This window comes from Panthera leo, chromosome F3 (assembly GCF_018350215.1).
Source record: "Panthera leo isolate Ple1 chromosome F3, P.leo_Ple1_pat1.1, whole genome shotgun sequence".
NCBI lineage: Eukaryota > Metazoa > Chordata > Mammalia > Carnivora > Felidae > Panthera > Panthera leo.
Genome location: NC_056696.1, coordinates 1,297,949 through 1,419,844, shown reverse-complemented (window position 1 = coordinate 1,419,844; position 121,896 = coordinate 1,297,949). Strand labels below are relative to the sequence as shown.

The 121,896-nt window shown below is 56.7% G+C and overlaps 2 protein-coding genes across 2 annotated transcripts; one reads left to right on the top strand and one right to left on the bottom strand.

Moving 5' to 3' along the window:
• Positions 1–8,501: 8,501 nt before the first annotated feature.
• TP53BP2 (tumor protein p53 binding protein 2) lies at positions 8,502–61,892 on the top strand. Its single transcript, XM_042926272.1, is given in 19 exon segments — positions 8,502–8,715; positions 32,596–32,743; positions 37,787–37,900; positions 40,634–40,716; positions 44,183–44,284; positions 46,227–46,401; positions 47,028–47,209; positions 47,455–47,619; positions 47,793–48,015; positions 49,472–49,582; positions 49,880–50,028; positions 50,716–51,175; positions 52,383–53,155; positions 54,944–55,081; positions 55,763–55,820; positions 55,823–55,895; positions 58,293–58,459; positions 58,866–59,065; positions 61,193–61,892. Coding segments are annotated over 19 exon segments (3,390 nt in total). The 5' UTR covers positions 8,502–8,688; the 3' UTR covers positions 61,235–61,892.
• A 2,044-nt stretch (positions 61,893–63,936) lies between these two features.
• CAPN2 (calpain 2) lies at positions 63,937–103,526 on the bottom strand. The gene is made up of 21 exons (XM_042926274.1): positions 103,131–103,526; positions 99,060–99,129; positions 85,730–85,848; positions 84,368–84,501; positions 83,453–83,621; positions 82,353–82,436; positions 80,666–80,751; positions 80,057–80,131; positions 79,442–79,602; positions 77,770–77,939; positions 76,495–76,506; positions 75,060–75,271; positions 73,950–73,986; positions 73,201–73,266; positions 72,278–72,335; positions 70,763–70,827; positions 70,051–70,119; positions 69,461–69,539; positions 67,951–68,067; positions 66,145–66,203; positions 63,937–64,796 (listed from the first exon to the last, which is right to left on the bottom strand). Exons 1-21 carry the CDS (start codon positions 103,365–103,367, stop codon positions 64,773–64,775), a joined length of 2,103 nt encoding a protein of 700 aa, XP_042782208.1. The 5' UTR covers positions 103,368–103,526; the 3' UTR covers positions 63,937–64,772.
• Positions 103,527–121,896: the final 18,370 nt, after the last annotated feature.

Sequence of the window (121,896 nt, the reverse complement as noted above, 5' to 3'; positions counted from 1 at the left end):
ATTTCGTTTGTCTTTGTGTCTCCTGTCCGAGGGAAGCCCTTCCGCGTGCGGCTTTCCTCTATTTTGACTCTTAATTCCCCTCCTGGGGTTCTGCCCAAGTTAACTTAAAAACACAGCAGGCCATGACAGCAGACGGAATGTCGTGCTCATTCCTTTGGGCAGTTTGCTGAGGCGCAGAGTGTGGCCTCAGGCAGGCATGGATCCGACCATCAGCTCGGCTGGATATCAGCTACACGACCTGGGGTGACATCTTCCACCAGCCGTCAGCCGCCCTGGGCTTTCTGCACCCAGGGCGCTGGGCTCACTTCCGCCCCAGGGTTTAGCATTTGCTGTTCCCTCTGCCCGGCCCGGCCCATTCATCCCAGTCTGCTGAGGGCGGTTCCTTATTCAGATCTCACTTTAAATGCCATGCCTTCAGATGGAACTTTCTGGACCTCCATTTCTAAAACACTTACCTCATCTGATCTCGACGGCATCGTCTTAATTCCTTCCCAGCACATGTCCTACTTACTGGTTTATCATCTGTCACCCTCGGTGAGAGCGAGAGCATCCAGAGGTCAGGGCAGGGTGGCATCCACCTGTCTCACCGCGATTTCCCCAGGGCCTAGGGTTGTCCTGGCATGTGTGGTTCTTAGTAGTTACTGAGTGGATCAGAGAGTCTGCGCCTCAAAGCTTTAGCTTCTCTGTCTGTACGATGGACGTAATCGTACGTCCCTGTAAAGTTGGTGAAAATTATATGAGAAAACGTGCACCTGAGTGGAGGTACAGAAGGGGTGAAGGGCAGCAGGGCAGTGAAGGGTCAGCGGCATAGTGATTAAGAACACAGACTCTAGGGGCGCCTGGGTGGCTCAGTCGGTTGAGTGTCTGACCTCGGCTCAGGTCATGATCTTGTGGTTCATGAGTCCGAGCCCCGCATCGGGCTCTGTGCTGACAGTTCAGAGCCTCATCTGCCTGCTTCAGATTCTGTGTCCCCCTCTCTCTCCGTCCCACCCCTGCTTGTGCTCTCTCTCTGTCTTTCAAAAATGAATAAATGTAAAAAAAAATTTAAAAAAACAACACACACAGACTCTAGGCTCAAATCCCAGCTTCTGCCACTCATCAGCTGGGACACTCCAGGCCAGTCACTTAACCTCTCTGGGCCTCAGCTTCCTCATTCATAAAATGAGGATAATAAAAGCACAGCCTCATGGCTGCCGTGGCGATGAAAAGACTCCCAGCACACGGGGTTCTTAAAGTCACGCCTTCGCCTCAGTAAGCGGACCTCATTCCACACAGATGCGCCCGAGGAAGGTCTCGGCTCATATCAGACATTCGGTAGTGTCTACTGAGTTAACCCGAAAAGCTGTATGTAAATTTATTTTTTTTTTGATAAATAAAAGCATATATTTTTTTAAGTTTTCTTTATTTCCTTAAGTAATCTCCGCACCCAATATGAGTCTCAAACTCACGACCCCGAGATTAAGCGTCGCGTGGTTCCCTGATGGAGCTGGCCAGGGGCCCCAGAAGAAACATATTTTAAAAATTTTTTTATTTCTGTTTATTTATTTTTGAGAGACAGAGAGAGACAGAGCATGAGCAAGGGAGGGGCAGAGAGAGAGGGAGACACAGAATCCGAAGCAGGCTCCGGGCTCTGAGCTGTCAGCACAGAGCCCGACGCAGGGCTTGAACTCTTGAACCACAAAATCATGACCTGAGCCGAAGTCGGACATCTAACCGACAGAAGCCGCCCCGGTGCCCCGCCAGTATTCCAATATTCTAAGAGAGACCAGGAAGAAATGCATGTACACTTCTCACTGTAGAATAAGGGCTCCTTTGCGCCGGGGCCACAGAGGCCACGGCAGCCTCTGCAGATGGCCACGGGCTTCGTGGCGCCTTCTCAGTGGAAGCGTCTATTGTCTGCACATTAGAGCTAGATGTCTCTTGCCCGTCCACAGTGAAGCCTCAACTTAACCTTCTGAAATGTATCTCATCAAGGAGATTTTCTTTATTTTCAAGCCCTGTTAGAATTATAGATACAGTTCTTCACGGACGCTGCCCCACGGGCAAGTGGCGTTCCAGCAGTGGGCTCGGTTCCGTGGATCTTCTGTCCCCTTCAACCCGAACCTCCTGTGGCCATGGGATTGGGAAAACGTACAAAACATTGGCTGCTTAGGGGACTGAGCCACCCAGGCGCCCCAGAACATTGGCTGCTATGGACTAGTTGTGTCCCCTCAAAACTCACGTGTTGAAGCCTTAACCCGCAGCGTGATGGCATTTGGAGGAGGGGCCTTTGGAAGATAATTACACTTATGTGAGTCACGGGGGGTGGGGCCCCCGTACTGGGAACACCGTTGGTGGGCACGTTGGTCTTACACTTCCTGGCCTCCAGAACTGTGAAAAAATAAGTCCCTGTAGTTTCTGCCACCTGGTCCGTGATTTTCCGTTACGGAAGCAAGCTGACTACTGCGGTGGCTTTGACCACACGAGCTACAGACAGACCAAATCATTCATCGTCCACTCTTTTGTTCGCACGCTAACCCTGCACTAGTGTGTCCTGGGCCCCGTGTTAGGTAGTGAAGGGCCAGTAGTAAACAGGGATGCGTCCCTGCTCTACCGTTGGCGGTCCTGTGGGAGAGACACATTAACTGAATGACACTGGTGATGCAAACCAGTCTGAAGCGGCAGTGGTGACAGGCGAGGTCCTTGGGGCTATGCTGCAGCCTGTACTGGGGGCACCAGGGGGGCAAAGACGCTGTAGCTGAGTCTCAGAGTGGGAGGGGCCTGGGGAGGGGGGACAGACAATCAGGGCCTGGACGAGGCGTTAAGGAGGGGCTGGAATCGGCCCGTCCCCCAGCCCACGTGGTAGCATGAAGGATGGCGGTTGGTGGTGTCCCTGGGGACACGGCGAGTGGACAGAGCTCGCGGCCAGAATGCGTGTCGGAGGCGAGGACAAGAACGTCGAGCATGGCTTGGGCGTGTCTGGCCTGAGAAAACGGATGAACACTCGTGCAGATACCGTAGAAGCCCGGGACTGCGGAGAGGGGCCATGGATTGGGTTTTAGACAAGTCGCACTTGCAATGCTTTGAGATGGCCAAGAGGACCGTCCAGCGGGAGCTGGACATGACTGGACGGGGTCCCCAGCCCGTTCAGTGCAACTTTCTGTGACGGTGGACGTATTCCGTACCTACGCGGTCTAGCATCGTAGCCACGACCCACACGGGGCCATGTACATTAAACTAATTAAAATTAGCAGTTTACACCTAAAACTAATCTAACGCTGTATGTTAAGCACACTGGCATTAGAACGTAAAAAGTTAGGATCTTAGCTTCTCGGCTGCACCGGCACATTCCATGGCTGTATGCAGTTTGGGACGTCGCGCTCGGCAGCGCATTTCTGGAGCCCAGAGAAAACTTCCAGGAAGAACACACAAAACTTCAATCCATGGGGAGGCAAGGTCAAGGCTGGTGAGGAAGCACGCCCTTCAGAGACAAAGAGAAGGAGCAGTCAGGGGAGGAGGAAGAAACCACCGGAGCGCTGTCCCAAAGTCAAGTGAAAAGTGTGTATCGCGAGGAGGGGACAGGCAACATCTCCGTGCTTCTGGAAGGCCAAGGAAGACGGAGACTGAACGTGTTTACTGCACCCATGAGATGAAGGTCCCTGGTGACCTTGGCTGTTTCAGGGGAGGCCTGGGGCCGACAGGCCAGCTGCACAAGGGGAGGCGAGGTGCTGGAGAGAGAACTGAATGGAGCGTAAGACGTCGCGAGCTCCTTGCTCCATAAGTCGTCAGTCAGGCAGGGAATTATTTAAACAAATCAAGGGACGGCCAATGGCACAGACAGATGTCTTCGAAGCCCCGAGAGTGTCCTACAAAGTTACCAAGCTTGAGTCTTTTGTCAGGAACACAGGGAGGTGCACAACGTGGCTGGTCCTGCGGACCCTAACTCTCGGAGGCCAGGCACGAGCTAGCTCAGGCAGGGCCTCGGAGGCCACGTCAACAGCATGCTGTCCCAACAGCACTGGACAGCAACTGAAGGCTTTCATTCTTCTGTTTTGAAAACATCGTATTATCTTGGGGCGCCAGGGAGGCTCAGTCGCTTGAGCGTCTGACTCTTGATTTCGGCTCAGGTCGTGATCTCACTGTTGGTGAGTTCGAGCTCCTCATCAGGCTCCATGCTGGGCCAGGAGCCTGCTTTGGATTCTCTCTCTCCCTCTCTCTCTGCCCCTCCCCCTTGAACAGATAATAAAAACATTGTATTATCTAGAAGTTAGAGCAAACACAAGAAGACAGAAAAGTATAATAAACATCCGAGCACGACCCCAGTGCCCTTCGACCCTCTATCCTGCCCATCACAGGCCCACCTGCCTCACTGAAGACTGTTAATCGTGGCAGTGACACCCTTCCACTTCTGTTAAAAAGGTCATTGTTGCTGCTAGAGCAGGGGTGGGGGGGGGGGCTTCCTCTTTAAGGAGCCAGATGGTACATATTTTAGGCTTTGCAGCCCACACAACTGCCATCACGACTACTCAGTCCTGCTTGCCGCAGTAGATGATATGGAAACAAGTAAGAGCGGCTGTGTTCCAATAAAACTTTACTTAAGGACCCTGAAGTTTGAACCTGATTTTCGCTTGTCACAACATCTCCTTTCTTTGCTTCCTCCCCGCGACTCCGACGGTTGAAAAGTGTGGAAGCCATCTTTGCTCACAGGCAATACAAACACGGGTGGAGGGGCCGGATTTGGCCTAGAAGTTGCCAACCGCTCGGGTGAGACGACACACCCAGGAAGACCCTCCCCAGGCTCCTGCGGGAGCTGGGGACAAAACTGAACAAAATCCGCAGAGAGAAGCGAGAAGGTAAGCCTACGATGGTGCTATTTAGGTACCATCAATTCCACATTTATTGATGACCTACTATGCCCTAAGCGCAATGTTAGGGCTGAAGATAGACAAATAAATGAATAGCAAATGGTTTTTGCCATCGAGTCAATTTGGGGTGACAGGTGGCTTGTTTTCTATGTCATGTTTTCTATATCATGTGGTAAGTCCCATGATAAATAAAAAAGCAAACAGTATACACGTGTACATATTCATATATCCATGCATATATATAAATGGCCACGGAATATGATGAGATCTGGATTAATTCTGCTTGAGAAACATCAAACATGACCTCCAGAGAAGGAAGGGCCTTCGGTTTAGGTAGGCACTTAAAGATGAGTCAAGGTACGGCAAGGGGGAAGGTATTTAAGGCAAGGGAAAAACATGGATAGATGTCAGGAGGCTTCGGACGGAAGCCTGGGCCCCATCTCACTCTTGAATCATGGTTGTCTCGAGAGGACTTCAGGACTAAGTCTGGAGGTGAGGCACCTGGAAAAATGGAGACTCTGACGCTTCAGGAGGGAGGGCATTTGGTGGAACCTTAAATGGTGTTACGTGGTCCAGGCCGGCTGCTTTCTCCACCTCCGATCTGACAACTCCCCTCCTCGGTCTCTCGGCTCCAGCCCCGCTGACCTTTTTGATGCTTAGGACGCCGCACACCCCTCCTCAGGCCCTTTGCCCTTGCTGTTCCCACCACCTGAAGTCTGAATCCCCCCTCCTTTGTCCTCAGATGCCCTCTCTGACCACCCTGTCTTAAACAGATAATGTTCTCTTAGGTTTACCGGTCGCTTTCCCCCCCCTTCTTTTACCGTCTAGCTCCCCACTAGAACACGAGCTTCATGACGTCAGAGTGTGTGTGCCCTTTGCCGTTGTATCTCTAGAGTGCAGACCAGTGCCTCGCAAAATACAGACATAAGAATGTCAGTGGGAAGAAAGTCTCGAAGGACACAGGAGGGTGGCCAGGAGTGCCAGGCCCGGGAGCTGGCCTTGCAGGGGCTAAGGAGGACCCTCACCTTCCGAGACAGGGCAGCAGTGCAAGGCTTGGACCTGCTGAGGGTGTTGGGCGCTCAGGCCCAGAAGGTAATTAGTCGCACTGGGGGTGAGGTGAGCTTGTGCTACACCACCCAGCCTGGGCTGATCTCTGGAGGCTGCGGACGGAATCCCAGAGCAGGGAGAAGCGGGGAGAGGCCCCGGACTGAGCAGGCAGGCGCGGGCGGGAGTAAACAAAGTGAAACTTGGAAGGGACAAAGCAACCCATCCGAGAGCCAGACACGAACTGCACGGCATTCGAGAGAATGAAACCAAAGCGGAGACGAGATTTATTTGGTTTCACGCTTCTATGATTAAAAAAAACAAAAAAAGGAAAACAAACAAACAAAACCAAACCCTCAACACAGGCAGCAGGGAGTTCTCATCCCTGGGAGTTGAGTTTCGGGCGAGGTGCCAGCTGCTGGCCCCGCCCCTGTGTCCTTCCCTCTGCGCCCTTGGCAAGGGCTTTTGTGACAACAGACAGTGGTAGGACCGCGCCTTCTTATTACAGATTTCCTTTCCTTGCTTCTATTTCCATTTTGGTCATTTAATTAATAAGTCAGGACGGTCCATGCTCGTGCTAAATATAAGGTACTGTAGCATGTGACCTGCTGCCAGGGGATAGAGACAGCTTTTCCATTGTTGAGGACTGGAGGTTTAGGGACCAACGCCCAGAATTCTCTTTCTAGAAGACTGTGGATCCTGGTATCTTAGGCTGTTTCTGAGATTTCTTTGTGTGCAAGAAAATAACGAAAACCAGTGTAATAGGAGGTTGTTTTTTTTTGTGTTTTATTTAGTGCTAAATGGTCCCTTTATGAGCTGCGGGCTGCCAGAAAAGACTCCCTGTGCGCAAACGTGCTGGCCCTCAGGGTGTGATGCCCCACTCATGGGCTTCATCCCCCAAGATGAACACTTTGGACTTCTCCCTGCCTTCTTTCTCTCATATTCCGTGTCTAACCTGTCAGGAAATTCTATGGGGCTGGCCTTCAAAACACACCCCAACCTGACCCCCTTCAGCACGGCCAGGGGGTCCTGCCCCAGCCACTTCCCAAGAGCTTTGCGCAGGTTCGGAGACAGGAGTCAGGTCATCTGCTCCACACCTCCCCAGATCTCTCCATTTGGGCGGGAGCGAGGCCAAAGCCCTCAGGCTGGCCCACCGGTGCGAACGCCCACGGCCCTTGGGTCACCCTGCTGTCCCCCTGTGGTCCCTGCAGCTGTCCCAGAACAGCCAGGTGGGCTCCCCGAGAGGCCTTCATGCTTGCCGGTCCCTCCTCCCGGAAGCCTTCCCTCCACTGCCAGGCTCAGGTGGCTCAGGTGGGGCTCAGGTGGCTCAGGCGGCCTGCCTGGTCACCATCTGCCAAACAGCAGCTGCTGGCTCCTCCCCCGACCCCCTTAATTCTGTCCTTATAATCGAACTGGTAATTCATGTAATCGTTGGCTATTGATCTACTTCGCTATTGGTTTTCCCGTCCATCCGAGTTCTGTTTGATGCGTCGGTGGCACTCGGGACATCTGCACTCAGAACACGTGGCCAAAGTTTCATAAATTCGTGCTGAAATGAACCACGCGGTGGAGTCTCTTTGCTGAACTCAGGACCATGAACCTCGGGTTTGGAGAAGTCTGCTTTCTAATGGCATTAGCACACTTCGCTACTGCCAGGTGTGGAGACCGGGTGTACGGCGTGGGGGAGGGGGGTGTGTGTGTGGTCCTGGAGGCCAGGCGCCGGCAGGTGCTCTCCGCACCCCACTTCTCAGGCTCTTGGAAGAGGCCGGGCTCCGCGGGAGCGCCCCGCACCGGGGTTACGCCATCCCCCACTCCGGGCTGCGCCCTCCCCCCCCAGGAGGTGACCCCACCGGGACGGCACCCCCCTGGGGGCTGCACCATCCCCCACTCAGGGTTGCTCCCCCCAGGAGGTGCCCTCACCCACAGGGCTGCGCCCCCCCTCCAATCCGGGACTGCCCCCTATCCACGGAGCGTGACCCCCCCCACCGGGGTTACGCTATCCCCCACTCCGGGCTGCGCCCCCCGAGGAGGTGACCCCACCGGGACTGCACCACCCTTCCGGACATCGCGCCTCCCCCCGGGGCTGCCCCCACCTTAGCATCCGTGAGCCCTACAGCCCCCCACGGCCCGCCATCGGGGGCTGGGGGAACGAGCCGAGTCCCCGACCCGCGTGAGCGGCAAAGAAGCGGCCCCTCCGAAGTCGCTCCACACACTTTTAGGCGTTTTGGAGGCTTGTTTATTGTGACTGCGATAAGAATACGCAGGCTCCACCCTGGGAGTCACTTTTAAGTGTATTCGTGTCTAACCTAAAGCCACGCAGACCTGAGTCCTACACTGGACGACGGGCGATGACCAAGGTGAAGGCGGGCAGCCGCGAGCCACCGCGGTGGGACGCGGAACCCCGCCGCTCTTGCGCAGGCGCGTCCTCCGCGCCCGGTCCCTCCCCGCCCTCACAAGACGTGCGGAGGTGGGTGGGGCGGGGGAGCGCGGGGGGCGGAGCGTGGAGGGCGCGCGGGGGGCGGGGCGGAGGGCGCGCGGGGTGGGGGGAGCGCGCGCGCTGGGCGCGGGGGGCGGAGCGCGGGCCGTCGTGGGCTCTGAGGAGACAAAGCCGCGTCGGGGCCGCGGGGGGTGGGCCCAGGGCTCGGTGGCGCCCCCGCCCGCGGGGAGGGCTGCGCCGACCGCCGACGCCGCGGCCGCCTCGCCTCGCAACAGGTCGGCCGCCTTCCGGGAGCCTCGCCCTGCGCCGCCGCCCCCCGCTCCCGAGACCCGGGCGCCCCGCTCGGCTCGGGCCGCGGCTCCCATGAGGTTCGGGTCCAACATGATGCCGGTAAGCGCGCGGGCGGGCGGCCAGTCCCCAGGCCGCGGCCCCCTCTCCCATCCCCCACCCGCCCCCTCCCCCCCATCCCCCCGACCCCTGCGGGCAGGGAGCCGCCGACGCGCAACCGCCCAAACTTTCCTGGCGCGTCCGCCTGCGTCCTCACCCCGTGCGGGTCTCGCGCGTCGAGACTTGGGGCCCCCGGCTGTCGGGTGCTTTGTCTTTTTAAAAACTTTTTGTTGGGAGTGAAGCGGAGCCTGCTGAGGTCCGATTGCCTGTCGCTCCTGGTGTGCGAGGGCGCCCGCGCGGGGTTGGGGGGGGGTCGTCAGGTCGCTGGAGACCCGAGTGCCCGCGGCGCGTTCGGCCCTCGGCCCCCACCCCCCCGGAGGCCCCCCCCCCACCCCCCAGCCCCCGGCTCCTCGAACTTCTGAGCCCCCCGAGCCCCAGGCCCTCCGCCCCCAGCCCCTTGCTCCCCCTCCTCTGAGCCTCGAACCGGCGGGTTCCCTGATCCCGACCCTCCCCCTCTCCCAGACCCTGGAGGCCCCCGGCGGCCGCAGGGCTGACGCAGGAGCGCCGAGGCGCTTCCCTTCGGCGCCCGCGGGTTGGGTGGGGGGGCTGGGCTGCGGGCTCGTGCACGCGCCCCCCACCCCCACCCCCACCCCCACCCCCACCCCCACCCCCACCCCCAGGAGGTTGTGCTCGCGCCTCTCCCAGGGTCCAGGGGTGCTTTTGCGGTCCGCGGTGTTTTCCTAGGGCTTCCCGTGTTCAGACAAAGGAGCGGGCAACTTTCCACCGTCTGCGGAACGGAGCGACGGCGCGTTTCGGTCGTTCGCAGTTACGGGTGCAGAGTAGAAAATTCTGTGCCCCGGCTGCCCACCTGGGTCCTCACTTTCGCTGCCTCGGCCGACTTAGTTCATTGCGCTTGGTAATTGACTTTCGACGGCTTTGGGATGCTGTTTCGGCCCGCGAGGCTTCAAGGAATTAGAGTGTGCGCGGTGTCCTGCACCCTATTTTAGTTTAGTACCGGCTTATGAAGTCAGGTTTGTGATGTGAATGGACCATGGGGGAGGGTGAAGGAATTTGCAATTAAAATTTGTATCCTGGGATTTACGTTTTCCTTTCTTTGGAAGTGACTTCTGCAGTTGTCTCTGAATTTTCCTACAAATTAAGGAGCAAGACCAGTACTGGTTGTTGCAAGGTGATTTCTTAAGGATGGTTTCACGGTATCCTTTGGGCTTTCTTAAAACTTGGGAGAGTTTTGGGGCGTCTGGGGGGCCCAGTGGGGTACGCCTCCGACTCTTGATCTCAGCTCAGGTCTTGATCTAGGGTGGTGAGTTCGAGCCCCGTGCTGGGCATGAAGCCTGCTTAAAAACAAAACAGGAGACTGTTCCTTGTCGCAGCCGGACACCGGCTGACCAGTTTGTAAAGAGCTGCTGGCCCTGGAGGCTGGTACGGTTCTTCCCATCCATGCACACCAGCCTGGAGCCAGAGCCTCGGTGTTTGCTCAGCCCCCTTTGTGACCAGAACTACCTTCTTGTTTTGAGAAGTGATTCGTCTCCCGGTCTCACCATCTGTAAAATGGGGACGATGGTAACACCAGCTCTCGGGGTGGTTGTGAGGAGCGGGGTCCCTGTTTCTGAAGCCCCAGCTTGGGGTAGGTGCTAGATAAGAGCTCGTGCAGGATTTGCAGGACTGGCCACCTCAGACGTTTGTGGCCTGTGTGTCACGTAACCACGTGAGGCAGGTGTTCATTCAGTAACACCACTCTCTCTGTGTCTTTATCCTGTAATAGTTGGGGTGCCTGAAAATGAGCCTATTTTCTTAAATCTATTTCTCCTCTCTGGCTTTTAATATACAGCACTTGGATTTTAATTTTAGCATTGAGCGAAGTTTTGCATTTTATCACTTAACCAGTTATTAAAAATCTTAACCCAATTTATTAGGACAAGCGTTGGGATTCATATGAACAGCTGGATCGGCGCAGGATGTAGACCGTTGTCTTGATGTGCTTTTTTTGGTTGTGGTTAAATGTACATAACAAAAATTGCCCTTTTAACCATTTTTAAGTGTGTAGCTCTGTGGCGTTAAGAACACGTTCCATGCGTTGCCCTTAAAGACATTCTGAAGATAACAGCTGGCTACTTAGACAGTGTTATATTAAAAGTGTACAGATAAATGTGTTTGTGTATTTTCTCACCAAATGGTAGAGAATCAAGTGACTTTCATGTGGGACATGAAGTGATAATTGGACCCAAAACCAGAAGGGGAAGGTGCATTTTAGTAGGCTAACTAAAAATAAGTAGGCAAACGCTGAGAGGGTAGGGGTAATGATAGGGTACAGCAGAGCAGGCGAGATCATTAACACTCCTTTCCAGATACCCACCACAGTGTCTCTGATTCTCTGATAATTTCTACAACTTGGTAAGAAGAAACGGATTAATGTTTCATCCTTGACACTTTATTTTCCCTCATTGAAGAACGAATTGTTCGCAGGTTGAGTGTCACTTTTTTTAAGTGAGCCATCCTCGTTGTATTTGGTTATCAGATAAAGATAATTTAAAAGCAAAATTTCTCAGCTATTTGAAATTATATCGGATATCTTTTTTCATACTTTCATTTTGGAAAGCATTACATTCAAAGAAAGCATATATTCAGAAATATTTCTATGAGAGAGGTTAGCTAACTGTGAAAGCATTCAGATATGACTTGATAAACATTTGTACCTACTACCAAAATGGTAGATTAAAAAGAGCAAAAACTGGGGCGCCTGGGTGGCTCCGTCGGTTAAGGGGCCGACTTCGGCTCGGGTCATGATCTCGCGGTCCGTGAGTTTGAGCCCCGCGTCGGGCACTGTGCTGACAGCTCAGAGCCTGGAGCCTGTTTCAGATTCTGTGTCTCCCTCTCTCTGACCCTCCCCCGTTCATGCTCTGTCTCTCTCTGTCTGAAAAATAAATAAATATTTAAAAAAAAAATTAAAAAAAAAAAAAAAGAGCAAAAACCAAAACTACACACAGAACCGCACACAGTATTCTGCAGAACCACATGGAGGGCCGGAGGACTCGAATGTGTCTCTGGTAGATATCCTCTCTCGGGCATGGATGTCCCGTGTCCCTGTGGCCAGCATGGGGGCCACCAGCCACCTGCAGCTTCAGCACTTGGCATGTGACTAATGGGACTGAAATTTTAAAAAGATTATTTAGTTTAAATATATCTAGATAGCTGATGTGCCTGGTGGCCACTGTGTGGGCAGGGCAGTCTGACAAGGTAGCACAGAGAAGAACTTCACCCTTGAGTGATGTATGTGCAGCTTCACGTTCCCGTTAATGCTTTAAAACCAAATAGTGATGGCCTGTTTACCCCTAATGACTTGGAAAATGTGTTTTCCAACTATTTGGTGTTCTCTTTGAACAAATCTCATCATACAGCCCTGCTGCAGATAATGTTTTCAAGAAAATGATTGCTTATTTTAAAAAGCTCAATTGAGGGGCGCCTGGGTGGCGCAGTCGGTTGAGCGTCCGACTTCAGCCAGGTCACGATCTCGCGGTCCGGTCCGTGAGTTCGAGCCCCGCATCAGGCTCTGGGCTGATGGCTCGGAGCCTGGAGCCTGTTTCCGATTCTGTGTCTCCCTCTCTCTCTGCCCCTCCCCCGTTCATGCTCTGTCTCTCTCTGTCCCAAAAATAAATAAAAAAAAAAAGTTGGAAAAAAAAAAAATTAAAAAGCTCAATTGACCTGATCATGGTTTAAGTCTTTTTTTTTTTTAAGTTTATTTATTTATTTTGAGAGAGAGAGAGTGCGCACAGGTGTACGGGTGTGAGTCGGGGAGGGGCAGAGAGAGGGAGTGAAAATCCCGAGTAGGCTCCACGCTGTCAGCACAGAGCCCTATGCGGGACTCAAACTCCCGAACCGAGATCGTGACTTGAGCGGACATCAAGAGTCGGAGGCTTCACTGAAAGCTACCCAGGCGCCCTGATGATGATTTAAGTTTTAAATTTGTGACATTTTACCTTCCAGTGCTGCAGAGGTGTCCTCATTATTTCTAGTTGTTCCATGATGCTGCTGTAAGATAATATCTGATGGTCTGAGCTTCTGGTTTGGGGAGTCTAGCAAAAAAAAAAAAATGGGCATGGGGCACCTGGGCGGCTCAGTTGGTTAAGCGTCCAACTCATGATTTCAGTTCAGGTCATGATCACACGCGGTTCGTGGGATCCAGCTCTGCATGGGGCTCTATGCTGACATTGTGGAACCTGCTTGGGATTTTCTCTTTCTCTCTCTCAAGGTAAATTAAAAAAAAAAAAAGTGAGCCAACTTCAGAGTTAAAAAAAAAATGGGTTCTTACAGTATCTCCTTTAGGAGTCTGACACCTGCTCAGTAGGATTTCTGTATTTCTATAGGAGACTGCACCTGGGGCACCTCACAGACCAAAGGCATGACTTCTGCTCAAATGCTTGTATTATTTTCATGTAAAAAAAGTCTTATTTGCACATATTTCCAAACTGAAATTAGGTGTTGAGATTAGAAAGGTTTCAAGTTCTAGCTTTAGAACGTTGTATATGATTATACCTTGTGGTGAAAGAATTTCTTGTTGTTGAGTAAGCAAGCTTAGGTTTTATTCCAGAGTAAAGTTTAAGGTAGGTTCTCTGTCTTTATAGGATCGTAATTCTCAAAGGCTCTTAAACACATCCTCTGTTTTAAAAAATGTGGCAAAAACCTCACATTTTATGTGCTATAGTGAGATTTGTTGCCTTATGACTTCTGCTGTATTAATTAAAAGCTGAAAAGCATTAAATTTTTTTTTTTTTTTGTATTTTTATGTTTCAGGGGAACATTTTAGACTTTACAAAGAAACTGAGCACAAGCATACACCTGCTTGTATTTTAACAGCTGCAGAGAATTTATTTATCTGGAAGGGACATTTATCTGCAGGACCCAAAAACAGAGGGTCATTTAGTCATGCACTGCTTCCAGGAAGAGCTGTTTTCTCTCCCTCTTTGTGTCGCCGTCCCCCAAAGGTAGAAAGTAGCAGCAGTAAAACACGATCTCTCTCTTCTGAAGCCTGTAAGGAATGCCGAGACTTTTATCGTCCGGTGACCTGTCAGGGTGTGTGGCAGGCATTCCCTGAGTCTGTCCAAAGCCGACCTCACGCATCCTCGGCCCTGCCGGTGGGGGGGTGCCATCCTGGGCTGTGAACCTCTCACCAACTCCCACTACGTTATCAAAGGATAAGGAGAGTGGGAGAGAGAGTTTAGGAATCCAGAGTGTTCTTTTCAGCTCATGCCACTTAGTCAAGTCAAACATTATTTAAATACTTGCTTTTTGATGGTGTGCTATGGACTGAAGAGAGCATTTTTCTTTAATGAGTTGTAATTGAGAAAAGAAAACACAGGTGATAGATTCTGAAATATTTACTTACTTTGGAGTGCCGAGTGAGACATTAAAATTTTACATTCTGTTGGGGAGAGCCAAGGAGAGGTTGTGGTCAGGAGGGGATCCCCGCAGAAGTACTGGGCCACACGGAGGCATAACTCCAAAAACTTTCTGTGTAAGGTCTCAGCAAAAGAAAGTTATTTCAGCGGAGAAACGCAAATTGTAAACATAGATCATCTGTAGGAAAAGTAGCTTCCCACAACTTGTGGTCATTTTGATTTTTTTCTACATAAAATATATCCAGAATCAAGTGATTTCTTGGGATGCTAATAGGACTAGACATTCATTGAAAATATTTATTGAGCCAGTAAATACTGAACTTTTACTTCTGAAATGCCTACCTCACTGGTTTCTCTAGAAACAGGTTTTAACTTAGTACTACTTTAAGTTTCCAACATTTCAAATAAAAGCGTGTAAGATGCAAGTTGAGAAAAGCAGTAGAAAACCATAATGCATGCATGAATTGTTGCAGGATTCCAGTTTAAAGTGCTCTCCAGTCGGAGCTGGGTGGGACAGCAGCGGAGAGGACACTTCCTGAGTGACGTGTGTCCTGGGCTCCTGCTTTTTCCCCCGGGACGGGAAGCAGCCTCTCCTGAGACTGCACAGTGCCCGCTGGTGTAGGCTGGCAATCCTGTCTGGTTTCTGTGCGACCATGGGGGGTCACTTTCTCTTCAGGGTTCTGTAGACAGGGCTCCAAGGCGATGATGCCGATGATGCGGGGAAGGAAGGAAGGGTCGGGAGTGGCAGGCGGAGGGACGGGGACCTCCCAGCGCCTGCGAGAGAAGGGTCCCGGATGGCACAGCAGTGACCTGCCCGGCACGGTGTCACCAGGAAGCCGAGATGGGTGCCGAGTGAGCAAGGAAGAGCGATTCAGCCCAGTGATGTGAGTTTATCGGAAGTAAACAAGGGACTGAATTTAGATGGAATCCCCTTAAATCATGGTGCTTCATTCTTCCCCATTTACCCATTGGTTGTATTTGGATGGCCACTCTGGGCCAGCTCCTGGTGAGAAAATACTTAGTAACCGTCTGCTGTGTGTGTGGGGCACTGGTGGGTGCAGGAAAGGGTACCCCACTTGCTGGGAGCTCCCCTTCCCTGAGCTAGTTTCGGGGTGGAAAATACGGAAGAGAAGGTGAGGCTGGGATTTCAGCAGGATAAGGTGGCCGGGATGGTCACTCTAGACTGGACGCGGGTTGGGCCGGGCCTGCTGAGACGGAGTGGAACCTGTCACCTAGTCAGAACCGCAGGCCTATGGAGCCTGTCACCTAGTCAGAACTGTGGGCCGCGTGCATAGGCTGAGTGGCCTGCAGGGAATGCAGTGCCCCTGAGGGGGGACAGCAGGGAGGGGCCGGCATCTCCTCGATGAGCACAGACCCCTGCGCTGCTGTGTGGAGAGTAGGTTGTGGAGGTGTGGGGAGGGGGGAAGGGGAGGAGTGGGGGGTGGAAGGTCCATGGACAGCTACCTGGAATGGGGAAGAGCCACACCTTGTCACCCCAAGGGCCCAGCACATAGTGTGAACTGGGCGGGAACTTGTCAACCTTAGGTTTTTACCTAAGGTAAACTGGCAGGAATGTGTTTATTTGGAAATAACAACAGAGAATTGCAGGTTGGGGACAGGCTGGCTTTGGGACAACCATAGGCAAGTCCAACAAAGAGGAGAGGAACGTTATTTTATGGACAAAAAGGAAGTTGGGAGGGGTTGTTTTGAACCAAAGTCCACTGGAGAAGCAGTGGGGTTGAGGGTGATGGTGGTTTCTCAGTGGCTGAGCTGTGGGGGGGCGGGGGGATGCCCACACATCTTCCCCATGGGGCCTGAATTCAGGATGCTTTCCTGTTGGGTCTGTAATTGACAGTTCTTCCTGTGATTGACCTTGAGCGGTACAGCTCCCCCTTCCAGCCTCCCCTTCTGCATCCAGAATCTGCTTTAGGGATGTTTCTCTGTATTAATCTTCACAACACTCAATTGACACATGTTGTCGCCTGCTTGAATAACTTGCTCGGGTGGTACAGATGCGGAGAAGTGTCAAGGTGAGAGTGGAGACAGGACGGCCTGCCTGGGGTTGGGAACAGGGCCGGATGTAGTAAGGGGAGACCTCTCCGAACCCACAGGCTCCTCCCTGCGGGACCGAGGGGAAACCAGACTTCGTAGAAGAAGAAAGTTCTAAAGAGCTCAAGACGAGCCTACGTCTCTGTGGTTCTGTGAAACCGAGCGGGGCCAATCCGGTTTCTTGAGGAAGCCCTAACCTTGAAAACGTTTGACCACGGGACCACACCACCTGGATGGCTTCTGATGGTTTCACCTAAAAGTTCCTTTACCAGTTGTTTTTAATTCCACGATGCTTCGTTTTATTGCCAGAGATACGTGTAGCCTGACATCTGGGAGATTACAGTCCGAGTTGCCGTAGTTCTACAGGGTGTCCTGCCATTGCTTCTCTGAACCACAGCAAGACGTGGAGGGTTTGTGATACGTGGGTAATTGTTAGTAACTTGCTGATTTCCAGAAAAGGGGCACTATTTTGGGTCACTTTCATTTTAAAGGCAGAAAAGTCTTACCCCGGTACCTGTGGCTTGCTGCTCTCAGCAGCTGGAGACCTGGGTGTTGTGGCCAGTTCTTTCTGCTTTTCCTGTTTTTTAATGTTTATTTTTGAGAGAGAGAGAGAGAGAGAGAGAGAGAGAGAGAGGCAGCGTGAGCAGGGGAGGGGCAGAGAGAGGGAGAGACAGAATCCGAAGCAGGCTCCAGGGTCAGAGCTGTCAGCACAGAGTGCAGTGCAGGGCTCGAACTCCTCAACTCGCTGAAGTTGGATGCCTAACTGACTGAGGCACCCAGGCGCCCCTTCTGCTTTTCCATCCGTGCACCCCCCCCCCCCCCCCCCCCACCTGTGTCATGGGCCCTCTCCTGCGCTGTCACTCCGCTGCCTAGGCCCTCTCCTTGCCATCTTCGTCCCCGCCCTGCTCTCTGCCCCTTTAGTCTGTTCCACGCACTTCCTCCGTGTGGTTTTCCTGAACCGAAGTCTGCGTCTTCCTTCTCCAGCATGCTCCAAGACTGATTTCTGTTACGGCATATGGGAGAAGCTCCCTCTGCAGAGACGGAGTGTCCGTCATCCAGCCCAGTGGGTTTCGGCCCTTTGGTGTCATCCGGACACTTCGTTCCAGGGTGTCAGGCCTCGCAGAGGAGGTGGTAGAGTCAGAACACCGAACAAGGCCGTGTCGGTCGGGCCGCCACTCGCTGGCCTGCCTTCGGAATTGTGTTGTCCTCCTAAGAGCCGCTCACACCTGGGGTGTGCTCCCCGGGGGGTCTGCGTGAGGACCGTGGGCAGGGCCGAGGCCAGCGTTCCTCTTGTCACAGCAGGCATACGCCGTCGTACGTTTCTGCCCATGACGCTCTGCTCCCCGTGACCGTGACCGTGCTGTAGCTGTGTGCGCGTGTGAGATGAGGCCCGTGCGCCGGGGCGTCCGCAGCATGCCTGTGCCTCACGGGCCGAGCGGTGACCCGTCCCTGCCTGTCCGTCCAGTCTCACTCCGCCTGCACGGCCCAGCAGCCCCGGAGTGCAGTCGTCACCGCACGCCGCTGTGCTTGTGTGCTGTCTCTGCCCGGATGTTCCTCTTCCTGCTCGGCTCACTCCTGTCGGTTCCGGTTCAGCGGCACGGTGACAGGGTGGCCTGTCTCTGTCCCAGGACGCTGTGCGCACCCGGCGGGCGGTTCTCCCGTGCGTCTGCCTGTCGGCCCTGCGTACACCTGGGCGTTTTGGCACCCGGAGCGTGCTGGACTCTTGTGGGGACTTGGTGCACATCGTTCCGGCGATTGTCCTTGGGGACGCTAGTTCTCGCCCGCTTCGTATATGTCCATCGTTGGCTTGGCTTTGAGCTTCCTCAGGGTTCCCAGAGCTGACGTCTCGGAGGACAGAGCCGGAGGCGCTGGGGGGAGAACTGGAAGCAGTGGGTTGCTCGTGCTCCCGGTGTCCTGGTGGATCAGGAAGATCGTGTGCTCGGTGCGGAAGAGCAAAGAACAGGACGAGGAAGTGCCTTTACGTGCAGTGGCTGCGGTGCCCAGTTTAGAGGAGAGCATTGGCAGCGGCAGGGAAGGAGGGGTTGCAGGTGCGGAATGACGCAGTTCAGAGTTTAGTCCTCTTACTTTATTTGTTGTTTATGACGGATGGTGAGTACAGAGCGGCCTGGAGCGAGTGTACTTGGGGTTTGAAGTCTGTCTAAGTCTGGCGTCGGGCACGGTTGAAAAGGAGGGAACAGATTTTCCTTCTTTATCATTTTTGTTTTTAACTTTAGAGACCACAAATGGGGAAGGGGTAGAGGGGGAGGGAGAGAGAGAGAGAATCTTAGGCAGGCTCCATGCTCAATGTGGAGCCCGATGCGGGCCTTGAACTCGTGAATGGTGAGATCATGACCTGAGTCGAAGTCAAGAATTCAACACTCAACAGACTGAGCCACCTAGGCGCCCCTGGAACAGATTCCTCAAGTTACCCTCAAATAAGCAGAGTGCTCTGTTTCTTCTTAGAGACGGCGTCTGGCTTTGAGAAAGCTCACAGAAGTTGCACCGTGTGTTCGGGTAGTAGCTCACTCTTTTTTTTTCTTTTAAATGTTTCTTTCTTTATTTTGACAGAGAACCCCAAGCAGGCTCTGCTCTCTTAGTGCACAGCCCAAAGCGGGTCTGCATCTCATGACCATGAGATCATGACCTGAGCTGAAATCGAGAGTCGGATACTTGACCGGCTGAGCCCCCCCAGGCGCCCCGGAGCTCACTCTGGGTCGTGTTTTGCTCTCCTGCTGACTCCCGTGTGCCGTGGAGCTTCGCCTCTCTGACCCACAGTGTCCGTGCAGCTCAGCGAGCATGTTTGCGGTTTGTGATACTAAGATAGCAAGGTAGTTCGGGGGTGGAGGAAACCTTAGGGCCAAAGCCTCCGGTCCTAAAGGAATGTGTAGACCAGTGAGGCAGATAAGACAGGGTACAAACAAGTGCAGTGTGAGTAGATGTTGGACAAAGAGAGTTTTCTTCTGGCTGGAGGGTGTGTGTGTGCGTGCGTGTGAGTGTGTGTGCGCGTGGAGGAGGAGGAGGAGCTGGAGGCACTTTTAAGGTCTCTGAATTATCCTAGAAGAATGGGGTGGCTTAGACGGTAGGGAACAGGGTGTAGGGAACAGCTGAGCTAATCTAGGGAGGTGAGTGAGGAAAATTGTGGGTGTTTAGATTTCTCATTTGATGATTTGAGGCTGTCACTTAAACTACGTTCCGTGAAATTTGGACTGTGCAGAGGTAAATGCCAGGGCACATGGAGGTGGTGTGTCCATAGTGTTATCAGGTTAGCTCCTGGCGCCGTGATCGTTCCCGACTCAGCCCTCGTGTGCGGCATCTTCCCCTGGAGCGTCCTCGCCCCTGCTGGCTGTGACAGAGGTCATTCAGCAGTTGGGACTGGGAGGGCTCAGAACCAGGAGCTTCTCCAGAGGGACTCACGTTGGGAGGAGGACCAAGTCCCGGAGGTGACTGCTCTGTCGCTGTGGGTACGAAGTGGGGGTGTGATCTAACACCCGAGACCAGCGTGCAGCGTTCTGAGACCCTCTTTCTGTATGTAGAGAACATTTCTCCACAATAAAGTAGCCACTTCTACTTGTTTTACTGTTTTTTTCTGGCAGGGTGATCATCTCAGACAGTGACGGCGCTCTGGATGACACTCAGTGGGTCCTGAGTGTTCAGTGATTGGTATCGAGACTTCATGTGTTGTTGATTTCTAGATTCTATTCACTGGCTGTAGTGACCAAAAGAGTAAAAAAAAGACACCCAGTGATGATTTTATGATTTTGCTTTAAATAAGTCAGATTTGGCCTTAGAAACTGATGGACTGATTTTGAAACACACCATAAGAAAAAGCAGTGCGCTTAGCGTAGGTCTCAGTGTCGCCGGCCCTTGGTGGAGCCTGGGACATGTAGCTCCTGGAAATTGGGAGGTTTTAAAAAGCAGCTTTAGGGCCTTGAGGGTAAACTGCAGGCAGGAGTCCTCGCGGCTTTCACGGCAGCGGTGCTGACTCTGAACACGCAGGATGGTGGCCGGTCCGGGGTGGCCAGCCTGGGAGGGGGCGGGGCAGAAAACCCCAGGAGCCAGGGAGGCCCTGAGTCTCATTTCTGCCTGGGCCCGGTGTCTGGGTGCGTTTGAGAGGTTGAAGAAGCTTTGGCTGATGTTCCTTGTCTTAATCGAGTCCCCTCTCTAAGTGATCGTGTGGAGGGAGGTGTTTGTCTTGACCAGGTTACGGGAGGCCTGGTGGCAGTCTCTTCTGGAGGGTACTCGGGGGCCCTCCTCCAGGAGGGGTAGCGCACAGTGTAGAAGTGAGGTGACGGTTTCCGTTTCTCTCTGCACAGCTGAATATTAAAGCCCAAGCCATGCAGACCCTTCCCTGATCTTCCAGCCGGGAAGTCCTTAGCTGGCTGTCCTTCCGGCGAGTTTCCTGTGCGTTGTAAGGTCTGGGGAGGATTCATATCACCCCTTTTATAGGTCGTTCATTTTTCTCGAAAGGACATTTTTTTCCCGCTCGTATTCTTTTTTTTCTTCGGTAGACCTGAGGGATCTCAGTTTTGAGAAGTCAAAACTCGAAGGTGTTGTTGCAAAGCTTCGTTGCCTTTCGGTGACCAGGAGCATCTTCCGCTGCTGGTTCCTTTTTCTTTCTGTGGAACTTGACGTCGCTCTTTAAATCCCAGGAATAAACTTTAGCCTCTGGCACAAAGTTAATTTCTTGTAAATGCCGTAGCCAGTTTTTTTGTATTTCCTCTTGGGAAAGTCTTCCAAATTTTAATCGGAGATAATGCCTCCTTGGAGATGAATCATTCTTATGTAAATAGCAGAACATTATAGTCACAGCGAATACAAGTCCTCTAAAAAGGGAGCTCTTAAAAATAAGTCTGTGACCCATTCTTTTTAAATGAAAATTGTCTGGGACTTTGGATTTTTGGAAGGGCAAGTCTCCTTCAGACGTGACTTGGGCACGAATGGCTGTGCAGAGTGTGGAGGGCTGGGCGCCACTTAGTGTGAGGAGTGCGTGTCTTCTCTGGAACCTTCTTTCCTTTCAGATGGAGCACCTGACGAAGTAGATGCAAATAATGGTCACGGTTGCATTTTTAATGAAGTGTTTTCACATTCTTTCATCACAGTGTATGTTAAGGGTACTTTTCAACTGAAATTACCGTGAAAATATATTAACGTTGAGATTGTAAAAATATTAAAGTGACATCTATCCCTTTTCTCCTAATCAGTGATTTTGTTTATTCCATACAAGCCAGTTTGTATGTATGTATAATTTAAGTGCTTATAATCCACAACTTGACGTGATTCTATTTGGTAACTTTATTTTCACCGCTGACCCCGTATTCATAGTAGTTGGTCGCTGGATCATAATCCTTCCAGCAAAGGTATTTAAACTTACTTTCTATGTCGCTGGATATTTAGTTTTCCAAATTACTGTTCATGGATCTAACACCGTAGGGAAAATCTTCGGGCATTTAGAACTTTTCTTCGTTTCAGTTATTTCTTTGGGATGCATTACCGCATGTAAGGTCGTGAGGTATACATAATTCTATGGCTTTTGACACATGACCATTTTACTTTCCAAAAGGGTTTTGACAGTGTATGTACAGTGCCATCATCATGTCAGGGGTGAACCACTGTCCTACAGTCTCATCTCTGTTGGATCTTTTAATCAAATTATGAATTTAATAGTCGTAAGTGGTACTTCATTGTTGTAATTTATTTAAAACCATTATGTTCTCCCAGGGATTGCCATTCGTGTTACCTCATGTCCTCCGTCTGTTGTGTCCTCTGCTCTGATAGAGTTTATTGTTCATTGAATAATCTCTTTGTGGCTCATCTGATGAAAAGTGAAGTTCCTGATTGACGGGTTGGGCAGGTTGGGCAGGTTGGAAAGACGTCAGCATGTCTCTGCCCCTGAGAGGGGCTGGTCTGGGGTTGGCTTCTCCCGTCTCCCACGTTGTCCACCGCGGCGGTTCACGGCCCTGGTGCTGTAAGGTGCATCTGCGAGGGCTCACGGGCCTCCTTGACCTGGTTGGTGCTGCACACTTCGTGATGAACGTGGGTCACCTCCGAGGCTCCAGGAGGTGCAGCTCCGCCTGTAGCTGGGGTTGGCCAGAGCGGTCAGGATGGGGGAGCGGCTTCTGAGGGCCCCATTTCTCTTGCTTCCCTGTGGGGAAGGGTGTGATGAAGTCATTTCCGTGTTCTTGAAAATACAGTGTTTTACCAACGTGTCGGGAAAAGATGGTATATTTGGAAGTAAGTTAACTATAGATTAGTTTTTATTCTTATAATTTCCATTAATTTGTGCATCTGCTGAAACGTCAGTGTGTCTCCAGTCACGTTCAGTTTTTTAATTTCTGAATTTACATGTTACCTTCAGTCTCCTCCATCTAGCTTAGTAGTAAATTGTTGTCTCCTGTTTCCACGTGCAAATTTTGTCTCCCTTAGATTTTATATCTTACATAGTGTGAGAAATGAGCCCACCGACCCATTCAAGGGGGGGAAGCGGAGCCTCGGAGCACAGTGAAACGAGGCTTTAACGAAAGTTCTTGCAAGAGCAGGTGTCTGCCGCGCGGACAGGCACACCCAGGGCTGTTACAGCAGACAGTTTATCCCCGAGCGGGACGCTGCACCTCTGGCTCCTCATTGGCTGATACTGCAGAGGTTACAGCCTTCCCCGGAAGTGGCCTGTGCCCACGGAAGGCGAAAAGTAGTCTGATTGGGACAAGCGTACATTCCTTGAGGTGACACAGAGACTTCAGTTCTTTGGCACATGCTCGTTGCAAAGCCTGTGAAAATACGCCCAGGAAACGGAGGGGAAGAGCCAGGAAGTGAAGTTTCTAGGGGTTTGGGACTCCATTGTGGGGAGGGGGCGGGTGTCACACACATTTCCCATGGGTCGTAAACCTATTGTTTACTGGACGGCACAGCTTTTATTCGGTATTTCCGAAAATTAATCATCTCATTTCTCACAATCCTCTTTGCTAAGTTGATTCCCTTTTCATTTATAGGTTATTTTGGGCACAAGACACAGACTTTTGTTTCTTAAGAGGAATCTTACGCCCGAGGGGTTTGCTGTGGTCAGAAGCTCCCACCCAGCATTGTTCTAGAATATGTGTGCTTTGTTTTTTTTTTCCCCCACTCAGGGACCTCAGGGCCTAACCTTTTCCCTCTCTGCCTACTGAACTCCATCTTTTCTGTCATATTCCCCCCTTTGAACATGTGACTCCTAACTGCCATTAGGAATTGGGACAACCCACCTTAACTGCTTCCTGCTAGAAGGGGGGCGGTGACAGGGGTACGGCAGTCAGGGCAGGTTCAGAGGTCGATCCAGAGGTTCTAAATAACGGGAGGGCATCAGGAATGTCTGGGCTAGTAGAATTTTCTTATTTTTCTGGCGTATGCAGTGGCTTCTACAAATGACATGAAAAAAGAATATTAGACCAGCAAGCGTTAATATTCCAAATGCAATGCCTCCTAGGGAGGAGGTCACACCATGGGAAGTAGCCATCCAGAGAGTCCCTGACGTGTGTGGTCAGGTTTTTTTTGTTTTTTTTGTTTTAAATTTAACTAGCTTTTCCTCCCTCTTCCACATTTATTTGGATCTTTTGATATTATTGCTTAGAATAATTAAGCATTTGAACTAGTTTTTGGTTCTCGATCCTCAATCTTCCTTTGGCCATCCGGTTTCCATAGGAATAGCTCCACAAGGAGTATTTAACTTTACCTCGAGGAAAGATTGATCTTCGATATCCAGATTACTCTAAGTTCAGGCAGTTGTTTATCCGTCCTGGAGCTAGCAGCACTGTCGTCCCTAATTCAGTCAAGTGTCCCTTTCTAGCAAGGGAGTGGGGCTCTCTGACATTATCAAAAAGAATGTGGAAAAAAAAAATCTCTCCACATGCACCCTGGGGGCAGAGAGAAAAATTTAGTCATACGTTTTCTAGAAACGCCTCTAACTGTTAACGCTGTGTTTGGATGGTTGGCCTGGAGTGGAAAGGAGGACAGAAAAGGCGGCTCCAGAGTCAAGAAGGAACTCAATTCCTTCTATTTCCAGAGTTACCCGAGGCTCTGGGTTTCCAGTGGACATTTGTTTCGGGGGAGCCACCATGATGAGCCCCCCAGGACCCATCCATTCCCTTCAGGGACACGGGTTATCTGAGCTCTGGCAGATTGAGATCCCCGAGGGCATGCAGATCTCCAGTGACTGTCTCCACACAAGGGGCACAGCTTACGGGGTTTCCACTTCTCTTGTCCCCTCTGAGAACATTCTTGTTTCCAGTGCCCTGAATGGCCACGTAAATGGCACTTGGTGCCAGGACCTCGGTCGGGAAGTCTGATCTGACATAGTACGCAAGGTCGTGATGAAGGCCTTAGATTTTTCTTTTTAAGCCTCCTTTCCTGTTCCGGATTCTCCTCTTGATCTCGGTTGTAATAGATCCACTTGTTAGCTCATAAGAGCTCCTCCAGGGTCCCTTCCGGGCCAACAGCCAATTTTTGCAGCTTCCTTCGAATATCTGGGGCTGGTTGAGTGACAGATCTGTCCATTAAAATCATCTCAGCTTCAGGGGTCTCGGCTAAATATAGCCGTATTTTAACCTTTAACCTTTCCAGGAAGGCTCTCGTCCTGTGTCTGTAAAATAGCGACCGACTTAGCATAATTTAAGGGTTTCACCTCAGACGTCCTTTAATTTCTCCAACATACAAGCTTGGAAATGGTAGTGATACAGTTCCCCAGTGGGATTATCATAGTTCCAAATTAGGATGTTGGGGCAGAACTGCCTGAACCCCAGTAGGGAACTGGGAGTTCTTGAAGGACCTCCAGCCCCGTGGTAATTAAGGAGCTCCTCGTCCCCATATCTCTCAACGGCTGCCAGAACACCACACTTCCCTGTCTCATTAAGAGTCTGATTCAACAAAAACATTGTATCTTTCCAGGTCAACTCAGGAACATAACTAATATTCTGAAAAGTCTCTATATACCTATGAGGGTCATCAGAAAACGTACCTATTCTTTTATCTGTCTTAAATCTTGCAGTGAAGAAGGTACTTGTAATCTTATGGTGGTGCCTCCCTGTGTCCCCCACTTCCTGCACCCTAGCTTCTTGTAGGGGAAACACGCCTGTTACACTACGGGGAGGGCCTGGGTAAGGTGGGCAGCAGGGAGCAAAAGTGCACGGTTTTTAAGTCTGGATATGTAGATTGAGGACCTGAGCAGGGGGAGGTGGAGGTGGAAGTCCTCCCCTCTCCTGTCTCTGGTCTGCTGTGGGTGCAGCAAGGCGCCCTTAGTTCCCTCCTTTCATTGTTGTGAGCCCTTGGAAAGGGTTGCCAGTAGGCCGGGATCGACCTTGTACGTCCCTCGATTTTCTCTAAGGCTCCAAACACACTGAACCTAGGGACTTCTCCCTGTTTCCCTTCACGTTTGCAAAACAGGTCACACTGTAGGATAGCATTATAATTGATAACTTCCCCCTGGCGGCCAGGTTTCTTCCTCCAGTTTGTATCAGGGCCAGGCCTCGGTGCAAAAGAAAAGGAGTCCCTTTTTCTGTAGGGTTTGTGGATCAAAACCATGCCAGGTTTTCAGAATGCATCCTAAAGGGGTATTGGCCTTGGTTGGGGAATTGCCCATCTATAGGAAGGAGGAGGAAAAGGTGGCCTTCATCTCAGTTTCCTATAGCTGGCCAGGAGAGGCCTCATCTTTTGACCCTGTTGGCCAGGAGAAGCCTCATCTCCTGGCCCTGCGTTTTGGCTGTTTGACTGGTAACAGAAAGCCCTACTTTCTGTCAGTCTTGTGCAGAGAGCAGTGGCTCCTACCCAGGCTTGACTCTGCCTCCGAGAGCTGATCTGTCTTCCCCAGTTTCTCCTCCATGCTGTATCCCGCCTACAGGACGTTGGGGGTATGGACTGTGACCAAGCAAGACTCCCCTTGGTTGTAGGATGCACTGGTTTTCTTTTGGCCCAACAGTAATTTACATATCGATAGTTGGCTGTTGAGGAGGGGTTAAAAGGGCCAAGGTCTTTAAAAGGGCCAAGGTCTGTTCCCCTGCCTTTTTCAGCAGTGCCCTGGTAAACGTGTTCCAGCCATGTGGATATGCATTTTCGGCATACACTGGGCTAAGTGTAGCAAAATGGCCCCATGAATCCCAGTAAAAGCCCTTTGTCCGTCCCCCATGTCGTTCTAGTATGCTGGAGGAAAGGGATTATGCTCTCTGAGACTGAGGACATGTGGGATCTTCTTTAGTCCCCAAGGACTCTCCCTTGGGATGCCTTTTAACCCACTGGAATCCATTCAGATTGCAAGATCTAAAAACAAAACAAGATGAAACTGATCTTTTTTTGTAATACTGGCCTCAGTTCTCCTTAGGAGATGAGGAAAAATGGCCCATTAACGGGACACTGCATTTTAATACAAATCTCTTCTGTAAGAAGTAGGGCAAGTGGACTGAGGTACCTCGTGTCCAGGCTTTCTGGCCTTCAATCAGGACCCAGAACTGAGGGCCTTTTGCAGACTGTGTTTGCCCAAATGTGCTGGCCAGTAAACTCCTTCCTGATGCTGGATGATTGTCTGAAAAGGCCTCCGAATAAACCCAGGTTGTCTCCGGAGGCCTCGCGGTGCTGTGTCTGCGTCCTCCGCTCGGGGTCTGTGGTCCGGTCCCTCTCTGCTTGTCCTCCCAGAGGCTCCAGAGTGCCACATGGGGGGGGGCTGCGGGGTCAGTTCTCAGCTCTGAGTTCGTTGGGCTTCGTTTGAAACACTCTCTCGACTTGGTTGCTGGGCCTCACACTCCTTGGGGTAGTTTCTGTTTCCTTGGTGGCGCCTCAGTCCTTGGCGGAGCGCTTGCCCGCTGTCGGGGGTGGGTGTCTGCAGGTCACGGGCCAGCTCCAGGCACAGCCCTCGGTGCTCCTCAGTGTCTGGCCCCTCAGGCCTCGTGTCCTCTCGCCCCAGGCAGGTGGTCGTGTGTGTGTGTGTGTGTGTGTGTGTGTGTGTGTGTGTGTGTGTGTGTGTTGCAGCCTCCTTGGCCAGTCCCTGTGTCTGGTAGGCAGCTCCCCTTTGACCCCGATGGTCCGGTCCGTGGGCGCTCCCCTGCCGGCCCCCTCCTCCCCTCCTTGAGGCTCTCCGGGTGCTGAGACCTCACAGCCAGGCTCCCGCCCCTGCCCCGCGTTCACATCCCGCCCCTGCGCCGTGCCTCCTGTTGAGCACATCTCCTGGCCCAGCCTTCAGATCTGTCCGCGTCTAGCCGTTTTCACCACCCTTGCTGTTCCCTGCCGCTCGGGTCACCGTCCATTGCGGGTGCTGCGTGTCCCCTGTGTCTGTTCACATAGTAGCCAGAATGATTTAAGTGACGTCACTTCGCCTCCCTGTTGGGAATCCTCCGATGACCTCTTGTTAAAAAAGAGAAATGGAGATACAATTCACATACCACCACTCTGAGTGTGCCCTGCAGGGGTTTCTTTCCACCTGTTGTGCAACTGGCACACTAATTCCAGAGCATTTTCGTCACGCCTAGAGAGGCCCTGTAGCTGTCAGTGGTCCCTCACCGCGACCCTGGCCACCACTGGCGCCTCTGCCTCCAGTGGGCTCTCCACTGGAGTCCACATTCCTTGCTCTGGCCTTTGAATGGTGGTTTCCAGTCACGCGCAGACCCTCGGCCCCCTGCCCGGTTCCACGCAGGCGCTGGGGGTGCAGCCCTGCAGCCCGTGGCGGACAGCCCTCTGTCCACACCCTGGCATGAGGACCAGCGGCCTCATTGGTTCCTCTGTCCTTTGCTCTCTCTACGCTGACCCTGCTCTGCCCCGGGTGTGACCCAGCCCTTCCTCCAGGCCCTTGGGCTCCCTTTCCCCTTAGATGGCTGCAGACTGGGACCGCGCAGATGCGTGTGGATTGGAGGATTGTGGTCCTGAGCCCCTCCAGGTTCACTCTGCGTCCTCCTTCCTGCCCTGTGCTCCCAGAGGTGGGGGTCCCTCTCCGCACGGCCCCCTCTGTTTTGAATTTTGTGCTATGTGCTGTGTTCGCTGTTTATTTTATTATTTTTAAAAACTTTTTTATTTTTTAAAATTTACATCCAAATTAGCATATAGTGAAACAGTGATTTCAGGAGTAGATTCCTTAGTGCCCCTTACTCATTTAGCCCATCCCCCCTCCCAAAACCCCTCCAGCAACCCTCAGTTCGTTCTCCATATTTAAGAGTCTCTTCTGTTTTGTTCCCGTTCCTGTTTTTATATTATTTTTGTTTCCCTTCCCTTATGTTCATCTGTTTTCTTTCTTAAAGTCCTCCTATGAGTGAAGTCATATGATTTTTGTCTTTCTCTGACTAATTTCACTTAGCATAATACCCTCCAATTCCATCCCCATAGTTGCAAGTGGCAAGGTTTCATTCTTTTTGATTGTCGAGTAATACTCCATTGTGTGTGTGTATATACACATATATACACACATGTGTATACATATATACATGTATATACACACATGTGTATACATATATGCATATATATGTATACATGTATGTGTGTATATACATGTGTATACCACATCTTCTTTATCCATTCATCCATCAATAGACATCTGGGCTTTTTCCATACTTTGGCTATTGTTGATAGTGCTGCTATAAAATGGGGGTGCCTTCAAAACGTGTCCCTTCAAAACAGCATACCTGTATCCCGTGGATAAATGCCTAGTAGTGCAATTGCTGGGTCGTAGGGTAGTTCTCTTTTTAGTTTTTTGAGGAATCTCCATACTGTTTTCCAGAGTGGCTGCACCAGCTTGCATTCCCACCAACAATGCAGAAGAGACCCTCTTTCTCCACATCCTCGCCAACATCTGTTGTTGCCTGAGTTGTTCATGTTAGCCATTCTGACAGGTGTCAGGTGGTATCTCATTGTGGTTTTGATCTGTATTTCCCTGATGGTGAGTAATGTTGAGCATTTTTTCATGTGTCGGTTGGCCATCAGGATGTCTTTGGAGAAGTGTCTATTCATGGCTTTTGCCCATTTCTTCACTGGGTTATTTGTTTTTGGGGTGTTGAGTTTGATAAGTTCTTTATAAATTTTGGATACTAACCCTTTATCTGATATGTCATTTGTAAATATCTTCTCCCATTCTGTCGGTTGCGTTTTAGTTTTGCTGATTGTTTCCTTCGCTGTGCAGAAGCTTTTTATTTTGATGAGGTCCCGGTAGTTCCTTCTTGTTTTTGTTTCCCTTGCCTCTGAGTGTTCGCTGTTTATTAAAGGTGGTTTCCACCTGAGGACTTAGTTTGTTCACTCGATGGCCTGTAAGTACTGAACGAATGGGAAGGATGTTGAAGACGTAAGCTGGCTGGCGTGGTGTACGCTATGGAGGTGACGGCGGATGGACACTCCCTCGTCTCCGTCCGGCATCGTGTCCAGCTGTGCTGTCCGAGGTGGCTCTGCGACATGCAGGACCAGCTCCAGGGTTCATCCGTTCATACGCCACTGCTGGGTGCTTGGTGTGCACCAGGCCCCGTGCAGGGTGCTGAGGGTGCAGCATTGACTGTCAGAATGCCGGCCCGTGTGGAGCTGACCCTCTGGAAGGGAAGATGGAGAGAGCAAAGTTAAGTAAATATAATGTGCGCTATGTTAGTGACTATGCCAAGGAGAGCACAAAGCAGGGAGTATGTGCGCGGGTGCGGGTGGTGTTGGGATTTTCTGGAAGGGTGGCCAGGGAAGGCCTCACTGGGAAAGCAACATTTGAGTGCAGACCTGAGGGGGGCGGAGGGGGGGCAGCTTGGTGGGCTGCAGACGGAAGGGCAGGTGCACAGGCCCCCAGGACCCGGCATGCATGCTGCGTGGGAGGGTCACGGACACGGGGCAATGGGGGGTGCTGGAAAGGTAACGGGGGCAGCTGCTGGTGTGCGCAGGTCACAAGTCAGCTAATCCACACAAACTTCCCACGTGATGCAGCCACAGCCGCAAAGCCCTGCTTCCTCCTCCCGAATTTACTCTGTATCCACAGAGTTGGGGGGTTCACACGCAGCACTACACCCCCCCCCCCACCCCCTCATTTTGTCACCAGATCTGGTCCTGTCTACGGAATCTCTCCTTATGCACTGCCCTCATTCAGGCCCTCACTTGGTGCCTGAACTGCTACCTGCGGCTTGCAGGCTGCTGTAGAGAGCTGTCCTGAGCCGTTTGGGTGCCGGAGACTCTTACTTTGAAGGGGAGGACCGAGATTCAGTGATGTGATTTCCCTAAGGCGGTCTAACTAATTATTAACAGAGCTGGGGGTAGAGCCCAGACCTCTTGCCCAGGAGTCTGGAGCAGTGCCACCCGGTTCTCGGCCGAGGACTTCGGGACACCTGCTGTAGTCCGTACCCCAGAGGACCTCTTTGCACGTGGTAGGTAGACGTGGGGTTGGCCTCTGCACTCGCCCCTCACGCCAGGGCTGTGGCTCTTCGGGGTTGGTAACCTGCAACAGCCTCTCGTCATTCTTACTTGTGATCCTGCTTAAAGTAAACAAAGCTGTTGTTTCCCAGATAGTAAAGTTTGGGTGACTGGCGCATAGAGCATTTCCCAGTTTTCCTGGTATTTTCTTGCCGTAGGCCGCAGCCTTAAGGGTAAGGCTGGATCGGAAGAGCAGAGTTGACTGTCATTTTAGTGGCCAGGCGGATCCTTTCCGTGAGTCCTCTTTGTTTATGAAGAGAAAACAGTGCCTGCTCCGGCTCTCAGGGTTGACGTGAGTCTCTGAGGTCCCACAGGGGGACGCGGGCCGGGCCAGGCGCCGGGACCTGTCGCAGCCCCCGGTGTGCCTAGGGCACAGACTGCCCACAGAATGTTCCTGCAGTTTAACGGACACCTTAAGCCCGTTGTTTACGGTAAAAGCGTTCCTGTTTTCGAGGCGCTCGGGTTCAGGGAGAGCATTGGTGTGGGGAACGCTGCCGAGTGCCAGCTCCGTCCGTTACTGTCATCTGCCCCGGTGATTCTGTCTAGGCTGCGTGGGTGTGCGTTCACGGGCTGCCTTTCTGGCCGGGTGAGGCCTGGAACCATGTGTCTTTATTAATAGAGCTCGTTGGGGTGTGAAAACCGGATAGAGTTAGCTTGGAAGCTTCTCAGCTCATCCTGGGAGAGGGTGCAGGATTTTTCACGTCGTACGTATTGTTGCAACGGTGCCCACTGTTGGAACGTTTCTGGGTTACCTGCTCGTCCGCTCCGGTCTTCCGGGTTACTTTGCACGTGCACGTGCTCCTGTGCGTTGAGAGCTTGGACTGTCCGAAGGGGGGGACTGTGCCCTGCAGAGGACACGGGCGGGGCGAAGGAGGGGCTGCAGGGTGCCCGGGGAGTGCGTCCTGCCGTGCGTGTGCCCTGTCCCGACCCAGCCCTCGTGGCGTCCTGCGCTGCCTTCTTGCAGGGAAACGTGTGCTGCGGCTGTCGCATCCAGCCTGGGGGGCGAGGGGGTGTCCGGGCAGGGGCAGCCGGGTGCTGTGGGCGCCGGGACTGCCCCGTGATCTCGCGTGTCCTTGTGCACGCGGTGTGCATCCTGCTCCTGCTGCTGCTGGGTGGCCTTACAGCCCGAGCTTCTCGCGGTGCTTAGTGGTGGTTAATTATGTTTACAGAAGGCGTGCTGGTCCACAGGTTGATGTGCCAACGACTCTGCCTTTCTCTTTGGGGAAGTATTTCCACAGGATGGATGCCCGCAGTTGGGCCCCTTTGAGGTGGTTCTTTATCCTGATGCCTGTCGACTGGCGTGGAGTAGGCACCCCCGGAGTTGAGGGTGCCAGGGTCGCTTGCCTACGTGGCTGGGCTGGGAACGGACGACATTTTGGGGGGTAATCGAATGGGTGTGAGAGTTTGCACTCTTTGCTCTATCAGTGTTAAGATACAGCGTCTGCTCTTAGAAGGAGAGGCTTTGCTAACGGGGTTAGATTCCAGCCTCTGCTGCCCGAGTGTTTACGAGGTCAGCCAAGTGTTACCCTAAGAGTCGTTCTGCTCGTACCTCGTCGATGGAGACTTCGGGCTGTAACATAGGCATTTGATTTGATTAAAACGTTTTCGCCCCAAAACCACAATGGTTTGAGTAGGTGATACACGCGCGTGGTGTAAATACTAGATTTCCCTCCGTGTTCTGCCTCCTGCTTCCCTTCCCCACCTCTAGAGCGACATGTGTCACGTTCTAGGTCTCCCTCCAAAGAGCCTGCGCACGTCTGGTGGCCCGGCCGCTCTCGGGATTGGTGGGCAGCTCTGTTTCCAGGACGGGTGGGGCACACACCACGAACCGTATGAGTCTATGATAAACAGATGACAGACAGCGTCACAGAAAGACTCGGTTTGGCCTTTTGTGTGAGCCGGTTTGACCGAACGCCAGGGACCCCAGGGGCTCTGCAGGCTGTGTGCCGCGGGGGGCGTGGGGGGGGGATGGCTGCCAGCACATACGCATTTGGACGGGGACTCTGGGGACAGGAATGGACGCTGACAGCTGCTGTCTCTCTCTCGGCAGATGTTCCTCACCGTGTTCCTCAGCGACAACGAGCAGCACTTCACCGAGGTCCCTGTGACCCCCGAAACCACGTGCCGAGATGTGGTGGATCTGTGCAAAGAACCCGGCGAGAGCGAGTGCCACCTGGCTGAAGTGCGCTGCGGCTCTGGTACGAGGCGGGCACCCTGCGTGCCCCTTAGGCCGCGTTGTGTGGTTCCTGGATTGTAGACGTGGCGGCACACGTGCGTCGGGAGCGCGTCCGTCCAGCTGTGGTGGGACACACAAAGCCTTTCTGCTCTTTCTTTCCCTGCGATACACTGAAGCCGCCATGGTGTGCGCGGTCAGAGGACAGGCAGGTGATGCACCGGTGGAAGCTTCCGGTAAACCGTACGGTGCTCACGAGGTGCTTTCTGGGTGCTTGGAGTTGACTGAGTTAGAGATGTGAGGCGTCCCGAGTGTGTCGCCCTCTGCACGTGTTTGCAGGTTTTTAGGGAAGGCGGTCGGTGTGGCGTCACCGTGGTTGGGGGGGGGGGATTGAAGTCTTGGGTACTGTTTTAAGCTTTGAGATCAATCCCTCACTCTAGTTCTTTGTATCTTTGTAGCCCTGAAGCGGGACAGCCTGCTCTTCTTGCCCCTGAGGAGTTTGTAGATGGAGTAATTTTCCGTCATTTGTGCCTCAGTCCTGTGCAGCCTGCATGAGCGCCCCCTGCCCCCCGGCCTCCTCCAGGGCTGCCCGGTGTCCCGGCGCCGGCCGCACACCGTGGGGACTGGGTCCACGCCGTTCCCGATGCTCCGGTGGCCCAGGCAAGACCTCCTGGTCACCTTTGGTCGACTCGCTTACGGGTGGGCGTCCTAGAGGTCTCGTGCCCTCTCCCTGGGTCACTTCCTCCCTTCCCCCCGCAGGGGAGCTAGAGTAGACCATTTGCTAGAGGGGCCCGAATGGTAGTCTGACTTTCCTCTTCTCAGTGACTTGCTTTCTGCTTAGAATCAGATCCACACTCTGATCTTGGACTGTGGCTGCCGGATACTGGCTCCTCCCCGTCCTCCTGCAGCTCTCTGGTGTTCCTGAATGATCCCCGCTCCTTCCCTCCTTAGGGCCACAGGCGCCGGCTCCTTTACTGCCTGTGTCGCTCTCCCTCCAGGTTTTGCCGCCTGGACTTCAGCTGAAATGTTACCTCCTGCTGAAGTAGCTGTGATGTCACCCTGATCTGCCCCTCTGCTAAGACACGTCACGCTGGTTCTTGAGCGTTCATGTCTCTTGCCGCTTTAATCCCCGTGGCCCCACACAAGTGCACTTGAACGTCGCTCCCTGAGAGGAGAGGCCTTGCGTGTCCCTGTCATTGGTGTGCCCGGCTCAGGGGAGGGCCTGGGGTCTGGCGGTGCTCAGTGAGCACTTCCTGAGTGAATCTGCGCACTGCTGGATGCTTCTGGCAGCCTCCTTGCATCAGAAGTGACCTTGTTTATGGTTTACTAGGGGTTATCGGAAGCACCCATTGTGTGCCCCTCACCTTCTCTCCAGACCCACCTGCCCTTCCTCCCTTTTCCTAGAGGAAGAGGCATCCCTCTCTTTGTCGAGGCTCAGTGTCTCCTGGAAACTCTGATTCTACCTGTTCTTTCTTCTCTGTCTTGCTCACTTGAGTTCCTTTTACTGTGTGATGATGATGTTTAGAAGATTTTCTGTCTTCTAACTTATGTTTTAGTTTTTTAAAGTTATTTGGAGAAAGATAGAGCAGGGGGGGGAGGGGCAGAAAGGAGGAGACGAGTCCCAAGCAGGCTCCACACTGTCAGCGCAGAGCCTGACGTGGGGCTCGAATTCACAAACCTCGAGATCATGACCTGAGCCAAGATCAGTCAGAGGCTGAACCACCCAGGAGCGCTCTTCTAGTTTTTAAAATAAATGACAGCACCTGAACGTATTCTTTGTTGTAAAAGAGGAAATAATATAGAATAGAAGCGCGTCCCTACTCTCATCCCTCAGTTCTCCACGTAATTGCTCCTTTTTAAAAATTATTACTATTTTTAATGTTTTATTTTACTTTTTGAGAGAGCGTGAGCTAGCGGGGGTGGTGCAGAGAGAGAGAGGGAGACACAGAATCCGAAGCAGCTCCAGGCTCCGCTCTGTCAGTGTAGAGCCCGAGGTGGGGCTCGAGCCCATGAGCTGAGAGGTCGTGAGCTGAGATCCAGAGTAAATGCTGGGCCACCCGGCACCCCCCTGGGTTTCCATTTTCAGAGAATTGTTTCCCTGTAGCCATTGCTCAGGTTTCCCTTGGCTTTTTTGCCTCTTGATCTGTAGGCGTTAAAACCAAAACCAACTACTCTGCAGCCCGGGTCTCTCTGTGTGATTTACAAGGCTTCTTCTTTACTTTGAGGCTGTGAACCTGCTCTCCTGGTCCGTAAAGCTGGTTTTAGTGGTTTCTGTCCTTCCTCCATCAGTCTGTGACTCGTGAGAGTTAGGGGGCCGGTTCTTGTCTCCAGACAGAGAGTGAGTTGTTCTGAGTGCCCCTCCGATCGGTGCTCTCTTCCTTCCCGATGTGAGCCGTCTCTGTGTCCGTGGTAGCTCTCGTGCCAGGTTCACTCCTGCCAGCTTCCGTCAGTCACTTGTGTCTTTTGTTCACAATAGAACCAAACTGTTCTAATTACTGTGTGGTTTTAGTGTGTGTTAGGGATCGGTAAGCCAGGTGTGCATTTCATTGTTCTGCTTTTTTTGTTTTTTTCGAATATTTGTTTATTTCTGAGAGAGCGAATATGTGTAGGCGTGAGAGAGGGGCAGAGAGAGAGACAGAATCCCAAGCAGGCTCTGCACTGTCACGGGGCTCAAACTCACGAACTGTGAGATCATGGCCTGTGCCGAAATCAAGAGTCAGAGGCTTGACCGACTGAGCCTACCCCCCACCCCACCCCACCCCCAGGCACCCCTGTTTTTTCAAAGAATACCTGAGCTGTTCTATATATTTTTTTTCAGGTACAATGTAGAAGGACCTTAAAAGGTTCCGGGAAAAATCCTATTGGGATTTGGATGGGTTATAGTGAATTCGTAATTCATTAGAGGGTTGCTGGTGTGGTGCTCTGGTTAGGAGCAAGATCTTGGGTATCAAGTCCTGTCTCTGCCCTTTACTAGCCTTCTAACCTCACCGTCCTCCCCGGAATCCCTCCCTGGAATCCATGGCAGGCCCCGCTCACCTGGGGCAGGGGGTGTGGGCAGGGGGTCTGCAGAACCCGAAGCGTGCTCCTGCACTTGCGGTCAGTCCTCCCGGCCAGCGGGACCCCGGCTCCCAGACCTGCTGAGCAGTCCCCCCATGGGGACTGGGGTTTCTTCACTTTCTTGACTTGTCTCTTGGCTCCTGGAGCCTGGGGGTTTCACCTCATTTTTCTGAAAGCGCGCGCGCGTGTGTGTGCGCGCATGCGTGCGTGCCTATGTTGGGTGAGGAGGTAGAAGGTCTGCTCAGAAGTGCTTTTGGGGGTGTCTTTCTTGTCAGGGGTGTTCCTTTTGGGGGGGTCTTAGAATTTCTGTGGCTTGTGGAAGAGACGGGACCTCTGAACTCCGCGTGTTGTTTTACCGTGACTGGAAGCACAACGGTACTTTGTTGGAGCTGACGGGACTGAGTTCAGGGTCAGTCCACAAAACGGGCTGCCTGTTCTCCGCCCTGTGGTCGCTGCAGGTGCTGGCGTCGTGGTCTCGGTTACCGGCAGGCGCGCCGAGTTCTCGCCGGCCGCTTCAACGTCCTCACGTTGAGTAAGTAGCACACTGACGTCACTGGAGCTGCTCCGATTGGGAGCAGTTGTGTCCGCGAGCAGTAGGTTTGGTGTTTATATCCAGATCCTGGAGATGACAAGGTATTTTGAGGGGAGCTTACAACCATGGTTTCTCCTGAATTTCGCATTTATTAGAGTGTTTAGCTGTGTCCTTTTGTCTCTAGAAAAGTTTGACAGCTGTCATTCTCACCGGAAGAGGGGCCGAATAGACATGCAGCGAACGATGTGGGGGGTTGGGGTACCGGCCCCCCGGGGCACAGTCGAAAACCCGCATGTGACTTTCAGCTACCCCCAAACTGCTTCCGGCCTGCTGTTGCCCGGGAAGTCCGGTAGCCCATGTTGTGTGTGTCGTGTGTATTACACACTGTTCTTCAGTCAAGGAAGCTAGAGAGAAGATGCTAGTAAGGAAATCATAAGGAACGTGGAGCGCCTGGCAGTAAGTTAAGTGCTCAGTCAGTTAAGTGTCCTCTTCGGCTCAGGTCATGATCTCCCGGTTCCTGAGTTCGAGCCCCCGCATCAGGCTCTGCACTGACCGTGCAGACCCTGCTCGGGATTCTGTTTCTCCCTCTCTCTGCCCTCCTTGGCTCACATTCTCTATCTCTCTCTCAAAGTAAAGAAACAGTAAAAAAACAAAAAACCATAAGGAATATTTACAGGACTGCCCTGTATTTATCAAAAAAATTCCCGCATAAGTGGACGTGGGCAGGTCATAGCTGTTACTCAAGGGTCTATTGTGTTTTCAGTGCAGTAAGCAGCCTTTTGTTAGGAAACGGGTATGTCTGATTTTTTTTTTTTTAACATAGTTTATAGAATTATAACTTAAAAATAGCCTAATAGGAAGACTAGGCTGTTTGGAAAGTTATTTTTAATTTCTTGTTTGTGTGCTTAGAGAGCCCTAGAACATCCGAGTTAGAAAGGACCTCAGAGACCATCCTGTGTCACAGTTGACAGACTTCAGAAATCCCTCGAGGTCACCGGCGGCTAGTCCATCAGGCACTGAGCTAGAGTCCCGTGCTGCTGGCGGCCGGCCCTGACCGGTTCGTCTTTCCTGTGCCCCCCGGTTGGACACGGACTGTGTGGAGCATCTGTGACACTGTATTTCTAAGGGCTCTTTTATTTTACTTTTTAAAAATTTTTTTGAAGTTTATTCATTTTTGAGGGGGGGGGGGGTGAGGGACAGAGAGAGAGGGAGACATAGGATCCGAAGCAACTCCAGGCTCCGAGCCATTAGCACAGAGCCCGACGTGGGGCTCGAATTCACAAACCACAAGATCGTGACCTGAACCCAAGTCTGACACTTAACCGACTGAGCCACCCAGGTGCCCCATCTAAGGGCTCTTTTAATGGGAAAAAAGTTATCTAAGACGCTAAGTGTTCCCATCAGCAGAATCTGCACGAAGGATGGGAGCAAATGCCCTTCGTTGGACCTGCAGGTCACATGATGTGTTTGTTTCCATAGAGCGTCCGGTTGCTGATAACGAGCGCATGTTTGAGGCTCTGCAGCGGTCTGGAAGTCAGAGGAACGAAGTTCGTTTCTTCCTTCGTCACGAACGGCCCCCCGGCAGGGACACAGGTGGGTAGCTTCATGTGAATCTGAACAGGGCTGTGGACTTTGCTTGCTTTGGAGGGGGTGGGGGGTGTCGGGAGCCTGGTGACTTGAGTGAGGGTGCAGGAGAGGGAGGGAGTGGAGGCCTGAGGACGGCCCAGCTGCCAAGACCTGACCGCCAGGGAGCCAAGGGTGTGGTTTGCTTTGATTTGTGGTGTTTGAAGAGGGGAGAATCGGGTGGAAAGGAGTCCCTAGAGCAGGAGGTGGAAATTTGGGGGCGGCGATGTGTGCTGGCGGGTCCCTGAGGAGCGGCGCCCTCAGCCCGAGAGACCTTCTCCTGGGTGCAGAGGGAGAGAGGACAGATGCGGTTGGCGGTGGTGTGGGGTTTGGAGGAAGGGCTTCTGGTCGTCTTCTCTGAGGTTGGGGGGGGGGGGGCACAGAGGCCCACGTGAGCCGTCACAGGGAACACAAGAGCGTCAGCTAGGGACTCGGGACACCGCGGATCCCAGACCCTGGGCTTTCCTTCTAGCCGGGCTCTGCAGTCTGGATGTTGGAAGAAGACGGTTAGATTGCCCCAGAGTTGGGATTTTGCCGGCCCAATCGGGAGGAGGACACAGACGGCATCTGAGCTGGTGGGAAGGGGTGGAGGGGAGCTGCAGGGAGAGGCTAGGCAGGGGAGGAGACTGCGGTCCCGGGTTCCTGAACAGGTGCAGTGACGGGAAGTTAGGGTCCGAACCCAGACCGTCTAAATTCAAGATCCCAGAGGGAGAGCACTTGTAGGGGATTTGGGCCAGGAGATGAGCCAGGGTTAGGGGCTGAGAGGCGGGCTTTGGACGGAGGCTGTGGGGGTCAGGTGGTCACAGCTGTGGGGATGAGGGTTCTCACCGGGGCGTGCAGATGAGGTAAGGAGGGAGAAGACGCCAGTGGAGGGACGCCGGGCCGACCATGGCTGGACCCTGAGGGTGGAGCCGTCCTGGGGACCCTGAGGGGCTCTGTTCCTGGGGGAAGCCCCCCGATAAGTGGGAGTACTAAGTATTTCTAAAAGTGTGAGAACCTTTAAAATGGGAACTTGAGGGTTTGTGATCTCAGGACATTACTCTCATGAGTAGGAATGTAGGAAACAGGTGTTCGCTATCATGTAACATAACATCTCAAGTTTACTGCCTTAATCCAAGCGCCCGCGTGGTGCCCAGCCATTAGAAATGCTTACGTGTGGCGTGTGACGTAGTGTGGCCTCATCCCCACCGCAGGAGAGTGCGGGCACGCAGGTGACCTGCCCTGCCCGAGGCCACACGTCCGGGGCGGAGCCGGGAGCACAGCCGAGACCCCTCAGCCAGGCTGGCCATATGCTCTCCATCCTCACTGCTGTCTGTTGGTGTCCTTTAAACCCTCACTTATTTTGTTCCCGAGCCGCCTTTCTTGTAGTTGTAAATTGGCGTCTGCAATCGCATTTTTGTTTTGTTCTTTACTTACGTTATCTCACACATCCTCTGGTAATAAGTTGAATTTTACCTTTTCACCCAACAGTTCCATGTCTTCTGGGTAGGTCGTGGGTAAATTATTAAATAGGAGTGCAGTACACAGCCTCAGTGTGTCTGTAAGGTGAGAAGCCCAGTCCAAAGATCGAGGAGCCGTTCACATTGTCGCACACACCAGGGCCCCGCAGCGTTCGAACCGGGCCGCGGTCGCATCCGCCAGCGAGGTGCGAGCCTGGGTTAGGGGACGCCCGCCCTCTTCCCTGTGCCCTTGGCCCAGGACCTGGGCCTCTGACTCTGATTGAGTCCTGAACATGCTAACGAGACACTGGTTGCATGCCCTCTCGTTGAGGTGGTGAAGAAAGCAATTACTCTTAAGTGGCAGGTTTTTTTTCTTGTGGAAATATTGTGACCGATGACTTGAGCCGCGTTGTCAGAACTGAACAGTGTTTTAAAAATAAAGCTAGTGCGTTCGCGTTAGGTGTCCGCGTGATACCTGGCTCTGAGGACGGACGTTTACTTATGGGCGCGGGAATCTGTGCTGAGCTTCAAGTAGGTATAATAGACATTTATTGAAAAGAAATTTTAATTTAAAATTTCTTGGGAGATCTGTGTTTTCTAATATACGGGAAGTACAGATATAGGCTTAATTTTCTATATTTAAAAAGCTGTTGATATTTCAAATTACAAATTTCTTACACTGTATCAGTTTAAATTTTTTTTTTTAATTTTTATTTTGCAAGAGAGACTGAGCACCAGCGGGGGACGGTCAGAGAGAGAGGGAGACACAGAATCCAAAGCAGGCTTCAGGCCCCAGAACAATTCTTTTTAGCCAGTAAAGCAGAATATACAGTGTTCTCTAGTTAGTATTTTCCCAAGTTAAGAAAATGGAAATTTTTTTACTGAAATAAATGGGGAAGTACTTCCTAGTACTTATGAACTACCATAAAATGTCCCCAGTAAACCAAAAATATTCAAGACGTCTCTTAACTCTGTTTTCAGTTGCTTCTTTTCAGTGGAAGTTACAAACACACCTGATGAGCACGGGGATGGATGGATTTAATTTTCACTTATTTCTTTCGGTGAAAGTTCTTGATCTCACAACCGACTAGCTAAGTGGAGAGCCAGGAGCAGCATTGTGAACAAATGACGGGAGGTGTTTTGTTTACGGCGTCCTTTCTGCTTCTGGTATCCAGGAGCGATAGTGACAACCCCAAGGTGACCTGCTCCTTATGGCACCTGTCCGTTCTAGTGTTAATGCCTGGCTTTTGAATTTTGTGCTTAGTGAGTGGACCAAGGTCTCAGGATCCAAGTTTAAGAAGAAATGGTGTAAAAGTTCCTGGTGAACATCGAAGGAAGGAGAATGGCGTAAGTGATCGTTTTTTTGTTTTTATCCGTGCTGCACGCGTGCCAGTGATCTGCTGTTTTGACCTTCAACTCGCATTCATTATTATTTTGTTCTCCAATGGGTTACGAAGGAAGGCCCTCTTCTGTAAAGGTTATTGTAAATTCATTTCATACAAAGGATTGATTTTAATGATCTCGGCATGGGTGACTGTCGAGAGCAGTTTTAGATGCTGGAAATGCCTCACATTCAGAACAAAACAAATGTTGAGCAAGTCATGAGTATCTTTGGGGGCACCTGGTAGACATTTTCTTTTCAGAGCTCAGAATTTGTAATACGGTTAGGGATTCGCCTCTTTATCTTTCCCCAGTCTATGGTAAATTTATGTGAGAATCCAGACCATTTGCTCCTCTTTCCCCAAATTCTCCTTGTTTCTCTTAGATCTTACACTTCTCTTACGGGGCTGGAAGGCTCACATAAAGATGACGAAAAACAGTCTCAGCCGTTAACAGGATTTGAGTGCATCTTGACACAGCGTATCTTCCCCCCTCACTGGGTTCTTCTTGAACAGCTTTATCGAACTATAGTTGACCCACATACAGTAAATTGCACAAATTTCGAGTGCACATTTCGGTAAGTTTTGACACGCGTACACACCTGTGAAACCGTCACCACAGTCAAGATAGTGACAGTGTCCGTCACGCTGGGTTTCCGCATGTCCTTCTGTAACCTTCCCTTCCTGCCTCCCTCCCCGTCCTCAAGGACCCCCTGTCTGCTTTCTGTCGCTGCAGATCACTTGTGTTTTCCAGAATTTTATGTGGATGGAATCCTCCAGTATATAGTCTTTTTGTCTGAATGTGCTCAGCATAGCTGTTTTCATCCCTTCCGTCCTGGAGGTCAGTGGTTGGTTCCTTTTCACCGCTGGGACGCACTCCACCCGCACAACATGCTGATCCACCTGTAGACGGACGTTGGGCTTCTTGCCGGTTCTGGTTAGTCTGTATCCAGCCGTCATATTTGGGTCCTAGTCTGTGTACGGGCACGTCCTTTTAGTTCTCTTCGGCTACTAGGAGTGGGGTGCTGGGTCACGCGGCAGGGGCGTGTTCACTTTTTAAGAAGCGGCCAGACTGGTTGCCAAGGTGATTGTTTTATTTTCCGTTCCCATCCGAGAGTTCCGGTTGTGCTGTGTCCTCGCCCGCATCTGGTGTGGTCAGTCCTGGTAATTGTCGCTGGCTGGGGCCTCGCGGTCCCCCGAGGCTTCACCTTGTGTTTCTCTGACAGCTTGTGGTGCACACGCTTATTTGCCACCCGTGTGTCTTATTTGGTGACGTATTTGTTCGCCTCTTTTGTTTATACTTTTCCTTGTTGGTTTGTTTGCTTTCTTAGTACTGAGTTCGAGAACTCTGTTCTGGATCCGAGTCTTTTATGAGGTATATGCTTTGCAAATATTCTCCCTGGTCTGTGACGTGTTCCTAATTTAATAAAGGATAGTTGCTCAATTGAGAAGTTTTGTCTTGTTCTTTTACATTTAATTTTATGACCCACTTTGAACACTTGGCTGTGGTACGAGGACTTGAGCTCGTGCTGTTGTGTACGCGGACGTCCAGGTGACCAAGCTGGATGCCTGTTGGAAGGGCCATGCTTTCTCGCTCCAGGGCCTTGCACCTTCGTCTCGAGGCCGTTGCCCCGTACACGTGGGCGTCTGTCCGTGCTCTCCGTTCCTCTGTCTTGACCGTGCTGTGTCGGTCACCAGAGCATGGGGAAGTCTTCCGGTCAGGCCGTGTGACTTTTCTAAATTTATTCCTTTTCAGGTTGTTGTGGCTGTTCCAGATCCTGTGCCCTCCCTTATGGGAGTTTGGAATCTCCTTGTTCATTCACACACACACACACACACACACACACACAAGCCTACTGGAAGATGCCTGCATGGCTTAGTTGACTGGGTGTCTGACTCCTGATTTGGCTCAGGTCATGATCCCAGGCTAGTGGGATTGAGCCCCACGTCGGGCTCTGCACTGAGCATGAAGCCCGCTTAGTATTCTCTCTCGCTCTTGCTCTCTCACCCCCCCCACCCCTCTTCCCCACTTGTGCGCTCTCTCTTTCTCTAAAATAAAAAATAACCTTTAATCCCTTTTTAAGAATTAAAAAAAGCCTGCTGGGAGTTCACTTTGCCGAGCGTACAGGTCAGTTCGGGAAGCGTGGTCATCTTGCGGGCGTGAGCTTCTGATTCACGAGCATGTCACTTAGCCCAGCTTCATTCAGGCCTTTCTCTCAGCAGTTTGTGAGTTTTCAGGGTGCAGGTCTTGTGCATCGTGTTAAATTTATTCCTAAGTACTTCATGGTTTCTGTGCTACTGGAAATGGTCTTTAAAGATGCTTTTCTAGGGTACCTGGGTGGCGTCTGTTAAGCATCCGACTCTTTGTTTGGGTTCAGGTCGTGATCTCACGGTTTGCGAGATTGAGGCCTGAGTTTGGATTCTCTCTCCCTCTCTGCCCCTCCCCATGCACGCGCTTGTGCACATGTGCCTTCTTTCTCAAAATAAGTAAACATGAAATTTTTCCTCAATTTCTGGTTGTCAGTATATAGAAATACAGTTGATTTTTGCCTCCCGATCGTTTATCCTGCAATGTTGCAAACACCTCACTAGTTCTGGCGGCTCTTTTGTAGACTCTGTAGCATTTTCCTCACGATCACGTTTTCTGTGAGTCAAGACAGTTTACTTTCTTCCTTTCCAAACTGGATACAACTTCCGGCCTTTTCTTTTCTGTTACCGTGGCTTGGAACTTCTAGGAGCGTGTTGAGTAGATGCTTTGAGAGTAGACATCTTGTTTGTCCCTCATAACTCAGTGTATCTTGAATATTTTTGATGCTAGTGTCATATTTAAAAAAACCTTTTTTTAAGTTTATTTATTTTGAGAGAGAGAGGGAGCACGGAAGGCAGGAGAGAGGGAAAGAGGGAATCCCAAGCAGACTCACACTCTGACAGCGTGGAGTCCGATGTGGGGCTCAAACTCCCGAACCATGAGATCATGACCTGAGCAGAAATCACGTCACTTAACTGACTGAGCCACCCGGGCGCGCCTCGCTAGTGTCGTGTTTTTAAAGGTCATTGTGATGACTGTGTTCTAGGTCAGCCGCTGGTGCCCCAGCGTCATGTTTAGTGTGATCAAATGTTATTTTTCTAGTATAAATTAACTACAGAACAAGGTGATTCTAAGTAGTTCCATTTCGGCCACCGACTACTGAAACTGTTTACTTTTACATTTATAACTTGAAGAGCGCTGGTCTATTGGTACATTTTCTGTCTAAACATAATAAGACGTATCCCCTGTGGGGATGTTAACATGAAACTTAATGGTCTCGTTAATATTACGGGAGAAGAACGGCCGATTTTGGCGTGATGGGTTCAGGTGCGGCTTAAGCAGACCTTGGTGCAGGGTGTCTGTGATCATTTCGTGGTAGCCGGAGCGCTTGTGGTTTCGTTTGCAGGCTGGCAGCCCCGGGATGGATCTGACTCTGGCCGAGCTTCAGGAGATGGCGTCCCGCCAGCAGCAGCAGATTGAGGCCCAGCAGCAGATGCTGGCCACTAAGGTAACGTCTCGTTGGAGGACGGGCGGGCCCGCCGCTGATGCGGGAGTGAGGCCGCTCACGCTGTGCGCCGCCGCCTCCCAGACACACGAGGAGACCGCAGCCCACGAGGTTCCTGCTTCCCGGCGCCTGCTTCTCTTTGCTGCAGCATTTTCTGGAAAGCCTTAGATCATCCCCCGTGTTCAGGATCGCTGGACCCCCGGTCCTGAGCAAAATTATCCCTGTCGTGTATCGGTAACAGAGGAAGAGCGTAAGGAATGCTTCCACTTGGCTGGTGGGAACCGCTCTGGACTGGCCTTGTCCTGACTGGTTGCTAAAGCGAGAGGGACTTTACAGTCAAGTCCTGCTAACTCTGTCCCCTTCTGCGTCATGACACTGATAACCGGCTGTTTGCCCTCTCCTGAGACATCCTGCCCCCACAGACTAATGCTCATCCTGGCCTCGAACAGGTGAAAAAACATAAGAAGCCTCCATTACCTTCCAGACCAGTCTCCCTGTTGCCTCTCCTGCCGGCCACAGGTTTCTGGTCTAAGTCCTCAGACTTCCTCCAGAGAGGCTGGGAGTCGGTATCTTGGGGTTTGCAGGCTAACGGTCTCAGCTCTATGGTTGTAGCACTAAAATGGCCGTGGACACAAATGAATGGATGGCTGTGTCCCCCAAAAACTGGACTTCTAAAAACAGCAGGCTGGATTTCACCTGCCGTCCCTGGTCTGAACACTCAGTGTCTGCACCTGACCAGTTTTTTAGTGACTGTAAGTTCACTGGAGCTAGGGTACCAGTGGTGGTCTGGCGTGTGAGGTCCCCAGCGACACGCCCTGTGGCCCTCCTTGTCATAGTGCCAGGGCTCCCATGTATCCGTTTCTGTCTCTGATGCCAGGCACCAGCACCTTCAAAATCAGGTGTAGCATTGCTTCTCAAACTTCAGCCTGCATGTGAATCACCTAGGGGTCTTGCTAGAAATGCATGTTCTGGGGGCGCCTGGGTGGCTCTGTCAGTTAAGTGTCTGACTCTTGATTTTGTCTCAGGTCATGATCTCACGGTTCGTGGGATCGAGTCCCATGTCGGGCTGTGCTCTGACAGAGTGGAACCTGCTTGGGATCTTCTCCCTCTCTCCTTGCCCCTCTTCTGCTCATGCGCTCTCTCGCTCTCAAAATAAACATTTAAAAAAATGCATGTTCTGGGGCACCTGGTTGGCTCCGTCGATTAAGCGTCCGACTCCTGATTTCAGCTCAGGTCATGATCTCACAGTTCGTGAGATCAAGCTTTGCGTCAGGCTCTGTGCTGATAGATAAAAATAAGGTTGAGTAATAGAACAAATCTTTAATCTTGGGGACTTATTTCGAAACTATTTTGTGTTACTTCTGTTTCAGGCATATTAACTTGAGGTTACTCTTGATGATAAGTTGTGTGACTCTGTTACTCGATTTTAGTTAAAAATTTTAGTATGATAGAATGTTACGCTCTGGTTTTTTAGAGCGTTAAGTGGTTCTTCACCTCTTTCCTAAGTGTGTGTTGAGCGTGCGCTAGCTGTGCAAGGTGCTGTGTGAAGAGAGTCACATTTCACGGTTCGCTCCTTGCCGGTCGCCCCACTTTAGAGCTGAGGAAGGCGGTGAGGTTATGCGGTTTGCCCAGTCTTAGAGCCAGTAAGTGGCAGCACGCGGGGTTGGGAGTCCAAATCTGGCTCCAAAGCCGCCTTTGTAGCGAGCGCGTCTCTGTGTGAGCTTCTCCTAAACTTGTAGCCACGGCCCATGAGAACCAGTTCCGGATCGCTGTTCGCTCGCGGCATGAGAACCACGGGGAATAAATGTGCTCGTTCCTGGGTCTTGTCCCCATGAGAATGGAGGGCTGGGGCCAGGAGCGGGTGCCTCGCGGGCTGGCCCGGGTTCGTTCCGGGCTGTGGCGCACCTGCTGGGAAGGGCGCGCTGACCGTGGCCTGTGTCTTCAGGAACAGCGCTTGAAGTTTTTGAAACAGCAGGATGAGCGCCAGCAGCAGCAGGCTGCGGAGCAGGAGAAGCTGAAGAGGCTGAAGGAGATCGCGGAGAGCCAGGAGGCGAAGCTGAAGAAAGTGAGGGCGCTCAGGGGCCACGTGGAGCAGAAGAGGCTGAAGAACGGCCGGCTCGGTGAGCGGAGCCCGGGGGCGGCCGGTGTGGGTGCGGGGGCAGGGCGGGGGCTGGCGACAGGCGTTGCCAGGGGTGAGAGTGGGACGGGACTGTGTGCGCAGGGACCTCAGAGTTGTTGGAAAGCAGAATTCCCTGCAGCTTGGACACCCGTGAATAGGAGTTAGCTGCTGGGCACTTTCGACGAGGTTCCTGACTCACCTTTGGAAAACGTCCTAGTGGTTTATTTGGGTTTTTTCCCCTCTAAATACTTTTTGACTGGAAATTTGACGAAGGATTTTTATTCATAGAATAGGTCTATTACAATACCACTTAATTAAAATTTTAGTGACTTAACGACTCCCTCTACCGCTTTTATAAAGCGCAGATTCAGAGTCCTAAATAAATTTTGTTGTTGCCCAAGTTTGCAGTTTAATACTCAAGATCCGGGTCCTGCCAAAGTCCCCTCCAGAGGGAGGCTCATTCAGAATGCGTCTGCCGATTCCAGCCGCCTGTGAAAGAGAAGGCTTCGGGGCCTTTCTGAAACGTCTGCGCTGTGTTCCGAGGCTCGTCGGAAAGCCCGGTTGCCTGGGAGCGCTCGTTCGTAGTTTTCTTTTCAGCCCTGGTTGCCTTTCTTCTTGTCCCTCCAGTGGAGGAGATCGAGCAGATGAACAGCCTGTTCCAGCAGAAGCAGAGGGAGCTGGTTCTGGCCGTGTCCAAGGTGGAGGAGCTGGGCAGGCAGCTGGAGGTGCTCAAGAACGGCCGGCTGGACGGGCGGCACGACGGCAGGTGCGCCGCGGCCGAGCTCGACCGCCTCTACAAGGAGCTGCAGGTGAGCCGGGGGCGCTTCACCCCGAGGTCCGGGACGCACGTCCGAGTGCCCCACGTGGGAAGTCGGGGGCCTCCCTCCAGCCGCAGCCGTGGGCCGACGTTCACTTTACACCAGGAGGTGGGGGGTGGGGTGGGGGGGGCAGGGGCCTTGCGGTTTGGGAAAGTATGGAAGAGGGAAGCATGCGATTGTCTGGGAAATTTTCTTCCTGCTCCCTGCCGCGCCCCCCCCCCCCCCCCCCCATGCAGTTACGAAACAAATTGAATCAGGAGCAGAATGCCAAGCTGCAGCAGCAGCGGGAGTGTCTGAACAAGCGCAATTCCGAGGTGGCAGTCATGGACAAGCGCGTGAACGAGCTGCGGGACCGGCTGTGGAAGAAGAAGGCGGCGCTGCAGCACAAGGAGGGTCCCCCGGTAGGTCGGGCGCCGGCCGCCTGCAGGGTTCCGGGGGGAATGCAGAGCGGGCCACAGCTCCCTGCCGGGCGGACGGAAGCACAGGCCTGTAGACGTGAGGGAGGTATCCCGGCCTGCTCTGAGTTCGGTGCCGTCTGGGTCGTCACGCTGAAGGACCTGTGCCTCTTCCCCAGGTTGACGGAACCCCGCCCCCGCAGGGGCTGCCGGCACCCAGCCGCGTGGCCGCGGTGGGCCCCTACATCCAGTCGTCCACGATGCCCCGCGTCCCCTCGAGGCCGGAACTGGTGGTGAAGCCCGCTCTGCCGGACGGCCCCGGGGCCCTGCAGGCTTCGGAGGGGGCGCTCAGAGTACACACGCTGCCCAGCACGCGGTCTGCGGCTGCCGCCCAGGCCAGAGGTGACTCGGTCCCCCCGGCCCTCCGCGGCTCGCCCTCCTGGCCTCATTGTCCTTCCCCCGGGTTGGGGGTTTTACAAACAGTCTTCCTGTCCCTCGTTCGGGTGCAAATTTTAAGAACCTCCCTGTGATTTTTGCCAGTGCAGTGATAAGTTTCTTAACCCTAAATGATACGGTTCTGTCTGGGAAATAAAGTGTAGTATTATTTTTGGAGTGAAAATTGTTCTCGGTTCCTTCTCGTTAATAAGGAGATTTTGATCTGCTGTCTGTAACTTGACAGCTTTTCTTTTTGTGTAAAACCCCGTATGTGGGCAGCGGTGCCGTGTTTTCAGAGGGCGGGGTCGTGAGTGCGTTCTGCTGAGAGGTGTGTGTGCTGTTCACACGTGCTTGTGCATGAGAATCTGCTTGCTAGCAGTTTGTGCGATGAAAGTAAGCATACTGGAAGCTTACCGTGAACCGACAGAGGCTGCTTGTGTCCGTGACCTTGGCGTTTGGTGCAGTCCTCAGGTGCGTGTGGAGGTGCAGGCCGGAGTCTCGTGGTGGGAGGAGCAGACGGAGGGAGGGCTGTAGGAAAAGCAGGGTAAAGACGACCTTTACAGGCCTCGTTCAGACCCCTGCAGGCAGGGAGCAGCCGGCTCCGTCTGACCGCTGTCACGTGCGGAGACAGCCAGCTTCACGGTCACTATTGTTTGCCCGCGTGAAACATTAGAGCTGCCCTAGAGCTGCCCGGTCCGGGTGTTACTGTGGAAAGAACTGCTTTAGTTTTGCCTCTGTGAGGACAGAGCTGTGGCCTTGATGCTTCCTTGTCTGTGGGGAGAGAACCTGAGGGCGCCGGTCTGCGAAAGACTGATCGATGTCCACAGTTTTGCCTTTTTTGTTGTGTGTGCGTCATGGGTGTGTGAGCTACACCCGGAGTCCTGGGGCCGCCAAGTTGGAAAGTGTTTTCTCAGTGCGATGGTGACCGAGGGGTAGCGTGTCCTCGCTGTTTCCAGCAGATTTTCTGTTTACTGTGATTACTTTTAAAGAGTTCGAGTACATTTAACTTAGAAATATAAAGTCCAGTATTTTTCTAAGGAAGTTTAGTGGGATTGTTGTAAGTCTGAAATATGAAGTTGGTTTTATTTTATTGTTACATCTTAAGTTTTTTGTAATGTTTGTTTATTTTGAGAGAGAGAAAGAGAGAGAGAGACAGAGCCTGAGCAGGGGAGGGGCAGAGAGAGAGGGAGACACAGTATCTGAAGCAGGCTCCAGGCTCTGAGCTGTCAGCACAGAGCCCGATGCGGAGCTCAAACTTACGGACCCATGAGATCCTGACCTGAGCCAAAGTCAGACGCCCAACTGACTGAGCCACCCAGGTGCCCCTTGAAGCTGTTTTTAGAGATTAAACCCTGTGGCAAAAGGAGCCATTGGAGGTGCCTTTCCAGCGCCGGCTTACCCGTGTTGCTTTTCTGCATCCTAGGCTCTAAAATCCATCCACTCAGCCCTGACTGGAGCCCCCCAAGTGCAGACGTCACCGTGAGCCAGCCCTCCGGGCCTGCACCCACCAGCTCTGGGCGGGCCCTGGACCAAGGTGGGGACCAAGGTGGGGTTCGCATGTGCTGTCCGCAGCGCTCTAGTCTCTAGCTAGTTTTCTCGTGTGTTGGCACTGGGGACGGTGTTTACTTCCAGACCACCTTCTTTCGTCTGGGGATTAAAGTACCAGCACGGGAGCATCTAGGTTATTCTGTAGTCGACTTAATTTAAAAATAAGAGAGCATTTAGTGGCTACAGAGTTTCAAAGACTTTGAAGAGAGAGAAACTTCCGTGTGAAAAAGAAATTGTACTACAAACAGCTTGAATATCCATGTGATTTTTTCTCTGTCTCCAGTCGACGATGGAGAGGTTCCCCTGAGAGAGAAGGAGAAGAAAGTTCGCCCCTTTTCGATGTTGGACTCGGTGGACCAGTCGGCTGGCCCTGCCCCCTGTGGGGGTCTGAGGAAAAACCAGAGCAGTGAGGACATCTTGCGGGACGCTCAGGTGCGTTGGGATAGCTCAGTGTTAACACCCGCCGCCCGTTCCGTACATGCCCCTCAGAAGAGAGACTATTGTATGAGGGAGAGCAGGAAAACAAACGAAAATAGATCTGCAAGATGAGAAAACAACAGAATTTGGTGATTTTAAATTCTGCGGCTTAAGTGTATTTGTGGTCTCACCCTGTGTTGGAGAGCGGCTCCTTTGCCCGCTGCTGGTTCATGTTTCGCGTGATTCTCTAAAAAACTGAGGGTGCGTTGAAGAACAATCGTATTTGTGTCCTTCCGTTACCTCGTTTCTTCAAAACTGGGAGCTGAGTTTATGTCTGTGACGATTTTGTGTGTTAGAACCGCGGCCTTGGACGGCGTGTTGCCCGAGGCGGCGGCCTGGTTTGTGTCCATTCTGATGAGTGCAGAGGATGTTCGGTTTGGGGGCCGCCTGAGTACGTAAGGTGGCAGTTAGGTTTCCGAGCGGGCACCCAAGGGTTCCTACGTAGGAAGTGGCAGCAAGGAGTCATTCGGGGCAGGGATGGTCTTGCATTACTGAGCTTCCTTATTTAATGTGGTTAAGTTCAGAGATTTAAAACTTTTTAGTGATTTAAAAACGTAGAGCTAGTGTTTTTAGGTTGTCTAGACATCCCGCGGACCCATTGAGGCAGTGTTTTGACTGGCTTTGTACGTGTGTGTGTTACAGGCTGCAAATAAAAATGTGTCTAAAGTACCGCCTCCCGTTCCGTCAAAACCAAAACAGATTAATTTGCCTTATTTTGGGCAAACGAATCCGTCACCCTCAGACGTTAAGCCGGATGGAAACCCTCAGCAGTTATCAACAGCGGCTGCATCCGTGGGAAATAAACCCAAGACAGCAGGGCAGCAGCGGGGTCTGCTGTCCCCCGGTGCACCTTCCGTCGGCCAGGGCCCGGCCCTCGCTCCAGCTTGTAAGCAAGAAAGTCCCCCTGCGGCCGCCGTCCGGCCCTTCACCCCGCAGCCTTCCAAAGACGCCCCTCCTCCGCCCTTCAGAAAGCCCCAGACGGTGGCCACGAGCTCCATATACTCCATGTACACGCAGCACCAGGCGCCCGGGAAGAACTTCCAGCAGGCCGTGCAGAGCGCGTTGACCAAGACGCATTCCAGAGGCCCGCACTTCTCAAGCGGTGAGCTTCTGGGCCCGGTTTTCCCCGGCGCGGGTGGCCGCGGGTGACGTGGTCACGTCCTCCCCAGAGCTGTCCTCTCTCGGTACACAGCGAGATGGCTTTGTTCTCAGAGTTTTGTTTAATTTGCCTTCTGTTCTCAGGAACCTTAAACAGGTGAAACGTCCGTTAAACGTCAGCCCACTGCAGTAGGCGCTGGGGACCGTAGGTGATAGATGACTAGAACCCATGGCAGACATGGCTGTTGGCACGGTGGCGACCCCGTGCACTTGTTCCCTGCTCCCGGTGGGCGAGGTGCACACAGGCGGTCCCCACGCACTGGGCCACGTCCTCGCTGCGGGTCAGACCGCACACATGCCCCCTTGGTGCGAGGAGGCCTGGATAGCTGCCCCTGCGTGCTTTTCAGAAGAGCGCTCCTTCCTCTGTTTCAAGCCGTTCTGATGAGCACAGAGCTGCTAGTTAAACATAAAAGCATAAAAAGATACACAGTCTGTTAATTTGTTGGGTTCTGAGAGTCATTAGTTTATAAAACTAGAATAGAGTTCACTCTCTTTTACTGAATGAAATTGGCTTTCTAGTCGTGAAATCAGCGTGCAGTTGTGGCCTGAAGTGTCCCGAAAGTGATCAGACGACAGACACGTCCCGCACGTGCTACAGCGGACTCGTCCTTAGTGAGGCCTGCTGACACAGTGATTTGGGAATTGGATAGCTCTGACCTAATCAGAACGATAAGGGGAAGGGTTTGGGCAACTAGAAGTGGTTCTTGAGAACTCAGGAAGCCAAATGTGATTTTCCACATGGGTTTGCTTTTGAAAAGTGTGAAAGAGAGGGTGGTGCGTGATTCCTTTTAATCTGGACTCAAGAGAGGATTACCAGCCCCTGTGGCTTTTATGCTGTTTTCATGGTTTGGCATTTTAAGTTTGTGTGTAACAGACAGTGATTGCTTAACAGTTACAAGGGCAGCGTTTTCTTATCGGCACATAAAATAATGGCGTGTTACAGTCAGCGAGGGTTTTCGTTCTGTCAGAAGTTCACTGTGCCGCGATGGAAGCCTTGCTTTGTCCTTCGTTGGGTGTAAAAATCGGTTGTGGTGCAGGGTGCTGGGTGACGACTGGAAAATTAAAAGACGTTTTAATTATCGTCAGCTGGGTCTGTGACCTGCCGGCTTTATTGAATACTGATCGGGGCTTTGTTTCCATTTTCCAATCAGTCTACGGCAAGCCTGTGCTCGCTGCTTCCCAGACCCAGCAGCAGCATCCGGAGAACGTCTATTCCAGCAGCCAGGGCGAGCCCGGCAGTCCCGAACCTGACCCGGAGCCCGTGGCGCCCGCTCAGGAGAACCACGAGAACGAAAGAATTCCTCGACCGCTCAGCCCGACCAAATTGCTGCCTTTCTTGTCCAATCCCTACCGGAACCAGAGTGACGCTGACTTAGAAGCCCTGCGGAAGAAACTGTCCAATGCCCCACGGCCGCTGAAAAAACGGAGCTCCATTACAGAGCCAGAGGGGCCCAATGGGCCAAATATCCAGAAACTCTTGTACCAGAGGACCACCATCGCTGCCATGGAGACCATCTCTGTCCCCTCGTATCCGTCCAAGCCGACTCCAGGCACGGCCGACTCAGAAGGCCCAGGAGAAATCCAGAATCCGTACTCTGTGGAGCCAGAGAAGGAGACGGTCTCTCTGGTTCCCGAATCGGTGTCCCCGGAGGAAGTGGGGAGCACCGGTGCGGAGAACGGCGACATTCCAGCTGCTTCACCAGGCCTCGACTGTGTGCCCGAAGGAGTCCCAGACGCCAGCCCACGTTTCCAGAGTAGTGTGGAGGAACCGAGAGCAGAGACTCCGCACCTGCTCGAGGCGTACCTGGAGGAGTACCCCCCGTACCCGCCCCCGCCGTACCCGACCGGGGAGCCAGAAGGGCCAGGAGAGGACTCTGGGAGCCTGCGTCCCCCCGAGATCACGGGGCAGGTCTCTCTGCCTCCTGTAAGTAATGTGGCGTGTCACCTGGTCCCTTCAGGAGCCCCCCCCCGGTCTGGTCACGGTGTCCCAGGTGGTCGACTGGCAGAGCTCCGGGAACCACCTCTGAGTTCGCAGGGTCGTTTGCCCAGGGCGGCAAACGTGTCTGCAGCCCACCTTTTGTTTCACAGCCCCCTCAGCGCGCAGTGCGTCTCGTAAGTGTCCTAAAAATCCATTACATTCAGAATACCTTTACTTTTTCGTTACTTCTTTTAATATTTATTTTTGAGAGAGCGTGAGTGGGGGAGAGGCAGAGAGAGAGAGACACACACACAGAATGTGAAGGAGGCTCCAGGCTGTCAGCACAGAGCCTGACACGGGACTCGAACCCGTGAACCGTGAGATCGTGACCTGAGTCGAAGTCGGACGCTCAACCGACTGAGCCCCCCAGGCGCCCCAAGAACAACCTTAGTTTTTAAGGAAGAGCCCTTTTCTCTGTGAAGAATCAGAGTTCGGTTCTTTGCGATACAAACCACACTTGTTTCTTCGACTGCGGTAGGAGGTTAACCTTGAGCCCACGCTGTGCCCAGCCTGGTGTGCGGTTCCCTGCAGCTGGTGTTAAACACGCGGAAAGGAAAGACGTCTCGCACCTGGTTTGGCCGTTCCCCCCACCCCCGCCGGCCGTCCAGTCAAAATGATGTGTCCTCTCAGGGACGGAGGAGACCGCCGTTAGTGGCCGCGTCGTGCTTTCTGCTCAGGAGTCTGTGACCGTTGTCCCGGGAGAGCCATCCCCTTCTTGCTTGGGTTCGAGTGACCCAGGGCAGCTTGTGTCTGCTTGTTCGCGAGCGGGCGCGGGGCCCCTGCCCCACGCGGCCCCTGCGCCGCGCGTCACGGTCACGTAACGTTCACGCTTCCCTTTTCCAAGAGACGACATTTTAGTCCTCACGCGTCAGTGGAGTGATGGCCGCACGTTTTCCGCAGCGCCGTGGTTGTCCACCCCGAAACCGCGCTGCGTGTGTGCAGCACGGCGCACCTCCGCGAAGTCGCCGCTTTGCGGGCTGTGTGCGAGGCGCTTACTGTATGCGGTGTTAGGGCTGGTCTTCGCGAACTCGCCGTATGTTTTTTAAGTCTGGCTTATTAACGGTCGAAGGGCTTGAGTAGCTTACTCGTGTATCTCGGAGCGTAGTTAGACTTTGAGTAGACGGCAGTGACGGCGTTTTAAGACCGGAAGGTTTCTTCACAGTGTATCTAAGGCAGATGATCGTATTTCTTATTTCCTTAATTCTGTCCACTCTCCCCCGAAGCAGGCGTTTGTTGTTACGAAAAGGTTGAAAGGGAGGGATGTGAAGAAGCCACATCACTTGGATTTAAATTCCAGCCCTGATGTTTACTGGCCGTGTGCCTTGTTTCCTGATCTGTAAAAGGGGGTAATGGGATTCTCGTGAGGAGTTCACGAACGATCATTCGTTAAATGTCCGCCCAGAGAACTGTGTGCCCAGTCTGTGGGGTCTGTCGCACTAAATAGAAGGGGAACCCAAAGACCAGTTCTCGACCCAGCGGCAAAGCAGCCTTCTCGCCATCGCACGTCACACCCTTAGCTCCAGCCGTGGTGTCTTGGGTCACCCGAACGGGACACGGTTCAGTTGTTCCCTCTTCGTTCATTAAGCTGTATGTTACGATTCACGTCCGTGTCTGGATGATGTTACATGTCTACAAAATGTGCCAAGTGTGTGTTTGTGAAGCCCCTTTCGCTCCCCCCTTCCCTCGGTCTCCGCGCTGAGACCAGGGCCCTGACTTCACACCTTTTTTCTGCAGGGCAAAAGGACAAACTTACGTAAAACTGGCTCTGACAGGATCGCCCATGGCATGAGGGTGAAGTTCAACCCCCTGGCCCTGCTCCTGGACTCCTCTCTGGAGGGGGAGTTTGACCTCGTGCAGAGAATTATCTATGAGGTACCGCCTAATGATACGACCTTCTGTCCCATTCGGACCTCCGATCTGAGAGAGAGGAATTGCATCTTTAAATCGTGGGGGTCGGGGCGAGGTGTCGAAGGGGGGCGGCGAGCACGCCCCGGGACGGGCTGTGCCGGTGGAAGGTGTGACATAAAGTTGGGGGCCCTCTGGGGTCTGGTCTTTCTCCGGGAGATCTCCACCCTCTTGTACAGTTGTGCCTGCGTGGGTCCGGACCGCGCAGGTTCATGGTCATGCCTGTGTGGGTCCGGACCGTGCAGCGTTAAACTGCAGGTGTGGGCCTTATTTCAGAAGCCTGCTATTTAAAATATTTTTAGTTGGCCTGTTTTCCTTTCCATGGCAAGTGCACCTTGTCCTTAGACACTAATTTGTGGTGGGAGTCGGAGGGTAAGTAAACATCAGTGACTCTGAGGGTAGAGTTTCCGGCCCCTCTTCATGGGTAAGAGCCTTTTTATAGTGAGCGCCTACTTACTCTGGCTTCCCCGCCGCCCTCATTTCTAGACTTGCTCTTGGTAGAATTTTCCTGGCTCCTGAGGTTTAATTAGGATGGAAAATAACCCCAAGAGCCTGCGGCTGTTCTCTTGATCCTGGGCAGCTGGTGGATTGTGATCTGAACGGTGACAGAAGTGTGAGTGACAGTCACCCTTCTTCTCGATGTCACAGGTTGATGACCCAAGCCTGCCGAATGATGAGGGCATCACCGCCCTTCACAATGCCGTGTGCGCGGCCATACAGAAATCGTGAAGTTCCTGGTGCAGTTTGGTGTGAACGTAAATGCCGCAGACAGTGACGGATGGTAAGGACCTCGCTGACCCCCGCCCCGGCTTCAGGGTGTCACCGTGAGGGCCCTGCCGGGTGGTGAGAGCATCTGCGTGCGTCCTGCCGCGGCTCGTGCCCAGACTCCCCTCTCGCTCCCGTTCTGGGGCACGTGGAGTGTTGGAGTTTAGTAGTTAAGTAATAAAAACAGGAAATGTCACAGCCGCACACAGTTAGTAGACTCGAGCGAGTTTGAGAAATGCTGATTTAAGCAAGGTCCCTTCACCCGTGAAACCTCTGTTTTTAATATACTGCTGTCCATTGCACGTCTGCACGAGGGAGTCGGGTTTGTAGATTTTCCCAAATACACGTGACCGTGGAATCCATTTTTTGTGGAGCATTTTGTGAAATGGTTTTATGTGCATAAAGCATAGGAGGGACTGTTATAAGTGATGAGTGTTCCTCATGTGATAATGGATTGTTACATAACGAGTTAAAGGTCTTGATAAGATATTGTCAGCCCGGTAACAGTAATAGAATGGAGAGTAAATTTTGTAATTTTTCTTTCTTTCTTTTTGGAAAAAGAAAATTTTAAATTATGATAGGCTCTTTTTTGGAAGAAGACTTGTTTTTTTCCGTATAGGATTTTTAAAAACCTGGAATCACATGAAGATATTTATGCAGGTATTTTTATAGCTTATTTTTCTGTTAACGTGGTAAGTGGCTGTACGATGACGTCGGCTTTACCTCGTGCACAGGTGTATGTCACGTGCGTGCACACAGGTGCAGAATAGAATAGCCCTACATTGCGAGGAGTGACTCTCTCTCTTGTTCGACACTTAGATCATCCCCCAGGTGTTTGTTCCAAAGCATTTTGGTTACAGTTTTTAAAAATTACATTTATAAAAGTAACGTGTATGTGCTGTGGAAAATGTGTGTAAAAGGAAATGAGAAGAGGAGATCAGCCATTCGTACCCCACAACGTAGAGAGATCAGCATCAGTGGTTCTTAAGTATATTCCTTTAAAGCTTACGTACGCGTATGTATTTTAGCCTAATTTTTTGGTTTAACTTTACACCGTAAGCAAAACAAATTTTTTTACGTAATCTCTGTGCTCACCGTGGGGCTTGACCTCACGACCTGAGAACAAGAGTCTCACGTTCCTCGGAGCCAGCTGGCCCCCGCCCCAAAACAAGTTCTTAATGTGTCATAACGTCTTCGTTTCCCTTTTATTAGGAATTTATGTATAGTTGTTTCATTTTTTAAAACCACGCACTTAACAAACCTGCAGTAATACCAAAGTGAGCGGTGGGGGCAATACGTGATCTTAGAGACTGTGCCCTCGAGAGGAATAAAAAGAGGGGAGAGAGGAAACAGGTGAAAGCGTGAAGCCTGTGTAATTCGGGGCCTGGTCCACATCCTCCAGTTCACGCTTGAGCTGGGCCGCAGCGCCGGGTCCCCTTCCTCTCCCGTGGGTCTGGATCACTTGGCGCTCGCTGCAGACATCCGAGGTGCTGGAGGGGACTCCCCGTGTGGTGTCCGCGAGTCCCTGCCGGCCAGCTGCCGAGCAGACAGACGTGTGCGGTTGACAGTCCCTGTTCTCGTCTGCATTGAACTACCAAGGTTTTTTGTTTTTTTACCAATTAAAATTCAACTTGGATTTTAACAGCCGTTAAGGAAAGGTAGTTTTCTGCGTGCACCTTAATTTCTTCAGAAGCGGTAACGACAAGGGAACACGTAAAGGCCCATGTTTCGAGTGCAGGCCTATACCGCAAAGACGGTCGTGCCCTCCGGTCTGGCACGGCCGGGCGCTAAGGCTGGCACTAACTAGGCGGGCACTCCAGAACACATCCGACCCTTTCTGAGACGACTGCACGGATCTCCTGTCCTTCACTCATTTCCTTGATTCCCCTGGCCCTCCGTGCTGCCCTGCTGGGCGCCCGGTGTGGCCTGTATGCAACATGTCCCTTTGTGGCTGTCGGTCTTCGGCGGGTTCATGTGTCCATGTGTAACTGATACTGTTTTTAAGTTTATTTGAGAGAGAGAGAGAGAGAGCGAGCGCACAAGAGGGAGAGGGGCAGAGGGAGACAGGATCCCAAGCAGGCTCCACGCTGACAGCACAGAGCCCGACACAGGGCCCAAAGCCACGAACTGTGAGATCGTGACCTGAGCCGAAATCAAGAGTCGGACGCTTGACCAAATGACTCCCCTGCCACACACACACAGACACACACACACACACACACACACACACACACACACACACACTCACACACTGAGGCGTCCCCGTGTGTAACATTTCTAAAACCGTGTGTAAGAGGTTTTAGGAGAAAGGCCCAGACCGAGGAGTCCGGAACGCTGTGGGCAGACGGCCCAGCCCGTGGGCGTGGTGTGCACCGGAAGGTCCCCCAGCCCCGTTTGCCTCGTGTCCCCCCAGGACCCCGCTGCACTGCGCGGCCTCTTGCAACAACGTGCAGGTGTGTAAGTTCCTGGTGGAGTCCGGAGCCGCCGTGTTCGCCACCACCTACAGCGACACGCAGACCGCCGCCGACAAGTGCGAGGAGGTGGAGGAGGGCTACGCCCAGTGCTCACAGTTCCTTTACGGTTCGCGACAGCTGGCTCGACTGTGGGGTTACTGCCTCCCTTTGCCCGGGGTTTCTAGGGTGCAGTTGCCAAGTAGCTTTAGCATCCGGGGAAACGTTTGTGTGTCGCGCGCGGTCCTGGCCGTTGAGCACAGGGCGGCCTCGGAGGCAGGGACGGATGCGGCTTCTGTGCTTGCTCCAGTGGGGACGGCGTGAGCCGACCCCACGATGGGGCGGTTTGACCCCGCGGGGGCCTCTCCCGAGACTCGGAGAAGGGAGGCTCCGGGTGTGGGCCCGGCGGCCCAGGCGTGTCCGCGCAGTCAGACGCGGGGGCTCCGTGCCTGGGGCGCCGGGGATGGGAGGTGCCCGGGGGGTGGGGGGCGCGTCGGGCGTCGGGCCCTGATCCGCTGGCTCCCCCGTGGTTTCAGGAGTGCAGGAGAAGATGGGCATCATGAACAAAGGGGTCCTGTACGCGCTGTGGGACTACGAGCCTCAGCACGGCGACGAGCTGCCTCTGCGAGAGGGGGACTGCCTGGCCGTGCTGCGGCGGGAGGACGAGGAGGAGACCGAGTGGTGGTGGGCGCGCCTGCAGGACCAGGAGGGCTACGTGCCCCGCAACTTGCTGGGGGTAAGTGTGTCCTCTGTCCGCGCGACGGCGAATCCTCACGCGTTTGGACGGTGGCGGGTTCACGCGTCCAGCCACATTTTCCGTGTTGGCGAGCCACCGGGCACGGTCAGGGTCCCGTGCTCTCGGAGGTCCTGTGCTCCTCACGGGACCCGGGGCTGGACCGGGGAGGGCACTGCGGGCAGGAGTCACCTTCTGTCCTGGATTTAGGTGGAGGGGGCTCTCGGGAGCGTTTGCAGGGAGGAGGCCGGGAGAGCGGGCAAGAGAAGGGAGGGGGCGTAGCGCTTTCCAGACGCTGCATTGCCGACCTGAGTGCCGTGGGCGCCAGGGCGGGACAGATAACGGAGAGCGAGGAGAGGACCGACGTGGGAAGGTGGAAGAGCCCGGCCGGGGAGGTGGCGACGGTCAGCGGCGCGGCTCCGCGCACTCCCCCTGCACCTGGGCGTGGCGGGAGGGACCGGAGGGCACCACCTCCTGAGATTGTCGAGGCGTCTGATGGGCAGCGAGGGGGAGAGGTTTTTATGGGGGTTTCATCAGGTCGGACCCACGTGGGCTGAGCGGCACGGAGCCGCTCCGGTGTCTGGGTCTCTAGCCAGGGCTCTGGGCGCGGGCGCTCCGCTGCCCCGTGTTACTCCGCCGAGTGACCGTGGTGTCGGAACCTGGCTGCCTGGATTCCGACCCGCGCCCCCTCCTGACTCTTCTTGTCCGCTCCCGTGTCTCGTGTGCCGTGTGGGTGACCTCGTGTGTCCCGACTGCTGCCCCTGCTCACAACGTTTATCATTAAGTAAACCTTTGAGCCTGGATCATATTCACACATGTGATTCTGATGTATATTACAAGGAATTGATGAAAGTTAAAGTAAATTTGGCCATGGAGCCCTTTATTTATTTATTTTTTATTTATTTTTAATTTTTTTTTGAGAGCGAGACTGAGCATGAGTGGGGAGGGGCAGAGAGAGGGGGAGACCCAGAATCCGAAGCCGGCTCTAGGCTCCAAGCTGTTAGCACAGAGCCTTATGCGGGGCTCCAACTCCCAGACCGTGAGATCGTGACCTGAGTCTAAGTCAGATGCTTAACTGAGGTGCCCGGGCCACGGAGCCCTTTAAACGAGCTTTCCAGTGACCCAACCAGAGTCCTGTCCAGCCCGACGGAGTCTCTGCAGCCGCCTCCCTGCCGAACATGAGCAGCAAATACTAGTTCTACTTTTTGACGTTTCCTGCCTCTGAAAACCTCTCGGAACTAGTTGCTTTTTGGAACCTTTTGTTGTGATTTTCCAAGCGGTCCTGTGACTCCTGAACAGAGGAGGCCGCGTGGCCCAGGTGCTCGGCCCTCGGGAGGCCCGCGTCAGGCTGGGTCGGAGACGTTCGTGTTCACCCCAGCCTTTTGGAGGTCTCCCCGGGGTACACGTTGCCTCTGAGTAACGTTTCTTTGGTTTCTTTTGAGTTTAAAAGAAAAAAGGAACTCACGTAATTGTGGAGTTTTTAATCAGCGGTTCAAATTTGAGTCTAGAAAATTGTATTGACCAGTTGTTTTCCTCGGAAAAATCATCTTTTGTGTGGTGTTGATCACCCATTTTTCAGTTTTGGCTGGAGTCTGACTCCACTTTCTTTCAGCAAACCCTTTTTCCCGTTGTGTAGGCGGGAGGAGGGGGTTGTTTACTGCGCCAGCTGGATGACTCGTTGGACTCACCCGTGGCTTCAGGACCTTCCATTCTTCTCTCCGGCTCTTGTTCTAGAAAACACAAAACCACAAAGATCCCCACACAAAAACCTCCACTTATCCTCCCTGAAACCGGCAGACTTTTAGTCTGTGGCATCCTGTCGCTCAGTCTCCTGTCACGGAGCTGGGTCTGTTGTCAGTGAGGTTACAGGAGACCCTGATCTGTCCCGTCCGCTCGGGAAGCTGCAGGCCGCGCGGGTGGGGCCGCCGCTCAGCGCCACCTGCATTTTTACGTGGGACCCCCTGTGACTTTGCCGGGGAGGTGCCGACTGTGAATCTTGTGTCCTGGGCGGCGCTGGGTGCCTCACGTGCAGAAAGAGTCCTTTCCTTCGTTTCTTTCCGGTGACCCCAGACCCCCATACTCGAGGTTTTGTCTCTGCGGCATGTAAATCATTTCTCCGTTCTCTTGCAGCTGTACCCCAGAATTAAACCCAGACAAAGGAGCTTGGCCTGAAACTGCGGAGTTTTAGTTTCTGAAGAACTCATCTGTTATCGGTAAGGAGAAGTGACGTGATTGTTTGTGGCAGACGTTTCACAAGACTGCTGACGACGTCACTGGAAGGCATCTGGAATGGGCGCTGGAGGGAGGTGAAGGATTTGGGGAGTTGGCTCTCCGAGGGGGACCTCGGCGTGATAAACTGGCCGTGCTGTGCTGGGGAAGCATGTTCCGCGGAGCAGAGGACAGACGGTGACGTCCTGTTTGTCTGAGAGAGAAGTGGGGCCGCTCCGTGGGTTCCGTGTCCCACCTGCTTGCTGTTGGGTCGGCGCGTCCCCTGCACCCGCCCCACCGGGAAGGACCAGAGCCGTGGAGCGGGCCCCGGGACCTTGGGACGCAGGCCACGCGCTCAGAAACACGTGTTGGCGGGTGTGGGCGGTGCTTCGTGTAGGAGTTTGTAGCGTCTTCGGAGTCACGTGTGGAAGGAATCCCGGACCGAGCCACAGCACAGCTACCTGAATGTGGAATCTGGTTTTTAGGGGGATTTGAATCTATATTTATTGTCTTTTGTATCCTGGAAATTGGAGACTCACTATATAGACTTAACCATGAAATTTATCAAGATCGTTGCTGACTTTAAAAACAATTGTAATAAAATTAAACTTTTTGACTCTAAGCTTTTTACTGGTTTCTGTTCTTTGTGTCATGAAAAGCCTTGTTGAAGCTCCCACGCTGTTGGGAGAGTAGCGGTTTCTTCCCCGGCCGTGTGGCTGCAGTGAGGAGTGAGGTTCTTACAGACGGCTGGGTTTTGAAATTGGCGAGCTCTGCGGTGGCCCTGATTGGGAGCCACGGGGACAGCCGGCGGCCCCGTCCCCACGCCTCTGCGAGAGGAAGGGTCTGGTGTTCGTGGTGCTGTTTGCAGGGACTCATCGGACAAGAACTCAGACTGAGTCTGCATTGTTTGTGATCTGTCACCCGGTTTGTGAGTCGTTGCGGAGCCGGTGGATCCGTGTGGCGGGGTCACCGAGTAGGAGCCACGCGGGAAGGGCCGGCCGTGCGCAATCCCGGCATGTCTGTGGGCAGCTCGGTTCCAGCAAGAAGGCGGGGGAAGAGCTAACAGGCCACGCTCTGCGGGTAACAGAGAAGGCGGTGACCCCGAGGGCTGGACACCAGAGGACCACCCTGCTGCTGCCCCCAGCCTGGCAGGGTTTGGAGGTGGGGCTCACGTGAGGTCACCAGGTTAAGTTCCCCCTCCCTAAGGCATTTGCGTCCTTGGAGGAGGAAGGGACCACCTCCCCTCCCCACGTGAGGTCACCACGAGGGGTGGCCACACACGTGCCACGAACGGTCCCGCACCCCAGCCTCGGACCCCCCAGCTCCCCAGAACAGTGATGGGGTGTGGGGTGGGCCCCCGGTGGGCGCTGCGGTAACGGGACAGCATGGATCGCTGACCTTGGACAGAGTGGCTTCCCCAGGGGCTGCCGCTGGGTCCGGCTGCAAGGAGGGGGGTGCTGGTCCTGGAGCCGCAGGGGGATACCCGCTAGGGGACAGTTTTAAGTGATCTCCACGACCCCGAGATGACCCGCTGCGCCGGGCCCCCGGGGATGGGTGATTTTAAGCACATAAAGCGACAGGAAGTGAGCGCGACACCTGGGTTGGTGGTTCCTGGCCACCAAGCGACCATGACCCGGCCGTGCCCTCCACAGAGGCCTCTGTGTGTACCTGCTGGTGAACCGTGATCATCCACTGTCCCCTCAGCCCTATACCCATGACGTGTTTTCTCTTCTGGTTTTTACTTGTTTACGTCTTACCCGAGGTCTGCGTGGGAAGGTTTGCAGGTACAGAGAAGGGTCTGGGGTCGGGGGGCGCAGATGCTTCTGGTCTGGCTGTGGTGTCTGTCGTGCTGTGGGCGCGGGGCCGCCACGGGAAGGACCCTGGGGTCGGATGGGGTGGCCCCGTGAGGCATCTTCACGGCCGCAGTTTAGGTTTTTGTAGAAGGAACAGGGCAGCTGGGCGGCGGGCCCCACGGAAGTGGGGCTTTTAAAGGGGGCGGGGCACGTCTACCTTCTCCCCGTGAGGGAGGCGATGACCAGTGCTCTCCTGTTTGGGGGACCCAGGTGCTTGGTCGTCGTCCCCAGTCCTTTTCTAAATGGGTTGAGCTAAGCGGAGCGTAGCCCTTGGCTGTTTGGTGTCTCTGTTTCCTCTGCTGTGACAACGAACCAGGGAGCAGGGCAGGTGGTGGCGAGCCGGGGCCTTGCGGGCGGCCCCCGGCACAGAAGCGGTTTGTAGGCCTCTGCGACCTGGGAAGGCGCCTCCCTCCCCTTCCTGTGTGCCCGGCCCCCACTGGACGAGGCTGGGAGATGCGCTTGCTGGCCCGGCCCGGGCCGCCCCACACCTCTCGTGGGTCGTAGGGCTCCCGCAGGGGCACCACTGGCAGGCCCGTGACTGACGCGCCTGTCCTGTCTGCCTCTCTCGTCCCCACACCCGAGGGACCTGCCTGGGCCTCCTCGGGGGAGGCCAGGGGCAGCAGAGGAGAGCCGCACCTACTTTGTGGGCACTTGAGAGCCTCTGAGTTGGATTAAGAAACTGCGTAGTTCCAAGCTGCCTTTAACTCTCAAGAGGGGAAATGAGAGGTGACCTTGTCGGAGCGGGAACAGGCCGAGACCCGGGCGCACCGCCCGCCGCGGGCCCCCGAAGGACAGCGCAGCACGCCGGACCGCTTGGGTCACTCTTTATTAACAGCACGTTCAGCAGGAAGTAAGGCAACAAGGCGGTAGGTGTGTAAGGCGGCTCGCGTCTTCCAGGGTGAAGCAGGGCTCAAGCTCTCCCACCCGTGTCCCTCCCGGCTCCACGCACAAGCGCGGGGGTGCTGACGTCCCGGCCACGAACGGCTCATCCTGTCCTTTCCCGTAATCGTCTCGGACACCAGGCACCTGCTTTCGCGCACGCTTCGGTTAGCGGGCCGAAGGCCGCGTAGCTTCAGCATCTTCTGCGACACACGGGTCACCAGGCCATTCTACCTAAAACCTGGCTCTCTCTGCAACCACGTGACGGAGGTGTGCGCGCTGGCCCGGCCTGTCACTCTTCGATGCTTCCTGTTTTCCGTTTCACTCCAGGGACGCGCACTGCTGTTTGGCAAATGCCACAGCTGCATCGTTAATCGGGAATTTACTTTCAATGTTCCCAGCAAGGACCTCGTGTCCTTGGAGACTGACTTCGTGTTTGGTCAGCGGTTAAAAATACCTCCCTGTGTTTTTCTCCGATTGGATATTGCCATAAACGGGCAAGTGGGTAAAAGTAAACCGTGGACCTGTTTATAGATGGAAGGTTTTCTCCGAGCTAACCCAGGATTGAGTGAGTCACCTGCATGTAATACCAGGATACGCAGATCTTTTTTACTGTGAAACGTGAGACCTGTCTCAAAAAGTATCTTTATTTTCAGCTCTAGTCATTCATCGGTTAGGTAAATGTTCCCATCATTTTGGGGTCCAGATAAAAAGTTGCTCTGGGGGGCTTCGTCCTCGGCTGGCTGTCTTCAGGCAGATCAGTTAGGGCTTCAGAGGACTGAAAAGCAGAGCCACTGTGAGGAGGAAGACAGCCGGTCAGCTCAGACACCTTGTGCGGAACTAACGGTCATTCTGGAAGAACGGTCATTCTGCTCCGTCTGGAGCAGACGGATCGGGGCACAGACTCGCGGGTTCTCCTCCCCACTTCTACAGCCTGGCCCGGCCCAGGCCAGGGGCACGACCCGCCTCACAGGCCGATGGCCACGAGGCAGACCGGACCACGCGGCATTTCCTGCCGCCCCCTCCAGGTCGGGTGAACATTAGTTCGGCTGTCCCCAAAACCAGTGCTTTCGACCTCGGTCAAGCGGGGGTCAAGTGGGGGCTCTGGGTCACACTCTGCTCCAGTCGGTCCGGGACCCGGGCCCGGGGCCCCGGCTTCTGCAAAGCTGCCCTTGGCGCGTCGTGCGGCCGGGGCCGAGACTGAGACTGCAGCCTCGTTCTAGAAGTTACCTAGTGTCATCTGTAGCCAGCTAAAATGTATTCTCAGTTGGCTGAAGGTCCTTTATAATGCATCATAGCAGGTGCAAAGCTGCCTCATTCTGGCTTCCCCCAGGTCAGAGTTCAAGGACAGGAGTCCCTAGTCCCTTACACCTGTCCCCTTGTCACTTGGCTCCTGGCTGGAGCACGGGACCGTGTCGCTCCCCTGTGGCACCGGCCCCTGACCGGCCCCCGCCAGCCTGTGCTGCTCCAAGCTCAGCTCCCCTGACGGCAAACGTGAGGCCACGACCGGGAGGGCGTGCCCTTCCTCCTGGAGGGGAGAACGTTCTGGCACCAGGGTGACCGACAACATTTCGCACTTTGCTTTTCTCGGGCCCGGTCGGCCTGCTGCGTTGGGACTGACGGTCCCCTGGGCCTTGCTGGGGCTCCGGACCAGGAGCTCGGTAACTCTCTACGGCAAGTTTATGTATTTTCGATTGAATTTTTAACCGGGGCGGGGGTGGGGGAATAAGGTCATCTGCCCAGGAAGTATTTGAAGTAGATCTGGCCTAAGGACACATCTTCCCCAAACCCACTTGAATTTCATGCGGGAGAATTTTCTTACGTGACCACCATCTCTCGTGCAGGTGAACAAGCACTTCGTTTTCCCCTCATCGTTTTCCCGCGTGTGCGCTCGGCAAATTGCGTGGGAGGAGGAACCGGGAGTGTCTCCCGGGCCCGATGGTCGGCGGGGGATGCGATGCGGGGAAGGGTGTGCACGTTTGTGGCGGGACCTCACAGCCGTTCACAGGCCCGCCTCCCACGGCCACAACACTTGCAAGGTGGAGCTTTTTAAGCCAACGGCCACGGGTCCCTGTCCCGCCCCCCCCCCCCCCCCCCCCCAACCCGTGACAGCTCCCGGTGCCTTGTGAGCGGCTGACTTACAGAGATGAGGTCGAGCTCGATGGTCCCAGTGTTCTCGGGATCCAGCTGCTTAAATATCCCTGAGGGAGGGGGTGGGGGGTGGGAGGAGGGCCGCCCGGTGAGCACTCCTCCTCCTCCCCCTCCTCCTCCCCTCTTCCCCCTCCTCCTCCTCCCTCCTCTCTCTCTTCACTCCTCTTCCCCCTCCTCCTCCTCTTCCCCCCTCCTCCTCCTCCCTCCTCCTCCCCTCTTCCCCCTCTTCCTCTTCCCCCTCCTCCTCTTCCCCCTCCTCCTCCTCTCTCTTCACTCCTCTTCCCCCTCCTCCTCCTCTTCCCCCCTCCTCCTCCTCCCCCTCCTCCTCCTCTTCCCCCTCCTCCTCTTCCCCCTCCTCCTCCTCTTCCCCCTCCTCCTCTTCCCCCTCCTCCTCTTCCCCCTCCTCCTCTTCCCCCTCCTCCTCCTCTCTCTTCACTCCTCTTCCCCCTCCTCCTCTTCCCCCCCTCCTCCCTCCTCCTCTTCCCCCTCCTCCTCCTCTTCCCCCTCCTCCTCCTCTCTCTTCACTCCTCTTCCCCCTCCTCCTCCTCTTCCCCCCTCCTCCTCCTCCCCCTCCTCCTCCTCTTCCCCCTCCTCCTCTTCCCCCTCCTCCTCCTCTTCCCCCTCCTCCTCTTCCCCCTCCTCCTCCTCTTCCCCCTCCTCCTCTTCCCCCTCCTCCTCTTCCCCCTCCTCCTCTTCCCCCTCCTCCTCCTCTCTCTTCACTCCTCTTCCCCCTCCTCCTCTTCCCCCCCTCCTCCCTCCTCCTCTTCCCCCTCCTCCTCCTCTTCCCCCTCCTCCTCCTCTTCCCCCTCCTCCTCCTCTTCCCCCTCCTCCTCCTCTTCCCCCTCCTCCTCCTCTTCCCCCCCCTCCTCCTCTTCCCCCTCCTCTTCCCCCTCCTCCTCTTCCCCCTCCTCCTCCTCTCTCTCTTCACTCCTCTTCCCCCTCCTCCTCTTCCCCCCCTCCTCCCTCCTCCTCTTCCCCCTCCTCCTCCTCTTCCCCCTCCTCCTCCTCTCTCTTCACTCCTCTTCCCCCTCCTCCTCCTCTTCCCCCCCTCCTCCCTCCTCCTCTTCCCCCTCCTCCTCCTCTTCCCCCTCCTCCTCCTCTTCCCCCTCCTCCTCCTCTTCCCCCTCCTCCTCCTCTTCCCCCTCCTCCTCCTCTTCCCCCCCTCCTCCTCTTCCCCCTCCTCCTCTTCCCCCCTCCTCTTCCCCCTCCTCCTCTTCCCCCTCCTCCTCCTCTCTCTCTTCACTCCTCTTCCCCCTCCTCCTCTTCCCCCCCTCCCTCCTCCCTCCTCCTCTTCCCCCTCCTCCTCCTCTTCCCCCTCCTCCTCCTCTTCCCCCTCCTCCTCCTCTTCCCCCTCCTCCTCCTCTCTCTCTTCACTCCTCTTCCCCCTCCTCCTCCCTCCTCCTCTTCCCCCCTCCTCCTCCTCTCTTCCCCCTCCTCCTCTTCCCCCTCCTCCTCTTCCCCCTCCTCCTCCTCTTCCCCCCTCCTCCCTCCTCCTCATCCCTCCTCCCTCCTCCACTCCTCTTCACTTCTCCTCCCCCCTCCTCCCCCCCTCTTCCCTCTCCTCCTCCCCTCTCCTCCCCGTCTTCCCCCTCCTCCTCCCCCTCCTCCTTCCACTCCTTGCTCCTCCTCTCCCCTCCTCCTCCTCCCTCCTCCTCCTCCTCCTCCTCGCTCAGTCACCAGCTCCTCCCTCCACCCACAAGGGTCTGCACAGTCAACCGCGCACACACGCCCTCCCAGGCGGCCTCCCCTGCGCCAAGCACAGAACTGGGACGGGCCTCTCCCCAAGCGGCCACTCACTGAACAGCGTCTCCAGCCGGACCAGACACCGAACGAAGTTATCGAAGTCAATGATGAGGTCGTCGTCCGCGAAGCGCGCCACGACGACCTGGTGGAGCTGACACGGCAGCTTGAAGCCTGAAGTCGGGGGAAGAGGGCGCGGCCTCAGGGAGTGCGACACACGGCGCCCGTGCCACAGACGTGGCCCTCACGTCACCGCCGCCCCATGCCCTGGTGCTCGCCTGGGGACCCGCCGCTCCCACCCTTGCTCCCGACTCTGACCGCTCACCTGGCTCTGCCTGTCCCCGCAGGCTGCCGTGAGGCTTCTCTCTCCCGTCCCTGTCCCTGTCCCCGTGGCCCGTCCCCACCCCCGTGGCCCATCCCCGACCCCGTGGCCCGTCCCTGTCCCCGTGGCCCGTCCCCACCCCCGTGGCCCATCCCCGACCCTGTGGCCCGTCCCTGTCCCCGTGGCCCGTCCCCACCCCCGTGGCCCATCCCCGACCCCGTGGCCCGTCCCCGTCCCCGTGGCCCGTCCCCACCCCCGTGGCCCATCCCCGACCCCGTGGCCCGTCCCTGTCCCCGTGGCCCGTCCCCACCCCCGTGGCCCATCCCCGACCCCGTGGCCCGTCCCTGTCCCCGTGGCCCGTCCCCACCCCCGTGGCCCATCCCCGACCCTGTGGCCCGTCCCTGTCCCTGTGGCCCGTCCCCACCCCCATGGCCCATCCCCGACCCTGTGGCCCGTCCCTGTCCCCGTGGCCCGTCCTTGTCCCTGTGGCCCGTCCCCGTGGCCACCTCTCCCTGTGCTTCCTCTCCCGGCTGTTTAGCTCTGAATCCCCTGGAGACTAACTTCCTGGATGCACATGGCAGAGACCGTCTGTCCTAGATTAGCGATAACTTCTGTTCCCGTGGCAGGATTTCCACGGGGCCACGGCTGCCTGAAATCAGGACCACGTTTCCTGCCTCCCCTGCAGCACACTGAGGGCTCGTGACTCAGTCCTGCCAGGGGGTCGTGTGCCTGACGGCGGGGGGAGCCCATCTCTCCCTCCTTTTGTCCACCCGTTGCCAGAACACGGCCGTGGTGCCTTGCCGTCCTAGTCCGGAAGGCCCGGCAGCGGGGGGCACCTCCCTCGCACTGGGACCGCGCGGGGGGAGGTGGATCTCGCTGAATCCAGGTATCTGGGGTCTCAGTGTCGGGATTTTATGTTGCCCGCGGGGGACTCACCCCAGGGGGGAGCAGAGACCCTCGTGTCAGCCCTGCACCTGGCAAGAGCCGGGGGCCCGCTCGCCCCGCCAGCCTCTCGGAGGAAACGTAGATTCAGGAAGGTATGGCGGGCAGAGCGTTTTACCGGGGAGCTTTTAAAAGGGGAACGGAAAGGACGTGTTTGTACCAAACCAGCACCCGCTTTGTCTCACGGTCACCGACCTCCACAGGGTGCGGAGCACAGTCTCCCGTACCCCAGAGCCGGGACGGAGCCAGCGCTCGCGTATCCCGCAGCCGGACGGAAGGGAGAAAACAGCCACGAGGCGTTACCTGCTTCCTCCAGTGCTTTCCGCATCTCGTAGGAGTTCATGGTGCCAGACCTGTCCACGTCGATTTCCCGGTAAATTTTCTGGAACGAGCAAAATAGTTCCAAGAACCATGACCCAAAGCGAGGCAGGCAGCGAGTTGACTCGCGCCGAGTGCCGCGCGCGGACGCAGGTTTCCCAGCTTTGTCTCCGGAGCCTTGGAAGAGTCGCCCACCTTTCTGCCTTAATTAGCTAATAGTGTTGGCCTCTCTCGTGAGCCGGTTTGTCAATACGCCCGTCAGCCAACCAGCCAGCCACCACGGCTCACGTTATCTTATCCGACTGTCGTGCTTGAGCTGCTAAAAACCCATGTTACAAAAGGCGACGTGGCTTCTCCAGGACGCTTTTGGGAGCAGCTGTTAGGGGACCCCATTTCCGGTCGGCGCCAGGCGAGGGCAGGAGGCGGGCTCATCTTTGCTGTCTGCGTGTGGCCAGCCTGTCTCTGTGGGTCCAGTCGCCACCCTGGGGATGTCCCTCCCACCTGGCAAAGGGTTGTACGGGCACCGCACGACCCCGACACAGCCCCCCGCCCCCCGGCGGCCCCCGGGCGCTCACCTGGTACTTCTGAATCTTTGTCCAAAGAACGTAGAACTCCTTCAGCCCCAGCTTGCCACTGCCATCTGACTGCCCGCGGTTAAGGAGAGCCCGGCCGTGGGTGCGTCCCCTCCACCGGGTGGCGCTGACGCCCACAGCGTATCTGCAGACGGCTCCTGCTGTAGGACCCGGCCTGCCTCTGAGGCTGGCGGAGGGCCCAGAAGGAGGCCTCTGGCGACCCTGACCTTTGCTGGTTGGTCTGGGGATGCGGGGGGCCCCGGCGAGAACGAGCTGTCACATGACCTGCAGAGGCCCCCCCCGCCCACCCCCGTTAAGTTCTGCAGTGCTTCTAAGGCCTCTTGTGAGGCAACCACTGTGAGCCCACGAGAGGAAACTTCGAGCAGCACAGAGCATCCGTGCCCAGGACTTGTCCCTGAGCCACGAGTGGAGGCTGCGGGCGGCCGGGGAAGGAGCTGCCCACGGGCCCCGCGCCCGCAGATCGGGAAAACCCACAACCAGAGGAGACTGGTCTGCGGGGTATTTTCCACGGCCGCTCGGGCACAGCTGAGCGGCCGCCTCCCGTGCGGGGACCTGGGACACGGCCCTCGGCTTCCCCTCGTCTGCAGCTCCTCAACTCCCCTTCGGGGCCCCCGGACGGGCGGGGCGCGGTGTCAGAGCCCCCAGGGCGGGGGTCTCAGACGCCGTGTCTGGGCTCTGCCGCCCGGAAGGATACGTCCAGCATGTCCACCATGATCTTACAGGTCTCGATGCTGAAGCCATCCGACTTGATGTCCTGGCCTGTAAGACAAAGTACCAGCGACGGTTACGTCCCACAGAGCCGCGCTGTCCCCGGGATCCCCCTCGAGGAAGTGCTCATCCGTCCCTCCAGGGCCACAGCAGCCCGGTGGCTGTCGGAGGGGCCGGGGGAGGGGGGCGTCCGCCTGTGATTCGCCACACGAGCGCGTGCCCCGAGGACCAGAACCTGTCCCGAGTGGCCGCGGCGGGTGGCTGGCCTGCAGGAGACCCTCATCACAAGTAGGAGCCTGGTCCCTCCCGGACTCCATGAGGGGTCCCCCTCTTGTCCTGTCCTTGTCAAGGCTGCCACTTAACTCGAAGCTGCCCCGGTGGGCACAGACCCCTCCCCGGCCGGGGCAGAGGCAGGGGTCAGCGGGCAGCCGGGGGCAGGGAGGCTGAGCCCCGGCACGGCCCGGCTCTTTCCGCCTCCGTCTGCGCGGGAACAAGGAGGCTTTGACGGCCACACGCCTCAGCAGCCCTGTGACCTCACTCGTGCCTGGCGGCCTCCGGGACGCGCACCATCTTCTTGTCCGCGCCTGGCCTGCCCGGGGAGGAACCGGTTACGCGCGGATCCCTCCCCACATCCTCCGCGGTGGATGGGCGGCCGGCCAGGCTCTTCTCTGGCAGTGAGGGAATTTGCCATGGGTTAGGCCGGCTGCTGGTGGCGCCCAGGGCTGCTGCCCAGGACACGGCGACGTCCAGGCTCGCGGGGTCTGACCTCGCACAGACCCGCGCGGGGACGGCGGTCTCTTTGAGGGCCGTGCGGCTCTTGTGATAATTTGCGGGGGAGGAAATGTGTCCCCGGGGCTGGCCTGTCCTGTTTCTGACTCGGACGCGGTTCCAGGTGTTCCGGGCCCTCCTCAGGCCCCTCTGGGCCTCACCCCTTCTTCCAGGAGCCTGCCAGCCGCCTCTGGGCCCTCAGGTCCCTGGCCTGGCTCATCAGTTCAAGGGAAACCATGTCTCTCCGAGTAAAGAGCCAGTCGGCCGAGGCTCCTGACACGCACGCTGGGGAGATGCTTTGCACACCGTTCCGTGGTTCCAGAGGCCCGTTTACCCTTCCACCCCGGCTACTCAGTGAGGTGGTGTCACTCCATCCACGGCTCCGCCCCCCTTCCAGCTGACCGTCGGAGGGGCCGCCACACGGAGCTCGGGCTCTGCTCAGGCAGCTTCGCAGGGCACCCGTTGGAGGCTCCCCACTCTCCGGGGTTAGGTAGTGACGCTCCTGCTTTCCAGGTGCAGCAAGAGAGCCCGAGGGTCTCCACGCACGGGCTTCCAGCAAGAGCCAGCCAGTGGTGGTCTCGACCCGGGGCCCTCTGATCCTGAGTGACCAGGGCACACAGAGCCTCCTCTGCCCAGTTCCTCAGGGGGCCGGGGGCTGGCGGGTGTTTACGTGCGGGCGGGGAGGGGACCGGCGGCCGGGAGGGGACCGGGGCCCCACCAGGAGGGCACTTACGCTTGGCCAGCACCCTCCTCAGGATGGTCTGCAGCTCGAAGGCCGAGATCTCCGCGTCCTGTGGACACGAAGCAGAGCGTGGTCACCACCCGGCGGCCGCCGGACGTGGGAGGCTCCGCCCACGTCAGGTGCACTGGGCGGGGCCTGTGATGTGCGGGCCCAGCGCCCCCTGCAGGCCGCACGTCTCGGCGGACTGCAGGCCCCGTGGACACAGTTGAGAACCCTCCGTTCCACCCACGCGTGCGGTCCCACTCGACGCCCTTCTGATCCCAGTCCTCCGCCCGTCGCCCCTTCCTCCCCTTTGAAACCCGGGTCTGGCTCCTTGCAAAGCTGGTGAGGGCCCGGCTGTCTCCCCGCCGCTCTGCCTCTGAGGCCCCAGCTCCCGGGGCGGGTCTGGTGCCCTACACACGCCCTCGTGTTGGGGGACAGGGAAGGAGGGACGGGGGAGGAGCCCAAGTCGCAAGACCACCATGGGCCACAGTCCCTTCTCCTAGGGGTGGGGGCGGGGCCCACGTGCCGCGGACCAGCGGGAACAGGTGTCTGTGACATGAGGCCAGAGACCTGGTGGCCCTAGAGCTCTGTTTGGACTGGCTGGGCAGACAGGTTGGGGGGTGGCGGTAAGCGCCTGAAGGAACTGTGCCCTGAGCCGTGCTCTTGAGATGTGCGACCCTTCTGTCCCTTGAGCGTCTCTGTGTACATCAGGGACATCCCAGCTGGACGCAGAGGACAGGAAGCAGCCGGAACCCTAAGGCCAGAGGGAGTCGCCAAGCGGCAGCCCCACCGTGTGGGCAGGAGCCCCAGTCCCCCTGCGACGCCTCTTGCTTCTACTCTTGCCTCTGCCCCTTTGGAGTCGCGTCGGGGACGGGACTGTCCCTCCGAATGGACCACAGCGCAGGGCAGAGGCCGCGTGTGCAGACACCCACCTCGCCTGCCAGCTGTGCAAACAGCCTTCTGAAGCCGTCGTCAATGTCATCCTCGCTGGCATCGTTCTGGAAGGGGGGATACGGGAGCAGGTCAGAGCCAAGGAGGCGCCTCCCGCGGGCTTGAGACCAAGGGCAGTGTGAGGAATTAAGGGCGGATGAGAGAGGGATGGAAAGCCTGAGGGAGGGGTTAACAAGTCCTCACGGAGGCGTCTCCTCTAGCCCTCAACCAGGATGCCCTTCCTGATCTACACTAGTGGGGATCCAGAAGCAGAGCCCAGCTGGAATGTTCTAGAAGGTCTTCGACAGTGGCCTCCTGGACTATTCACTCTCTCCCTGGGGACAGGGGACAGAGGAAGGGCCTTCCGTCATGTTGGCTGTGGTCTCCTTCCTGGACTTGGGATTTGTGGTGGTCAGGCCTGCCCTGGGACCCCCAAGCCCTCGGGATTCACCACTATTTGAACAGAGACCCTTGGTGTTACCCTCGGGAGCCTCAGAAATCTCGTCACCCAGCATTTTCATTCTACAGATGAGGAAACTGAGGCCCAGGAAAGGTGGCGACGAGAAGCCCGTGGTCCCGTGCGTGGGGGTGGGGTGGTCAAGGGCCACGCACCGGCCGGTGCAGGTGCAGGGGGCGACCCTAGTTTCAAGCTGCGGGCACGAGGTCCTGGGGCCCCCTAGCGATTAGGAGGGGCCCCTCTGGGTCCTGGGCAGTCGGGGGCAGAGCGGGCAGGTCCAGAGGTCACACACACCTCATCAAGGTCAGCCTCAATCTCGTCGTCAACCACCCTGGAAACAGAGGGAGACTGTGTTACCGGAAGGGAGGTGGGGGTGGGAAGCACGTGGTGCCAAAATCAAGACCGATGGCACGTGTGACTGTTAGGGCAGCGCAGGGCAGGGTGGGCAGGGTCACTGGACCACAGCCCTGCACGGAGGAGGCCGAGGCGGCAGGGACTTCCTTGCTCCTCGAGAAGCACGTTTGGGGACAGCAGACCCCGGCACCCGCTCTCCGATTCTGTGGGAATCTCTGTCACAGAAACCTTCCACCCCCGGATCCTGCAAGGTCCCTGCTGCCTACGTGTCCTGCTCGGAGGCCGGGGTGTGGTCTCAGCTGAATCTCGGGCAGCTCGGGCGGTGCCCTGTGCTGTGTGCGGCGCTGGGCCCTTCTTGGGCCCCGGGACCCTCCACTGGTCCACCAAGGGCCCCGGCCGCCGTGTCCGCGGCTGGCCTGAGCCGGCCCATCGGACACACTGTCCTGGGTCTGATGGGAGCCCGTGGCACGAGGTAGAGGCCACACAGCACGTGCCGTGTGCCCTGCTTCCCATCTGTTCAAAGCCCCCGTGTTTCTCCGTAAATCTCCTTTTGCTTAAGCCGCCGAGGAGGATTATGTCTCCTGCAATCAGGTGCCCAACCGAATAGATGCGGCTGAGGCAGCGGCCAACGGGGCAAGAGCCATTGGGAACCGAGCCATCCTGACAAGGGGCCCTGGACCGCTGGGCCCAGTGACCACCGAGGCCGTCACTCGAGGGCCGCTGGACGGGAAGGATTATACGGTGCGGCCCGGCTTCTCCCCGTGAGGTGCCCGGGTTCAGCCGTCCAACCCGTGTCGTTACGGCGAATGTGACAGCCCGCTCTTCCGGAGACGCAGCTGCCACGGCAGATTCTGCGCGAGGCTCCACAGCCGCCCTTTCTAACCGCGAATACCCCGCGTGGCTCATTTCTTTGCTCGCCGGAATGTAACGCTGAGGTCCTTCCAGCTGCGCCCTGGAAGCGGGCGGGTGTCGCGGAGCAGAAACCCGGAGGGAGGACGCCGCGCTCCAGGGGACGGGGATGGGGACGGGGAGGAGGGCAGGAGCACCTACTGGTAGTCGGCCTTCTTCTCGGAAAAGACCCGGACGCAGAAGTCCCCGTCCTTGTTGGGCTCGAAGGTGGACGGCACCAGGATGTACTCCCCAGGCGGCAGCTTGAACCGGTTCAGCACCTCCCGCAGGTTGATGAAGGTGTCGGACCGCTCCCTCGCCCGGTGCGTCAGGAAGAAGTTTCTGCTGAGGTGGATGTTAGTCTGTCCAGTCATCTGAGGGACAAACAGAAACAGAAGGGAGTAGACGGCAGAGAGAGCCCCAAATCCGCATTGTTTTCGCTCGCGGAGAAGGCGACGGTGCCCGTCGTTCCAGATCAAACGCAAACTTCCCGCCCACGAGAACAGGTGCCCACGGAGGGGCTCAGGGCACGTGCGGCGGGGCTCCCGCGTGCACCCAGCTCTGCAGAGACCCCATCTGCACACGGAGGGGCTCGGCCGTGAGGCCCCCCGCAGGAGTGGGATCAGTGCTGTGTGGTGTGTGACACGTGAACAAAAGTCGGGACGGGGCCGGGCCAGGAAGGCAGGTGTGGTCGGGCTGGCCGCCGCGAGGCCGGAACTCACCAGAGGGATCCGGAGAAGCCCAGCTTGCCCCCGACGGCACTGCCCGGCCCGACAGTGTGGACCACTGGGGTGGAGGGGGGCACGCCGCGTGGCCACTGGATCAGCCGCGGCCTTTATGGACCCACACGGCTGCTGTACTTTCCACCAGTCCTGCTAATGCCAGCTGTGAGCCTACTACGCGCTCTCACGCCATTCACCTCATCGCTATGGTCCCTCCAGGTGGGTGGTGGACCAAGTTTTATTGAAAAAGAAACGGAGAGGGACGCCTGGGGGGCTCAGTCGGTTAAGCGTCCGACTTCGGCTCAGGTCGTGATCTCACTGTGCGTGAATTCGAGCCCCGCGTCGGGCTCTGTGCTGACAGCTCAGAGCCTGGAGCCTGCTCGGGACTCTGTGCCTCCCTCTCTCTCTGCTTCCCCTGCTCATGCTCTCTTTTTCAGAAATAAATAATAAAACATTTAAAAAAAAACAGAAAAAGAAACTGAGGTCCAGAGAGGACCCATAACTTGTTTGAGGTCACACGGCCTGCAAATGGCAGGGCTGGGGAGTGGATCCAGGCCCCTGGGCTCCCACATCATCTTAGGCACAGTCCTGGGGCTCACCTTTCCCTTCAGGCTTGTTTTAGGGGGAACTGCAGGCCTCCGCGGGGAGCCTCCTGCGTCCCAGACCACACGTCGTCCACCCAGAGCTGACCCGTGCCCCGCAGGGACTCCCCAGAGACCTGGCCCTGAGCTCGGCCCAGCAGGCCCTGGGACCTGAGCAACCTCCCCAGGGTGCCCCCAGCCACCAGCCCTGCCCAGGCCTCCCGGGACCCCCCAGGCCAGCAGTCGGGGCCTCGTGCCTGGTGGTGAACACGAGCCAGCGTCTCCCAGACGTACCTCCTCTGGCACCTGCAGGCACAAAGGAGAGCACACTTCAGATTCCCGGAAGCTGTACGAGGTCACCCCCGTGATGGGCCGAGGCCCCCCGTCCCCTGCAGCTCTAGCAACGTGAAGTGACTCAGCACGGTAATTATTTTCCAAGGGGCCCCAACCGTTCCCACACGGAGGACAAACCTCGTGACCCAGCAACAATGTGGCCGAGCCCTTAGCGCCATTGCTCATTTATGGAGCATGAAACCGGGGCACGGAGCCGTGAAACGCCTGGCTGAGGTCTCCCCGCCCCCAACTCGAGGGTGCCCGCCGGGCTGGGAGCCAGCAGGCGTCACACCCAGCCCGTGTGTCCTTGGGCAAGTCAGCTCCCTCTGTTGCCAAAGTTTCCTTGTCTCTAAAGGGGACCAAGTGACCCCCGTGCTCCCCAGCTCCAGAGCCCAGGACCGGCTTTGCACCCCCATGAGGCGGGGGGTGGGCTCCGTGCCACGTCCCGTTGGCATTTTCTCTGGGGTCGCTTTGTCCCAGAATGGAAGTCCTCAGCTCCCGTTTCAGAGGCCGAGGGGCTCAGAGTTCATGTGCACGCCTGCAACGACGGCAGGTGACCCACTCTACAGGCGGGGTCCTGTTACGGGCGCCACGTTGCCAGCGATGAGTGAGCGTCTGACCTATGACCTCCACCAGCGGCATGCTGCCCTCCCCACCACGGCGGTTTCCCTGAATGTGGGGACCGCCCCTCCTCATCCGAGCGGCTCTGGGCCGTGCTGCAGGGAGGAGTGGGGCGGGCATGGTGGGAGGCAGAGCCGGGCCTTGCTTTGACTTGGTTGGAAATGAAGCCCCTGCGGGCAGCACAGAGCTCGCGTTCCCGGTCCTGAGCTGGTCCCAGCCGGACGCTGGAGCGGTTCCTGCCCGAGGTGTCCCCTGTGGGGGCTCTGTTCTAGGCCTGGAGGTCGGCGGGCCAAGCAGAGCACCAGGCCTAGTTGGCGGGGGGTGTCTCAGAAGAGGCGGGAGGCCTCTAAAAAGAGTAGACTGTCCCCAAAGCGGCTGTGGGGCCTAGGCAAGCCCTAGGCACCTCCGGGGACACGGACCAGCTGCAGGGACCTCGGGGCGTCTCCTCGCGCCGGCCCGGCCCGGCCGCCACGTCTCGCACACAGAGTTTTGCTGTAAAAGCCCTGCTTTCCCTGGCCCGGCCTCCCGGCGGGGCCCCGGGGCCCACCGTGCCCGTGGGGAGGGCCGTCCCCCGAGGCTGAGAGCAGGGAAGGGGGCGGCCCGTGCTGCCCCCACCTCATAGATGCCGAAGCCGATGGTGTGCATGTCCTCCCCCATCTTCCTCTGTCGCCGCCGGTGCTTCTGGATGAGGCCCACCAGGAAGGTGCACCCGCTCTCGCCGTCCTCCTGGTCCTCGTCCTCCTCCTCCAGCTTGATCAGGTACTGAGGGTTCATCCAGAACGTGTCTGCGGCCAGAGAGGGGCCGGGTCACTGAGGACTCGGGGCCGCCCCTGCCCCCGCAGGTGCGCACGGGGAGGGGGAGGGAGCCCCATAAAGACGGGTGGGCAGGTGGGCGGGTGCTGGGGGGCTATGGAGAGAGCCGGCCGGCACGTGCCTGGGGACCACGGGGACCCACGTCAGAAACTCCCTCGCACGGTTCTCTCACCCGCCCTCAGGCTGGCTCGTCTTTGTCACTCGGGAACAGGGCGTTAGGGCTGAGCCCCTGCAGCCCCTGTCCCGCCCCAGGCCCAGCTGGCCGGGCTGGGGCGCTGTGGGGCACACGCTCCCGCACGCCCTCTGTGAACCCCGAGGGAGGAACATCCTGTGCACAATTCCTGCCTCTTCTTCTGTGTCCCGTTGTCCACCCCAGGGTGTGTCTGCCCCCCCCCCCGCCCCCCAGTTCCAAAGTCGTCCACTTATGGAAGGCCTGGAGACTCGTTCACATCTGAGAACAACTCCCCTTGCCCACCTAACAGGATAAACTCTTTGTTGGGGAAATAAAGGCATCATCTGGTGCAGGGGTCAGCAAACTACAGCTCAGAGGGCCCCTGGCCGCCTGTTTTTGTAAATAAAGCTTTATGACAACACGGCCATGTTGTTGAAGGCCTGGTGGCCTTCGGGTGACAGCAGCGGAGCTGACGGAAAAGCAGTAGAAACTGACGCTCACCAAGCCCCAGATGTTTCCCATCTGGCCCCTGAGAGATTTGCCGGCCCCGCATCCAGCGAGCGGCTTGTCAGGGGCAGACGGCCTCCCCAGCACCTCTGAAACCGCCACTTGGTGGCTGGAGGCTGGAGGGGAAGGACTGAAAGCACCAGAACTCGAGGTCCCACCACCTGTCCGTGGCCCGGGTTGCCACGGGAGCCCAGTCTCCCCATCAGTGGAGAATCGGCACACGACCATCACGTGGCCTCCACGGTCAGACTGCCTGCGTCACGTCCCCGTGAGGGGTACCGTGAGGCCACTTAACCTCTCCAAGCGGCGGTCCCCTCGTCTTGAAGATGAAGAGGACAGCAGTGTGCCCACCGTGGAGGCTCGTGAAGACGGACGGGGTCAAATGCACATACACCACTTGGGATGGTCCCCAGGCCCGATGTGTCATATCACACCGACTCAATTTCTGCGGCTCGGGGGGAGGGGAGCCCTGGGCCACAAGGCAGAAGGTCGGGGGTCAACGAGGGAGGGACCGGGGACCCCGTCTGAGCCGGGCCCGAGTGCGCAAGAGGGCTGCGGGCGACGGTTGGGGCCCGGGTGTGCAGCGGCCCCGTGGGCGAGGTCCCTGCAGGGCGGGGCTGCCTGGGCTTCACGTGGACGAAGTGGCCCGTGGGCCTGAGCTAGGACCACGCTCGGCCTCACGGGGTGTGGTGGGGGCCACGGCCCAGGGGAACCTAGGGCTGGGGAGGCCGCGTGTGGGGTGTGGCCGGGCAGGGGCCAGGTGAGCGCAGACGAGGGCCCGGCGGGCAGCCTTACTCGGGTAGTTCCTGCAGCCTCCCGCGGTGGAGCCCCGCCTCCAGGTCCCGTCCACCTTGGTGAGCTTCCACTTCTTGTAGGACTCACTGGTGAGGGTGTCGGGGGTCAGGTTGCAAATCTCCAGGCGAGAATAGTGCCTCAGAAAGTCACCGAACGACATCCTGGCGGAGGCAGGGGGAGGGCGCCCCGGTCACGGGAGGGCACGCTGCCGAACCCTGACCTTCCGCCCGAGGCCAGCCCAGGAGCCGGTGAGGGCCGGCAGAGCGGCCAGCAGGCGCGGATTCCAGCTCTTTCCCGCTGGGCCGCGTTGGGCACTGCCCACCGGTGAACCCGCGGGCCCAGCCCTGCTCTCGAAAGGCCTGGTTCTTGAGTGTGGGGACAACTCAGAACTGGTTGGGAGAACGGCCCCGTCCTTCGGGTTTCTGTCGGGATCTGGACACGCCTGCAGGACTCCCTCCTGCTTTCTGAGGGGTTGTGCCACCCCCTTGTTGAGAGGGACGAATGGTTCCATTCAGGGTCTTACGGTGAATTTGAAACGATGGGAGCAGATCCCACGGCCCCCGTCTCCCTAATGTCCCGCTACAGCCCACCGGCAGACCCCTCCAGCAAGCTTACCAGAACTCTCCGTCTTCGTGCCGTCTGGTCAGCCTCTCCCTCACCTCTGGGTCGACGCTGTTCCAGTTGGGGCAGCTGGAAAACCATGTGACGGGAGGGCGTTAGCACCAGTGCCGGCGAGGATGTGTCCCCAGGACCCCAGTGGAGGCCCTGGGGACACACTCGAGGGCCAGGAGCCGCAGGGACAGAGGGGGTGAGGCCAGATGTCGCCCTGGACGGTGGTGGGAAGAAGACAGCCAATCCGGGGGGAGACGGGGCGGCATTGGCAGCCAGGACCACACAGCCCCGTTTTAACGGGAACAGAAAATCCAAGGTGTCGCTGACCTGCAGGCACCTGGCCTGACCTGGCCGCAGCCCCGCTGTGGCGCCTGCCCGGGAACCTGTGTTCTCCCCCGGGGCCTGCCAGCGGGGACGCTGAGCCAGGGAGGCGTGGACCTCGAGCTCACGGCAGGAGCGCCGGCTTGGACGAGGGCGCCAGACCGCTGGGATGTGCTGGTGGCCCCTAGAGGGGCACCTGCCTGAGGGTGCACGGCCCTGTGACCCCGGGGCCCTGCTCCTGCACAGCCGCCTGCCTCCGGCCTCCCCCTGCCCGCAGCCTCCTCTCCTCACTTGTCATTCCACCGGCCCGTCCACTCCACCTCTCCCCAGGGGTTTCGGATGCGGATCAGCTTCTGCAGGCTCCCCCCACTCTCTACCTGCAGACGGGGCACAGGGAGGGGCAGGGGGGACACTGAGCTCCAGCCGGGCCTGGACGCGCTCGGGCCCAAGGCCCCTTCTCCACGAGCCAGGAGGGGTGGGGTCCATGTTACAAGGGGGTCAGAAAAGGGAGAAGGGCTGGACCCCAGACCCCTCCAGGGGCCGGCTGTGGGAGGACCCGGGTCTTTGACCCCGAACCTCAGCTTCACTGTGCTGTGGTCTCGGGAGCCCCCGGCGCCTCCCGACCTGTCGCAGAAACAAGGTGCTGAGAAGCAGGTGCGCCGCCTGGATCTCCAGTGAATCCCGGGGTGGGGGTGGGGGGGCGGTGTTTCTACAAAGGGTGTTTTGTAGCAGCTGGGAACACGTAACATGAACCCTGTGTCAGATGCCGCTGCCGGGTGGATGTTTATTTTCGTTGGCGTGGGAACGGAGATGGCATTACGTGACAGAGTGTCCTCACTCGTGGGAGGTGGCCGTGGAAGTATTCGGGGGCAAAGCGTGATGGCGTCTGACACTTCCTTCCACGCGGCTCGGAAAGCAGCACAGGGAGGGAGGACGTGTGCAGAACCCTAGGTGTCGAGTCTGGGGAAACCGCACTGGGGCGGGCGTCACACTGTTCTTGCAACTTTTCCACAGACTTGAGCTTTTTCAAAATAAAACAACGGATGCGTGGGGGGTGGTGGATGGAGAATAGAATAAAAGTCCCGGGTTTAAAAGAAACGGAGCCCCGGACAAGTCAGACGACATGGGGTTTGTACGTGGCAGTGGGGCTGTCCTGTTTCTAGTGACGCTGCGTGGGCAGATGGGGACTGCGGGCAGACGGGGACCCGGGCAGTGGGGGCCCACGGGCAGACGCGGGACCACGGGCAGCGGGCGTCAGTGGGTAGACGGGGACCCGGGCAGTGGGGGCCCGCGGGCAGACGCGGGACCACGGGCAGCGGGCGTCAGTGGGCAGACGGGAACCGTGGGCAGACAGGGACGCGGGCAGTGGGGGCCCGTGGGCAGATGGGGGACCATGGGCAGCGGGGGTCGGCGGGCAGACGGGGACCACGGGCAGACGGGGACCCGGGCAGTGGGGGCCACGGGCAGACGGGGGAACGTGGGCAGCGGGGGTCGGTGGGCAGACGGGGACCGCGGGCAGACGGGGGTCGGTGGGCAGATGGGGACCACAGGCAGCGGCACAGCCCTATGGTGTGTGTCATCACGGCCTCCAGCTTGGGGGTACAGAGGGGTGGGGGTTTAGGAGAAGTTGCCCAGGCCGCTGGCCAGAGGCCGTCCAATCTGAACAGGAAGTTGGGCGCTAACATTGTTGTGAGGTCAGACACAAAAGCACTCTGAAGGGTCTACACCACTCTGCGCGTGCAGTAGCCGGTCCCAGGGGCAAAGTGAGTCTAAACAAGCACAGCGGGAGGGCGGGACCCGGCCGAGAGGGGACACCAGCCGGCCGCCCCGCCCAGGCTCCCTCGGCTTCAGGGATCTGAGGCCTGGCAGCTGGGCCGCGGGAATGAGGCCGCCCCCCCTCCTCCTGGTGACCACCCGCCCAGCCAGGCCAACTGCTGCGTCAGGGACACGACGTCCCCGAAAACCCCGGCCGCCTCACCTCCTCCGCCCCGGTGACTGAGTACGCATGCCCCTTCACCAGCTTCTGGAAGGTGATGGCCTCCGAGTCCGCCATGCTGGTGATCTGGAGACAGGGGAGGAATCAGGTGGACGCAGCGGCCTCGCCCTCACCCCTGCTCCCTCCAGTCCCTCCACCAAACCCCCGCCCCCCGGGCCTGGGGGAGGACAACCTCCCGGCTGCCTGTGGACGGAGCAGGCCTGGGGAGCCCAGCGGAGGGGCGCTCACAGCCCTCTGCAGGGGGCACGGGAGAGGGCACGCCCTCAGGGTGCTGGAGGCCCTGGTGGCCCAGCCCGCTGCTCCCAGGAGGACAGCTGTTTGCCGTGGCTGCTGATGTGCCCTGTTGTGTTAGCACCTCCTCAGCCCCCCAACCTCAACCACTGGGCGGAAGGGGGGCTGCTGTGTTGGTGACCAGGCAGAGGGGCCGAGAGGAGGGTCTTCTGCCCCAACACGGTGTGCGGGCGAAGTCAGGGTCCTTTCCACTTGGTGCAGCTCCGCGGACGCCTCCCTCCCCCGCCCCCCTGCCCCCCCTCCCCCGGCTGGATGGGGAGACGCCTGATTCACGAACCGCTTAGTGAGGCCAATTAGGTCTTCAAATTTGCTGGGTAGGAGTTTGTTTTCTAGCAAGTTGCCCAGAGACTTGGGCCCCGAGAGTGGGGGCTTCTCACGTCTGTCCCCGCAGGGAACAAGCCCGCGGCAGCACCGGGCTCCAGAGTGGGCTCGGCCTGGAAGAGGCCTGGGGACGGGACGCAGGGCGACCCTGCCTTCCTCTGGGGGCCGTGCGGCAAGGCCGCCATGAGATGTCCCCCCCGATGCCTCCTGCAGCACCCCCCCCAGGCCCCTGGGCCCCGAGGCAGCGCAGGGGAGGCTGCGGGGGGCAGGAGTCTGGACATGGTCCGGCCCCTGAGACCTGCCGAGGGGTGGGGGCCTCGGGGAACCTGTGGTCCAGGCTGGCCACGCCCTCGCCCACCAGCGGCCCGCAGACAGCCTGGCGGTGGCCACCCATCCAGGTGATGCGCACGCCGTGCTGAAGGGGCTGGGCTCCCAACAGCCAGAGCAGGCAGGGAGGGGCCCGGACTCACGTCGATGGAGCAGCCCAGGAGGGAGCCTTTCTGTAGAGCCTTCTGGATGATCTTGAACAGGTTGGGAGGGGCCTTCCTCAGCTCGTACCACTCGGCGATGCCCCCGGTGAAGTCCTCGAAGCCCTCCGTGGTGGCGCCGCCCGAGAGCGCCTCATAGCAGCCGTTGACCCTGAGGGGAGACGGAAGCCGCTGCCCCTGTGTCCCCGGCTGCCCCAGGCCTCCCTTGTGGGCAGCTCCAGGGACCCTCCGCTCGGATTCCCCCCCACGTGGCCGCCCGAAAATCTCCTAGAACCTCGGGGGTGGAAGGTCCGACCTCCCACACGGACTGTCTGTCCGTCCTGACGGCGAGGACAGCCTGCTCAGGGGCTGTTGGGCATCTACAGCTCAACACAGGCCACAGGGAAGTGACGAGAGCACCTCTACACGCAGAGCGCCCCACGCTGCACCTGACGGCCCTGTGGTGGCCCGCGGCTTCCGGCTGCGCCGTCTGGACCCGCGACTGAGAAGCGGTTCTCCCAGCCGGCCGTGGGGACCCCGGCCCTCCTCCCCACAGGGGCCGCAGGGGACGGGTCCCTCGTCCGTGGACTCCGCACCCTTGTGTCCTGCCTGCGGCGGGTACACACCGGCAGAAACCGTGCTGCCCCGGGCTGATGAAAATGTGACATGACCCGGCAGTGACCCGCGAGGGAAGCGGGTCCTTCCCGAGCCAGCCCTGGGCGCCACAGCCCGTCCCAGCGCACAGCGTCGGGAAGGGCCATCACCGTGGGGTATCGGGGCGCGGTGTGGCCGGCAGCCCGCGAGCCCAGTTCTGGCCAAAGCGGTCCTTGTGTAGAACGCGACTCCTGCTCGAGGTGGTCCTTGAACACCACCTGCTCTCCCCAGAAGCCGGGGCGGTCGGGGGGCAGGGTTGCTCACTTGGCATAGGCCTTCTCCAGCAGGGCGCTCCAGAACTCGCTGCCCTCTGCCGAGTGCACGAACAGCAGCTCCCCGTCCTTGGTGGGCAGCCTGTCGTCCACGACCACGTCCACCCACTCGCCGTACTGCCAGAACTGCGGGCGCACAGACACGGGGGTGCTGGAGGGGGTGCTGGGGGGGCCAGCAGGGGACCCCGGGCCTCGGCGGCCCCTCGGCACAGGCTCCGCCAGCCCATCCCGGGAGGCGGGTCCTCGCTGAGGAACAGAGGGCACGGCCCACGTCCTTCCCTCTGAGCCCGCCCCCCCCCCCATTCTTCCCCACCTCGTGCTCTCCTTCACCAGCATCGAAGGAGCACGCCAAGCAGCACCTCGCCATTGTGTCCCTTTACTAGAACTTGGGGATTCCTTCCTGAGCACCCTGCTTTACCTCCCTCCACAGAAGTCCCTAGAGGTTCCCCGCTGCTATCCTCTCTGGGTCCCCGTCAGGGGCAGGCCAGGGAGTTCCTGCAGTCTCTCAAAGTCCTTTGTAGAACAGCGTGTCCTAGGAGTCGCCAAACACTGGGGTCTGATAAACTTGACCAAGCCAGGGGATCTGTTCCAGCGTCCAGGACCTGTTCCTAGCCCCCAGCACTTGTCCTTAGACACCAGGACCCATTCCTGGCCCTCAGCACCTGCCCTTAGCCCCCAGGACCTGTCCTTAGTCCCTAGGATCCATTCCTGTCCCCCAGCACCTGTCCTTAGCCCCCAGGACCTGTCCTTGGCCCCCAGCACCTGCCCTTAGCCCCTAGGACCTGCCATTAGTCCTTAGGACCCATTCCTGGCCCCCAGCACCTGTCCTTAGTCCCCAGGACCCATTCCTGGCCCCCAGGACCTGTCTTTAGTCCCCAGCACTGTCCTTAGCCCCCAGGACCTGTCCTTAGTCCCTAGGACCCATTCCTGGCCCCCAGGACCTGTCCTTAGCCCCCAGGACCCATTCCTGGCCCCCAGCACCTGTCCTTAGCCCCCAGGACCCATTCCTGGCCCCCAGGACCTGTCCTTAGTCCCCAGGACCTGTCCTTAGCCCCCAGCACCTGCCCTTAGCTCCCAGGACCTGCCATTAGTCCTTAGGACCCATTCCTGGCCCCCAGGACCTGTCCTTAGTCCTCAGCACCCATTCCTGGCCCCCAGCACCTGTCCTTAGCCCCCAGGACCCATTCCTGGCCCCCAGCACCTGTCCTTAGCTCCCAGGACCCATTCCTGGCCCCCAGGACTGTCCTTAGTCCCCAGGACTGTCCTTAGCCCCCCAGGACCTGTCCTTAGTCCCCAGCACTGTCCTTAGCCCCCAGCACCTGCTGAGAGAAACTTGAGCCACCTGCTAAGTCACCTGGAAGTGGAAGATCCCAGCATAGTTTTCCTGGAAACTCTGGTTTAGGGGGACAACTCGGGCCAGGATCTCTTCGTTCAAGGTGAGGGAAGCGATGGCCGCCAGCAGCCAGCAGTCACCTGTGAACACAGCACAGAGCTCCAAGCGGGGGGTCTCAGTACCAGGAGGACATCAGACACCATGTGCCCCCTCTGGGAGCTTGAAGCCAAGGACGGGCTGGTGTGGACAGTCCCCACTGAGGGGCAGTTTGGAGGGGGAAGCCCTCCCAGCCCGGCCCCCCGCCCCGGCCCCCTCTGGTGTGAGGACGCAGACGCTTGTGGGAGCGCGGGACTCACCGCTGGGCTTGGGCAGCAGAGGACAGGGTAGAGGGGGGAGACAGAGGGACGGGGTCGGGTGGGGAGGCGGGGCTGGCAGGTCGTGAGTGGGGCAGGTGTGGGTGCCTGGCTGAAGCGGGCGCGGGGGCCGAGGGCACATGGCAGTCACTTCTGGGGCATGGGAGGGCACCGTGCGGGACACAAGAGTGGGGACGGTGGGACGGGCCCTTCCCGTGGCCCACGGGTGACCGAGGCATCACGGGAGCACATGCGCGAGCTGCCACACACCCGGCACCCATGGCAGGTGCTCGGCACACAAGCACCGCGACCGTCCTACGTGGTCGGCTGTGACAGTGCGTGGTGGGGGCTCACATTCTCCCCCCAAAGGCTGCGGCCGGCTGACCCTCCTCCTACAGGCGTGGGCACGCTCCTGCCCCCTCCCAGGACAGTGACAGGAGCAGCCTGGGGGGGGGGGTCCGGGCTGGATAGTGACAGGAGCAGCCCATCGAGAATGCGCCCTGACAGTTCTTCGACGAGACTCTCCCGCTGGCGCTCGGAAGTGACGGCGTGCCAGCGGCTCTGCAGGGAGTGTCCGCCACCAACGGGAGGCAAATGCATCCTCTTGCTCCTTCGGCTGGGGGTGTGGGGGTGCTGGGGACCTCGTGGCCACCGCTCTCCTCCTGGGAGCCCGCGTCCCTCTGAGACTCCAGCTGCCCTGCACGCTCAGTCTGCGAGGTGTTGGCAGTGCAGACCCTGCCCCGATTCCAGGAGGCGGCCCGGCTGAGGGGGTCGGCTCGGGAAACGTGCCTTGACCTTCACTGGTGCGTCGGCGAGAGTGGACAGGTGCCCCGTGAGTCTGCTCGGTGACGTACAGTCCGCTGCTACTGTGGGACGGGCAGTCCGAGAACCAGGCCAACTCGGAGGAAGAGGGGCCGGGGATGGAAAGTCCTGCCAGCAGCCCTGCAGACCCTGGATCAAGCCGTACCTGCAGCCCGACCTGCCTTGGACTTTCCTGGCACATGAGTTGATCACCCCCGTTTCCCTGAGCACCAGGGCAGCTGAGACCCTCCTATGTGCCGGCCACTCCCCAGGAGCCGCAGGGCCATTGCCACATCTGTGGAAGCCTGGACGTGCCTGTGACTCTCACTCTTCTTGAGAGAGCGTGAGATTTTCTGGGACTCTCCGTGGTGCTTGAATTGGGTCTGTCGACACGTGGAGGCAGACGGGCTCGTGGACAGCAGGGGCCCACGTGTGGGGAGCCCAGGGACCGAAGCCAGAGCTCCCACATTTCCTGCACAGCCCCCTTGAGTCCCTGAGCCCCCTTAGACAAGCCGCCGGGTCTGTGGGACTGGGGACTCAGGGTGGCCACCGGGCCCCGAGGGGCAGGGCCGCTCAGAGGTCCCGGCTGACGGCGCTCTGTTCTGGGACGTGACTGGGTGCGGGGAGGACTGGCTCCAGGTGACCGTGCTGCCTTTTGGTGTCTGTAGCCTGACATCTAGGTCAGTGCTGACCGCACACCCAGCTCAGATTACCGCTCGCCACCAGATCCGAAGGCTCTTGCCACATCCCGGGAATCAGTGGCCGTGTTCTGTGGCTTCCGGTTTTCTTCCTCCAGGTCTCCCCTGGCCACCCTGGGGGGGGGGGGGAGCAAGGCCCCAGTGCCCCCTGCCCTCTGGAGACAGCGCTCTTATGCCGGGCTATTCCGATGTAGCTGGTCTCCTCCGGAAGGCGTGTCAACCCAGAGTGTTTTCTGGACGGCAGACCTGCGGCTTTGAGAGGTCGACTTCCTTGCTTCAGGTCACACGTCTGGAAGGTCCCAGAAGATCCCACAAGGGGCAGAGAGGCTCCCCTTCCAGCTCAGGCTCTTAACAGCAGTGAGCAGCGAGCGCAGTCAGCATTCTGGATCAGTGCAGTTTACGGAGAACTCGCTGCACCGTTTCTGTGTAAGTCTTACGGGGCGATTACCCACGTTAGCGTCACCTTTTGGGGATGAAAAACCGAAGCTCGGGGGCCTGTATACCAGACAGCCAGCCGGTCTCGGAAGCAAATCCTCTAAATCAAATCCCAGGTTTTGTTTAAAACCCGAGCCTTGCCAGAGATTTCTTTTGGTTAAGAGGGTCTGATTCCTTTAATGCAGCAGAGACCACAATAGAAATACCCAACCGCAGCCTAAACTTAAAACTATGGGGTAACAAGCCAGCAGCTCCCTGAAATCCTACATCGTATCTTAACACCTGACACCATGCGCCCGTGAGATCCTGAAACGCGTCGCCTGCCCGCTGCAGCGTAAGTCACGGAGGCCACGGGACGGTGGCCTGTCATGGCACCCTGCAGACAACAGCACCAGGAGCACAGCAAACAGGAGGAAACAGGTCAGAGCATTTCACAGCCGAAGACCCGAAACGCCTCTCATCAGGGGCCCCACTAGGGGACCCACGTGGGACCGGGACAGCGGAGTGGCCATCCAAAACATAAAAATCAAGTTCTAGCTCATCTTGTCACAGGAATAAATTCTAAATGAAATAATGTTCACATTGTAAGTATGTATTCTAATACGTTATTGACGTAGTTGATATGTCAATATGGTAAATCGAGCCATTTGTTTTAAGGTTTATTTATTTTTGAGAGAGAGACAGAGAGAGACAGAGCGTGAGAGGCAGAGGGGCAGAGAGAGAAGGAGTCACAGAATCTGAAGCAGGCTCCAGGCTCCGCGCTGTCAGCACAGAGCCCGACGCGGGGCTTGAACTCACGAACTGTGAATCATGACCTGAGCTGAAGTCGATGCTCAACCGACTGAGCCACCCAGACACCCAAACGAGCCATTTGTTTTATTTATATATTTATTGCCTATGTATTTATACCATATATTTAAAAAAAAAATTTTAACATTTGTTCATTTTTGAGTGAGACAGAGCGTAAGCGGGGAGGGGCAGAGAGAGAGGGAGACACAGAATCTGAAGCAGGCTCCAGGCTCTGACTGCCAGCACAGAGCCCGACATGGGGCTCGAACTCACGAACCTCGAGATCATGACCTGAGCTGAAGTAAGATGCTCAACCAACTGAACCACCCAGGCGCCCCTACAAATACGATATTTTTATAAATCCATGGACATTCTGGAAAAGACAACAGGAGAATTCCAGTGAAGACATGTTATCGACTTGTAACCTGGAAGCCATAAGCTTTTTTCTTTAAAGAGTTTTTTATTTTTTTAAGTAATCTCCACCTCCAACGTGGGGCTTGGACTCATGAACAAGAGCCATGCGCTCCAACAGAGCCAGCAGGCGCCCCTGAAGCCATAAACTTTTTATATGACACATTTAACGACGCTAAAGTAAAAAGAAAAAAGTCTACATGGTAAAAATATCATGATCAAGTCAAACTAAGAAAGTAACAAGCAAAAATATCTATTATTCAGATCCCAGACGAGACGTTATATAGAAAGATTTCTAGGGGCGCCTGGGTGGCTCAGTCGGTTGGGCGTCCAACTTTGGCTCAGGTCACAATCTCGCGGTATGTGGGTTCGAGCCCCGCGTCGGGCTCTGGGCTGACTGCTCGGAGCCTGGAGCCTGTTTCGGATTCTGTGTCTCCCTCTCTCTCTGACCCTCCCCCGTTCATGCTCTGTCTCTCTCTGTCTCAAAAATAAAATGTTAAAAAAAAAAAAAAAGAAAGATTTCTAGTAAATGATGAAATGAAAGCTCCATAGAAAAATGGACAAAGATATAAGCAGTTGACGGAGAAAGGAAAAACCAGTGTCTCGGCCATATTCAGGGCGCCTGGCCGGCTCAGTTGGTGGAGCAGTGGCTGTTCATTTTGGGGTCGTGAGTTCGAGCCCCACACTGGGCACAGAGATCATTTAAAAAAATTTAAAAACCCCAAATGTTGAAGGGTGCTCCCGTCACTCGTCATAAAAGAAATATAAAGGGAAGTTCCCCTGAACCACTTCCACCTGTCAGATCGCACAGTAAGGTCCTGTGGTCCCGGAGGGGCCGGGGGAGACCCACTCGCGCCTGTCCATGAGCAGTCACACCACGTGGAGTGCGTGCCCCCGAAATCCCAGGTGCAGGAGTCGTCCACGGACACGCTCACGTGAACCAAGGACGGTGATAAGTCATTTCCTAGAGTCCTGGTCATCCGTCCACAGAGTGGAGCGACGATGTTCTCTGGGGACACGGACCAGCCTCCGAGAGGTCGCGTAAACCAGAGCAGGGCACAGAACATGCGTAGGACACGCCAGGAAAGGGAAAAAGACAGGTGGGAGAGAAGGTGGGGAGCGCCGTGGGTCCCTCTGTAAGTCCTGTCTTCACAAACTGAAGGTATTTCTGGATGACTGTTGTATGTGTCCTTTGACATAAACGCTAGGGACGTTTTGACGCCCTCAACGGATTAGCTGGTCATGTCATCCCTTAGAGTAAGGAGAAAAATAGCTTACTATCGTTCTTCTAAATGAAAATTATTTCCGGTCGAGGCCTCCCGTAAGAACTGGTCAACCGTCGGCAAGAACAGCTAATCAGTTCGCCTCCTCCTGGGCCCCCAACGTGTATCCTGTTGAGAAGTTACCAGGTATTCCTTGAGAAAGGGTTCCTGCGGTCAAGTGCATTTCCACAGGACGGGCAAAGCTAACCAGGTCAAGAGTGGAGGCTGCTTAGAGCTTTCCGGTAATTCTATGGGGTCAGGGGAGAGGGGTGCAATGCATTTCCCACGTCTCCGACCCCGGAACCTTCTGGCTTGCTTGGGGAGGGCGCGTCGGCTGCCGGCCCACCCGGGCAGGGTCCCTGGACCGGGCCCCTCAGAACCAGCTCCTCCTGGGGGTCCGGCGAGGCTCCCCTGTGGCAGTCTGGCATCGGCCCGAAAGGCAGGGGCCTCCTCCGGCAGCTAAGGTCCTTCTGACCCCACCTGCATCTCCTCTCTGGATGGTGACACCAACTTCTTTCCGGATCGTCTTTTCTTCACTGTTTTTCTCTACGGGGTTTACCATGTGCACTACGGGGAGGGGTTGGGCCCCACTGAGGCGAGGCATGTGCAAATGCTGGCACATTCCGTCCACTTGGTCTAAAGCTGTGACTCACCCTCTCATCCTGGGAGCCCGATGCCCGCCCCGGTCTGTGCAGCGCCCCGGCCGTGGGCAGGGACAAGTGTCAGAGCCGGGTCACTACGGGTCCTTGAACACGCTGGCTGCCGGCCACATCCATCGTTAATGGAGCAGACAAGGCCGTGCCCGGAGGGCTAGACAGACTAGCCCTTCCCACATCCAGGTTCCCGCCCCCCCACACCCAGCTGCACCCCTGCCCGGCCTGTTCTGTCCTGGGAGACACTCGACTGGTACAGGCCTGAGAGGCCTCTCTGGCCCGCTTCCTGCCCTAGAAGCCCACCCAGGTGCCCCAACAGCCCGGGCTCAGTCAGGCAGGAGCTGCCCACAGGCGCCTGCACCCTCTTCCTGAACACAGCATAAGACAGTCCTCGCCCTGCTCGGAGACCGGACCTGAGTAGCGCCCTGGAGAGCGAGGGGGTCCGAGTCCAGGCCAGGGGCAGCTAGAAGGCCAGCATTCTAGAAATCACCGGGGCAGGGTGCAGGGCCTCAAGGCTGACTTGTCCTTCACTTAGGTGGACAGAGACCCTCCCCTCCCCAGCAGGGACCTCTGGGTCCCCTCACAGGTGTGTGTGCTCCAGGCTGTGTGCGCACCTGTTCCCTCAAGCAGCTGACCTCACTGGAACCTTCTGTCACCTCCCATCGCCTGCCTTCACTGGAACCTTCCGTCACCTCCCGTCACTGGAACTTCCCTCACCTGCCTTCACTGGAACCTTCCGTCACCTTCCGTCACTGGAACTTCCCTCACCTGCCCTCACTGGAACCTTCCTTCACCTTCCCTCACCTGCGCTCTCCGGAACCTTCCCTCACCTGTGTCACCCCTGGAGGTACCTGGGCAGACTCCACCCTCCCCGGTTCCCGTCTGGTTCTGGTTCTGGCTCTCGGCTGCCCTGTCTGCCCACTCTGCCTGGGTGTGTCCTTCCAGCGTGGCCCCCGCACACCCTGTTCCACGCTGGGCCTTCAGGAACCCCCGACGGCCGGGGTGGGGGGCGGGGACCCAGGTGGGACGAGCGCAGGCTGCGGGCTAAGAAGACCGGATTTGAAGCCCGCCCCGCTCGTGGTGTATGAACCCGGGGACATGTCTCCCTTTCTCTGACCCCAGGTTTTCTCGGCCATGCAGGCGGATAGGGAAGCCGAGGTCCATGGGGGGGGGGGGCTTCAGAGATGAACCCCAAATGCTCTGCGTGAAGGTGAAATGTGACCACACGCCTTCTTCTGGCGGAAGGACCGCAAACGGGAGACGTCTCCGAGGCCGGGGTCTGTGGCCCCGGAAGGGGTGACAGCTGACAATGGGGGTGGGCTTGGGGGGGCCCCTTACAGAACACAACCGCCCCTGCCCCTGCGGGTGGATGACCACGTTCTCCCCATGTGACTTGCCGTGGGTTTTCAGAGGGATTTTTACCCACGAATTTTGTGCCTAAGGCAGAGAGACTTCCTGTACTCATTTATTCACGTGTCTGAGGACTATTTGGTGACCGTCTCTCTGGCCCACCCTCAGGCACCTGCTCCTGGGCTCCAGGGAACCCCTCCCTCCTAACTTGCCTGGGAAAAGTGGGACTGGTTGTGTCTCTGGGTCCTTGGGCACAGCCGCCTCGCCCTCTGGACCCCGACAAAGGCTTGACTGTGTCCAGGGGGGCTCACCCGCCTCCAGGCACCCCCCCATTCCCCACACAGGCCGCGCCCAGGACACGGCCTCCCCGGTTGCCTTATGAATGGCTCCTTCAAGGCCCTTCTGAAAAGGTGAATTCAGACACAGCCGTGTCAGTACATTTCCAGGGCTGTGCTCCCCGGGCCTTCGCCCTTGTCCTGAAGGGCAGCTTGGTGCACGACCGAGGTCACCTGGGGCCCCCTGCGGGGCACGGACAGAGGTTACTAACACCTGCGGCTGCCGGGAGTTTCTCCCAGCGGGGAGCACGGTGATACGTCTGGGTGCTCCCTCTCTGCCCCTGCCATCAGCCCTTCCCTCCGCAAGCAGGAAACTGAGGCACAGAGTCCAGGAGACGCTGGGCTTTTGTCCCCCGTCCCAGCTGTGGGTCCTCACGTCCCAGCACGGCTGCTGTGGCCTGTCCCCAGAGAACGGAAGATTCGTGAGGGCAGGGCCCGTGTCACCGTGAGCACATATGTGTCCGTGTCCATGATGCACACATGCGGCACGCGCACACACGCACACACGCACACACACACACACACACACACGCACACACCAAAAACGAAGACCGAGGAAGCTCTTCATCTCCGACAGAGCAGACAGCCCAAGGCCAGCCCGCTGCCTCCAGGAAGCCCTCCCAGCCTCAGCACGCCCCACGGTTGCTTCTCTCAGGGCCTGTGGGACCTGCCTATATGGTTCACCCCCAGGGGCGTGGTCACCAACTCCCCTCCCCCACCCCAGGGAATCCGTCTGGATGCTTTTCTGACCGTCAGCTTTGGGTGGGGGGCTGGCGCATCTAGTGGGTGGTGGCACAGCCCCCACGAGCACCCGGCCCCCACCGTCCACGGCCCTGAGGCCGGGGAGCCCTGCCCTGCCTCCCGTCCTGCTTGACCCGGGGCTCACTGCCTCGGTGTTTTTCCTTTGCTTTCCGTGGTGACGGCGACGTAAACACCAAACAGACCAAGATGCCGAGGCTGCTTCCGCCCACACTTGACCCTGCAGACACACGTGTGGTTAACAGTGTCCAGCAGCTGGGAGACCCCGCCCCCAGGTCACCCCGGAGCTTCTCCACAGGAGGTGCACACCCTGCCAGGGGCCCAGGCCTTGAGATGGTGGCTGATGAGTCACTGGGGGCGTCCCTTCCGTGACGGTTTCATGCCGAGAGCAGCCCAGAAGAGGGAAGAGGGTAGCCGCAAACTGGAATTCCCCCCCCCCCAGACGACACTCAATCACTTCTCATTTACATCCACGGCTGTGGGGAGGGGACACCCCTCGGGTCCCCTCTTACTCCCACCTGTCAGCCTTGGTTAACCAGCTGGCAGCCAGCAGCCAGTGACCCCTCCCTTCCCCTGCTGGAGCAGGGCCCTAAAAGGAGGCTGGGGGGTGGGGAGAGCTGAAGACACAGCCCTGAAGTTCCCAGCCTCACTCTGCACTTGCCTGGATCAGGGACGCTCGGAAGGGAGGCCCTGCCGCCCAGACCAGGAGGAAGAAGCCACCAGGTGCCTGTTTCCTCTGCGGTCCCAGCTCGTGGACCCACGCCCCTCCTCCCCCGTCCCTGCTGCCCCCATGGCCCACAGCGGGGATCCCCTCACTTCCAGAGCCCCTGCGGGCCCTCGCAGCAAAGAACGGGGACAGAGCCTCTGGTGGGGGGGGGGGGGCGGCCAGGTCACATGACAAAGCGGCCCACCAAGCACGGGTCCTTCCCTCTGATGCGGCCCCCCGGCCAGATGGAGAAACCGAGTCGCACAGCTACACGCGCCGCCCCCAGCCTCACCTGAGCTGCTCGTCCCCGAAGACAACCTCCAACCTGCAGCTTCTAAGGCCCATGCCACGCGCCCGTCGGCATTGCCTAGTGTCACCTCAGCCCCGTGGCGTTTGCGGATGAGGACAACGGAGGCCTGAAGACCCCGGGATTCGCCCAAAGCGAGAGCCGAGTGGCCGAGCCGAGGCCACGCTCTGCCTGACGCACACGCACGTGCTCACTCCTGACCCCGCTAGTCACACCTGTTGCGTGGCTCTGGGGGGGACGCACAGGCCTGCGGGGACCGTCCTGCCCAAGGGCAAGGGACGGGAGGCTGGACCCCGACACGGCCCGCTGCGCCACCCCCGGGGTAGCTGCGACGCACACGAGGCTCCTGGCAGTTACACTTGGAAAATTAAACCCAGCTCGTCGCCTGCATTAGTCCCTCCTCAGGGGCTCCCAAGTGGCTCACGGCACAGAGTGCAGACACGGACCCCGTCCTTCAGCGTTGGAGTGCACCCGCTGGCCAGGCGCCGGACGCCGTGTGGACCACCCTCAGCCCGACGCTCCCTCGCCCGCACTGCCGCTGCGTGGACACTGGTGGGGTGATCCGAGCCAGGCTCCTGGGACCGCGGAGCAGGGACGTTACTGTCACGGACACGGGCTGAGCCCCGTGGCGGGTGTGGGAGGGACTGGGGTCCGCCAGCAGAGGGTAGCATCCTCTCAGTGTCACAAGTAGCGGGACCTCAGGAAAACGGATCCAAGGGAGCACCCCACAAAGGCCCAGTCACTGTGCCGGCAGGGGGCAGGGGAACCCCATAAAGTCCTCTTGGGCACTCTGGGGCCTCCGCTGCAAGCGTGTGCAGCGAGGGGGCGGGAGATCAGGAGCCCTGCTGTGTGGTGGGCCCGGCTGGGCAGCCAGGGCAGGACAGGGACCCCCCCACCGCTCCTGCCGAACAGCAGGCCTAGTGCTCCAGACTTCCCGGCGGCAGGAAGGGATCTGGGAGCACACGGGAAGCAAGGCCCTGACGGAGCGTTTACAGCTGGCAGGGGGGCGGTGGGAGGAAATGACTCACGGGCGCCTCACATTTGCTCCGAGAGCGAGAGCGGAGGGGCCCCGTGGGGCGGAGGACGCGCCAGCCGAGAGGCACAAGGGAAGGCACTTACTTTCTCCCTCAAAGCAGCTGACACTTAGTTCTTAGTCCTTTTTTCTTTTTTTTTGAGAGAGAGAGAGAGCTCGAGTGTGGGGGAGAGGCAGAGAGAGAGGGAGAGAGAGGGAGGGAGGGAGGGAGGGAGGGAGACAGACAGAGGGAATCCCAAGCAGGTTCCATGCTGTCAGCATGGAGCCCGACTTGGGGCTCGAACCCATGAACCCTGAGATCACGACCTGAGCCAAAATCAAGACTCGGACACTTAACCGACTGAGCCCCCCCAGGAGCCCCAGTCCCAGTCCTTTTTGTTTTTAAACTACACGCATTAGTTTTTAAAAAGGCACCTGCAAATTCAATACAGGGCGTCCTGCGACACCCTACAGCCCCCTACAACGTCCTGCAACATCCATGCAAAGCAAGGAGAATCTGAACCTGCCACCTGGAAGAGCCAAGCTGACGTGAGTCGACACGTCACGTGGTCGCTGAATGGGATCCCGGCTCAGAGTCAGGACGTGAATCTAAAGAAAGTACAGACTTTGCGTAACGATGACAGATATTGACGTAACAAGCGCAGGGACCGTGAGGTGGGGGTGGGGGGAATGGAATTCTCTACTATCTTCCCAATTCTTCTGTGAATCTACAACTGCACTGAAAAATAAAGCCTATTACGTTTCTTAAAAGGCACCTATCATACGAATGACTTTTGAAAACTATCATTTAAATCATCTAGGGGCGCCTGGGTGGCTCGGTCGGTTGGGCGTCCGACTTCGGCTCAGGTCACCATCTCGCGGTTCGTGGGTTCGAGCCCCGCGTCGGGCTCTGGGCTGACAGCTCGGGGCCTGGAGCCTGTTTCAGATTCTGTGTCTCCCTCTCTCTCTGTCCTTCCCCTGCTTGTGCTCTGTCCCTCTCTCTCTCTCTCTCTCTCTCTCTCTCAAAAATAAACATTAACAAAATTTACCTAAAACTGCTTTCCGATACTTACTAGTGGTCATGTTTGGGGGGGGGGGGTTGCATGTGTGTCTTCATCTCAGGGCATCTCTGAGGCCACACCATTTGCCCCGTTTCCCCCCATTTTTATTTATTTTTTATTTTTTATTTTATTTTATTTTTTTTAATGTTTATTTATTTTTGAGACAGAGAGAGACAGAGCATGAACGGGGGAGGGGCAGAGAGAGAGGGAGACACAGAATCGGAAGCAGGCTCCAGGCTCTGAGCTGTCAGCACAGAGCCCGACACGGGGCTCGAACTCACGGACCGTGAGATCATGACCTGAGCCAAAGTCGGACGCTTAACCGACTGAGCCACCCAGGCGCCCCTATTATTTTAATTTTAGAGAGAGCATGTGCGAACAGGGAGGCAGAGGAGGGGGCACAGGGAGGGAGAGAGGGAGAGGAAGAGAGAGAGAGAGAGAGAGAGAGAGACAGAGCATGAACGGGGGAGGGGCAGAGAGAGAGGGAGACACAGAATCGGAAGCAGGCTCCAGGCTCCGAGCCATCAGCCCAGAGCCTGAAGCGGGGCTGGAACTCACGGACCGTGAGATCGTGACCTGAGCTGAAGTCGGACGCTCAACCGACTGAGCCACCCAGGCGCCCCTCCCCCCATTTTTAGAAGAGACGGAGGTTCCGAGTGACGACGCGCCTACGATCTAAGAGGGGACCCCTGGCTGCCACCTCTGTTCATGTGACCAGGTGCCGCTGCCATAGCGCCCCCTTCCAGATGCTTCCGAGCCTGCTGGCACTTGGCGACAGTGACCACCCCGTGCCCAGAGTCAGGGCGAGAGCTCCGTCAACCACATGTCACAGATGGTCATCGATCCAGGAGCCTCCGAGAGGAAGGCTAAGACAGCCAGACGGCGACACGGCGTGAGACAGCTCAGGAAGGACACGCCAGCAGGGGCGTTCTAAGCGGGCTTATCACGCGCGGTTCTGTTTCCGTTCGATCCACTCCAGGGCCTTCACCCCAGGAACGTGAGCTCCGCCGGCTCCTTTCCAGAAGCCCGGTGCTAGTTAAACAAGGTTTAAATCCTGCAACCGTTGCAATTTGGCCCTTAAGGTGTCCTAACACTTCGCGGGCCAGTGTGGGGTGTGGGCCGGTGTGCAGGGGGGCCGGTGTGGGGTGCGGGCCAGCTGCGTGTGACAGGCCAGGTGTGACAGCTGCCATGTGTGTGTCCTGATCTCCCAAACCCCAGGGTTGGCCAAGGCTTCTGCCAACTTGCGGGCCTGTTACGTCCCATCGCTCGAGGAGAGGCTTCTATCTTCTGGCGAGGCGGGGAGGGGGTGGAAAGGAACGAGGGGGGAGGATGGGGGAGGATTCCCGCAGGTAAGAATGTGCTCGGGCATCTCAGGCATCTGCACACACGCACAGGCCAGGCTCGGACCGGCTGGCCGGGTTCTCGAAGAGGCATTTCCCGTGGGGCTCCTGGGGCGCCCAGCCTGACGATTCACACAGCTGCCCTGACCCCCGGCAGGGCCCGGAACTTTCCAGGCCCTCTTGCACAAGTCTAGCCCAGGGCCTAACACGACGGCCCCGGGGTCAGACCGTCTGCGCCCGTGGGCCAGACCCCCAGCTCCCCGGGCCTCAACGTCCTCGCCTATACACCGGGAATAATCACAGGGCCGTGGGGACTTTGCTGTCACAGCTCAGCGTCTGGCACCCGGTACTCACTCGGGACACATGGCTGCTCCTGCTTTGGGCACCAGGGCCTGTGCCAAGCGGGCCAGGAGAGGAGGTGCAGTTCAGGTCAGTTTTGCTCCCGACGGAGCCGCGTAGGGGGCAGGCTGAAGCCGGTAGGGGACACAGGTCTACGGGAGCGGACATCCGCCATTTACCACGAGCGGATTCTGTGAGCATCTTAGACAACTGTCCAGACCCCTCCACAGACTCGGGAGTTTCCCACCGACGCAGGACGCGGCGAGCCCTCCGCCTCAGACCCGCGCCCACCTGCCTGCTGTACGTGTGCACGTCGCACCCACCAAGGCCGCCTCCCGCTGTCGTGATGCCACAGCGAGCAGAGGACGCCCTGGGGCCTGAACTTCCTGCAGCAGACGGCGTCCTCTTCCCTCGCACTGAGTCCCCATCCAGGTCCCTGAGCCCGGAGACCAGAGTCGTCCCCTGGCCCTCAGCCCGCAGCCCGCCATGTCACAGGCCGCGAGCAAGGCAGTCCCCAGGGGGTGGAGGCCAACACCCCAACAGCAGCCCAGAGCAGGGGGCACAGGGGGCCTCGGGGCACACTGGTGCATCTGTGAGCCTCGGCGTGGACCCCTGGGCGGGGGGAGGGGGAGAAATTCCAGGAAGCTTCTGGAAATGGAAATCACCGGGCTTCCTGAGAGGGGAGGAAAGGTGGGGCCTCGCAGACAGGACCCCGCAGCCCCTTCAGATGCCTCACTTACCCAGGGCTCCTTGGCAGATGTCTGTGCGGGTGGCTCCTCCAACAATAAACTCGGGGTCGTCGCAGATCTCCTGGGAACGAGACCCACAAGGTGCCATCAAGCCGCCAGCACACGCTTTTGCGGTCAGGACACCTCGGTTCCCGGTGGGCGCAGCAGGCGCCTTCCCCCCTTCCGCTCCCCCCTCGGAGAAGTTCTGCAGTTATAGACAGACCACCCTGGGTCCTTATCATTCCCCTGCTCCGTGGAACCCCAGCGCTCGTGTCGCCACGCCCGGGGCCACGATGCCACCTCTCTGCCACGTGTGGAGTCCCTTCAGCCTCCGGAGCTGCCCCGCCAGCCACACCAGCCCCCCTCCTCTGTCCCTGCACCTCTCCCCGCCCAACTCTCTGTTTCGCCTCAGACCACATTTCATGACTCACTGCCGCCTCCTCCAGGAAGCCCTCCTTCACCGCCCAGCCCTGGCTCATCTCCGGGATTCTGGGCCCCAGCGCACTTGTACTCTGCGGTTTGGTGTTTAGTTGTGCCCTGTCTGGTGGTGCTGCTGGGTATGTGCAGGGGAACTTTCTAGCCTTCTGAATTCATTCACGGGGCCAGGACACTTGCAGCATCCACGTCCTGTGTGTGGCGCTTTATCTCTCGGAGCCCCTCCAGGAACACAGACGGGCGCGTCCCCATTCTGCGGGTGAGGACGCAGGCGAAGGAGATAAAACCACGGAGAACAATGTGTGGGAAGTTACAGCGAGCGCTCTGTGACAGAGGGCACCGGGATTTGAACTCACGGGCACACAGCCAGCTCGTTCTGCTCCGGAGCTCCTCTAACTGATTAGCAACAAGTCTCTGAGGGCGTTCAGGCCTCGGGATTGTCCCGCAAGTGGCCTGGTGGGAGCCACTGTTGAACTGTTCTGGCCCCTCCTGCCGCCCTCCCTCGGTGTTTCCGGATTCTGAAGCGCTCACCCCACCCCAGAGCCACAGAGGAAGCCGGGGCATAAATCAGGGTTCTCATCAGCTCCGGCAAACCCGGTTTGCAAGGGCTCCACCCCACGGCCCCCGGAGCGCCCCTCCGGTCAAGCAGGAGCCTTTCCCGGGTGTGCCCCAGTCCGGCCCCCGCCCTGCAGCCGAAATCTATAGCAAAGCACATTCCTTTCGTGCCCAGGTCGGTCTGTTTCGGGGGACGGACAGTGAGAACGAGCTTCTGCCGAGGCGAGCTCCCCGCCAGCCGAGCACCCCTGCAGCAGACTAACCTGCACACGGGGCTCCCGCCGCTGTTCCTCCGTGTGCCGGGTGCCTAACCCCGATGGATTTTTCCAGGGGGCTGCAGGGGCAGCCCTGCCAAAGAAGGCTCCAGGGGTGCTTAGAAAACTGACCTTGTGCCCAGCATGGGGGCACTGGATTCAACACGGCTGTGACAGTCCCAGGGGGGCGGCCGAGGGTGTGGGGTCTGGATTGACACCACCGGGGTCGGAACCCAGGCCCTGCCACTTTCGTGGGTTCTAGGACTCTGGCAAGTTCCTTCCCCTCCTTCGGCCTCAGTTTCCTCATCTGTAAAATGGGGACGGTGTGACAAGTATGCTGAGACGCCTCTGTAAGCGCTCCACAGACATCACCTGTTATTATTATCAGGGGAGGACAAGTTGCTGATCCTCCCGGAGCCCAGAGGCAGGAGAAGCAGGTTTGAGGCGGTGTAAGCGAGTCCTGAACCTCTCGGGGAGGTTTGTGCTCAGGGAACAATGGGACTCACGCCTGTCCTAGCTGTGGTTTCCTGCCTGCGTAACTGCAGCCCCCTCCCCAGCCCGTGAGCTCCAGGCCTGGGAAGGAGCACACCCTCTGCCCTCCTGCGCCGACCCCTCCCTGCTCTCCCTTCCTGGGGACCCTGTTCCCCCACCTCCTCCTCTCTGCCTGTCTCCCGTCCCTTCCTCCTCCTTGACTCAGCACAGAGGTCGTTCTCACCTGCCACAGCCTCTCAACCCCCAAATCCGGCCCTGCCCACCACTAACCTGTCCCCTTCCACAGACACCCTCAGAATGTAGCTGGGACACTCCCCCCTTGGAGGCCATAGCAGCCAGGCGCTGCACCCCTTCCCACGGCACTTGCCCTGTTAAAGTCACCAATGACCTTGCTCGTGTCCAAATCCGGGGGCCATTTTGTCTCCCCTGCTTGACCCCAACCACGGCGGTGCTGGAGAAGTTAGGGCGGAGGCAGAGGGCAGTTGCAAGCCGAGGGCTCTGCACACCCACAGACTGGACAGCCTCCTGGTTCCACCCCGGACACCCGTGAGAGCACATATTAACTTTTGCAGGCCCCCATTTCTTCAACCACAGAATGGGACCGTAACAGCCTCCCCTAAGCAGGGGTCCTGAAATGGCTCCAGGCCTCTTTCCTGTCTGGAAGCCCTACAGGCATTTCCACCTGCCCCTAAAGTCGAAAGAGGCAGAAACTATATGCACTGTGCCTGGTACACAGTAGGTACTCAGTTAATGCTTACGGAATGAACGCAGGAGTTAAGTGAAGGAGTGCGTAAACGCACTTTGTAAACTGTGAGTGAAGCGCTATGCTAATGCCAGGGGAATGCGCTCTCTTCTCGACCACTTCCACAACTATAATTTCAGAGGAAGCTCGTTACACTCCTGCATTCATTCACTCACTCATTCCGCGAAGAATCGCCATCTCCCTGTTCACGGACATATTCCAAACACTGGAGACAGAGCCCGGCATTGAATATGTGCTCCGTAAATATTGCTGGATGGGTGAATGGATGTTGCAAAGAGCATTAGCCCTGCTGGGCTCTGGGGTGTATCGGTGAATGATACACATGCTGGCCCCCTGGTCCCCCCAGTTCAGTAGGAAGGACCATAATATGCAACTGTCTCTCTAAATTGTGAAAATACCTGAGGGAAGTCCACAGGGCTCAGTGATGAATAACAAAAGATAAAGAGAGATAAATAAAGAGAAAAACATTTAGGCAACATGTTTCCTTTTAGATGAAGAAATGGAGGCGGAGAGGGTAAATGGTTCAGGCAGGGTCACCCCTCAGGTGACAGAGAATGAACTCAGGGTCCGGGGCATTCCTACAGCACTTGCGGCCTATGGGGGGTGGGGGGTTTGGGGTACCAGGAGGTGACCTGGGAGGTACAGAGGAGTGGTCGCAGGGCAGCAACCTTACTCTCCAGTCAGGAATCTAGAGGCTGGATCCTTGTTTAGGTCTGGTGGGGGAAGCCCATGAAGTCTGCAGAGGTGCAGGTGGCAGGGAATCCAAGGCCAGCTGGGGTTGGGGGGCGGGGGGGCGCGACCACATCAGAGGGCAAGCTGTCCCAAGGCCTGCCAGGGCAGGAGGTACAGGACAAGGGAGCTTAGAGGGGCCCCGAGCTTCCCCAGGGACGATTGTGGGCCAGGCAATGAGGAGGAACATTTGGCCCTTGCTGCACCACCCCAGCCCTTCCTTAATCATCAGGGTAAATATTTGGCCGAGGTCTGGCCAGCTCCCATCTGGAAAACTAAACAGGGAACTCTGATTGGACACATGTAACCACCACGCATGAGACAGTCCTCACTCACAAAGGCCCCAGGCTGTGGATCCCGCCCTCCCCGAAGCAGACCGAAGCAGACCGAAGCAGAGTTGGAGCCCCCCTTTTCCTGGTCACATACTGCCTGCCTCCCAGCTCCCTCCTTTCCCCGCAGCCCCTCCTCCCGCCATCTCCCCACGGGACTCCGATTAGTTTCCTCGGGACCCCCTGACGTCACCGCGACTTTCCGTGGAGTCCGAAGGCGGCTCCCCGGTTGGGCCTGCTAACCGCGCTGGAGGGCAGGGCGCGCCGGACCGGCCGGGGCAGCGCCGGGGCGGGGAGGGGCCGGGCCGCGGGGCGGACGCGCGGGCGCCGAGTAACGGGGAGGGGCGCGCTCCCGGCGGCCGGCGCAGGCCCTCGGCCGGAGGCCTGGACCCCGCACCCCGGACCCCCTGTCCCGCCCCCCGGACTCCTCCCCGGACTCCCTGCCCCCTTGGACTCCTCCCCGGATCCGCGCACCCCTCCCATGCCCCCGAGTTCCCCCCACCGCGCACCCCGCCGTGCCGCCTACCGTGGGCCGCTTCCACACGATGCCCTGCGTCTTGCTGGAGTAGGGTCCCAGCTCCTTGAAGCCCAGGGAAGAAGGGATGGCCGGGAAGGAGGGGTCCTGGAAGAGCGTCCCGGCCTCCAGGCACTCGTCCCTCAGCGCCTCGTAGTCCTGGTTGAGGTACTTGATGGCCTTTTCGTGCGAGCCCAGCCCGTCGGCCGCCTCTCGGTCCTTCGCCAGCTTGGCCGCGATGCCGGCCATGGTGGGGGTCTGGGCAGGGGCGCGGCGAGCGAGGGCCGGTTCTGCAGGGGCGCGGCGAGCGAGGGCGAGCCTGTGTCTGCAGGGGCGCGGCCGGGCCCGGTGCGCTGCGGCTGGACTGCGGTCTGCAGCTCTGCAGGCTGTGATTCCCCCAGCGGGAGGCGCCCCCTCCCGGCGGGGTGTGGCCTCGGCGCCGCGGGGTGTGGCCTCCGGGAGGGGTGTGGCCTCGGCGCCGCGGGGTGTGGCCTCCGGGCGGGAGTGTGGCCTCGGCGCCGGCGCCGTGGGCGGGGGTGTGGCCTTCAGGAGGGATGTGGCCTCGGCGCCGCGGGGCGTGGCCTCCCGGTGGGGGTGTGGTCTCCCGGCGCGGAGCACTGTTGGGGCGGGGGTGCCTCCCCGCGGGGGTGACCTCGGCGCCGTGGGTGGGGTCCGCCACCTGCTGCCGGACCTATAGCTCACTCCGCACCCCCAGGGCAGTAAGGAGGGGGGGGGGACTAGATTCGCTGCCATCAGTTAGTCCCCGACTTTGTGCCAGACACTGTCCCAGCGGCTGTGCAGAGGTCACCTCGTGGGAGCCTCGCAGCGACGCCCTGGTCTCACAGGTGCGAGCGCCCGGCCCACCCACTACCACTGTCGCACACCTGGCCACCGGCAGCACCGGGTTCCAAGGCCTCCAGGCCTGTGATGATCACGGGCAGGGCTGCCGTGCTGGCAAATACAGACATCTTCGCAGGTGAATTCGAATTTCAGGTTAACACCAGTATTTTTTTAGTGTAAGTGTGCCCCAGATACTGCAGGGACGTACTTACACTAAAAGGCTCAGTGGGTGGAGCGTTGGGGCTCTTGATCTTGGGGTCATGAGTTCGAGCTCCACGTGGAGAGTTGGTGATACAGATTACTAAAACACAGGTAATGGTTGTTTGTTGAAACTCACACTGAATGGGGGGCTTGTGTCAATACTGGCAGAGTGTTCGGAGAACAGTGTAGGGTGTCCGGTCCTGGGACAGAGCACGGACAGCGCCGGGTGACCGGTCAGGGACAGAGCGTGGATTGGCAGCTCCCCGGGGGGACTGGGTGGCCCAGGCCTGCATGTCCTGCATCTCCCTGGCACTGATAGGCAGGTGTCTGTGTGTCAGTGGGAAAAGGGGTGGATTAGCCCTCAGTTACTCTGTCCACCCTATCCTACGGGCCATGTGACCTTGTCTGGAAGACATTTTATTTGTTTGTTTTAATTTCATTATTTTTTTAAAGCTTATTTATTTATTTTGACAGAGACTGAGTGAGCCTGAGAACAGGGGAGGGCAGAGAGAGAGGGAGAGAGAGAATCTCAAGCAGGTCAGCACAGAGCCCGACGCGGGGCTCGAACTCACAAATCGTAAGACCATGACCTGAGCTGAAATCAAGAGTCAGACGCTTCACCGACTGAGCCACCAGGCGCCCCTCAATCCTGCATTCCTAACTGGCTTCTCTTTTAGTTTCTCCTTTGAACTATTAAAAAACAAAAAACAAAAAACACCTACTAGTTCCCTCCTTCTTTAATGAGTTAAATAAAATCTTGGACATATGTTCATCTTATATTTTCATGGGAGTCATTATTTTATTTTAAGAAAGTATCTTTTAACACACTTGTGCGCAGGCCTCAGTGTTAACTTCCTGTTTACAGGTGTCATGGGGAGTAGGGGGCGTCTTCATTCCGTGTCCTCCACAGAGGGAACAGGGACCAGCAGGGCTTAATGGGGTGCAGGTTTTAATTTAACATAAAAAAGCCTGCACACTGGCCCGCACCGGTGAACGGACTGCCTTGTGACCCTGGGTACAGCCGCACTGGGGTGCTCCCAGGATGGGGGGGGTCCCCGACTTTGCGGCACATCAGAACCACATGAAAGTATGTGGTTACAAATGCAGACTCCAGGCCTGCCACCCCCAGATGCTGATTCCATAGGAAGTGCTAAGGCTTTGATGGTTGAGGACCAGCAAGGTGGGGCTGTGGGGTCAAGGACAGGCCACCCCAGAATGTGCCCCTGTGGCAGAGTGATTATTCCAGAGAAACACCGGGCCCAGGGGCCTTCAGACCCTCCTCCTTTCAGTGGAAACAAACCCCCACGTGAAAAATACCCTTCCTGCTGTAACAAGTGAAAAGACACACCCTCATCACCAGAGATGGGGCCTTGAGCGCCGAGAAAGCGGTGGAAACAAACCTGCTGACTTTCTTACTCGTCCATGACCTCAGCCCAAACTGCAGAGAATTCCATACTGGTTAAAGCTCACAAACCCCTGTTTTCCTTAACCTGTCAATTCCTCACAAACTTCTCGTCTCTTTGTCTACACCGTGTAAAATCTGCCTGACTTGGTCATCTCTTGGGTCCCAGTTTCATTACTGGGCCTCTGTGCGTGTGTTCTGTGCGTGTGTGAAGCAGCTTTGGGCCTTTCCTCTGTTGATCCGTTCCGTGTAAATTGAATTCCTTTTTTTTTTTAATGTTTAATTTTTTAGAGAGAAAGAGAGACAGAGTGTGAGAGGGGGGAGAGGCGGAGAGAGAGGGAATCACAGAATCCGAAGCAGGCTCCAGGCTCCGAGCTGTCAGCACAGAGCCTGACGCTGGGCGGGCTCGAACTCACAGACTGTGAGATCACGACCAGAGCTGAAGTCGGATGCGTAACCGACTGACCCACCCAGGTGCCCCTCAGGGAGATTAGTATCTAAATGCAAAAATCTTCCCATAAGGAGGGTAAGTATCAACCATTTGCCATGTGAGCAGTGAAACTTACCAAACACCTTTCTTTCTCCCTTCTTCTCCTTCTCCTTCTCCTTCTCCTTCTCCTTCTCCTTCTCCTTCTCCTTCTCCTTCTCCTTCTTCTTTTTAGTGTTTATTTTTGAGAGAGAGCGAGCGCATGAGCAGGGGAGGAGCAGAAAGTGAGGGAGACACAGAATCCGAAGCAGGCTCCGGGCTCCGAGCTGTCAGCACAGAGCCTGACGCGGGGCTCGAACTCACGGACTGTGAGATCATGGGCTGAAGTCAGATATTTAACTGACTGAGCAACAATCCCAGTGCCCCCATGTAAATTGATTTCTTAGTCCAGCCGAGGACTTGGAGGGAGGAGGAAGAATTCCCCCTCCCCAAAAGGGCCCTGCCGCTGGGGGAGGGGGTGCTGCCACTGGGTGGGGGCCTTGCTGCTGGGGGGCAGGTGACCTCTGAAACCCTTTCTAGCCAAACACCGCATGGCCTGAGGGCTCGCTGGCAGGTGGCCTGACCCAGCCTGGAGGTTTATTTCCAACATCATCAGGTACTGGTTTCTTCTTGGCGTCAAAGCCAGCACTGGCTTGTTCTCTAGGCTGTTTCCGTAGGGAGTGGCTGCATTCTGAAGGAACTCTCTCTGCCCCTCAACATCTTTTGGAGACTGCCTGTTGCTTTTCACTTACTAAATTTCCCCGGAGAGGCGGGAGCCTAGGATTTGGGAATCGCATTTTGCCACCTGGAGTATTTATTCAGATTCAAGAACTGAGCCCTTGGGGTGCCCGGCGGGCGGGGTTAGTCAGGGGAGCTAACTCTTGATCTCAGGGTGGGGAGTTCGAGCCTCACACTGGGTGTAGAGGTGACTTTAAAAATAAGGCCTTAAAAAAAAAAGGAAAGAAAAGAAAAAGAACTTAGCCCTTTGCACCAAACGCTTTAGGAGCGGAGTCACCGGGCACCCCTTTCTATGGAGTGACCCTACATTTGAGGGTTTGGGTTTGTATTCGCCAGTATCGTCCCTGTCCCCCATCGATGGCCAGGTGCTGCTGCCTGCCTTGGATGACACGGGGCCACCGGTGTTGACTTCCAGCTCGTAGGTTTAAGGAGAACACAGGAAGCTGTTAACTTGCTTACCGTCTGACTTCTGATTTCCCCTGGGCCCCCCGGATTTCCTCCTGGCCCCAGGCTCTTGGGAGAAGACCTGTCCACCTGGCCAGTGTGACAGAGCAACCAGGGGCACTCACGCTCCTGCCAGACTCCTGGAGGCCAGCTGAGCCCCGGGGGATGCGGTTCCTCCCGGCCTGGCCTGCACTGCTCGTCCTCTACCCGACCCAGGACCTGGACCCAGGACCCAGGACCCAGGACCCAGACCCAGGACCCAGACCCAGGACCCAGGACCCAGGACCCGGACCCAGGACTCAGGACCTGGACCCAGGACCCAGGACCACCAGCTGGCCACCCACCAGCCTCCAGGCCTCTGCACACAGGGCTGTCCTCACAGAAGACCTTCGCTGTCCTGAGGGACTCAGATTTATTTCAGACGCGCACAACAATTACTGCCCCCCCCACTGGACAAGCGACAGTTTTTAAAACCTGAACAAACAGCGTTCTTTATATTTTCGGAGCCTCTCACGCGACGTTGTCTCACCGGATCCGGCAAAATCCCATCTCTTTCGGACCATACAATCCCTCGCACAGGAACACACACACCCTAGGGCCTCGCCCTGGAGAACCTTCCTGCCATGACTCACCCAGGCCTGGGCAGTGGGTGAGTCACAGAGGCTAGGATCACCCCAAGCGGGTGGGGCCCCGGCTTTGAGGGCCAGCCGTGTGTGTGTGTGTGTGTGTGTGTGTGTGTGTGTGTGTGAGAGAGAGAGAGAGACACACAGAGACACGGAGAGAAATGGAGACCGTGTGTGTGTATCAGAGACAGAGACAGGGAGAGACGTGTATTTGGAAGGGAACACATTCTTCCCCACAATCACGGGCAGGGAAGGGGTCGGTGGGGTGTGGTCTTCTAGGCCAGCCTATCGGGGCCTCTCTGCTCCGGCGACTGGAATGTTCTGGTCCTTGCGAGACACCATCACCGATGCCTCAGGAAGACGTGATAAGAAGGAAGTGCGCCGGGTTTCAGTTAGCGCGGGGGAAGGGGTCTTGTGTATTTGTGGGTTTGTCCGCTGGGGTCTGTGGTTGAGCAGAGGGCTGGCTCACACACACACACACACACACACACACACACACACGCACCCCACCCGCCATCCACTCACCTGCTGGCGGACTCTGGGGCTGCCTCCACATCCCGACTGTTGTAAAGAATGTGGCCAAGAGCACGGGGCGGGGCGGGGGGCGGGGGGGGGAGCAGGTGTCTTTCCGGGTTAGCGTTTTCCTTTTCCTTCCCTGGGCAAACCCTCACAACAACCCTATGACACAGGTCTTGTTACGTTTTCCACATTTGCAGATGAGGAAACTGAGGCACCCAGCGGTTCAGTGCCTTCCCCGGGGGCACCAGGCGGGTGCTGAGTGTCGCCTTCGGGAACCTCGGCCCTGAACGCAGGCGTGTGGTGTGCTGGGCCAGTGGGGGGTGGGGGGGAGGACGAACCCTCTTGGCTGCCACCCTCTGCACTGTGCAAGCCGCAGTGGCCACGGTCAGCCATGGGGTCCCCGACCCTAGGTCCAACCCCGGCTTCTCACTGTCCCTCTCCAGCCCGGCTCAGCCTGCGTCCTGTGTACATGATCGGGCGCTTCCTGCCTCGCAGCCCACCCGGCCTGCACCTCCTGTTCCCAGCCTCCCACCTCCCATCACCGCCGAGTGTAAACGCAGTCAGTGCTCGCCCAGAATAGCCGGGTACTTCCCCTGGCCCTGGCCCCGGCCGAGGCCTCTGTCTCCTCTGGAGGCTAGTCCCCCCCTCCCTCTGTCTCTCCCACCCCCCCCACCCCCCGCCCCCCGCACCTTACACACACAGATTTATTGTTTATTTATTTTTTATTTTTTACTTTTTTTATTTAAAAAAAAATTGTTTTTAACGTTTATTTATTTTTGAGACAGGGAGAGACAGCATGAACAGGGGAGGGTCAGAGAGAGAGGGAGACACAGAATCTGAAACAGGCTCCAGGCTCTGAGCTGTCAGCACAGAGCCTGACGCGGGGCTCGAACTCAAGGACCGCAAGATCATGACCTGAGCCCAAGTCGGATGCTTAACCGACTAAGCCACCCAGGCGCCCCAGATTTATTGTTTAGAATACTAATGTGAGTTTCCAGACACAGCTAGTGGTGCCCAAGTCAGTCTCCACACGATTTATGATTTAATCTCGGTGGGGTTTAAAGCCTGGAAAGCCGTTTCTTTGCGTCGGTCCCTCGTACCGATTGGGTCAGCGCCAGGGCCCAGCCCAGGCGGTCACTGCCTGAGTGTCGGGCTCTTCCTTGGCCCCGAGAGAGGCTCTGCCCAGCAGTTCCCGGGAGAGAACACGAGACCCTGCCCGGGGCCAAATAAGGGAATATTACAAAAGGGGCCTCCCCGTCGAGTCTGGGTGTGAGTCACTTCTGAGCCATGTGGCCACACAGTGTCTGACTCAGAGATTCTCCAGCTCTTAGCAGAGGTGGAGGAGGAGGGCTGGACCATCTCCTTGTCCAACCCCCGCGGATGGGGAGCCGAGGCCAGAGCAGAAGGTCCGGCAGCCCCAGGGGAGCGCGTGGGCCTGGGTCCGGACACACAGAGCGGCTACGCCCAGCCTCTGTCCCTGTGCCTCTGACCCAGCTGGGGACACCTCTGCTTCCTGACTCACACTCAGAGGGGAGTGTCTGGGAGGGATTTCCTTCCGCCCCAGCAGTCCAGAAACTGCTCCAAAATGCAAGTCATGGCAAGACAGGGATGCTCCCTAAGCAAGACGGGGGTGCTCCCTAATGCAAATTCTGTGGTGTGGATTTACTATAAATCCAAAAGCACAATAAGGAACAATTAGAACTATAACCTCGGCACTTTCTGTGACTTCTCTGCTCCCGCCTGCCACACGTGTCTGTGAGTCCGATTCCCTGCTGGCCTGAAAGTGCCCCAACTGGACGGACTTTCTTTGTGGCCTCGTGGTCCTGGCGTAGCGCCTGACCGTGGGCCCCAGGATCCCCGAGGCAGAGCCTGCTGGTGTGTTCAGGGTTCGCGTCCTTGGCCCAGGGTGGGGGAGGTGCAGCTTGGGGCCCCGCGTCCCGTTGAAGGGTCTCCCAGTTGACAGCCTTGAGGAGCTCTGATTGAATGCCCACCACGAATGTTCCCGCCCTCTGTGTTTAGGGTGAGGTGTGCACCCTCTTCCTCAGAGAACCGGAAGATCTGTCCCCTAGGGTGGGGTGACCTGTGCTTGGGACAAAGGTGAGACAAGGCCCTGCTAGCATTTCCTGCCACCTTCCTCCTCCTCCTCTGTCAGCGTCAGCGGCTGGGCTGGCCGGCCCTTCCTTCAGGCGCTGGTACAGGGCTGGGGAGTCTGCTCAGGATGCACAGCAGCATCCCCCCCACCCCCCGCCCACTTCTACCCCAGGATCATTTCCAAGCCAACAGAGTAACTCAGGGACTCCCCAGGCCTGTTGGGAATTCATGAGTGGGGTTGGGGAGGGGGTGAGGATCGTGCTGGTGTGAGGGGCCAGGGGAGGACAGATGTGAAGCCTGGAGGTAGGGACAGACTGCGTCCCCTAGGGCTTGTAAGGGCAGTGAGGGAGTCAAAGGAGGGTTGGCGGGGGAGGGTCCTCGTCGAAGGAGGGGTGGGGGTGGCTCCTGGCTGCAGGGGGCAGGGGTCTGGGCGGAGATGCATCCCCGCCCTGCAGGAATGCTGCACCGAAGGCCCCTTCCTGGAAGCAGAGCTCTGGGCAGGGACTGTGGCCCCCCAGCCCTCCTTCCCGGGTCCTGCTGGAATAGGACTGATGGGCTGGAAGACAGCTGTCCCCACGGATCCTCTCCCCCCCCCCCCCCCCCCCCCCGGCTGTCCTCACAACGGATCCCAGGCTACGGGCTCCCTGGTGAGGAGACACCCCCTCCCCACCCTTTTGGGCAGCCGGATGGTTGGTTGGAGCCTCAGAGTCCTAACAGCCCCGGAGATTTCCCGAACGACAAACCTGAGCCTGGGGTGACCCTTCACACCCAGGAGCTGCTCTCCTTCCCGGCCTGCGGGGCGTAACCACCTGGCCGGGGCGTCCTCGGCGCCTCGTCGGCTCCACTGTGCGGCCGAGCGCAGCATTGTGGCTTCAGAGCCGGAGAAACCCCAGTTGAGCAGCGAAAGGCTTTGGATACGTTTCAGTATAAACAACTGAAATGGCCAAAGTGTGTTGGCGGGGTGGGGGTGGGGGGGCCACAGAGGCAGATTGTAAAGCCCTCTGGTGGGATCCCGCCCCGCCCCTTTGTCTCCTCTCTAATCTGTCTGTGTCTGTGTCTGTCTCTGTCTGCCTATCTATCCAGATATCTGTTAGCTACTATCTATCTATCTATCTATCTATCTATCTGCTATCTATCGATCTACTATCTATCTAGATATCTGTTATCTACTATCTATCTATCATCTATCATCTGTGTATCTATCTATCAATATAATCTACTATCTATCTGTCTATCATCCATCTGTCTCTATCCATCTTCTATCTATCCATCTATCTATCGATCGATCTATCTTTCATCCATCCGTCTTCCTCTCTCTCTTCTATCTACCCGACCATCACCTATCACCTGTTTACCGATCCGTTGATCTGACCATCCATCCACCTGTCTGTGTAATGTGTGGTCACGTGCAGCTCTGGGCTTCAGCCGTGAACAGGACTCAGGCCTGGGCTCACAGAGGATCTAGGTGGCCGTGATTAGCCCTGATCATTGCTGTGGTGGGAAGTGCCTACTGAGGACCCTCACTCAGACTTGGGGAGACTTGGAAGGTTCCAGTGAGGAAGTCATAACCAAGCAGAGGCCCAGAGCTGGCTCAGCACCTGTGAGGTGGGCGGGCGACGGGAGAGGCCGCCGAGGAGAGTGGAGATGTCTGGACAAGTCCAGACCGTGAGAACAGGGCTTCAGCCAACACTTTTAACTTGAGTGTGGCAATCGGCTTTTGGGGCAGGAGGGCTGGGTGCCCACCAGCCCGGTGGTGGACACATCTGTGTGCTCCCCAGCTAATAGGCCCACCCGAGGATTTCTGTTTTTGTTTGTTTGTTTATTTATTTATTTATTTATTTATTTATTTATTTTAACATTTTATTTATTTTTGAGACAGAGAGAGACAGAGCATGAACAGGGGACGGTGAGAGAGAGAGGGAGACACAGAATCTGAAACAGGCTCCAGGCTCTGAGCTGTCAGCACAGAGCCCGACGCGGGGCTCGAACTCACGGACTGCGAGATCATGACCTGAGCTGAAGTCGGATGCTTAACCAACTGAGCCACCCAGGCGCCCCAGGATTTCTGTTTTTAAATGATAGTTTTATTCATTCATTTATTCACTCATAAGTAATCTCTATGCCCAACGTGGGGCTCGAACTCACAACCCCAAGATCCAGAGTCGCATGCTCTACTGACTGAGCCAGCCAGGCACCCCGGATTTTCTTATCCTTTAGGAAAATGTAATTTTGTTTGACTTGTTATACACCATTGAATAGGGCCCCGACTCTATAAGGTTATACGTTAGCATGTAGGCTTTTGTCTGGTGCTGATGCAAATAATTCCTTTCAGGTAAAAAATACGAGAACAAAGTCTCCCAACCAAGGTTGTCCCTTCCTTGTCCTGTATGACATTAGCCAGTTTTGTGTATATCCTGGAAGTCCTGTTTTAACATTCTTTATTCCGAGCTAGGATATTTAGCCTAATATTAATATTTAATTTAAGCAGCTTTATCATCCTGCTGGTTCCCTGTTAATTAGGTAAATAAATTGTAGAAACCTTAGGTAAATAAATGCAAGCTAACTTTATATTTACGAAAGTGAATTCAGCTTCTAAAAAGTTATCCTGTTGTCACGTCAGTTCACGTTGACCCTTGATTCCAAACGAAGACCATGTGCCTTGTTTTAAAGTTCCCTCTCTCCTGGGTGCCTGGCTGGTTCAGGTGGTTGGGTGTCCGACTTCAGCTCAGGTCATGATCTCGCGGTCTGTGAGTTCGAGCCCTGCGTCGGGCTCTGTGCTGACAGCTCAGAGCCTGGAGCCTGCTTGCGATTCTGCGTCTCCCTCTCTCTCTGCCCCTCCCCCATTTGCACTCTGTCTCTCTCTCTCTCTCTCTCAAAAATAAATAAACGTTACAAAAAATAAAGTTCCGTCTCTCTGCATTTGTAACGCTCTTCTCCAGCCATGAGAACGTGACTTCCAACATTCTTAATGGATTTCCCCATTTTCTTTCTCCAGGGACGCCCAGAAAGTAGTTTGCAATTGCTGGCCCATGCTACTGTGCAAATCAAACTAGTAGCCAGTGTTCAATATTTGTTCACAGTTCTTGTGGGTTTACTGAGGACACAAGGTCAGAATGCTGCAGGCAAAGCCTCTTGGATTAGTTCTTTCCCCGCTGTCTGTAGAGACTGTGTCTGAGGCTTGCGGGTATTAGGACAGGCAGCAAAATGGACGGCAGGATGGATGGCAGGACAGACAGCAGGACAGACCACAGGATGGACGTCAGGACAGATGGCAGGATGGACAGCAGGACAGACAGCAGGACAGCTGTCACAATGGATGCCAGGACGGATGTACGATGGATGTAGGACGGATGTCAGGATGGACGGCAGGACGGATGGCAGGAAGGATGTCAGGACCGAAGGCAGGATGGATGACACGATGGGCGTCAGGACAGATCTAGGATGCACGGCAGGACAGACGTCAGCACGGATGGCGGGACGGATGGCAGGACAGGTGTAGGACTGATGCAGGACAGATGTCAGGACAGCGTGGGGCGCCCCGTCACCCGCAGCAGTGTCGTGAACTGTGGGGCTCCGTCCGCAGGACAACAGAGCGTTACTCTGCACAAGGGGTCCTGTAAACAGAAAGATCAAATAGACACGCGGCAGAGTGTAAAATCAGTGTGCGACTTCTATTTTTACCAGCCTTTGCCTGATATCCTACCCCTTAGTCCTTCCCAGCCCACGTGGAAAGTGACGGTATTGGCCCATTTTAATTAGCTACAGATATTTTTCTGTTTATTGCTCTGAGAACTTGATGTCCCCAAGAGGGCCCCCGATCTTGAGAAGCAGCCCCAGTCCCCAGGGCCGGGCCGTTCCGAGCCGGTTTTAAACAAGGACGTTCCTGATTGTTCAGTTGCATAGGCAGTGTTAGCGTCCTTCTGGCGGTGAGGGAGTTTTTTAATGACTTATCTAAATGACATCTTCATGTTTAGTTTTTAATCACTGGGCTGTGTCTTACGCTCGCGTTGGCGTCAGGAACAAGGCTCTGACAAAGACAAACTCCGGGCAAAATCCGGAGTTTCTCTGCAGGCCCCCGGCCCTCTCCCCTCCCCTGTATTCCGTGCGTACAGGGCCCCTACGATCTCTTCATCGTACACACGAAGTGTGAGTAGCAGATTACAGCTCACAGTACGCCCTCTGGTGCACCCCTCTGGGACGGCCACTCGTGGGGCGGGAGGCGGCCCTCGCGGCCAGCTCGCCACGTGCGGGGCTCAGTGCGAATGTGGCCACGTTCTTTAAAACCCAGGAGAGAAGTGCTGTTAAAATACAGTAAAACCTTGGTCTGCGAGCACAATTCATTCTGAAAACATGCTTGTAATCCAAAGCACTCGTATGTCAAAGCGAATTTCAACTGGCTCACTTGTGACCATGTGACGTTTGGTGTCACAGACGACTCGTATCGCAAGACATCGCTCGCTCCTCAGGTTAAAGTTTATTAGAAATGTTTGCTTGTCTTGTGGACTCACAGAACGAGTTCCTTGCAATCCAGGGTTTTACCTTATAAGGCTTTTTCCTTTAAAAATATACTTTATATATAAGAGGTAGTAATAGTGACATGTGGGGTGGGGGAAAATAAACTTACAAACTGCAAAAAGAGGCCATTTTTGGTGTCATAATTTTCTATAATACAATGAATAATTGTGATTTATTAATTTGGTATCTTTATGTAATGTGTATTTATTTTTGAGAGAGAGAGAAAGTGTGGGGAGGGGCAGAGAGAGAGGGAGACCCAGAATCCGAGGCAGACTCCAGTCTCCGAGCTGTCAGCACAGAGCCCGACGCGGGGCTCGAACTCATGAGCTGTGAGATCATGACCTGAGCCGAAGTCGGACGCTTAGCGGACTGAGCCACCCAGGCGCCCTTTAATTTGGTATCTTGATTGATGAAAAGATTTCTCTGGCTCACTTTGCTGAAAGTTCACTTATGGAATTTTCCATAGAACCGAAATCACCACGGGGATTTATATTTTCAAGATGGTGAGCAAAGAGCACGAAGCCGCGTGCGTCCCTCCGAGCGCACGCCCGCGTGGCTGGCCTGCTCTGTTGCCGGCTGCGCTCTCCGGGAGCCGACGCTGAGCCGGGGTTCCGCATGCCTGGTGTTTACCGGGATCATCATCTGTGGAAGGGGAACAGGGAGTCCCGGATGGAGGGAGAAGTCAAAATGCAACACCGTTGTGACAGAGATTTGACCAGTCCCTTGGATGCCCTGGACCCCCCGTGGCCCAGAAGAGATGCGAGGTTGGGCCGGAATGTCTTTGTGGGCTCGTCCCTACCAGGCGCTGGGTGCGGGCTGCCCCCGCTGCCCCCTGTGATTAGCACCAGGTTTGGCCTCTGTAGAGTCATCGCGGGAGGACACAACCTTCCCAGGTGACCCGCATCTTTCTGATGAGAGTGTGAGCAAACCGAGTCCGGCTGTATACACGTGACAATAATCACAGCCCAAAACACAAGTTGGGGGGCAGCCGGCTGGCTCAGTGGGTGGGGCGTGTGCCTCTCACTCTCCTCGTTTTATCGTCTGTCGGTGACGGCTGCTGAGACCCAGCATCTCACTAAGGCTGGCAGACTGTTGTCTCTTCCAGTTGTCTCTCACCCCTGCTCTTATTAGCCGAAATTCTTCTGTAAAGAAAAGCGTTGCTGGGGCGCCCGGGGGGCTCAGCCGGTTGAGCGTCAGACTTCGGCTCAGGTCACGATCTCACGGTTTGTGGGTTTGAGCCCCGCGTCGGGCTCTGTGCTGACAGCTCGGAGCCTGGAGCCTGCTTCGGATTCTGTGTCTCCCTCTCTCTCTGCCCCTCCCCTGCTATCTCTCTCTCTCTGTCAAATAAATAAACATTAAAAAAATACAAAATAAAGTGTTGCCCAACCAACCATTTCTCCTGAAACACGGCGCATACAGGAGAGTCAGGTAAATGCACGTCCTTTCCCTTACTGATTTCCAGAATGCTCTAGTCATTTAAAGATAAAGACGGGTGTAAATATTCTTTATCAGCAGAAACAGCTAGCGGCCACCCTCTGGAGCAAACAGGAAAGCGCGAGCCGATCACTGCAGAGACAATGCTGTAGGGAGCGCTGGTTTAAGGAGTCCCCGAGGCTGTGGGGTGACCCAGGGCTCTGGGGGGCAGCAGAGACCAGCAGCCGCGGCCCCTTTACCGATGCCTTACTGCAGAGCATTGTCACTCACGGCGCTTGTCTCAGCTGGAACGTCAGGAGGCGTGAGGCCATGTGCCGGTCACGGGTGCAGGAGGAGCAGGGGCTGTCCCTGGTGTCGCAGTGTCCCCAGTGTCCCTGTTGTCCCCGGTGTCCCTGTTGTCCCCAGTGTCCCCGTTGTCCCCAGTGTCCCCCGTGTCTCTGTTGTCCCCAGTGTCCCGATGTCCCTGTTGCCCCTGGTGTCCCCATTGTCCCCAGTGTCTCCGTTGTCCCCGTTATCCCCAGTGTCCCCAATGTCCCTGTTGTCCTCAGTGTCCCCGACATCCCTGTTGTCCCTGATATCCCTGTTATCCTCGGTGTCCCCATTGTCCCTGGTGTCCCCATTGTCCCCAGTGTCCCTGTTGTCCCCAGTGTCTCCGTTGTCTCTGGTGTCCCTGTTATCCCCAGTGCCCCCAATGTCCCTGTTGTCCCTGGTGTCCCCATTGTCCCTGGTGTCCCCATTGTCCCGGTGTCCCTGTTGTCCCCAGTGTCTCTGTTGTCCCCGGTGCCCCCAATGTCCCTGTTGTCCCTGGTGTCCCCATTGTCCCTGGTGTCCCCATTGTCCCCAGTGTCCCTGTTGTCCCCAGTGTCTCCGTTGTCTCTGGTGTCCCTGTTATCCCCAGTGCCCCCAATGTCCCTGTTGTCCCTGGTGTCCCCATTGTCCCCGGTGTCCCTGTTGTCCCCAGTGTTCCCGTGTCCCAATTGTCCCCGGTGTTTCCATTGTCCCCAGTGCTCCCGGTGTCCCTGGTGTCCCCGGCCCTGCTCCCTGCAGCTGGAAGAGAAGGGTCCCGCCTCTGACAAGCAGCAGGAGCCCAGCAGCTGTGTGGGGACTTGAGCACGAGAGAGCAGCCCCCCCAGTTCAACCCCCGTTTTCCATCGGTTTTTTGTCTCTTTCAACAGTGTCAATATAGTGTCTTGGGAAAACACGTGGGCTTTTAGGGGAGACGAGCCTGGGTTCAAACCCTCCTGCTGCTTAGCGTGGTGCCGCTGTGCTCTCATCTGTGACGCCCCGTTGGCGACAGCGGCTGTGGCCCAGACGGGACGATGTGAGCGCAGGGCCGGGCCGGGGGCTCCGCGTGTGGCACGCGCATGCGTGTGTGCATAACCGCGGGGTGGACCCCTGACCTGGGCCCGGGGGGCTTGGCCCCCCTCCAGGGCTGACGGCTGCATTCAGCTCACCAGGCGCTGTCTCCCCTGGACGCGGGTGGCCTGGTCCAGCTCACAGCACAGCCGTGTCCTCTGGGTCAGGTGAGCAAAGACCCACGAGGAAAGTGACGTCTCCAGGTGACCGCGAGGATGGGACAGAGTGAGGCTGAAATCCGGGTCCGCTGTCCGTCCGGGGCTCCTACTGGCTGCATCGAAACTACTATTTCTAGATACTTGTAGCCTTCTCCCAGCACTTCCTACTTTGTCTCAGTTTCAGTCATACGTGCAAACCTTTTCAGACAATCACACACGAAATAAGAGCCCTCAGGGCACACGTGTACTTGAGTTCTATACTTTTATCCCCCCGGGGCTCGATTCTGTTGTGTCTTGCTAATCCAAGGACGCAAGACACAAAGCTTGCATGTAACTTCATGTTTAGTGAGTTATTCCTTCATTAGGCACGTATTGAACATCTGTTATGTGTCCAGCACTGGGCCACAGCGAAGGGGTGTGTGTATATGGGGGAGAGACTCAGGGACGAACATGCAGTTTCCGCGTGCCAGAAGGTTCTGGTCACAGGAGGCGTGGCAGGAAAATTGCACACGGTGGGCAGGGAGTGGGGGGCGGGGGGCTCTCACCGTCCGTTCTGCCCGAGGAGCACCCGATGGGCTGCGTGGGCATCAGGTGGTGAGAGTCCTGGTGCTGGGCCCGGGACACAGGATATCATCCTCAAGGCAAGCTGAGGGGCCCCGAAACTCCTCATGTAACAGAATCATCTGGAGGTTGGAGGGATTTGGGAAGTCGGGGACACTGTTGCCGTGATCCGGGCCTGAAGGGATACAGAATTGTGCGGAGGCCGTGGCTTTGGGTGCAGCGAAGGGAAGGGACCTCAGCAACGATATCGAGGGATACTTGGGGGAAAGACTGTCGCTTCTCTGCCATCTGAGGGTCCTGGCGGGGTCCCCAGCCCATGCACACCTGCTGCACGGTTTTGTGTTTAACGGTCAGTGTTCAAAGCTGGATTAATTACAATCCTTGATTCATGGCACATTCTCATCGTTAGTCCACGCGTGGCTTGCTTTAATTAACTTACTACTAATAGTGTGATAAAGTGCTGTAAACGTATCCGCCAGCCTGCCCGAGAACATCACCTAAACCTTACATGTCTCTGTATTCCCGTCCCATCTCCCTCCTCGAGGTGGAAAAGACCACGCTCCTGATCTTTGTGTTCAGCTTTCCTTCTGGGTGTGTTTTATCAGTCATTTATTTATTTTTAAACAATTTATTGTTAACGAGTCTCTACACACTACACAACTCTGAGATCGAGTCACAGGCTCCACCGTGGGCCCCTGGTGTGTGTTAATTCATACCCTTGCGTGTGTGTGTTTTCCCCCCACATTTGAAGTTGCCCCACTCCTCAAAAAGTGAAAGATAGAACGACCCTACGACCCAGCAACTGCACTGCTAGGTATTTATCCAAGGGATACAGGTATGCTGTTTCGAAGGGACGTATGCACCCCCATGTTTATAGCAGTGCTATCGACAAGAGCCAAAGTATGGAAAGAGCCCGAATGTCCATCGATGGATGAATGGAGAAAGAAATGGTGGTATATATGTATAATGGAATATTATTCAGCAATCAAAAAGAATGAAACCTTGCCATTTGCAACTACGTGGATGGAACTGGAAGGTATTATGCTAAGTGAAATTAGTCAGAGAAAGACAAAAATCGTATGACTTCACTCATAGGAGGACTTTAAGAGACAAAACAGATGAACACAAGGGAAGGGAAACAAAAATAATATAAAAACCGGGAGGGGGACAAAAACATAAGTATGGAGAACATATTAAATATGGAGAACAAACAGGGTGGCTGGAGGGGTTGTGGGAGGGGGAATGGGCTAAACGGGTTAGGAGCATTAGGGAGGGCACTTGTTGGGGGGACTTGGGGGGCTCAGTCAGTTAAGCATCCGACTTCGGTTCAGGTCATGATCTCAGAGTCTGTGAGTTCAAGCCCCGGGTCAGGCTCTGTGCTGACAGCTCAGAGTCTGGAGCCTGTTTCGGATTCTGGGTCTCTCTCTCTCTCTGCTCCTCCCCCACTCACACTCTGTCTCTCTCTGTCTCTCAAAAATAAATAAACGTTAAGAAAAAAATTGGGGGGCACCTGGGTGGCTCAGTTGGTTACGCATCTGACTTCGGCTCAGGTCGTGATCTTCCGGTTTGTGGGTTTGGGAGCCCTGCGTCGGGCTCTGTGCTGACAGGTCTGAGCCTAGAGTCTATTTCAGATTCGGTGTCTCCCTCTCTCTGCCCCTCTCCTGCTTGTGCTCTGTCTCTGTCTCAAAAATAAACATTAAAAAACAACCTTAAAAATTAAAAGGTAAGAGCTTCCCTGAACTTGGGGGTCGAGCCCGGCAGCCTCCTGAGTTTACTTTGTGTTCAACACTTAAAACGTTCCTTTTACAGAAAAATCTTTGAGGGGCGCCTGGGATGGCTCAGTTGGTGAAGAGTCTGATTCTTGATTTCGGCTCAGGTCTTGATCCCAGGGTCGTGGGATCGAGCCCTAGGTCAGGCTCCATGCTGAATATGGACCCTGCTTGGCATCCTCTCTCCTCTCTCTCTGCCCCTCCCCCCGTTCTCTCTCTCTGTCTTTCTCTCTCTCAGCTGATAGTTCAAGAGAGCAGGTTGTGTTTCTGCCTCTGCACGTCAGCAGATACCCGAGGGCGCAGGTCCCCGGTGAGGGCATCGCTCTGACAGCCTGGAACAGCGGGGAAGCAGAGGGGCGGCGGCCGTGTGCGTGGAGGTGGTGAGGGGCCCCGGGGGGGACAGGGCAGAGCGCGGACATCACGCCGCACGCAGCCGGACCCTCAGCCTGGTCAGCGACCCAGGACCCGTGGGCCCGGCGGGTTCTCTCGCCCGCTAGTTAGCGGTGGGCTTGTCCTCGACACGCCGGAGCCAGAGCTGGAGCTCAGGAGGTGGTGGTGGCCCGCGGGGCAGTCCCGGCCCTGTCGGCAGAGACGACGAGGGCTCCGAGGAGGCCAGCAGGTAGCAGGGCAGAGCTAGGTGACTGCCCGGTGCGAGGGGTCATCTATGAGGGCAGGGCAGCTGGGCTCATCCGCCGCCTGGCGACCACAGAGAAGCCCCCTGCCCTTTCGCTCTCCTGTGCACGTAGTCGCTATTTCATACCTTCTGTGTCTCAGTCGCCTCCGCCCCCTGGGCTCTCTCAGCGAATGTCCTCCACCCCTACGTCCACGAGGAAACGTCACAGCCACCGGAAGAGAACTTCCCAGGGCCCCACTGTCCCGTCGCCCCTCACGTGCACACCTGCCTTCTCGCCTGTGACAGGGACGGACTGCGCGTGCTCCCAGGAAGACCAGCCCCACCCCCCGCCTCCCCTTGGGCTCTAGGTCTGAACTCAGGGACACCCTCGTGCAATTTCCCTCCGTTTCTAGAAGGAGAGAGCGTGGACTGTGTCCAGTGAGATGGGGGTGGGGAGCAGCCACTGGTTTGGGCCACCTGAAGGTCACGATGGCCTCTGCGGAGCATGTGACTGAGTGACGGGAAGAGAGGATGGGTGGGGGGTGGGGTGCAGAGAACTCGGCTCCGTGAGGGTCTCCCCTCCCTGGCAGAACCGTGTTCTGTGTTGTAACGAGAGAGGGAGGGGCGGGGCAGGGGTGCAGGGGCGGGAGAGGTTAGAAACAGAAGACGCTGAGGGACAAGGTCCAGCAGAGAAGCCGACGGACGACGCAGGGCGCCCACGGCCACTGGCAGCGGGGCCCGAGTGCCGGGAGCGTGTGACACGGTGACACAGTGACAACACGAGCCGCCTCAGAGAACCCGCAAGCAGCGTCCTGGTCACAGGTGGCGCTCTGTGCGGCCAGCGTCACGAATTTTACATGTACCCGACTCCTGTCTCCTGCGGCCCTGTCTCTGAACAGGTCGGGTCGGGGGGTCACCATCAGCTCTCGTCCGGCTTCCAGCAGCTGCCTCCCGACTCCGCCTTCCTCCGGGTCCCCCGCTGTTGCGGCCACTCCGGAAACTGTCTGCGCTGCCCTCAGGTCTGGGATGCCCCCTCTCACGGCCTCTG

What these genes read in the sequence shown, in the direction of transcription:
- CAPN2 (XM_042926274.1), bottom strand. Translation starts at nt 103,367, where the DNA reads ATGGCCGGCATCGCGGCCAAGCTGGCGAAGGACCGAGAGGCGGCCGAC. An exon ending in GAGAAGAAGGCCGACTACCA is followed by an intron (nt 73,987 to 75,059) that starts GTAGGTGCTCCT and finishes CTCTGTTTCCAG; the next exon opens with GGTGGTTGACGACGAGATTG. An exon ending in TCATGGTGGACATGCTGGAC is followed by an intron (nt 70,120 to 70,762) that starts GTATCCTTCCGG and finishes AACCGCGGGCAG; the next exon opens with TCAGATGGCAGTGGCAAGCT.